The sequence below is a fragment of the Phascolarctos cinereus genome, unplaced genomic scaffold (assembly GCF_003287225.1).
Source record: "Phascolarctos cinereus isolate Bilbo 61053 unplaced genomic scaffold, phaCin_HiC Scaffold_726;HRSCAF=1367, whole genome shotgun sequence".
NCBI lineage: Eukaryota > Metazoa > Chordata > Mammalia > Diprotodontia > Phascolarctidae > Phascolarctos > Phascolarctos cinereus.
The window spans coordinates 156,194,236-156,325,296 of NW_027556098.1; the positions used below are offsets into that span (position 1 = coordinate 156,194,236).

The 131,061-nt window shown below is 40.1% G+C and overlaps 2 protein-coding genes and 1 pseudogene across 2 annotated transcripts; 1 reads left to right on the forward strand and 2 right to left on the reverse strand.

Moving 5' to 3' along the window:
- Window positions 1-7,463: 7,463 nt before the first annotated feature.
- LCT (lactase) lies at window positions 7,464-45,828 on the reverse strand. The gene is made up of 15 exons (XM_021009489.2): window positions 45,667-45,828; window positions 41,723-41,825; window positions 39,835-39,913; window positions 33,376-34,099; window positions 30,609-31,251; window positions 27,027-28,577; window positions 26,074-26,342; window positions 24,427-24,717; window positions 21,214-21,412; window positions 18,491-18,693; window positions 16,294-16,403; window positions 12,531-12,665; window positions 10,799-11,022; window positions 9,028-9,255; window positions 7,464-7,997 (listed from the first exon to the last, which is right to left on the reverse strand). The coding sequence occupies exons 1-15, from the start codon at window positions 45,772-45,774 to the stop codon at window positions 7,789-7,791; spliced, it is 5,076 nt and encodes a 1,691-aa protein (XP_020865148.2). The 5' UTR covers window positions 45,775-45,828; the 3' UTR covers window positions 7,464-7,788.
- A 5,730-nt stretch (window positions 45,829-51,558) lies between these two features.
- LOC110223787 (signal peptidase complex catalytic subunit SEC11C pseudogene) lies at window positions 51,559-52,064 on the forward strand (annotated as a pseudogene).
- A 16,252-nt stretch (window positions 52,065-68,316) lies between these two features.
- MCM6 (minichromosome maintenance complex component 6) lies at window positions 68,317-106,852 on the reverse strand. The gene is made up of 17 exons (XM_021009486.2): window positions 106,636-106,852; window positions 104,161-104,307; window positions 100,831-100,941; window positions 98,296-98,545; window positions 95,143-95,308; window positions 94,516-94,661; window positions 90,416-90,566; window positions 87,575-87,716; window positions 86,388-86,529; window positions 83,681-83,788; window positions 82,841-82,996; window positions 82,027-82,155; window positions 79,459-79,620; window positions 77,216-77,351; window positions 76,770-76,925; window positions 74,538-74,677; window positions 68,317-68,920 (listed from the first exon to the last, which is right to left on the reverse strand). Exons 1-17 carry the CDS (start codon window positions 106,740-106,742, stop codon window positions 68,804-68,806), a joined length of 2,466 nt encoding a protein of 821 aa, XP_020865145.1. The 5' UTR covers window positions 106,743-106,852; the 3' UTR covers window positions 68,317-68,803.
- Between the last annotated feature and the right edge of the window lie 24,209 nt (window positions 106,853-131,061).

Genomic DNA, 131,061 nt, shown 5'->3' on the forward strand with positions numbered 1-131,061 from the left:
CAGATATGGCCCATGGAGTAATAATTGGGCCTAGATGCCCTGTGAACCTTATAGCTGTATAAGGATAGGTGGCAGCATTTAGAGAATTGTCTAGCTCAGGGATGGGGAGCCTGTGGCCTTGAGGCCGCATGTGGCCTTCTGGGTCCTTGGGTGTGGACTTTGAGTCCAAGTTTTATAGCAGAAATCCTTTTATTAAGGGAATTTGTTCTGTGAAGTTCAGATTTAGTCAAAGGGCTGTACTTGAAGACCTGGGTTCCTTGCCCCTGGTCTATTATTGTTTTTTTTTCCTTTTTTAGATCAAATTACAATTTTTTTTTCACTTATCTGTCGCTTTAAATTACTGGGACACCTTATCTGTCTTTAACTTTCTTAGAAAACACTATTGTCTTGAAGCTGTATCTTTTTTGATGATAAATGAAAAGGGAATTTTCTCATGCTTCCCACTAAATAAATTATTTGTCACAGAAATACATCATTCCTTTCCTTTCCCTCACTAGAATAAGGAAATGGTTTCTATTGTAATTCTATTGCTAGCAGATATCTGGGAAAGTAGAAGGCATGTGGAAATATGTACAATTGCAATTGAGAAATCAAATTTCTCTTTAGAGAAGTTAAATTTCTGCTTGAGCTCTGGAAGGGCTCCCAGTAGCTCAAACCAACACTTAAGCATATGTCTCTTAAATATATCCTTTAGTCAAATTTAGCAAATAGATACTGATAACTTGTACAAAACAATATGGAAGGTAGAGCCAGTTACATGGTTGTGAATATTAATGATACTTTTGACTTCTGAGGCCCTTCCAGTTCTGAATGTGTGATCCTAACATTTCTAGCAGTTTTTATGTCCATGACTTCATATAATTTATTTCCTTGGGTTCTGGCCATAAGGAGTAAAATAATTTAGAAACAAGTTATTGAATATCTTGTCTTTCCTATTGGGTATTAAGGAAATTGTTTACACTGGGTAGTCAATTTCTTGGTGCTCCTACTTTCTGCTTTCCTTAATCTTGTATGGTCAGTCAATGAAGTGTAACGTAACTGTTGGCCAAATCTTAGCAGAGAGCTTCATTTGTTAAACTTGGCAACTACTGTATGTGAAAGGAAGATTGTTTCATTTGTTGTAACATGAGCAATCTGAGATTCTAAAAAGTATCCTATCACTTTAAATTCTTTTTGATGCAAAAGGAACATACATTAAAAAGATGACATTCAAATTTAAATAATCTTGCCTTTAGGAATCATTTCAAATTTCTGAATGCATTTCAGAAATCTTAATTATAGAGGCTATATTGACATCGTAGATATAGATCCTGTATCAGCATTAGGAAGCTCTGGGTTTAAATCTTACCTCTGACACTATGTTTGTGATCCTGGAAAAATCACTTGACTCAGTACTTTTTCTCTCCCCCCACCCCAGCCCCACAAAAAACAACCCAAAAATCCAAGATTATAAGTTGCAAAACAACTTTGCCGATTTGCGTTGTGAAAGAAGTTTGTTTGCCAGGAGTTCCTCAGACCAATGAAATTGCAGGTCTATACATTGCCACCCTTCCCTACCTAAAAAATTACTCTAGCACAAATGGGGATTTAAAAGCAAGTGGATTTAGTCTGAGATTACATACAAGCAGTATAGAAGAAATGTTAAAGCTTCTTGTGAAGGTATATGGAGCTTTTTGATGAGGATTAGCTATCAAAGACAATAGAGTTCCTGTCGGATATTTAAAACATTCAGAAAGATAAAATCATCAATTTTTTAAAAAAAATCATTGAAATAGGCCCTATGTCCTATCAACCTCTATCTGATAAAAAAGAATACACATGAAAATAGAGGACACTTTTACTTTAATTAAATAATTTTGCCTTTTAAAAAAAGTGATTCAGAAACAATGAATTAAGACTAAATGGAGATTCAGAAGCAAATTATTCTGTACAGGCTGTCATTTGGTCTGTAGATGTAACGATTGAAAAAAGTTCAAGTAGGGGGCAGAGCCAAAACGGCAGAGTGAAAGCAGTGACTTGCTTGAGTTCTCCCCCAAACCTCTCCAAATACCTATTAAAAATGGCTCTAAACAAATGCTAAAGCAGCAAAACCTACAAAAAGACAGAGTAAAACAAATTTCTAGCCCAAGCAACCTGGATGGTTGATCAGAAAGGTATATCGTGCCGGGCTGGTAGAGGAGTGCAATGTGGCGTGGGTGCAGGCCACGGTGAACCTGGAGCAGGCCTCAGAGGACTGAATCACTGGCAGCTGTGGCGGTTTCCAGACCTCTCAACCCATGAACGCCAAACACAACTTAGAAGGTCAGTGGGAAAAGTCTGTTTCTGCGGTGAGAGAGAAGCTAGGTCTCAGCCCCAGTTCCCAAGCATGGCCCAGGGGAGGCTGCTGCCTCCTGAGCTTCAGACCCACAGATTGATGGGGAATAGGGTGGCTGATCAGAGGGAGATTGCAGGGATCTCTTGCTTTGCCCTTGCTTAGGATCTGGGTCACAGTTTTGAAGGGTGGTCCTGGGGCTCGGAGGAGTACTAGCGTGGTGGAGTTTGTAGTGGTGGTGCAGAATAAGTCCTCCTCACAGTTCCAAGACAGAAAAGAGGGCTTTTGGTCACTCATATACCAGAGCACAGGGCAGGAAAGGAGTAAACACCTCACCCCTTAATCATACCACTTTGGAAGAACTGAAAATTTACAGGTCCCTAGAAGTATCTCTGGAAATAGCTGTATAACTCAAGTAATTGTCTGGGAACATGAGCAGACCTCACAAGAAGTGTCAGACTGGGGCAGCTAGGTGGATAGAGCACTGGCCCTGGAGTTAGGAGGACCTGAGTTCAAATCCAGCCTCAGACACATAATACTTCCTAGCTGTGTGACTCTGGGCAAGTCACTTAACCCCAATTGCCTCACTAAAAAAAAAAAGTGTCAGACTATAGAATCTTTTTTTGGTAACAAAGATCAAAACATAAAACCAGAAGAAGACAACAAAGTCAAAGCTCCTACATCCAAAGCCTCCAAGAAAAATATGAAACAGTCACAGGCCTTGGAAGAGCTCAAAAAGGATTTTGAGAAGCAAGTAAGATATAAGTAGAGGAAAAACTGGGAAGAGAAATGAGAGTGGTGCAAGAAAATCATTAAAAACAAGTCAACAGCTTGCTAAATGAGACCCAAAAAAATAACACCTTAAAAAACAGCCTAACCCAAATGGCAAAAGAGGTCCAAAAAGCCAATGAGAAGAATGCCCTAAAAAGCAAAATTGGCCAAATGGAAAAGGAAGTCCAAAAGCTTACTGAAGAAAATACTTCCTTAAAAATTAGAATGGAGCAATTGGAAGATAGTGACTTTATGAGAAATCACGACACAGTAGAACAAATCCAAAGGAATGAAAAATTAGAAAACAATGTGAAACATCTCATTGGAAAAACAACTGACCTGGAAAATAGATCCAGGAGAGAGAATTTAAAAATTATTGGACTATCTGAAAGCCATGATCAAAAAAAGAGCCTAGACATCATTTTTCAAGAAATTATCAAGGAAAACTGCCCTGATATTTTAGAACCAGAGGGCAAAATAGAAATGGAAAGAATCCACCAATCTCCTCCTGAAAGAGATCCCCAAAGGAAAACTCCTAGGAATATTGTAGCCAAATTCCAGAGTTCCCAGGTCAGGGAGAAAATATTGCGAACAGCCAGAAAGAAACAATTCAAGTATGGTGGAAACACAATCAGGATAACACAAGATTTAGCAGCTTCTACATTAAGGGACTGGAGGGCATGGAATATAATATTCCAGAGGGCAAAGGAGGATAGGATTACAAGCAAGAATCACCTACCCAGCAAAACTGAGTATAATCCTTCAGGGGAAAAAATAGTAGTTATTCAGTGAAATAGAGGACTTTCAAGCATTCTTGATGAAAAGACCAGAGCTGAATAGAAAATTTGGCTTTCAAATACAAGACTCAAGTGGAACATGAAGAGGTAAACAGGAAAGAGAAATCATAAGAGACTTATTAAGATTGAACTGTTTACATTCCTGCATGGAAAGATATTTATAACTCTTGAGACCTTCGTCAGTATTAGGGTAGTTGGAGGGAAAAAATTATGTGTAAGTGTATATATAGAGATAGAGGGCGCAGGGTGAGTTGAAGATGAAGGGGGTCATATCTGGAGAATAAAATTAAGGGGTGAGAGGATTATACTGGGAGAAGGAGAAAGGGAGAGGTAGAATGGGGTACATTATCTCACAAAATCAGAAAAGAAAAGGCTTTTACAGTGGAGGGGAAACAGGGGAAGGTGAGAGGGAATGAGTGAATCTTATTCTCACAGGATTTGGTTTAAGGAGGGAATAATAAACACATTCAATTGGGTATGGAAATCTGTCTTACCCTACAGGAAAATAAGGGAAGAAGGCGACAAGAGAGCAGGGGAATGATAGAGAGGAGGGCAGATTGGGAAAGGGGGTAAAGAGAAGCAAACACTTCTGAGGAGGGACAGCGTCAAAAGAAAGAATAGAATAAATGGGCAGAATAGGATTAAGGGAAATAGAGTTAGTTTTTCACAACATGACTACTATGGAAGTGTTTTGCATAACTGCACATGTACAACCTATATTGAGTTGCTTGCCTTTTCAATGAGGGTGAGTGGGGAGGGAGGAAGGGAGAAAATTTGGAACCCAAAGTTTTAAAAACATATGTTTAAAAAAAAAAGTTTTCACATGCAACTGGGAAATAAGAAATACAGGAAATGGGGTATAGAAATCTATCCTTCCCTACAGGAAAGTAGAAGAGGAAGGGGATAAGAGAAGGGGGAGAGAGATAGAAGGGAGGGCAGACTAGGAGAAGGGATATTCAAAATGCATGCCATCTTGGGGTGGGGGGAGGGGGGTGAGATGGGGTGAAAATTTAGAACTCAAAATCTTGTTGTTGAAAACTAAAAATAAATAAAAACAAAAACAAAAACAAAAAAGTCCAGGTAATTGCAAACATTTAGAAAATGCTTTTCTAAATTTCAGGAAAGGATCAATTTAAAGTCACTTGTTCTTTCTTGGGTTTCAGACTGAGATAACAACTGCCTCATCAATCCATTCAAGGTGGCATTGCTAGAGCAGTTTATTTTGCTTTATGTTCACATGTTGCTCTAGTTTTAAGTTTTGTTCATAAGTGGGCCAATTATTAACTCCAAGGATGTTATTATTATTAACTCCAATTATTGACACCAAGGATGGGGCCTCTGTATACCTACTTTTCCTAACTGGATACAGCATAGGATTTTGCTAAATACAGTAAAGAATATCTACTTGCTATATCATGTTTCTTTCAGTTTCAATAAGAAAGAAAGCCCTCGGCCTAATGGCACATCTTAGCTGAATCAGATGCAAGCACCTAAACCTTTGCAGAACCTATGATTTGTAGATAGAAACATTTTTGTTATTTCAAAAAAGCAATAGATGTAAACTCCTAGTGGGCGAGGACTATCTCACTTTTGTATTTGTGTACAGTGCATAGCATATAGGTATGTTAATCTGTTGACTGACAAGAGGAACACAATGTCTCATTCACAAGTAACTTTTTTATTTTTTACCAGAAAATAGGGATGGGGAGAATTTTTTAAAAATTAATTTATTTTTAGTTTTCAACAATCACTTCCATAAGATTTTGAGTTTTAAATCGTCTCTCCCTCCCCCCTCCCTAAGATGGCATGTAATCTGATATAGGCTGTACATATACATTCATATTAACATTTTCACAATAGTCAAGAAGAATTAGAACCAATGGGAGGAACCATGAGAAAGAAGAAACAAAACAAAACAACAAAAGAAAAGGAGAGCAAATAGTATGCTTCCATCTGCATTCAGACTCCCTAGTTCTTTCTCTGGATGTGGATAGCATTTTCCATCATGAGTCTTTTGGAGTTGTCTTAGATCCTTGCATTGCTGAAAAGAGCTAAGTCTATCAAGGTTAGTCATTACACAGTGTTGCTGTTACTGTATACAGTGTTCTCCTGGTTCTGCTCACTTCAGTCAGCATTAGTTCATGTAAGTTTTTCTGAAATCTGCCTGCTCATCATTTCTTATAGCACAATAGTATTCCATTACATTCATATACTACAACTTGTTCAGCCATTTCCCAACTGATGGGCATCCCCTCAATTTCCAATTCTTTGCCACCACAGAAAGAGCTGCTATAAATATTTTTGTACATGTGGGTCCTTTTTCCATTTTTATGATCTCTTTGGGATACAATCCTAGAAGTGGTATTGCTGGGTCAAAGGGTATGCACAGTTTTATAGCCCTTTGGGAATAGTTCCAAATTGCTCTTCAGAATGGCCGGATCAGTTCACAACTCCACCAACAATGCATTAGTGTTCCAATTTTCCCACATCTCCAACATTTATCATTTTCCTGTTTTGTCGTGTTAAATGATCTGACAGGTGTGAGGTGGTACCGCACAGTTGTTTTGATTGCATTTCTCTAATCAGTAGTGATTCAGAGCATTTTTATATGACCATAGATAGCTTTAATTTCTTCATCTGAGAACTGCCTATTCATATCCTTTCACCATTTAGGAATTGGGGAGTGACTTGTATTCTTATAAATTCAGCTCAATTCTCTATATATTTTAGAAATGAGGCCTTTATCAGAAACACTGGCTATAAAAATTCTTTCCCAGCTTTCTGCTTGCCTTCTAATCTTTGTTACATTGGCTTTGTGCAAAAACTTTTCAATTTAATGTAATCAAAATCATCTATTTTGCATTTCATAATGTTCTCTATCTCTTGTTTGGTCATAGATTCTTCTCTTCTCCATAAATCTAACAGGTAGTCTATTCCTTGTTCTCCTACTTTGTTTATAGAATCAGCCTTTTTATCTAAATTGTGTACCCATTTTGACTTTATATTGTTACAGGGTGTAAGATGATGGTTTGGGCCTAGTTTCCACTATACTGTTTTCCAGTTTTCCCAGCAGTTTTTGTTAACTAGTGAGTTCTTATCCCAGAAGCTGGAATCTTTGGGTTTATCAAACAGTGGATACTACAGTCATTGACTTCTGTGTCTTGTGTACCTAACCTATTCCACTGATCCACCACTGTTTCTTAGCCAGTATCAAGTAGTTTTGATGATTGCTGCTTTATAATATAATTTAAGATCTGGTCCAGCTAAGCCACCTTCTCTTGCATTTCTTTTCATTTTTTTGATGGGGAGAATTTTTAAAATGTTAGGGGGGAAAGACTCAGTCAGACAACTCCAAAGCTAAAGCAAGCCACTCAGGTTTGCATTTCGTTTGCTCTTTAAGTTTGATTATGTACAATAGGATTATGGTGGCTTTTGCCCATGTCTGCACTTTTAAAAATAACTAGTAAAGAGGAGCACCTTTTCTTAGGTGGAACACAGGCCAAATTAAGGGGAAAATTTTTTGTGGCCCTCCTTCCCCTCTCTCCTGCCCCAAATGTCTGAAAAAAAAAAAAAGGAAACCCCTCAAAAGTAATTGGTGCATAAAGTCTTAGGGTATGACACTCCCATGACTGTCTGCATTTTAATAGATTAGAAGACTGAAAGGTCTTAACAAAAATAAAAATATTTTAACGGTAGATTATCAGGCAGTTGGAGAAAATTAGGGAAAGTATTTCAGATGTCCCAGGTAAACTGGCTGCTCATAAGCCCACTCTGATCTTTTATTGTGTTCTGTTTTCTCAAAATTGTACAGGCAGCTCAATATACAAGCAGGGAGCTGAATGAAGCAGTATTATGCAAAAACTCAGCAGTCACAAGTTAGCTTCTCTAACTCGTAGGGCATACAGCACATTAAAAGCTACTCAATTCCGGGTGGCCAGTACTTGCTGGACGTTTTTTAGACACTCTGAAACATTTATATAGTGTCAGTGCCAGTCCACAGACACCAATAATCAAGAGAGAGAAGAGTATGTATAAGGCTGTTTCTGCACTGGTGGCATCCAGCGTCAGCCCCAAGAACCGAACTTGCTTCTCTGTCACAGATTCAGCGGTGGGGACATCTAGGAGAGAAGTACATACCAGATGGTTTATTCCCCAAGTTTCAGCTATTCTTCTTATTTCCCAAAGTACCTTCAGTCTAAAAATTCAAATGTAGTTGGAGTCACCGAAGATGGCCTTATCTTTACAATGAAAACATTTGTTTTTCATTATCAGTACTAAAACTACATGTTGCACTTTCCTGGATTATATTAATTTAAATGCCTATCAATGAGCCATTAGTATTATTTAAAGTGTATTCTAGGAATTAGTTTGAACAAATACATCAAGGCTTATGAGCTGAAATGAGATTACGGGTATAAAGCACTTAGCAAATTTTTCAAAGTATGTAGATTTGAACTATTGTTATTATTGACTCTTTAAAGTCTTTCAGAGAGGTGGTCTACAGTAATAGTATAAATTGAATAAGTAATAATCCCTAATGATGGTGATTTATATTTTTAAAGTGTTTTCACACTTGTTATCTGATGATCACAATAACAATATAGGTAATATAATAATAACAGTAGGTAATATAATATCCCAATTTGATAAGTGAGGAAACTGAGGCCAAGAAAGGTTGAATAACAACCCCAAATTATCTAAAAAGGCAGTGGTATGCCAGGGACTAGAAACCTGGTAATATCAATAATAGCTAACATTTATATAGCACTGTAAAGTTTACAAAGCCCTTTAGGTATGTCATTTGGTGCTCGTAATCACCCTGTGAGGTAAGTACTATTATTTTCCCCATTTTACAGATGAGGAAACAGAAAAGTTGTGACTTGACCAGGGTCACACAGCTAGGAAGTGTTTTGAACCAGGTTTGCCTGGCTCCAAGTCCAGGCTTCTTTCCATTAGGCTCCACTGGCTTTCTCTGAGCACCTTCAATTTAGAAAACTCAGAATGCCATTAGTTCCATGACAAGAATCTCCTGGAACATGTGTCACATTGGGCTTTAGGGACCTAGTGAAAGACAGAGACAGAGCACACCTTCCCTTTTCACCCAGCCTCTTCTCTTTCTAGTTTGAGGCAGCTCCTGCCGTGTCTCACCTTCTGACTGGAGGCAGGGGTGTGGCCCATTGGCTGGGTCTGGGAAGCCATTGCATCTGATTATAGAAGCATACAACTTGGAAGATTCCTTGGGGATCCTTGGGATGGAGGGGTCACTGTAGTTTGTGAAATACACACCGAATCTCTCAGCAAAGCCAGTGGCCCATTCAAAATTGTCCATCAAACTCCAAAGAGTATAGCCACGTATATCCACGTTATCCTGGATAGCTATATGAACAGAGAAGCCCAGATATGAGGTTTCCTGAGGGCTATGCACAATGTTATCCTTAGCAGCACTTTAACACGCCTCTCCCCCTTCCTCACATAGAAAGCTTCATATTCTAGAAATTCTTCCCAAAATCCTTTCTGCTCTTAATTATCCTCATATCCCCACCCTATTTTGTTTGTCTTGTGCTCATTTTACAAACTGAGATTGCAGAACAGGGAGACAACCTATCCGTTCTACCATGGGAATATGGGGTTATAGACTGAGAGCTCGAAGAGAGGTGATAGGAGGATTCTGCCACTTTGCTGTCTAGGAGTGACTTGGCCTTCTGCTTTACTTGGATTAGAAATCTCTTCCTATCTCTCAGGGCTGCCTATGTCAGTCAGTGTGTGGTCTCTTACCATCTAATTTTCTTTATACAACAGGCACTACACACAAATAGGAAATAAATGGAAACTCATTTCACTAATCATTAAGCAAGCATTTGATTTGTGTATAAAGGTTTTCCTAGGGTTTTCAACAATCTAAGGTCTTGGACACTTTCTTTGACAACTAAGTATGTAAATAAAATTCTCTTGTTCTCAAAGCACAATAGTTTTGGTGAGCGAAGGCTCTAGGACCCTTTTCCTCTGCAGAACCAAGACCTAAGCTCCTTGGAGTCTGGGTTTGGTCTTAACTCTAGGCTGTCCTGCCACTTGGACAATCTGTAAACTGCTTGCTGTAGTACACAACTGTCCACTGGAGCTGGTCTTATGAAGCCACAGGTCTGGAAAGGCCTTGACCATTTGCAACCTTTCAGGGCCTGACTCCTGGGAACAAAATAGAGGACCAAAATAAGTGAGACATGTTGTTTTGAATTCAACAAATGATTTTCTGGCCTTTTTCTCCTCACTTCAAATGAGCTAATTATTAAAGGGGAACAAAATCCAACTTTCATGTAATATCATGGTTGTTATTAAGATCAACAAGACCACTTAAACACTCTTGTTGCATCGCTGAATAGTGATCACTCTTTTCTTCCTACATTTGAAGGTTCCTTTGAAAAGGCCAAATGGCCCTACTAGCTCTAGGTCTGACCTTTTGTCTACTGACCCTTGTCCTACTGGCCCCAGCTTAATAAATGAGAACAGGATCATTTTTGATCACCACAGTCTGTCTTTTTTGAGTTGATTTCACCCATGGAAAAATACTGGGGAGGTAGGCGGGTTGGGGACGTCATGCTTTGCTCTGGGCCTGCCTCGGTCCTCCTTCTCAGCAAGGAATAATTTATGGTAGAAACCAAAGTTTCTAGCCATTGTCATGGTTCAAAGGTTAATAACGCAAAGAGACACAGCTGAAAAACTGAAGTAACTCACTTCAGGCAACTGGCTATTGCCCAAGAGGGTTAAGCCTAGAGAGACAGAATTCAGAGCTAAGAGGGGGCATTTGTCCTCGATGAAACGAGTGATTTACCAGTGAACTACATGTCTTACAAAGCTGCCCTAAGTTTTAATGGTCACTGACTTTTATCTGTGAAGGTCACAAACTGATGATATGCTCAAGTACCTTTGAGAACTTCATCGATGTAAGTCTGGAGGTAATAGATTCTTATGGTGTCATTGAGACTTGAGGATTGTCTCTCAGAAACCCCATTCTCTGTAATATAAATTGTAGGGTTGTTGTACTCTTCCTTTAACCAGTTCAAGATCCTTCTAAAACCAAAAGGAGTAATCTTCAGCCAGAAAGAGCCGGAATCTGGCCAAGTGCGATCTGCTATGGAAGCCGTTCCCCTTGGGACAAGAATTAGACTTAGTGAGAGACAAAAACTTAGATCTCATTTTGCCAAATCCCCATCTATATCCTCCACCTATCTCCAGACTGTGTACATTTAAAAAAAATATATATATATATCTAGATATAGATATATAGATATATATAGATATATATATTTAATTTATGGAATAAAACAAGAATTTCCATAACATAGTATAATAAAAAAAGGTGATTGCACATGAAACTGCAAATCTATTACATACAACTTGCTATTCCTTTTAAATATATAATAAAGTTATCATGTAAATTTCTTTTTTTCTCCCCCCCACCCTAGAGATGGCTACCATTAGATACAAATAGGTATATGTGTGTGTGTGTAATTATCCTATACACACTTCTATTTATCATTTCTTTCTCTGGATGCAGGTAGCATCTTTCTTCATATGTCTGGCTACCCCTCATGCCTGGAAAGCTCTCCCCTCTCATCTCTGCCTCCTGGCTTTCTCCAGACACAGCTCAGGCCCCACATCCCCCCTCCAGTGCATTCCCTCTGGGATTATCTTGCACTGTACATCTTGTATGTACACAGGTGTTGGCATGTTATTCTCCTCCCCCCCCATTAGAAGGTGAGCCGCTTGAGGGCAGGAACCATGTTTTTGCCTTTCTTTGTATCCCCAGCACATAGCACAGTGCCTGACATGGAATGAGCACTTTATATATACTTACTGACAGTTCATTGACTGACCATCCTGGCCTTTCACATAAAATGTTAATTATTCATCATGGGAAAAATGCCTGGATTTGTCTAGACATTTGACTGAACTCATAAAGGGTCCAGTGGGCTACTAGTTCTCTTCCCTGTCAATTTTGGCTCCACCATCAGCTAGCTGTGTGATCTTGACTATGTTAGCAAACTTGTGAGTCTCCAACTTGTACAGTGCCTATACATGGGGTCATTGCCGGTCATCTTGACCTTTGTCCTGCAACTGGACTTGGATGACTCCAGAGGAGAGAGTGAGGCTGATAACTTTTCACAGCTCCGCCCTACTCATGTCCAATTCATGAACAAATCAAGGCATCACCCTGGTAATGGCATTGGTCCTCTTCAAGAGCACGACAGCCTATATGTGCCAAGAACCATAACAAGCACTTTACAAATACTATCTCATTTGATCCTCACAATAATACTGGGAGGTGGGTGCTATTATTGCCCCCATTTTACAAATGAGGAAACAGAAGCAAACAGAAGTTAAATGGCTTGCCCAGGGTCACACCTCTAGGAAATATCGGAGGCTGAATTTGAATTCAGATCTTCTTGACCTCAGGCCCAGAGCTCTATCCACTGTACCACTTACTTGCCCTAAACCAACTCCCTCATTTTATAGATGACAGATCTGAGTCTCAGTGAGGTTAGGTACTTTGTCCAAGGTGACGTAGGCAGCAAGAGCAGAACTGGTATTTCAACCTAAGAAGTCAACTTCTCGATTCCATTTTTCTTTGTGTTCAGAGAGGACAGCAGGCTTACCTGTCTGCATCAAAGTGGGAGAGGAAGTTTGGATACTCCAGGTTATAAGCCAAAACAGTGGTATAATGATTGAAGCCAAAAAAATCAAACGTGCCATTAATTCTCCTCTTTTCATCTTCAGTAAACTCAGGGAGCCTAAAGTTAAAAGGCAAAGATGGTGAGAAGAGGCCTTCTCAAGGAGCCCATGGACATGTCTCATTTCTCTTCTTGACTAGGCCTTCAATGGCACAGCCATGCTATGGGATAGCCAAATAGAAGCAACAGTGCTAGTGAACAGAAAAGAACGGTTGGGGGAAAAAAAAACCCAAAAAACCCAAAAGACTAGGGCAGTGCAATTCTTATCATCACCAAAGCAAAGCCCACTCCACTGGAGACCACAGGTTAATCTTTTAATCCTCTAATCCCCACTTCAAAGTAGGCTCCTTGTTTGCCCTACAGATTGCATCCAAATTTAGAGCATGGCCCCTTCTAATTTTATACCCCACAACTAATTGAATTTCAAAAAAATCCTGTCACAAACACCTGATACGCATTTTTAGCTCCAAGATCACATTTATACCTGTTTTAAGTCTCTTGTATCTTTTGATTTTCCCATATTTTAGCATCTGTGTATCTAATTTCCCCTTCCTTTTGTTTGGGTACTTTTTTTGGTCTAATTCTCGTCTGTTCAGAAGGGACAGTTTAAAAGGAATAGGCTTTTTGAGAACTAGATTTTTTTTTCACACACATCTCTGAGGTTTTTCTCTTTCTTTTTGTTATATCACACACACACACAACACTGTGTTTTTAGGTAATGATCATATGTAATTATTCTCAATCCTGTGTGCTTTTTCATGAGTATTTTTTTTGATCACCACCATCTCTTTTGAGTTGATTTCACCCAGGGAAAAATACTGGGGAGGTAGGTGGGTTGGGGACTCACGCTTTGCTCTGGGCCTGCCTCAGTCCTCCTTCCCGGTCCTTTTCTGTGACCCTTAGTTTGGTGAATCAAGACCTTCTACTATAAAGGCCCCCACTCTTTCTGATCCCCCTCCCCACTGTCGTAACATGAGGGAGAAACCCACTGGCATTTCTGAAAAGTTGGTAGAAGGTGTCTAAAACCCATGCTCATCACAGCCCTCTCTGTCTCAAGAACTGACATTAGCTTCCTCTTGCCCATCACACCACTCCTCTGTGTGACTTTCAGGGCCCTCCCAACCTGGCACCTGTCATCTTTCTACTCTTCTTTCTAGTACCCAGTATGCAACCTCTGCTTCTTTCAGGCGGGTTTCCTCACTGACTCTGGGCAAATCTCTAAATTCTCTAGGTCTCATTTTCTTTACCTACAAAATAAGGGGTTGGACTACATAATTTTTAATATCCCTTTCAGTTCTAATACTTTATGCCTGTGATCTCTGAAAATACCATGCCCACTCCTGCGTCTGCTCCTGCTCATGCTGGTCTCCCTTCCTAGAATGCCTGCTTTTCTCCCTCATCTCACTCATTCATCAAGTCCCTGTCTCTTCCCTGAAGCCTGTTCTGACTGTCCCAGCCCACAATGGCCTCTCACTCTTCTGAATAACGGTTGCACTTAAGAGTGTACCTAAGAGTTTAACACACTCTAGTGCTTCCTCTTCCATCCTCAACTAAATTAGACTCTAAACTCCCTGAGGGCAGAGGCAGTTTTATAATTTTCTTGTATTCCTCACTGCACCCATCAAATGGTTAAGCACAAAGGTGGAGCTCATTCAAGACCAGGGAGTGTTTGATTGATGGAAACTCTTATTTTCCCTGTCGAAAAGCCACAAATGCTGGGGCAGCTAAGTGGTGCAGCGCATAAAGCTCTGGTCTTGGAGGCAGGAGGACCTGAGTTCAAACCTGGCTTCAGACACTTGACACTTACTAGCTACGTGACCCTGGGCAAGTCACTTAACCCCTGATTGCCTAGCAAAGAAAAGCTCAAATGCAGATAGAGCTATTACAGATGGCTTTGGCCACCGTGGATTTTTTCCCAGTAGAAGGCAAATAAAGATGAGCATTTCTTGATATGGACTTAATATTGACACTGAAATCTCAAAGATAGAGAGAAGTTCTTGGGGAGGTGAGAAGATTGAAAAACAGAATCAACGAATATTTATTAGGCAAGGTGTAGTGCTATGAATTATTCTTTTAAACTTTTTTCTTCTGTTTTGTTTCCTTTTTCTGGTGGTTTCTCCTATTGGTTCTAATTCTTCCTTACAACATGACTAATGTGAAAATATGTTCAGTAGGAATGTATATGTAATAACCTATATCAGACTGCTTGCAGTCTTAGGGAGGGATAGGGGAAGGAGGGGGAAAAAAATTAAAACTCAAAAGCTTATGGAAATGATTGTTGATAAAGCAAAATAAATTAAAAAAAATAAAATTTAAATTCTTCCTTTAAATTCTTCTTTTACATTTATTTTCTTTTAAAAACATATTTTATCAATCTTCTTTTGTCTTTATAGCACAACTATTTCCAGAAGAAAAACAAGCTCCTCTTCCCCACTAGGATGAGTTGTCTCTCATAACAAAGAATAACAATTAAATCAAAGCAACAGTAACACAATCACATCTGACAGTGTCTAAAATATTCTGCCTCAGGTCAATTCTATCTTAACCCTTTATCATCATCAACTTGTGGGCTTTGCTAGTCAATCCTTCTCCCACCCCACCGTCCACTCCCAAGTTCCTTCTCTCTGTTTCCTTGCTGCAGGGTAACCCTTGACTCTAGTAGGTTCTCTAGAAAATTAATCTTAAACACCCCCCCCATGCCCTGGTGGTGCCAGATCAAGAAGTGTTCTGTCCATAGAGGAAGGATGGCACTTCATATAAACTCACTTATTCAAACTCATCACCTGAATGAAACAGGCTGAGTCTGGACACTTGTCCTCCTTGAGCAGAAGACAAGTACTCAGGGGGAGTACAGAGGCCGAACTAAGGCTGGGTGCCTGGGACTTTGTCCCTTATACTTACAGCACATATTCTTTCAACAAGGAAGAAATAATTGAGCTTAGCACTTAGCAGGAATAATTAGTGAAAACAGGAAGTTGTCAGATGGCCTGGCTTCCTCCTCGCACAGGTAAGGTAAGCCTACTCTGTTCCCTCCCTAAGTTTTGATGTCTCCAGCAATACTGTCCTACGGTCTTTGCTTCCCCACAATAGGGGGACCCCTCCTTCCATGGGGCTACGTGCTCTGATGCCCAGGTCTCTCCTTGAAGTCTTTTCTCAACTGAATTTGTCTTTAAAATTTGGGGGTGCACATCTCCAGAGGCCTTGGGATGGAAAATGCTGTCCACATCCAAAGAAAGAACTATGGAAGTTGAATCACTATCACTTATTTTTACCTTCTGTTGAGTTTTGTTTCATCTTTCTGATGGTTCCTCCTGTTGGTTTTAATTTTTACTTACAACTTCACTAATGTGAAAATATGTTTAGTGGGTATGTAAGTGTAAAGCCTATATCAGATTGTGCGCCGTCTTGGGGAGGGTGGAGGGGAGGAAGGGGGAGAAAAATTTTCAATTCAAAAGCATATGGAAGTGATTGTTGATAAATCAAAATAAATTTTAAAAAAAATTGGGGGATGCCTTTTATTCTGCTTATCATGGGCATGTTTTGTGGTGCTTTTCCTGGGAGTCAGGATTTCTAGTTATGGCTCTGGGGCAGTAGACTATTGCTTATACTCCACTCAAAAGACACAGGATTTCTGTGTGATACCTGCCCCTGACATCCATTAGGCCAACTACAAGTGAAAAGCTCTTACCTAGATGTGTTCAGTCCCGCTGCTGCGCTCCTGTCACTAACCCGAGTCTTCAAGATTTCACTGTAGTCTCCATTCTTGAAAACAGGATGTGCAAACCAGCCTACCATAAACTAATTAGAGGAGTGAAGGACAAAGTTGAAACTTAAGATGAGAGGCTGCCCAAGAGGCACAACCCACCTCCCCGCCTTCAAAACAGAGCTCCAAACTCCACATTCTGCTGAAGATGTAAGTGGCTCCAGGAACAGCAACATTGCACAATGACCAACTTTGATAGAATTAGTTCTTCTCAGCAATGTAAGCATCTAAGACAATTCCAAAAGGCTCATGATGGAAAATGGTATCCACATCCAGAGAAAGAACTATGGAGTCTGAATGTCCATCAAAGCATAGTATTTTCTCTCTCTCTTTTTTTCTTTCTCATGGTTTTCCCCTTTTGTTCTGATTCTTCTTTCATAACATGACTAATGTAGAAATATGTTTAATATGATTGTACATGTACAGCCTATATCAATTGCATGCCATCTTGGGGAGGAGGGAGAAAAAATTTGGAACTCAAAATCTTGTAAAAGTGAATGTTGAAAACTATCTTTGCATGTAATTGGAAAAAATAAAATACTATTAAATGTGAGGAGGGGCTTAAAAAAAAGATGTAAGTGGCTCTTTTGCTGTCTGTTTCTGCTATTGACTCAGAAGAAAGGGCACTCTTGGGAGAGAAAGCTTTCGGGAGTAGATCTGAAAAAGACTTAGGAAAGGAGGCTGAGAGACATCAGGAATATGATTCATCACCAAAACAGTGAGATCTGGGGGAACCCCAAAAGTAGGGGAAGAGAGACCACAAGTCCTGTCCTCCTAATACTGCAATAGGGATCAGTATTCCTCTTAGTCCACATCTCCCATCAGAGGTTGCAGCAGAAATCTTAGAGACCAAAATAGTCGATCCTTTATAGACCAACCCCAAAGGGCTGTCCATCTTCATAGAGCTTCTAGCCATTCAAGTCAGACTGAAAAGGGGGCTAAATTGGTTAATTGAGTTTTTGTTTTTATTTTTTCAATTTGTTGAGTTTTCTAGAAAAGTTTCTTAGTCACCTGGGCAAATAAGGTTGTACATAGGATAAAAGGTAGGGGATAAGTCTATACTTCTCCTTTGTTTCAAACTGATAGAATATCAAGACCCCAAAAACTTAAGGCCTCAAACCCAAGTAATGAGTATTGTATTACAGTGTATAATACAACATGGTGGCATCTACTGGCCAAGTGTGATACTGTAGCCCAGCTCTATTAAACAAGATAAAATATTTAGACTAGAGAGTCTCAGGAGCCAAGAATCAGAACTCCAATTGTAAGAGTCAGGGTTGTCCTAGGGAGAAAATTCCTATGTTCTGTTGATAGTGGCAGGAAATTTTGGAGTCAAGAAAGTTTTGAAAAAGCATCCCCAAGATTACAAACATAATATGCTACGGACCTAGTAAAAGTCTTGAACCTTCACAAAAAGCTTTCAAATCAGTCTATTGGTGACGTTTCCTATGTGACCTTATCTCCAGTTTCATCACAGAAATCAATGGGAAACAGCACTTGCTTTACAACAAATTTACTATGTGCCAAATTCTTGGAATGCATACATCCATAAAGTAAGGACCACTTGTTTAATAATAACTTTATCCTCTTATAATACTAAGGACAACAGCAACGACAACAAAAACCCCAAAGAACTTCTGTGTTAATGAATCGCCCATAGGTAGGCCAGAGGTTCATTTTATCAATTAGAAAACCAAGACACAGGCACTAAATGTCTTGTTCAAGATGACTCAGCTAATAAACAGCAGAGCCATAACTAAGAACTTGGCTCTTCTAATTCACAATCCAGTTATCTCTCCATTAGGCCTTGATAAGAAAGGATTTGAACTCTGGCCTTCCTAACGCCAAGGCCGATACTTTCTGCACTATGTCATCGATGAAAAAAGGGCTAATAAAAAGACTTGAGGCGCAGCTAGGCGGTGCAGTGGATAGAGCACTGGCCCTGGAGTCAGGAGGACCAGAGTTCAAATCCAGGCTCAGAAACTCAACACTTACTAGCTGTGTGACCTTGGGCAAGTCACTTAATCCTGACTGCCTTGCCAAAAAAAAAAAAAAGACAAGAGGAAGGACAGACAGATAAAGAGAGAATAATAATAACAACAACAAAAGGATTTAAACAGACCTCAACATGTCTTCTAGCAGCTTCCACATCTTCTTGTTTGGAAGGGTTTCTGGGCTCTGCCCAGTCACCGCTGAGGGTGAGAGAAATCAGCCCCCCTTGCTTGGCTCGGTAGACATCATTATATAGGTGCCAGGCTTCAGCGTGAGCTTTTATTAAGTTATGGCCAACAATGTAGGGAGCGGTGCCTGGTCTAAAGGAAATGCCTACAAAACACAAGGCAAATGAACTGAGGATTCAAAAAAGCAGAGAGCACATCTGGATCCACCACTTATCTGATCTGGGGACAATGAAAGCCAAACCAAAAAAAATTAGTGCCAACCAACTCAAGACATAAGTCGTATTTACGTAGTGTTTTAGAGCAGTTCTTTAATCTTTACAACAACGCTGTAATGTAGGTGCTATTATTGTCCCCATTTTAAAGATAAGGAAACTGAGCTTGAGCAAAGTTATTTAGTGCCTTGCCCCGGGACACACAGTAAGTGTGTGTCAGGATTGGAACTCAGGTCTTACTGACTCCAAGTCCATCACCCTATCCACTCTATTACCAATGAAAGGATTAACAAAAGGACCATGACAAGGGTGAAGATTACTAAATTCTGGAATGGGCAACCCAGGGAAGAAGGAACTTTCTGTCCTTTACCATGTCAACCAATGCTGTTCCTTACCGCTGCCCACCTCTCCTTCCAGTTACCTTGCAGGCCACCACCCTCCTTTGGCTGACAGTTGTGTTGGGCTTGCCTGATGCCTCACTGGCTGCCAAGGCCTAATCAAACCCACCACCATTTGCTCCAGCTTATCTTTTCAAGCCTTGTCTTCTACTGCTCCCCAAGAGAAAGTCTCCACTCCAGACAGATGACACTTCACTTTTTTCCCCATACAACTACCATCACTCTTGCCACTCACCTGAAATGTCTACCTCACCTATTTGCGACTCTCCAACTCCTATTCCCATCCTCGAAGACCCAGCTCAGATCTCCCTTTCCCCACAGAGGTCTCCCTGAACCACCCCAGCCCATGCGATCCTTCTTTCTTCTTAAGCCCCATAGTCATCATCTGCACCACTCATTGGCATGCGTCAGGGACTGCTTCGCACCATCATTTAGATTTTCATGTGTTTATGTCTGATCTCTCCAACCATATCCTTATTTTTTCATATCCTCCTCATTACCTGGCCAGGTGCTCCTCATAGAACTGATATTCAGTAGATACATGTTAATAACAATGACAGTGATAATAACTCACATATAATACTTTAAGGTTTGTAAAGCACTTTATAAACATTATCTCATTTTTTCCTCAAAACAACCCTGGGAGATTTGCAACCCTGTAAAACCCCATTTTACAGATTATGATACTGAGACAGATAAAGGTTAAGTGATTTTCTCAGGATCACACAGTAAATTTAAGTGTCTGAGGCTTGCTTTGAACTCAGGACTTTCTGACTCCAGGTCTAACACTTTAACCACTGGTGCCCCCCATCTACCTATATGTTGAAGGAATGGATGAATGGTGAACTGGAATGTCAGCCAAGAAAAAAAGTACAATGGAAGAAATACTTGACTGGCAAATAAAAACTGGTCCCCTACATGAAGCATCCCCTTCCCTATAATTATATACGGTACCTGGGAATGCAAATCAATTATCAGAAGATTGCTTTAGGTAACACAGAATTTGAGATGAGGAAATTGTTCTCCACAGTGAGTCACAAGAGAGAAATCTTGATAAATTTCCCTTTCCCACTCTAGGGAGCTGATTTAGCCTCCGTATAACTCTATGGCAGGGATCCCATGGACCATGGGAGCAGCCTTATTGTTATCACCTAAAACTCTTTTAGTGTTTATTAGCATATGACACTGAATGGAAAGCAAAACAGTGCTCATCTTATAAGAGTTTACAATTTAGAATGGACTGAGTAAGACATGCAAATTTATGAAGGGTTTAGATGTCATGGGGCATTATTAATTTTTTGTTTTGTTTTTACAATCAACCAACAATTATTTATTAAGCACCTACTATGTGCCAGGCACAGGAGATAAAAATACCATGAATTAAACAATCCATACTCACAAGGAACTTATTTTTTTTCTTAAAAAATATATTTTTTTCAATTATCAAGCATTCATTTTTTCCCCATCCACTTCCTTCCACTGGGGAAGGAAAGGGAAAGGAAGAGAAGGGAAGCAAAACATACTCATGTTGATCATTTCCAAAAATGAATTTATTTTGTAGGTTAGTCTATTTTATTATAACTATAATTAATATTAACATATTGACACCTAGCATTTGGAAAATGACAAGAGAAAGGTGACTTCTATAGACTTCATGTTTAGAGGTGGCAGCATAGCGGAAATACCTGAATTCAAAGCCTGGTGCTATCATTAGTCATGTTACCTTGGACAAGTCACTTGACCTGTCTGAACCTCAGTTTCCTCATATGCAAAACAAGAAGATTGGAGATGATTCCTCAGGTCCCTTTCAGTTTCAACACACTATGCTTCAGGAAGGGAAAAAAATCAACATCTTTTTTCAGGCACACTTTGGAGAGAAGGAGTTGAGATATCAGAATCTGGGCCATGTTTTCTTTCAGTGACACAGAAATGTCTTAGACTTCATTCAGACCTCATTTGCCCCCACCTACCCACTGAGCTGAACTCGGTGATTTTCATTATTCTAAGAACATATCCCCAACCAATAAGGTAACAAGGCAGACCTGGGGCCATTACCTGGAGCAGATACTCCATAGACATGCCCGCCATAGGCAATGGAAAAGGGCTCATTGATAGTGATCCAGAATTTCACCTTGTCTCCCAGCCTACTGAAGAGCACATCTGCATACTCCTTAAACCTCTGGATTATGGTATCATTCTCCCAGCCTCCAACATTCTGGAGTTCCTGGGGCAGATCCCAGTGGTAAATAGTCACCTATAAAAAAAATTACATCAGGAAAATTGCCACTAATCCCGACTTCTGCCTACTTCCAATCTCAGACTTTTCCACAGGACACTTAAGAAAGCCATCTCTCATCATATACTCCAGTCTCAAAGTCTTTGTCACTTAATTCAAGAAGAAACTAAATTCATCTTATACTTGTAAGATGAATAATTCAAAGTGGGTGCTCAAATCAAAATCATTTACAATGTATTATGTTTCATGATGATGTATTTTACATTCCAGGTACTTAGGATACTTCAAAATAAATAGTGAAGAAACACTTAAATAAAAAAGAAGCTGGGGTGTCCTCTCTCAGACGATATCTACTGGAAACATGTGAAATTGATCTTGGTCTAAAAAGGGAAGAGACATTTTCCCTGTGAACTCTATGCAATGCCAGGTGACTTCATTCAATAATATCTGGAAGTGTTTTCCATGGGATTAAGTTTCTTCTCCATAAGGATGACCCCTATGGTGGCCACATGTCCACAAGTGGCCTTCGATTCATTCAGTGTCTCTTGGTTCTAACACTCTAGCACAGGTGTGGCCTTCTAGGTCCTCGGGTGTGGCCTTTTGACTGAATCCTTTTATTAATGGGGATTTGTTCTGTGAAATTTGGAAAAGGCCACATGTGGCCTTGAGGCCAGAGGTTTCCCCACCCCTGCTCTAGCACACACCCTCTATTGCCATTAGCCAGCATGTTACTACATTCTAACTTGTATTAGAGTTATTTGTGTACTTGTCTTATAACCTTACTGGACTATAAGCTCCCTGAGGGAAAGGACTATGTAATTTCTCAGCTTCATATCTCCAGAACCCAGCATGGTGCACTGCATATGGCAGAAATTTAACATATAGAGCTGAATTGCACTGAATTCTCTCCTCCAGCTTCTCTCTTTTCCCCGACACATGCTGCAGCCATTCCAGTCAAGCCAATATCTTTACTATGATCCAGCTCTATCTCCAAACTCCCCATGTTCATTCACCGTCCCCCCATGCCTGGAATGGTCTCACTCCTCTTCTCTGCCTCTTGGCTTTAATCTACAAGAAACCCTTCCTAATCCCCCTTAATGTGAGTGCTTTCTTTCTGAGATCATTTCCAATTTATCCTTTTTTATCTTGTATATACATAGTCATTTGCATGTTGTCTCTCCCATTTCTTTTTCTTCCTTTTTTTTTGTTTTTGGCTAGGCAATGGGGTTAAGTGACTTGCCCAGGGTCACATAGCTAGTAAGGGTCAAGTGTCTGAGGTTGGATTCGAACTCAGGTCCTCTTGACTCCAGGGCCAGTATTCTATCCAGTGCACCACCCTCTCCCCCTTTTCTTCTTGAAACATTCATTTAAAAAAAATCTGAGACGCAAATTCTCTCCTTCCCTTCAGCTCCTCCCCCTCCCATTGAGAAGGCAAACAATATGATGCCCATGATACATATGAAGTCATGCACAACATAAGTGGGTTCCTTGAGAGCAGGAACTATCTTGTTCCTTTTTTTGGAGGAGTATTCCCAGAACTTAACACAGTGCCTGGCATATAGTAGGCACTTAATAAATGTTTAGCAGCTGAATGACAATCTTTTCCGCACCTACACTGACGGCGTAGCCTAGTAGATAGGGTTGAACTGGGAATCAGGACTAATCTTGGGGTTAAATCCTTGCTCATTTACACTATGAACATGGATAGGTAACTTAACTTCTGCAAATAAGATAAGATATATAAAACATTATGCAGACTGTAAAGCACTATCTAAACATCAGAGATATAAAAATAAAATAATATTTTATTCTTATAATTTTATTTTATTTAATAAAATAATATAAAAATAAAAATAATATTTTTATTTTCTCCTCTTTGTCTTTGCTCATGCTAATCCCTTTCACTGGAATCCACTCCTTTCTCTATTCCAGGAATCCCAACCTGCCAGTTTAAAGTCCTGTGGCTTCCAGGGAAAGATAATACAGTCTAGTGGGAAGTACCAGATTTGCACTCAGGAGACTGCATTTGCATTCTGGCTCTGGAATTATTTACTAGCTGTGTGCCCATGAGAAATTCAGTCTCATGATCATAGCACTTCTATTACTTACTCCCCAGGTGAGGAAAGAACATACTTTATATGCGCTACAAAGCATGATAGAAATGTGAGCTATGTAAGATACTCTTCCTTGACTACTCTGACCTTTTTCATCAATGACTTTGGATACAGCCATATACTTTTACTCTTGATACCACGCAGTTTTACACTGCTCTCTGTTTCACTTGATGTAAATCCTGCCACCCTGCCTGGACTGAGGGATTCACTGCTTATGTTTTCTCTGTCTACTGTGCCACCTTCCAGTGGACGCTGAAGAGACCTTTGCCAGATTGATTGTGAGCACCAGCCACTTTTTCAGGGAACATCAAATACTTTTTCTTGGGAAAAGATATTCCTAAGGGGCTGCTAGGTGGCACAGTGGATAGAACACCAGCCCTGGAGTCAGGAGGATCTGAGTTCAAATCCATATATATATATATATATAAAGATATTCCTACCTATCTGCAAATCAAGTGCTCACACCCCAATTAAGAGTATGTAATCTCATTTTGCTTTAGCTTATAAAAGGAAAAAAAATAGATTCTGAGTGATCCAACCCAAACTTCCCCAAGGAAAAGGAAGGTAGGCAGGCTCATTTAGGCTCCTAAGTCAAATACAAATCTCTGGTGATGGTAACCTTATCTCTTCTGTGATATATGTATGAGCCTCTTTCACATGAGTGTGCGCGCACGTGTGTGTGTGTGTATGTGTGTGTGTGTGTGTGTGTGTATGTAGGTATGCATATAGAAGTGTATAAATAAAATGTACATAGGTGTGTATATTACATTTATGTGTGTACATATATATACATAGAGATACTTGTTGCTTAAACATATGTGCCTTTTGATAAAACAGAGTATTTGGACTTTTACCGTCCCATTTGACTTAACCACCTTCCTCTTGGCCAAAGCCCTTCCTCCCCAGCCCTCCTTTTACCTGAGGCTTTATATTGACTGCCAGTAGAGCATCAATGAGTCTTTCATAGTAGTTTAGCCCCTTTTCATTGATTTGCCTAATGGTGCCATCAGGGAGAACACGGGACCAGGAGACAGAGAAGCGATAGTGGGACACACCCAGATTCTGAAGGGCTGCTACATCTTCTTGGATTTTGTTATAGCTGTCACAGGCAATGTCCCCACTGTCACTATTTTCAATTCTCAGTGGAGTGTGGGAAAATGTGTCCCAGATACTAAGGCCCTTGCCATCAGCTCTCCAGGCACCTTCAATCTGAAAGTGATAAAATGGCAAACTTGATTATTTAAAAAAAAAACACAAAAATCCCTACTCACCTCTAAAGCACTTCATTAACTCAAGCCCTTAAGTCTGAAATCTGGACATAACTGGGAAGAATAATTTGTATCTTCAGAGCTTTGTATACTGCCTGTCACATAGTAAATGCTTAATAAACACTAGTTGATGAAGAGGAGGAGAAGGAAGTAGAGTTTGACTTCCTTCTTAGAGCAGGGCAGACAAATTCCCAAGATGTTGTATGGCTAGGCAGAATTAAAAAAAAAAAAGCAGCATTGCATTTTAAAAAATTACCTCTTTTCCCCCAAATTAAAAGCTAAAAGTTAAAAAAAGATTGGTGGTACAATTCTCTCAAGGCTACTGAGCAGGTTCCTAATTGCCTTCTTGGACTGTTCAATCCTGTACAAAGAATATGATTAGTATAGAAAATCCCAATTCTTTATGGATTAAGACATAAACTTAAACTTAACATTTACCTTAACAGGGCAGGATTATTTCCTGTTGCAAAGCAGAAGCCAATATAGACCTCACTAGTCTGAAATTCCTTAAAGAAGCTCAGGTATAAGCAACTACTCACTTTTTATTCTTCTTTCCTTTGAGAGCAGCACATCAGTGCTGCTCAGAGAGTGAACTGGGTATAAAGCTATGAATTTGTCAGGATGTTGGGAGTTCATACCCTGGTCTATGGACCATTTGCATAGTTGTCCTTTGCCATTCGACTACAAGTTCATTGTAACAACTTTTGTCTCTCCAGCACCTAGCATGCTGCTAGATGTTTGATCGATGCTGGCTGAATTTGATTTTGCATGATTTGCCTGAGTGGAAGGAACAGGTCAAGAAACCAGGATCACTGACTTTTAACATTTATAACTTGAGTGATTTTTATTAAGTGTTTTTGTTTTCAATCTATCTGACCTGACTTTCTCCGGAAATACTGGACCAGTATTGGAAAGTCTGCCATAGGAAAGAGACTTGTTCTTCTTGGGCCTGGAGGGCAGAGCCAAAACCAAAGAAGGATGGTTGCAAAGAAACAAAGTTAGGCTCTGGATCAGGAAAGCTTCCTTTAGAGCTGTCCAAAAGTGGAATGGGCTGTCATCAAGCACAAGCTGGATGACCATTCACTGGGTCAGTTTTGGAGAGAATTTTTAAGTATAAGTTGGATTAGATGGCCTTGGACGTTCTTTCTAACTCAGCTGTGAGTCTAAAACATTTGCCTCAGCTTGGCTCAGCCTACGTCCCTTAGTGGGACCATATATTTTAGTCAAGTCCAAGAAACAAAAGAAAACAAGCACGCCAAATGTGAGACACAGACTTCCTGCCCTGCTGCCTGCTTACCTGATAGGCAGATGAGGCTGCACCCCAGACAAAGTCCTTAGGAAACTCTCCATACAGAAACTCATTCTCCTTTTCCAGCGGCATGCCGTTGTTGCTAATAACTTCTGTGTAGTACCCAGCTGAAGTTCTTGCAGTCCGGGGTCTGCTGACATCATCAAAATCTACCTGGTAGAGTCCAAACTTGACACTGTAGCCATTCAACCATTCAAAATTATCCATCAGGGACCAAGCCACATACCCTCGGAGGTTAACGCCATCCAGACTGTAGGCTGATAAAATTTCAGAGGGAGACATTCAAAGAATAGTTTCATGCTGTGAATTTAGGCTGCTAGGTAGTGCAGTGGATAGAGCATTGGGCCTACAGTCAGAAAGACCTGAGTTCAAATCCAGTCTTAGCTGCTTACTAGCTGTGTGACCCTGGGCAAGTCTGTCTGTCTCAGTTTCCTCAACTGTAAAATGGGGATAATAATAGCACCTATCTCCCAGGGTTATTGTGAGAATCAAAAGAGATAATATTTGTAAATAGAGCTTAGCACAGTACCTAGCACATAGTAGGCGTTCAATAAATGCTTGTTTCCTTCCTTTCTTCCTAGTATCTTGAAGAGAACTAGACATTCTACTGGATCTTTAGTATTATACTAAAAAAAAAAATAGTTCATTAAGCCCAACAAGCCAGCTCTGATTAATTGAGCAGATAATGTACCATTTGGGTAGATTAACCTTGTGAGAGGAGAAGGGGCAGGTAAAAGGTCTACAGTACTGGGCATACAGAGCTCAGAACACCCTCAGAAACACTGGATTTTAGTTATGAGAAAACAAAAATAACAACAGAATGAAGCTGGCAGGGGGGAGGAAGCTGTTAAGAGAAGTCAAATCACTCTACCAAACAATCCCAGGCGTGTGACCCATGGGACATTTGACATTTCTATCAACTGTCTGAGAAGCCCACATACCTTTCAAAGCTTCATTGATGTACGTTTTGTAAAAAAATACCCTATTTGTGTCTTCGATCTCAGATGTCTCGAATCCCACTCCATTTTCAGTGACATAAATGGGGATGTCACCATATTCTTCTTTGATCCAATTCAAAAGCCTTCTCAGCCCCCAGGCCACTACTCTGTTGAGCGCAGAGGTGGGCATAGAAGTATCCTCTTCTTCTGTTCTCTCCTGATCACTTTCATAAGAAGGAGGGTTGAGCTGGGAGGTTACGTATGCCACAATTCTGGAAGAGTAGGTGCTGAGGCAGAAGACATCTGCTGTGTTTCTAATGTACAACTTTTCTTCCTCTGTGAAGCTGGGGAGGCGAGAAGTGGCTAGATTTTGTAGCTCACTCCTGTTTCCTACTTTCCACTTCATAGCATCTGGGTAGTCTCCATTTTTGAAGATGGGATGGGCAAACCAGCCCAAGTTAAACTGCAGAACCCTATCAGCTGCCTCAATATCTCTTGACAAGTTAGATGACTTGGGTTCCACCCAGCGTGTGTTGAGGCTCAAGGAAATCACTCCTTTCTGACTCTGCCTATACTTCTCATCATACGTATGGTAAACTTGGGCATGAGCTTTGATGATGGTATGGGCTATTCTGTAAGGTGCATAGCCAGGATCCTTCACATTTGGGGGAAATACCCCTTCTCCATACCCAAGCCATGCCATGTATAAAGGTTCATTAAATGTCATCCAGAATTGGACCCGGTCACCAAAAGTACTGAAACAAAAGTCTGCGTAGCTATCAAACAAGTCAATCAAGGAAGGGTTTTCCCAACCACCAATATCCTGCAAGGCTTGGGGTAGGTCCCAGTGGTACAGTGTCACCATGGGAATGATATTGCTTTTCACCAAGTCATCAATAAGCTGGTTGTAGTACTCAACTCCAATTGGGTTGACAGAATCAATTGTCCCGTCTGGGAAAATTCGAGGCCAGGAGAGAGAGAAGCGGTAGGCCTTGACTTTCAAAGCTCTCAGCATATTAAGATCCTCCTCCCATTTATTGTAACTATCACAAGCTACATCTCCATTGTCATTGTTGTTCACATTATTCCCTGGTGTATGGGTGAAGTTATCCCAAATGCTGGGGCCCTTCCCATCTGCATCCCAGCCTCCTTCGATCTGATAGGCAGAAGTGGACACACCCCATACAAAATCATCAGGAAATGTTCCATGGTAGAAGAAATCTCTTTCAAACTTGGATTCGTTGGAGAATTTTTCCCAAACTATCTTAGCCTTTGAAGGAACCTCTGAGGGTCCCAGAGTAACCGAAATTTTGGGGGGAGGGCTATAAAGGAATGGCCGAGAAGATCTGTCCGTCTCTTTAGTCAGGAAGCCATTCTTTTCAATGAGTCTAGAGAAAAAATAGGCAGACTTCCTGGGAGTTCTAGGTCTGCTGCCATCTTTGAAATTCACGTAGTGTAGCCCAAATCTCTGGTTGTAACCTGATGGGCCTTCAAAGCCATCAATGAGGGAACGAACAATGTAGGACCGAACATCCACAGAATCCAACTTGATAGCTAAGAAGAGAAAACAGAGAATTGATGAACATTAAAATCCTTTTTGTCTTTTCTTTTTGTTGTTTTTTTAAAGTTTTCTTTTTCATGTGAAAGATTTGGAAGTGTTCATACTTCAAAAAAAAAGGTAGTTAACTAATATTTTCATCATTCCAGATTAAAGAAAGACACATATATTTACCTCTTGTACACAGTCAATAGAAATTTATTATGAACGGTATCTATAGCTTTAGAAAAGCACTCCACTGGTACATATAATCCACTGATTTCTATACTACAAATAACTCATTGAAATTGTTTTACTACTTTCCTTATTGACCTCAGCTATCACCAGCACAAAATTACTAAACTTTTTTTATGATAAAAGGATAAATAAACCAAATATTCTAAGGGTTATTCTCTCCCATGGAAAAACCAGATAGCTAATTCCCTGGCTTGAATCATCAAACAGGTATGAATCAAGTATTAGTCAAATAGCACCTTAACATTTAGAACTATCCGTTGTGTTTGAGGGTATCAAGTCCCGATTTAATCAGGTTACACTATAGCTCAACAACTCAGCTAACTATGTAAAAATTAGCCCATGATTGTGTGACTAAAACTTCATAGGAAGCTTTAGACTTAGAAGAAGAAGACCAAGGTTTGATTTCCAGTTCTATCATCTTTTAGTTGGGTGAGACCAGTTAAGACACAACCTCTCTGAGGTTCAGTTTCCTCCCTTGAAAAATGGGTGGAGTGATAAGAAGAGTACTTTGGAATCAGAAGGCCTGTATTAAAATTCTACCTCTGACACTTAGCTCCTGTGTGATCTTAGGCAACTCACCTTCCTAGGGCCTTGGTTTTCTCATCTATAAAATGAGGGGGTTAGATTGGAGACCTCTAACATCTCTTCTTACTCTTAAACCCATGATTTCAAAAGAAATAAATTGTACAAAATACTTTATAACTTTTGGGACAGCTAGGTGGTGAAGTAGATAGAGTGCTGGGTCTGAAATTAGGAAGAACTGAATTCAAATCTAGCCTCAGACACTTACTAGCTGTGTGACCCTGGGCAAGTCACTAAGCTATGTTAGCTTCAGTTTTGTCATCTGTAAGATGAGATAGAGAAGGAAATGGCAAACTACTCCAGTATCTTTGCCGAGAAAACCCCAAAGGAGGTCACAAAGAGTAGGACATGACTGAAAATTACTCAGCAACAAGGACAACAAAAACCTCGTAACTTTAAAGTGCTACGTAAATATAAACTTTTTTTTTTTAATTTGTGAGAAGCACAGCAGAAGGACTACTGGACTTGGAGATATGAGGCCTGGATTTATCTTTTATGTCTCCCACCCACTAGCTGCTTACTAATGGGACTGGTCAGAGCAGTAACTAAGACTTTGGCTTCCAGGACCAATAGCACAAAATATGCCCTCAAATTTACCTGTTAAAACAATTGAGGTGATAAGACACACACACACACACACACACACACACACACGTATGTATACATAGATATATGTCCATGTATATACATATACATATATACATATGTATACATGTATACATACATGCATAGATGAAATAGTTAATCATTCACTGTCTTTCATCGTTATTTAAGTACCCAAATATGTGATAGAGACAGTAAGTCAAATAGAGATGGGGGTGGGGAGGTGTGTGAGAGATGAAAGCAGGCTGGAATGACTGGAAGGGCTTCATTTGAGCATTGGGATTGGGTTGGATCTGGAAAGGAAGAGGGTTAAGAGGAGAGATTCCAGGTTGAAGAAACATCCAGAACCAGGGTGATGGATTGGAGAAGGACAAAGAGACAAACCCTGTCCTCAGAGGCTGCAGAGTGTAGCAGAGAAAATGCTGGACTTGGAGTCAAGAGGCCTAAGTTCAAATCCTGGCTCTGATTCTTTAGCCACTAGAAGCCTCCATTTTCTCATCTGTAAAAGGGGAGTGGCGATGCTGGTTCTGCCTTCATCCCTGGGTTGTTATGAAGGAAAGTGCTTTGTAAACCTTAAAGAACTAAAGAGATGAGTGAACGCTTACCTTTGAGCACCTCATTGACATAGAGATTGAAATAGTCACTTCTTGCAGAATCATCAAGGACCTTGCCTTCTTCCACTGGCAGGCCATTGGCAGCCAGGTAGATTGGAATATTCCCTTGGGTATATTCCAGGGACACAAACTGTAAGAGTCTCCTGAGACCCCAGGGCACCACCCGAAGCCAAGGGGATGAGGTCTGGGGCCAGGTGGGGTCCATGTGCTGGGAGAAGCCCCGGAGGTTGTCATAGTCCAAGACACAGGAGCCATTCTGGGCATCCCTAATCAGGCGGGTGGTATAATGTGACAGGCCGAGAAAGTCAGAGGAACCTTTCAAGAGAAGCTTCTCTTCCTCCGTAAAACTAGGAATCTGGGCGACAAAGCTGCCACAATGCCTGTTTTTCTGCTGGATTTGCTCCTTCAGGGTGTCGGGGTAGTCACCATCCACAAAGAGCGGGTGGGCAAACCAGCCCAGCATGGAGTGCAAGTAGCGCTCGGCGGCCCTCATGTCCTCCGCCTCCTCTGGAGAGTAGGGCTCAGCCCAGTCCGAGTTCAGCACAATCCCCAGCTGCCCCTGTTGCTGGCTGCGATGGTGGCGGTCATAATGATGCCAAGCCTTGGCATGAGCCTTGAGGATGGAGTGAGCCACCTTGGGGAAAGGAGAGAAGGAGGGAGACAGAATAGAACCCAGGCTTGAGGGGTGGTTATTTAGTTTATTCCCCATACCTGTGATCTCACTGGCACAGAGAACTCCAGAGGGTACAACTTCAGTCATACCAGTTCCACAACTTCTGGACCTAGTGGACTGCCTCAGGGCATCTAGGTGGCCAAACAGATAGAACACTGGGCCTAGAGTCAGATGATCTGAGTTCAAATCTTATATGAGACACCTACAATTTCCCATCACTGCACATGTTACTTAACCTCTCTGTGACTCACTTTCTTTGGCTGTAAAAATTAGGGAGTTGGGCTCTAGGGCCTCTAAGGTCCCTCTTGGAGGACTGCTTGGGGTGTTTAGGTTGCATTGCTGGGTGTGGAATTAGGTAGATTTGAACTCAGGTCTTCCTGACTCAGTTCTCTATTACTTCACACTGCATCTCTGAATCTGAGACCTCAACCCTTGAAATCTCATCCCTCTGCTGATGGACTCAGTTTTTGATAGACAACACCTCAACCCCCTTAGCCTCCTCTTCCCTCTGATTGGAGGGCAGTAGACTCCTTCCAAAGCCTTCCTTTACAGAGGGCTCAGATATTTCAGAACATTTATAGCAGCTCTTTTTGTTGCGGGAAAGAATTGGAACATGAGAGGATACCCATCCACTGCAGATGGGCTGGATAAGTTTTGGTAAATGATTGTGATGAAATACTACTTGGCTATAAGAAATGATGAAGGGAATAGTTTCAAAAAACCTAGGGAGACTTGTAGAACTGATGCAAAGTGAAGTGAGCAGAACCAGGACAATTTACACAATAACAACAAGGCTGTATCAACTCTGAAAGCCTTAGGAGCTCTGAACAGCACAATGACCAAAAACCACAATTCTAAAGGACTCATGCTGAAACATGCTACCCACCTCCAGGTACAGAGATGACAGGGTCAGAATACAAATTAAAGCATATTCTTTCCTTCCGTTCTTCCTTTTCCTTCTTTTCTTCTTCTCTTTCTTTTTTGACTTGGCTTGTGTGGGAATTTGTTTTGCATGAGCATATACATATATGAACATGTTTGTGTGCACATACATACATATCATACATACACATACACACATATGTATACTGGTTTGCTTAGTTCTCCAAAAGACAGAGACACAAAAGTGCTGGGCTGTGAGTCAAGAACACCTTGGTTCCATACCTCTTTAGAGTTTCATCTTCCAATAAGATGCAAGCATCTCAAGGACTATATATTTCCCTGTAATATCTTTGTGTGATGCTTAAAAAATCCTTTTTGTATGTAATTGTATTACTACTCTACTCCACTCATTTAAAAATTTTGGTTGAGTTATTGTGAAGTTGGCTTGTTTTTTAGCGATTTCTCTGTTCTTTGGTATTTCTATTTGTTAATTTTTTTTTTTTGGCTAGGCAATGGGTTAAGTGACTTGCCACAGTTAGGGAGTGTTATGTGTCTGAGGCCAGATTTGAACTCAGGTCCTCCTGACTCCAGGGCCAGTGCTAGCTGCCTCTATTTGTTAATTTTTGAGGAATGTGTGAGAAGCCTGACTCCACTAGATTGTCTCATTCTGCCATCTTGCCTGGAAAATTCTGAACGGAATTTAAATGAAAGCAATGAATAGCAGGAAAAACCAAAGTGTAATATTAATAGCTACTCTAGGACACATTGCTATGGAAAGAAGATTTTATAGAAGAAAAGAAAACTCTTGTTACAGTGGAAAGCATGTTGGTTCTAGAGTTGGAATATCTGAGTTCAAATCCCACTTCTGATGCTTACTCCCCATGGCTGACCACTTCATCATCATAAGCCTCAGTTTCCTCATATGTAAGGGAGTGGCACTAGAAGGTCTTTGAGATCTCTTCCAGCTATAGACCTCTATGATCATCAGAAATGGTGTCTGTACTAGCTGAGGGAAAGGGGATTAACTCAATGTCCTTTCCTAACATCCCATTAGAATGTGGCCTCCTTGAGCGCAGACTACGGTTTTGCTTTTCTTTGCATCTTCAGCCCTTAGCATGGCATCTAGCATATAGTAAAGCCTTAATAAATCCTGCTGATTGACAGACTGATCAGAACAGTATAAATCACAGAGGTAGGAAGTACCTTAAACGAGGCTACTCCTGGGTCAGAGATGCCTGGGGCATGCTGTCCGGTGCCGTAGCCTGCGTAGCTTATCACCCAAGGTTCATGAAAGGTCACCCATAGCTTCACCCGGTCCCCAAAGGTGGCAAAGCAAAAAGCGGCATAGTCCACAAAAGCATCGACCACACTCTCATTCTGCCAGCCTCCATGATCCTGCAGGGCCTGCGGGAGGTCCCAGTGGAACAAAGTCACCATTGGCTCAATGTGGGAGTCCAGCAAGCTGTCAATCAACTTGTTATAGTAGGCTATACCCCGTGGGTTGAAGGTGCTCTTGTAGCCTGTGGGGAAGATCCTAGACCACGAGATGGAAAACTTGTAGACCTGAGCCTGGAGGCCACGGAGGAGAGCAACGTCATACCCGACCTTGTGGTAACTGTCACTGGCCACATCAGGCACTGCTTTATTCTCAGCACGGCCCTGATGTCCAAACCTGTCCCAGATGCTTTCTCCTCTTCCACCTTCTGCCCACGCTCCCTCCACGTTAAAGGCTCCTGTGGCGGCACCCCAGAGAAAACCTCTAGGGAAGACATCATTCAGGAACAAGTCTCTCTCTGCCACAGACTGGTGAGCAAACATCTGCCAAACTCGCCAGTAGGCTGAGGCAGGTGTCGCAGAGACGGGGGCCGCTGGGTTCCCTTCCTGCTCTTCAGTTTGGCCAGCCAGACTGTCAGGTAGGGAACAATACCTGCCAAAGTATAAGAAAAGGAAGGGATCATTTGCTTTGTTTAATTTGCACTGGTGTGGTTTTTTTTATACCACTTTCATTTTCAAATGTATCCCTAACCACCCCCTTCCCACTACTTGAACAATTCCCTGTAACAAAGAATAAAAAAGGGGGGGGAGAAGCGCAAACCAATCAACACATATACAATACAATGCAATATAATAAACATTTATTAAGCACCTACTATGTGCCAGGCACTACATTAAGCACTGGGGATACAAAAAGAGGCAAAAGACAGTCCTGCCCTCAAGGAGCTTATAATCTAAGGAGGGGAAGGGAAGGCAGGTAACAACATGTTAAAAAAAATGTGTGTGTATATATGTGTGTATGTGTATATATATATGATATATATATATATAAAATATATATATATATATACATATGTACATATATACATATATACATATATATGTATATGTGTATATATATGATATATATATATATATATATATATATATACATATGTACATATATACATATATACATATATATGTAATGCAAGCTATATACAGGGTGAATAAGAATAATTAACAGAGGGAAGGCACTGGAATTAGGAGGGGCTGAGGAAGACTTCCTGTAGGAGGTAGGATTTTAGTTGGGGAGGTCAGTCATATCTACTACGTCCATGATCTGTTCCTCAAAAGGCCAAATTTGGCTGTCAGAACCATAAAACATTCACTTTATTTTTTTATTGCTGTTCAGAACGTGATATGATAACAGAGAGGCAGCCTGGGAGAATGGACCAAATCCTCTCCTTTGCTGTATGTAATTTAACCTCCCAGTGTACAAAGCAACAATCTAAAACTCTAATATTTAGGACAGTTACTGATGAGCATTGGGAGAGATCCATCCATCCTTCCTTCCTTCCTTTCTGTCTTTCTTTCTCTCAGAATTGGGTTGCCCAGGGTCACACAGCTAGTAAGTGTCTGAGGCCAGATCTGAATTCAGGTCCTCCTGACTCCAGGACTGGTGCTTTATCCACTTTGCCACCTAGCTGCCCCTTACAACTCTAGCCAAAAAGAAAACAACACCAACACCCAGATGGTAGCACGGCATCCAGAATGAGGGAAGGAACTGATTATCCCAGGTATTCTGTCCTAGTCAGATCCTATCTGTGCTGTGTTCTGGGCACCACATTAAAAAAAAATTTTTTTTTAAATTTTTAGGCAACTGGGGTTAAATGACTTGCCCAGGGTCACACAGCTAGTCAGTATCAAGTATTTGGTCTGAGGCCAGATTTGAACTTAGGTCCTCCTGACTTCAGGGCCGGTGCTCTATCCACTGCGCCACCTAGCTCTGGGCACCACATTTTAAGGGGGACATTGTCCAGCTAAAGGGTGACTATTTCTTCAATTAACCTAACAACTTTGCTGTAAGTTTTTGTTTTTTTTTTTTGTTCAGTCATCTTTCAGTTGTGTCCTACTCTTTATGACCCCATTTGGGGTTTTCTTGTCAAAGATACTAGAGTGATTTGCCATTGCCTTCTCCAGCTTATTTTATGATAAGGGAACTGAGGCAGAGTTAAGTGACTTGCCCAGGGTCATACAGCTAGTAAGTGTTTGAGGCCAGATTTGAACTCAGGTCCTCTTGACTCCAGGGCCCCGATGCAAGATATTTTTTGGGTGGACATATTAACTGTATTTTAAAGCCAGAGAAACTGAAACACAAAGATTAAGTGATTCACTGTGGTCATACCACAAGCTTGTAACTGGGCCAGGATGAAAGTGCAGTTCTCCTGATGCCTGATTCAGATCTCTCTCACCAAGCTGTCAATCAAATGTTTAGATATAGACATTTTAAACACCCCCACTCCCCATCCCCAGAAGCCAGTTTCTGGTTAATTAATATAAAGAGTAGAATTTCAGTTCACTTGACTACCTTTGATTTAAACCAGGGGTTCTTAACCCAGGCTCACAGACCCCTTTGGCAGTCCGGCAAAACTATGGACACCTCTTCAAAATGTTTTGCTACCTACATTCATAATGGAAGGAAATGCTGCATTTCGGTCAGAGGTTAGTGAAAAACAAAGATGTGATTTTTTTTTTTATCCTATCCAAGTTCACAGACACCCTGATATCTGTACAGGGTCCATGGACTCCAAGGTTAAAAACCTCAGGCTAAGATAAAATTTCCCTTCGATTGTAAAATTTTGTAATTATTTGATTCAGGATGAAAATGTTCCACGAACTTGGGGGTGTATAGCCTAAAGAGGAGATTTGGAGGTTGGAGGCTGAGAAGGAGACATGGTTGTATTCTATAAATAACTGAAGAAGGGGGAAAAGGTATAAGTATTCACATAGTGCCTACCACTTGCCACATACTATGCTAAGTACTTTTTACAAATATTATCTCATTTGATCCTCACTACAAGGCAGGTGTTGTTATTATCCCCATTCTACTATTGTGTAAACTTTGGCAAACGGAGGTTAAGCAACTTGACAGGTTAATACAGTTAGTAAGTGTCTGAGGCTGGATTTGAACTCGAGTCTTCTTAACTCCTGGCCCAGCTCTATTCACCGTACCCCCAGCTTCCTCAAGGATTATCTCCTAGAAGGAAGGTTAGATTTATTTTGTGTAGCTTCCAAAAACAGCCTGAGGATCAATGAGTAGATGTCACAAAAAGTCAAGCTTTAGCTCAGTCTAAGGAAGACCTTCGTAATAGTGAAGGTGGTCTAAAAGTAGAAGGGGCTACCTCAGGAGGCACCAGCTGGTCTTCCAGAGGAGGCTGGATGAGGCAAGAACGACAAAGGATTCCTGCATTCAGTGGCAGGCTGACTAGATGGGGTTTGAGGCCTTTTCTAAATCTTTTGATTTTTTTTTTTGGCAATTGGGGTTAAGTGACTTGCCCAGGGTCACACAGCTAGTAATTGTCAAGCGTTTGGTCCAAGGCCGGATTTGAACGCAGGTCCTCCTGACTTTAGGGCCGGTGCTCTACCCACTGTGCCACCTAGCTGCCCCTATAAATCTTATGATTTAGAAAAGCCTTTCTAAAACCTTATGATTCTATAATTAGAGTCAATTCTCAATTATCCATTTGAATGGAGGAGAACAGAGGAAAGGATGTTCTGGAAATACCTTCTAAGCCAAAGATCACCTGCATTTGGTTCTGGAGGGTAATCAGAGAAATACTCATTCAGCAACAGGTTTTCACTCACTGAAGCCCTTCTTTCTGTCCCCATTCCTGGCCTTTTGCAGCATGGTGTAGTAGGACACTAGACTTGGAGTCTTGGGGTCACAGATCTATTGCTGGAAGGGCCCTTCAGAGACAACAAGATTCCAACCCCCTCATTTTACAGAGCATGGAGAGTCGAAGGGACCTGCCCACGATGACATTGCTGAAGTAGGATGGGTACCCACATCCTCCAGACTCCAAGTCTAGTGAGCCATGCTCCAAGGAGTCAGAAGACTAGAGTCTCAGCTCTGCCATTAGTTACTGGGATGATTTGGAGTCAAGTCATTTCTCAGAAACTCAGTTTACCTGTCTGTAGGATGGTGGCAATCATATTGCCATGATCTCCTCCTGGGATTGTGATGAAAGTATCAGCAGTTTGGGAAAGCTGTGAACACTTCTCATTGAACCTCCCTGGTGTGCAGGCAGAGATCAGAGATCATCTGTCCAGCAGATAAATCCCTCTATTGTGAATTGTGAATTGCCTCTCTCCTTTGGATCACGTGGCATTGAGCCTTTCTTTTCTCTAAAAGTCAAAGCTCAAGGTATTTCAGAAGTTACTGATGCAGCCTACAACACTCCTGAGGGCTCCAGAACCAGATTAAAATGCAGTTGGAAAATAGGTAATAAAATAGATAAAAATACACTAGAACACATTACATAGATACGTGATTTTCCATGTTAATATGGAGCTGGATTTAGTGGCCCCCATTCCTTTTTGGGTCTGACACCACTGCTTTATGCAACTGTCAGGTGTGAAGAAAGTGATGTGACAGAGAGAGCGTTCTTATCCAGGATGCCTTACACCAACAAAATCCCTGGTCTAGTCCTTATTTCTCTAATGTCTTTACTTTAAAGACAGAAAAATTCACTGGCCCTGAAGTCAGGAGCACACATTTGACACTTACTAGCTGTGTGACCCTGGGCAAGTCACTTAACCCCAATTGCCTAAAAAACAAAACAAAACAAAAAAAAGGCATAGGACTGAAGTGCACATGATCAATGTAAGCCGTTTGTGCCACCTTTTGGCCACCTGGCTGCCAGAAATCATAGGATCACAGATTTAGAGATAGGAGAGACCGGAGCATCCAACTTCCGAATTTTACAGATGAGGAAACAGAGGCACAGAAAGGTCAAGTGACTTGCCCAGGATCACACAGCTAGTAAATGTCTCAATTCAGGTATTTCTGAGTCTGCACCTAGCTGTAAGTCCCAGCTACCTAGTCAATACCTAGCTCTCTAGAAGAGAAAGGAGACGAAGCCAGGGAGAGAAAGACAGAAGCCATAAGTATTTAGTCTCATACATCAGGTACCAGGTAGCCTGCCAAAAAACCTATAAGGAAGGACAATGGAACTCATGGAAAAAAGGTCATCATTCAGGCTAATCTGGCTTAGGAGAAGAAAGGGACCCTTCCCTGCATGGTCTTGAGTGGGCATAGGTGGCAGGAGAGATTTGAATAGAACCGACAGGGGCAGCTAGGTGGTGCAATGGATAGAGCAACAGCCTTGGATTCAGGAGGACCTGAGCTCAAATCTGACCTCAGATACATAACACTTACTAGCTGTGTGACCCTGGGCAAGTCACTTAACCCCACTGCCTCCCCCCCCCCCAAAAATGAATAGAGCATGATCCTGTGGTACAGAACCCATGTGGGACTGTGCAAAGAGTCTTGGGTTAGGGGTGAGGCGAGCTGGGTTCCAACCTAATACCACTGACTATCTGTAAAGCCTTAGGTAAGTCATTTCACTTTTCTTGGTCTCAGTTTCCTTATCTGAAAAATGAGATTGGTAATGCTTGGTCCTATCTACCTCAGAAGGTTGTTGCACCTATCGAATGAGATGATGTTTCTGAAAGTAGCTTTGTGACTAATTAATAACAATAACTAGCATTGATATGATTCTTTAAGGTTTGCAAAGCACTTTACAAATATTATTTCATTTTATCCTCACAGTAACCCTGGGAGATAGTGCTATTATTATCTCCATTTTACAGGTAAGGAAACTGAGAGAGACAGAAGATAAGTGATTTGCTGGGTCACATGGCTAGTGTCTGAGACTGGATTTGAACTCAGGTCTTCCTAACTCCAAGTCTGGTGTTGTAGTCATTGTACCTCCTAGCTGCCTTAATAGAATTGTAAAGTTCTATTCAGATGTAAAGGATTATTGAAGCAGACAAAAAAATTCTGGAAGGGAGTGAAAGGAGCATATTTGAAGGCCTGGGAAGCCAGTCTCTGTCTTCCAGCTTGCTCTAGGAGGTGCCATTTGCAAAGTCTTATAATAATATCCCCATCTCCAAGTGACATTTCATAGGCCATTGAAAATGCTTTCATACTGTTTTCTGAACAGCCTTTCCCCTATTTTACAATTGAGGGGAAAAAACTGAGAGATTAAAATGAGATTTCATCTCATTTTTATCTCATTTATCAGAGAGATAAAACTACTTGTCCAAGATCACACAGATATTTAGTGGAAGATACACTCCCATACTGAGATCATCTAGCCTTGAACAGAAGAAAATTGGTCTCACCTTTTCTTGGCATTGGAAAAACACTGTAGGAATTCATTGACATCAAACCCAACGGTCAGTACTTGGTCTTTATTTATGGCTGTAAGATAAGAAGTTTGTTCAATCACACATGCCGACTGCCCATCAGGAATTTTCTTAGTGCCTAAAAAGAGCTGTATAAAATCAAAATTCTAAGCAACAGACTAAATGCCCTTTCAGTACCTACCTCTGGAAATTTTCATTTTCCTCATAAGGATTGGGACTGAACCTGTGATTTCACTGGCATGGAGACTTCCTACAAGGGGAAACTTCCTCTGCCCATGCAGGTTGGCACCTTCTCTGGAATAGTGACTTTTCTAGAGGCATACACTAAGAATGTGGTAAAGACAGGACATGAACTCAGATTTCCTAGTTCCAAGGTCAGCTCTCACTCCGCTGCAACACACTGCCTCTCATTCCTTCATAGGCTGAGAAATTAATGAGGATGGAAAAAAACTGTAATATATATTTTTGCTAGGGTGATTTATTCAATTAAAACTGATCTTTGTGTGAATGATTTACTCAATTAAAACTGCTCTAAGTAGAATGTGCTGACAAATGAGTAAGTATCCAGACATGGACCTCATCTCATTTGTAACCTATTTGGCCCGGAAGGGCAAACAGGTGGCAAATTGGATCAGCCCTTTTGCAGATGGAAAAAACGAATCTCACAGAGACTCAGTGTAAGTCCAGCACACCCCTACTTTTTGTTGTTCATTTGTTTCAGTTGTGTCCCACTCTTTGTGACTCCATCTGGGGTTTTCTTGGCAAAGACACTGGAATGGTTTGCCATTTTCTCCTCCAGCTCATTTTACAGATGAGGAAACTGAGGCAAACAAAATTAAGTGATTTGCCCAGGGTCACCCAGCTATTAAGTATCTGACGCCAGATTTGAATTCCGGAAGAGTCTTCATGACTCCAGGTCTGGCACTCTATCCACCGCACCCCCAGCTGCCCCATCCCCCTACTCAGGAGTCCTTTTTTCAGCGAGACATTTGGCCACATCATCGCCAGGAAGAACTAGAATACGTATCTAAACAATCTGACTCTTCCTTTGGGTACATGCCTGGTACACACATTTAATAACTGAGCATCTGCCTTGGACATGTATGCCTTTCAAAGTTCCTCCAGTGCTGCTGAATGGACCTTATTCATATTATCCCAATAAGAGTCAGGGTAATGAAGGGCAAAACAAGACTGGTCTTGGAGTTGGGTGGGCAAAGTACTAGTCCTAGTTCTGATACTTACTCTGATACTTGTGAACCTTGGTATGCCCCTTAAATCCCTCTCTGCCTCAGTTTCTTCATTTGTAATTTGGATAATGATACCTTGCTGCCTATCCCCCAGGAATGGTATGAGGTTACCACTTTGTAAAACTTAAGGTGCTATATAAAAGTGAGCTATCTTCATCATAGCAACTCTGTAAAGAAGACAGGGTAGTTGTTATTCTGATTGGACAAATGAGGAAACTGAGGTTCAGTGACCTTGCCCAATGCCCTACAACTGGAGCCTAGGTCTCCTGATTCTCAGCCTGTGCTCTTTTCTCTGGACCACATAGATTCTCTAAATAAGTGCTACTCCAGATGCCACACAGAGAATTATCTCCATCACACCAACACCAACTACATGTGGTAGCTGAGGTCAGAGGCAAGTGAGTAAGGAAGAAAGGAGCAGGCAGTACAATCTGGTACCAAATTCCTAGCAGAGCTGCCATCCTCATTTTCTTTCAAGTCCGACCCTATTTACCATCTTTCCATGTTTGAACCTCACTCCTTCACAGATCATAGGATTTAGAGCAGGAAAGGAGCTTAGCGATGAGCGGTCTGCTCACTAAAGCCAATTTCAGCCTCTCTGGGCATTTCCTACCAACCTTCGATCATGTTAAACAGGAGTTGAGCTGATTTCTCCTTCAAGGGAACACAGTTGTGAAGTTTTAGGCTAAAGACGAAAACTTTCACTTTGGGATTGATGGTCTGCAAAGAAACAAAAACCAGTCAGAAACTGAGGCTGCTCAGTCTAAAGCTTCCAAAAGCAGTAGGCATATTGGGGAGTGTACAAGTGTGGTTTATACTCATTCATTGCTGGTGGACTCATTCAAAGCTTGAAAGCTTTGCAAGGGTGAGAGGAGAAAGTAAACTGGCAAAGTGCAGCAAAAGTTTCAGAAATAATCATATCTTATCTCACTAATTACATCACTGGTAAGAATGTACTGGCAAGGATGTTCTCAAAAACAAAAAGAAAAGAGCTATCTGTTCAAAGATTTCTATTGCATTATGTGTAATTTTAAAAACCAGAAGGAATTTAAAATGTACAATAGTGAAATGTTGTGACACCTTCATCTAATGTAATAATAATATAATGCACTAACATTGACAAGCATGAAAAATGGAAAATAATATGGAAAGGCCTTGAAATAATAATGCAAAGTGAAAAAAAAAAAACCAAGCCAAACAGAGTGCACACTAATGGGGGCCATATCAAAAGAAAAGTGAATAGGAATGAATGGAAAAAGAATCCTAGTGGAGACTTAGAAGCAGTAAGTATACAATTGTGACATTTTGTGAGTTGAATGTCATTGAATCCTGACTCAGACATTGTGTGACAAACCAATTGCTTAACCTTTCTTTGCCTCTGTTTCTTCATCCATAAAATGGACAAAAATAGTATTTACCTCCTGGGTTTGCGAGAATAAAATGACATAATATTTGTTAAGTGCTCTGCAATACCTTAAAGTGCTACATAAATGCTAGCTATTATTAGTATTACCTATTATTAATTACAATGTAAATAGTTGCAAAGCAAGTTTAACTAGTTGGACTGATATTTGACATGGCATTTCTAATAAATCATTTTTTAAAAAAATCAACTTGACTGAGTCTGGAAATGGCATCTCAATGTCATTTGGACTGTAAGCTCCTTGGGCAAATACTTAACATCCCTAGCCCAGTGCATCGCATACGGCAGGCATTTAAAACATGTTGTCAAAGTGAATTAAATGCCTCTCGTTAGTAAGTGGAACTAATGCTGGTCTTTATGGGAGAAGAATTGGAGTTTAATACCACACTCTAGTCTAACCCAGTGGTCTCCAAACTTTTCTATTGCACACTTCCATCAATAAAAAACTGAGCACCCCCTCCACATATGGGGTGTACATTATTGCCACACCAAATTCTAAGCACCATAAAACTTTTAAAAATAGATATTTTAAAAGGACAAGTTAAAAATGAAATAATGTTGTATCTTAGAGTCAATAGAGAATCTTGGGAGTTAACTGAATAGGGGAGTGGCCAGGTCAGCTGTACGGAAGATAGAAAGGAGTAGGCAAGAGACTTGAGGCAGGGATAGCAATTGGGAGACTATATATAGTACAAGTTCGAGGTGATGAGGGCCTGAGAGAGGGTAACAGCTGTGTGAATACAGAGGGGACAAAAGAAATGTTGTGGAAGTCAAATTGACAGGATTTGGCAAATGATTAGATACATGGGAAGAGGGAAAGTAAAATAACTGGTTTGCTAATCTGGAGTGACTAAAAGAATAGACGTGGCAGAAACAGAAAACTTCAGAAGGGGAGATGGATTTTGGAGAAAAGAATGTAAGAAGACCTCTGAGGGAGACTGTGACCTATCCATCCACGCTTATCCTGAGTAGCTCACTCTGTCCCACCAAAAAGGAGATTGGAGAGAGTGTCATATCAGCCACTGCTTAGGAGGAAAAGGGGACCAGCAGGGTGGGCCTACATTGGGGGTGGGGAGGAACAGCTGCTGGCGCAGGTGCCTGGGCTGTGGTTAGGTTTTATCTGCCCTAGGGACCTCTACTAAGAGCAGAAGGGAAGATGTTTAGAGGGGAGGGGAAGAAGGGTTCTTCAGCAAGAGTGACTAAAGGGGGTGGGGTGGTGGTCTGATCGACTGTCACGGGAAAGGTGAGATGGAACCCATCCTTCTAACTTCTGGCCGTTTACTGCCTTGGGGTCCTTACTTTGGGAACCGCTGGGCTATCGAACGGGTAAAACCAAGTTTGTGGATGTAGGTCACACACAAACCAGTTTCAAATTCAGTTCGCACACAAACTTTCACAGATTCCAGTGCTGGTCCATTATGGCTCAGATCTGGTCAGTCATATCTCATACATGAAGTCTATTGATTACAGGGAGACAAGATGAGAGGGTGAAAATGATTCACTATAGCTCACCCCCACCACTGGAATAATGTCTCAAAGTATGCCTTCCTACTGACGGTGAGTCAGAAGCATCATCTTGTCATACAAAGGAGAGGATGTTTTATGTCACGGATACATCCATTATCTGCCTGTGCTTGCAGTGATGCTGACACTTGTTGATGATAGAGAGGTAAGGACAAATACATGTGACCCAGGGCTGGTTTGTCATTTATCAGTTTATTATTTTTATTTATTTATTATTTATTATAGGTAGGCTGAGACTCTGACCTTGTGTGTCAGGAGGCATCTGATAAACCAGGACTTTGATTTGATAACTTTTTTGACAAGACAACACCTTGATGATTAGAGGTGGTGAAATATGGGACAAAAGGCATAAGTACTTGCCATTGCTTGACTAATGCCCCACAGGGACACAGGTAGTCAACAAGGGAAAGGGTGGGGCTTAAACCAAGAAGGAGAAGCTAAGGATTAAGGATGATGAGAGTACAGGAGATGAGGATCAGGCAAGAGGCAAGAAAAAGGCCCAGGAACAGGCAGCTACTATCTATGGTCCCAAAAGGTCAAAGAATCAGGGATGCAGGTCAGGAGAAAGTCCAAAGTATAGACAGTATACATGGACAGGAATGGGCGAGGGTCCAGGAATCTAGGAAGACAAATAAGCTAGTCACAACACCAAAGTTCAGAATATAGGATATTCTTAATATATTTACTATCATGAAAGGGAATGGGGCTAGAGTAGGGTCAATAAAGAATGGGAGAACTAACACAAACATTGAGCCCACTCTCCTCCTTTTACAGATGGGGAAACTGAGCCCCAGAGAGCTAAGTGGTATGCCCAAGGTTACATAAGCTATTAAATGCCTGAGTCAGGATTCAAACCCAGGTATTTCCAACTCTAAATCAAGCAAAATTCAATATATGCTATTGCTATTGTTTGTTGTTCATTCATTTTCAGTTATGTCTGACTCTTTGTGATCCCATTTGAGGTTTTCTTGGCAAAGATACTAGAGTGGTCTACCATTTCCTTCTCCAGATCATTTTACAGATGAGGAAACTGAGGCAAAGAGAGTTAAGTGACTTGCCTAGGGTCACACAATTAGTAAGTGTCTGAGGAGGGATTTGAACTCAGGAAGCTGAGTCTTCGTGACTTCAGGCCCAGCACCACCTAGCTGCTCTAGTGCCATAGCGTCTCCAAACATAAATATTATAATTGTTACTCTAATGTCTCTACTGCCTAAATGAGAGCATTACTAATGATTCAGTCACTATCACTTCAAGAAGATCTCTTATTTAGAAATGAGAAACCACCTTTGTCAGTGAAAATTCAGCCTATGCAGCTAAGTGGTACAGTGGAAAGAATCCTGAGCCTGGGTTCAGGAAGACCCGAGTTCAAATTCAGCCTCAGACACTTACTAGCTATGTGACCCTAGGCAAATCACTTAATCTCTCTTTTCCTCAGTTTCTTCAACTGTTAAATGAGGATAATAATAGCATCTGTCTGGTATACAGTAGTTGCTATATAAATGCTAGTTATTATTATTACTATCAATACTATACATTAATTTGAACCTTAAATATCTAACATACTCCCAGAAACCCACTCCATTCACCATCAGTATGGGAAAGGACTCAAATTACCTGCAGTTTACTCAGCTCTTGTGGTGGACTCGCCTCGCTTTGGCAATCACATAGCAGATCAAGAGAGAGGAAATCAATGGAGTCCTTGAAACAAACAAATAGAAACATTAACGATGCAAGCACTTGAAAGACAAAAGTTTGCTTGGAATTGTTCTGCTTTTCTGGCTTCTGTGTAGAGCCCTAAATGCTGGCAGAGGGGAAGGGGAAAAGGGAGGAAAGCGGGGGCAGGAGGCACAAATGAGAGGCGGGAGGATTTTGACCACTTCCAATGGACAATAATGGATCCCAGACCATTGATCTAGGCTTCATCAGCTAGGGAATGGCCAAACAATATAGAAACATAATAGGATATTATTGTGTCATAAGAAATGATGAAAGGCACAGTTACCCTTTAAAATTTAATTAAAAAAAACCTTTTCATAAAAAAAAATTAGCTAGCTGTATCCCAGACCTCAAAGAGTCATGAGTTCTAGGGCCAATGGTTTCAGGAGCCAGCGCTGGTGATACTCGCCCCTTCCAGTGGTCATCTTTTTTAAAGTGTCCCATTAACATTTTAGAATATAAATTAAGACCACATCCTTTAGGAAGCCTTTCCTAATTAATCCCACCCCCCTCTACTCCACCTCCCCTACAGTCCATGAGTACAGCACTTGGTCTCTTGCCTTTCCATGAACTTATCAAATACTATCTTTATAGATTTATTTTGATCAGATACTTTTCTGGATTGCTTTCATTATTAGATTTATCTAGTCCTTGAGGACAAAGACTAACTTTGCTTAACTAATGAGTAACCTTCATTATATACCCCAAGTATCAATTAAGTTCATGTCCTATGAACCCTAATAATATGTTGACTGACTCCATATTACTTTCTAAATTAAATTTTATCATCAATATTTATGGAACATCTGCCATTTGCTATCTTGTAGCTATCTATTATGATGGCCGAGTCCAGATCTAGCCTTGTCCCCTTTATGTGTTTCTCTTACTCCTCCATTTGTATTTTTTTTTAACTCTGTACCATAGACTTGGGGTCAAAATCTCTTTGTTATATTTCCTAACAAAATACAGTTAGGTGGATCTGGAAATAATTGACTGACCAGACCCAAAACATATTGACTAATTGATTAATGTCAATGTGGAGGTAGGTCACTGAGTCAGTTATAGGACTTTGTTATTGGCCTAATTCTGTTTAATATCCAATGATGTGGATAAGGGTATATATTGCAGGCTTACCAAATTTACAGATGGTACAAAAGAGGGAGAGAGAGCTAATACATCGAATGACAGTGTAGGAAGGGAAGGGAAGGGAATAAGTATTTGTTATGTGCCTACAAGACACCAGGCATTGTGCTGAGGGTTTTATAAATATTATTTCATTAGTGTAGGAATTCAAAAGGAATTGGATTGGTGAGGCAGAAACAAATAAGATTTAAGAGGGATAAATGTAAAACATTGCAGTTAGATTTAAGAAATCAATTACATAAGGAGAAGATGAAAGAAACATGGATAAAAGTAACTCATACTAAAAAACAAACAAACAAAAACTCACCTTGGGGTTTTAAGGGATTGCAAGCCCAATATAGCAATGTTATGTGGAAACTAAAAACCAATGTGTTCTCAGGCTACATCAATAGAAGAATGTCCAGAGCAAGGGAAGCAACAGTCCTGTTTATTCTATCCCCATCAGACCACACCGGGAGTACTTTGTCTAGTTATGATCACCACATTTTAGAATAAACAAGTCACTTTGTATAGTGCTGAAAGGTTCATGAGACACTTTCCTCCTAGCCACCTTGCCCCATCTGTAAAATGGGAATAAATGGCATGCGTACAACCTACCTCACACTGATTCTTTAAATAGTACTTATAGCTATGAGCCCTAAGCCATCCACAAACCACCTAGAGGACCTGACAGCTTCATTTTGGGGTTCTGGCTTTTTTTGTTTTTCTAAACCACAAGATTTGAGGAAGTAAGAACTAAGTTGTTTAAAGGACACACATTTAAATAACCATTAGCGGAAAAGCAGCACTACTCTAAAGTTCATCTTCTCATCTTCTCAAGTTCAGTTCAAAAAGCATTTATTAAGTACCTTCTATGTGCCAGGCACTGTGTTAGGTGCTGGAGGCACGAACAGAAAGACAAAGAACTTATATTCTATTGAGAAGAATCACATGCATAGAAAATTAAAGTACAGAGTGGGGTAGGGGGAGGCAGGGAGGGAATCAGACCCCACTTAAACTGGGCTTTGAAGAAAGCAATTCAATCAGCACTCCTTTAGTTGAATGCTTGGCTAAGGCAGACACAGGCTCTTCAAGTAGGTTAGTTAAAATTTCAGATAAAATCAGGGCAACTAAGGTGGCACAGGGGATAGACCAGTGGGCCTAGAATCAGGAAGATTACTGAATTAAAATCTGGCCTCAGACACTTACTAGCTGTGTGACCCTGGGCAAGTCACTTAATCTTGTTTACCTCAGTTTCCTCATTTATAAAATGAAACTGAAGAAGGAAACAGTAAACCATTCTAGTATCTTTGCCAATAAAAACCCAAATGGGTCAGACGAAGAGTCTGCCATGACTTAACAACAACGACGAACAAAAATCCATAATTATTCTGGAGTAAAGAAATGTTTTTGAGATGTCCAAGGAGAGGTATGCCTCAGACCATTGTCAACTAGTAAGGACTTCATAAAATCATAATTATCAATCTTCTTGGACAACATCAATATGATTTTTAATTAAAAAAAACCCAAGCATTTATTAAGTACCTACTGTGTACCAGACACGGTACCAAGTGTTTACAACTTTTCATTTTATCCTCATGACAACTCTGAGAAGCAAGTGCTATCATTACCCTCATTCTACAAATGAGGAAATGGAAGCAGACTGAGGTGAAGTGACTTGCCCAGGGTCTCTGGGCCCAGATTACAACTCAAGGTCTACCTGATTCTAGGCCCAAGATTCAATCTCCACTATGTCACCTAGCAGCCCCTATCACCTTCTGACATGGGAAATGAAGCTCACTGGTCTTACCTGGCTGAGATGATGCCATGAGGAGTCCAATGAGTACTCAGAGATGTCGTCAACTCCTAGCACTACAGACAGTTTCCCACCTGAAAACCAAACCAAAAGAAGGGAAGATAAACACAGGACAGGCATTTAATCCAACCCTCTCCTTCCTCCCACTGTCTCAATTGTGGACCTCGCTTCTTACTTTACTGAAAAAAATTGAGACCATTCAACATGACTTCCCTCTTTTCTTTGTTCTTCACTTCAAAACCTTTTGAAATTATCTGCCACACTCTCCTCCTTTCCTTCGGTGTGTGACAATGAAGTTCCTCTTCCCCTTGCCACAGCCAATTCCTTTATACATGCCCTTGATTCCATTCCTTCTCATCTTCTCCAGTAGACTGATACCTCAATCATCCCCTTTTGAATTCTTAATTTCTCTCCCTTCATTGGTTCCTTTTCTACAGACTTTAAGGATTGTTTATCCTTAAAAACAAACAAAACAACAACCAGAAAAACCCCCCTCCCCTCTTTCAACTTTACCATTTTTATTAAGGTTATCTTCAGGGTATTATCCTTCTAATCTCTCAGATTTGCAGTTTTGCTCCCTTGTCCATATCTTACCAGTTGCCAAATCTTGCCACTCCACCTCAACAGCATCTTTGGAATCCAACAACTCTACTTACACAATCACCACTTTAGTTCAGGCTCTTATCCCCACTTGCCTAGTAGTTGCAGTGACCTCCCAGACTCAACACTGTCCCTGCCCCACTCTACAATGCTACCAATGATTTTCCTTAAGCATAGAAGTGATCATATTACTTTCCTAATCAATAAACTCCAGTAGCTCCCTATCGTCTCTAGGACAAAACACAAATTTCTGTTTAGCTTTTAAAACTGTATACTATCTGGCCCCAATATATTTTTTTTTAGAAAAAATACTTTTTAATATTACGAATAAACTGTGATCATTTAAAGGGGTAAAACCATCCACACCAATCTATTTTTTTGTTTGTTTTTAGGTAATTGGGGTTAAGTGACTTGCCCAGGGTCACACAGCTAGCAAGTATTATGTGTCTGAGGCTGGATTTGAACTCAGGTCCTCCTGACTCCAGGGCCGGTGTTCTATCCACTGCACCACCTAGCTGCCCCTTGGCCCCAACATATTGCTAGCCTCATTGCATTGTGTATTGCTTCCTTTCCTCCACTCTGTGATCTACCCAAACTGGCCTTCCCTCACACAGGGCAACCTCCATCTTTTATCACCACCTTTGCAGTAGTCACCTTCCTGAAATGTACACCCTCCTCATGTTTACCTCATAGAATCTCTCCCTTTAAGACTGAGTGCTTCCTTAATGGCCCCCCCTTTCTGTGTACCCTCATACATGTTGTCCTTTGTTCTCAAAGAGGACCAAAATGATGCTGTGTCGGGGTCAAGGTACAGTGTGTCTGCCTGTGTCTGATCAGACCAATGTGAGCTTGGAAGGCATAAATAGTCTATATAATACTTTGCTGGTAATTTGAAAGATAATTTTTTAAAAAATTCTGAGGTCTTTCAAACACTTTTCCTGTATAGTTTACACTATTTAAAAGAAACCCACATGGATGAATCCAGGTAGTATGTAATGGATAGTCAAAATGTTCATCAGTGTACTTGTAATATAATTAATTATTTAAAATATACTTAAGTATAAAATAAAATTCACCATTATCATGTTTAAAATACTAAATTTTTTAAAAATATAAAGCCTTTCTTAATCCTCCCAACAGCTAATGCCCTCCCTCTCAAACTACGTTGTACTTAAGTACTTAGTGTTTATTTGTAAGTATTCTCTTTATATCCTGCATACATTTATACATGTGCTTATCTCCTTCATTGATTAGAAAGTATACTCGGTGTAGCTAGGTGACAATGGATAGAGCACCAGCCCTGGAGTTAGGAAGACCTGAGTTCAAATCTGGCCTCAAACACGTAACTTTTACTAGCTGTGTGACTCTGGGCAAGTCACTTAACCCCACTGCCTAGTAAAAAAAAAAATAAATAATAATAAAAAGTAAACTCTTTGAGAGTAAGGATTCTTATTCTTTGCGTTTGTTTCTCTAGAACTAGCACAGTGTATGTGCTTAATAAATGACTGTGGATGGATTGATTCATGCTTTTAAAAAATTCCTCACAGTGCATATCACAGTACTGAATAGATAGTGAGCTTTCTATAAACAGCGGTTGAATGAACAGGAAGTATTTAATCACTGAAACAGAAACAGAAAGATTGAAAGAAAATGACTTTTAAAAATCTTTAAAAGGTTTCATTGAAGTAAGAGTGTGGGGGGCAAATGAAAGATAAAAATGAGGTAAGAGCCATAAAACAAATTGCTAGTGAAATACCAGATAAGGTCCAAGGAAGGAGGATGGATACTTTGCTGTGGTCAAGTCAGAAGGCCCAGGTTTGAGTGCTGACTGCCATTAACACCTGCATAACTTGTCACTTCACATCTCTTGATTTTAATGTCCTCATGAATAAAATGAATACATCTGACTAGATAATCTCTAAGGTCCTTTGAAATACAATTTCTACTGTCCTAAGCCACACAGTAATATCTGGGCTACCAGGGCACAATCACTAAAGAATTTGTGGATAAGTCAGTCAAGTGTATGGGAAATTATGTGGGGCTTTGTTAAACGGATTTGGGTGAAGGAGGGAGAAGATTAAGAAAAGATTATTAGAGTCCAGACAAGCGGGCCAGGAAGCAGGAAGGGAGGGAGTGGGGGGCCAACATTGCTCCAGTAACAGCTCCTTGCTCGGAGTCCACTTGCCTGCTCTGCCCTTGTCTTCCTTCCTGTGGTACGTGGTGTCCTTGGGGATCGGCTTCAGGAAGCCACCATGGACATCTTTGGGGACTTAAGGAAGTGTATTAGCAGATTTTAAACTTTGCCATGATTGTATCTTCCACTCTTATGATATGGAAAGGCTTGATAGTTGTCACTGGGAGCAAAAGCCCTATTGTGGTGGTTCTGAGAGGCAGTATGGAATCAGCATTTCATAGAAGAGACCTGTTTTTAACAAATTTCTGGGAAGATCCTATTAGAGCTGGTGAAAAAGTTCACAGAGTCATCAAAGTTCAGGAAAAAGACAATGGAAATGTCAAATTTCTGATTAAAGGAGATAATGAAGTTGATGATAGAGGTTTGTACAAAGAAGGTCAAAACTGGCTAGAAAAGGAGGATGCTGTAGGAAGAACAAGAGGGTTTTTGCCATATGTTGGGATGGCTACCATAATCATGAATGATTATCCAAAATTCAAGTATACTCTTTGGGCTGCAATGGGCGCATATATGTTACTGAAACGTGAATCTTCAAATGAGAAGCAATTCCTGGGTCTGGACTGAAATAGATTCAACTGAAAGAACAAAAACTAATGTATTTGAAATGTTTTACTTTCTATATAAAGGAAAACAGTGTGCAGATTTTTTTGTCTCATCCAAATAAATGGCTCATCAGTAAATAATTTAAAAAAAAAGAACAGATAATTATAGGGACCTAAAACTGAGCAGATGTTCTGTGGGCATAGGTGCTGGAAGAGGTGGGACACGAACCCAGGTCCTCTGACTACAAATCCAATGCTCTTTCCTCTGTACCTTACTGCCTCTAAATTAACTTAAACCAATAAGAAACATCTTTCAAACCTATTCATGATTTAAGAAATTTAAGCCTTCTTTGTTTGCATGATGACCTCCAATGGCTCTTCCAACCCTGCTCATTTCATCTCTGTATATTATATATACATATGTTTGTACCACATATTATTGTAATCAATGTTCACATAATCATCAATATGCATATAATTAGAAGATCAAAGATTTAGAAATGTAAAGGACCCTTCAAAGTCTTCTAAGCCAACCCTTCTGATTTTACCATTTGGAAAACCAAGGTCCAGAAAGGTTGTGACTTGCCCCAGGTCATCAGTTCAGTCGTTTCAGTTGTGTCTGACTCTTTGTGATCCCATTTAGGGTTTTCTTGGCAAAGATAATAAAGTGATTTGCCATTTCCTTCTCCAGCTCACTTTACAGTTGAGGAAACTGAGGAAAACAGGGTTAAGTGACTTGTCCAGGATCACACAGCTACTAAGCGTCTGAGGCCAGATTAGTCTTCCTCATACCTGATTTGAACCCAGACCCTCTGGTTTCCAGCATGACCTGCTTTCCACTATACCATGCTGCCTCTTAATCCTTCCTCCCTCTCTCCCCTTTGCATTCAACCTCACTCATTTTACAACAAAAGAAGCTAAGAGCTAGAAATGAAGTGATTTGCCTAATGTCAAACAAAATCACCTGGGTGGGTTTACTGAATGCCAGATCAGCTTTCTCATTGTAGCACAAGAATCTAAACACATTTTCATTCACCTTGAGAAGCGAAATTTTCATGGTAGACATTGTAGGCTTTTCTGTGCGCATTGGCAATGGCCTGAAAACGAGAAGACCTTGACTCCTGGTGGGGAAGATCCTCCATCACTGATGCTAAGTCACTAAAAGTGAACCAGATCTCAACCAGGTCCCCAAACGTGTGGAAGGCAAAGAAAGCATAGTCTGCAAAGAGGCCAACAAAGAGGTCACTTTTCCAGGCCCCAGATGGGGAGGCCAGGGCTTGTTTGGGTAATGTCTGATGGTGCAGGACCACCAATGGCTGAAGCTGAGAGGCCCTGAGCACCTCAAGAAGTCTTCTGTAGCACTGTACTGTGCTCTTGTCTGGCTCCCGGGAGCTTCCTGTTGGGAGAAGTTGTGCCCAAGGAAGAAAGACTTTATAGTGGGTCACCCCACTGGCATAAAGGCTGGCAAAGTATTCGGGCAAGGTGGCAATCAATGACTGACTGCAGATGTGAGCATCCAGGCTAGGTGCTGCAAGGTTAGACCCTTGCTCACTTAATGGATGATTCTTGTCCTGAATCACATCACTGGGAAGAGGGCCAGCAGCTGCAATGAAATTCCGGGTAGATTCCCAGTCCACTGCCCAGCAGGGAAAACTGGACAGAAGAACAAACAGTATATTCCAAGCCAGCTCCATTTCTAATGACAAATTCTAAAGATGCAGGGATCTTTGGTATTTAAATACAAAATCTGGAATTGTAAAATGCTAAAGGATTGTAAAAGGTAATGATTAACACAGATTATCTGTAAAAATAAACTATAAACTATGTACTCAGCACAAAGAAAGAGAACATACTGTAGCCTATGGTGGTAGCTAGGTGGCGCAGTGACCAGAGCACTGGCCCTGGAGTCAAGAATACCTGAGTTCAAATCCAGATTCACATACTTACTAGCTATGTGACTTGGGCAAGCTTTTTAACCTCTGTTTACCTTAATCCACTGCAGAAGGAAATGGCAAACCACCCCAGCATCCTTGTCAAGAAAACCCCATGGACAGTAGTGGCATGCCATGCTCCATAGGGTCATGAAAAACTGGATACAGCTGAGTGACTTAAGAACTATAAGCAGACTATGGACCATGGAGGGTATGGTTCATGAGAACTCCAAAATTTGAAATAGTTTTAGAAAGAAACTTACTAAGTTATTTGATGGAGGAGAACAAACCAGAAAGAAGGTGTGGCACCCTCTCATCCAGTGTCTGGAAGGTTTATGTTATATAGGATTTAGATAAGGGTACTCATACACAAACTGCCAGAAAAGGCAGCTTGAAAATTAGAAAGATTGACATAGATAAGCATTCAATAAAATTCAAGTGAAGGCCAATGCTGTTTTGGGTGAACCTAAAACAAGACCTGGGTGAGTGATGGGTCCAGGACCTGGGGGAACGCAAAATTCCTGCTCTGGCATGCCTGGAGAGTTACTGAGGTCAGGGTAACATTCTGGGTTCAAACAATGTCTAGTCAAATAAAGTTAGATTTAAACAGTATAATAATTAAAGGATTTTCTCAACAATACAATAAACATTTTCCATGAGGGCATCTGCCACCTTCAGCATCTGTGGACATATTATGTCTGGATTCAATATTACTCATTACATTTATTTTGCATTCAGTTACCTTTTTGTGTTATTGTTATTTATACTATTATGCTCAATTTGTATAACATTCTCCTGGTCCTGCTTACTTTGCTCTGTTTCAGTTCAAACAAGTTGTCCTGAGTTTCTCTAAATTACTTATGCTGATATTTTATGGTTCGATAATAAACCAGCAATCATTTAATAATAGCTAACATCTGCATAGTGCTTTAAGGTTAACCTCTGTTTGCCTCACTTTCCTCACCTGTAAAATGGAGATAATAATAGCATCTACCTCTCAAGGTAATTGTGAAGATCAGATGAGGTAATATTTGTAAACTCCTTTGCAAATCTCAAAGTGCTATGTAATTGCTAACATTACTATCATGAATATGCATTTTTTAAATCAGAAATTCATCACATAAACTTAAAATAAGCACAAAAGAAGAAATATTAAGAATTAGAGGAAAATAGATAAACTAAAAACAAAAAAAACATGGAAATAAATAAAACTAAAAGCTGGTTCTTTAAGAAGACTATTAAAATTTATAAATTGGTCAACTTGATTAAAAAAAGAGGGCAGAAAGTCAAATCAACAAAACAATAAACTAACAAAATGAAAACTATCAAAGCCAGAAGAAATAATAGCTATTATAAGAACCTATTATGTATGCTAACAAAACAGAACAAAACAATTAGAGAAATACCTTCGAAAACATAAAATACCCCAATAACTGAAAACCAGACAGAGCCAGTAACTGAATAACCCAATATCAGAAAAGGAAATAAAACTACGTGTAAAGGAATTACCGGGGCGGAGGGGGGGGGGAGAAGAGACTGGTAGTGACAGATTTACTGGAGAATTCTATCAAACTTTTAAAGAAAAATTATACCAATAATACACAGATTATTCTCGAAAGTTGAGAAAGAAAGCATTCTACAAAACTCCTTTTATGAGACAAAATTAGTTCAAATACCTAAACCAGAGAAGGATAAAGCACTGAAGGAGAACTATAGACCAATATCATTAGTGAATACTGATTCAAAATTTTTAAATAAAATCCTACCAAACAGACTACAGAGATTCATCCAAGAAATCATTCATCATGACCAAGTTGGATTTATAACAGGGAGGCAAGGATGGTTAAACATTATATAAATGATAAACATAATTAATTATATTAAAAAAAATTCAAAACCACATGATTATCTCAATCAATACAAAAAAAATCTTTGACAAATACAACATTCATTTATATTATAAAATATAGGCATCGGGGAATTTTTTAAAATGTCATATGAAGTATCTCTCTAAAACCACAGGGAAGCATCATATGTAATGGAGAGATAGGAGAAGTATTGGAAAATATGAGATATATTCCCAGTAACTACAGGAGTAAAGCAAGGATGCCCAATCTCCCCACTATTATCTAACATGGTTCTGTATATACTAGCAATAGCTATAAGACAAGAAGAAGAAATTAAAGGCATGAAGGTAGGTAAAGAGGAGATAAAACTATCCCTAATTGCTGACGACATGATGGTTTACTAAGAAAATCCCAGAGATTCAGCAAAAGTTGCAGGCTACAAAATAAACCCTCAAAAATCAACATATGATGATCTCCAAAATGCAATTCTAGAAAAGGAAATTCCAGTCAAAATACCTACAAAATACATAAAATAGGGATCGCTCTACCAAAACACAGAAAACACTTATGTAGATTCAATTACAAAGTGTTCCTTTAAAGAAATAAGGTACACCTTAAGTAGCTGAAAGAATGTTTAATGCTGATCATCGGGCCACGCCAATATAATAAAATGACAACATCAGAAATATACATTTGTAGTTTTAATGCAAATTATCAAGAGGATACTTAGAGAACTTGATAAAGTAATAATAAAATTCATTTAGAAAAAGAAAAGGTCTAGAACAGAGGTGGGGAACCTGAAGCTTTAAGGTCACAGGCGGCCTTCCGGCCTCAGGCTCCCCACCCCTGGTCTAGAATATCAAGGAAAGTAATGAAAAGTGACACAGAAGTAGGGGAAGTATCAGAGACTTCAAACTATATTAAAAAGCAACACTAATCAAAGACATTTGGTATTGGCTAAAAGGCACAGAGGTAGATCTATGGAACAGCCTAGAAAAGGGAGATTCAGAAACAATGAAAATAACCCAGCAGTTGATAAACAGGAAAACATAAATTACCTAGGGAAGATCTCCTGATTGGATAAAAACTGCTGGGGAAACTGCAAAGCAGTCTGGCAGCAATTAGGCTTAGACCAATACCTTAAAGCCACCATATTCCACAATACATTCTAAATGGACACATGACCATAATATTAAAGATCATATCATAAAAAATTAGAAGAGAAGTAGAACAGAAAACAACTGCCGTGGCACAGAGGCTCTGTAGCTCTATTTAGGTTTTCAAAGCTTAGAATGAATGTAAACAGGAATTGTTTTCTGTTCTGGCCAAAAACTTTGAGGAGTCTTCCCCTCCCAGACTGATATTTTTATGACAGTAACTTAGGTCATCTTTTGTCTCAATTCTTAAACAGCCCTTAGTCATGAATGGGCATGGCCTCAGACAAACTGAAACCTGGGAAAGACCTTAATTTAGAAAAGTCAAGGTGGTCCACTGCATCCTGGGCCACTGGCTATCATCTTGACTTTTGTCTTGCCACTGAATTTTGATGATTCTGGAGGATAGAGTGAGGCTTTAGGAAGCTCTGACTCACTTAAATCCAATTCACTTACAAGTCATTGCATTCACAAGGGTGACATTATTGGTCTGCCTTGAGAACAAAGGACGAACAAGAAGAGATGTAGATCATATGCCTTTCATATACCATATGGTTAGGAGATGTGTTATTAACCAAACAAGGTTTAGAGGCAATTCCAAAAGATAAAATAGATAACTTTAATTCCACAAAAATGAAAAGCTTTGTAAATATATATACATAAAAATGAAAAGCTGTGCAAATATACATACATATATATATACACACACATGCCTTTACAAAATGGCAAAGATGACAAAAGACATGAACAATCAATGGTGAAAAAATTGTGGGAAGAGAGACACAGCTGTTGGAGCTGTGAATCAGTATAACCATTTCGGAAAGTAATTTGGAATTATACAAATAAAATGACTAAAATGTCCACATCAGACCAGTGAAATAGATTAGGTACACAATACACAGCAGTAAATGACCACAGTAGTCTAGTTTTTGATAAATGCAAAGATCCAAGCTTTTGGGACAAGAACTATTTGACAAATATTGCTGGGAAAACTGGAAAGCAACTTGGCATAAACCAGGAACAGACCAACATCTCACACCAGATTCCAAAGTAAGATCAAAATGGGCACGTGATTTAGACATAAAGGGTGATATAATACATACATAAATAGATAAATCATCAGCATTTCTATAACTTAGCAACAAAGCCCAGCAGCAAGAGATAGAAAGAGAAATTCCATTTAAAATAATTGTAGACAATATAAAATACTTAGGAATCTACCTGCCAAGACAAACCTAGGAACTATATGAACACAATTACAAAACACTTTTCACACAAATAAAGTCAGATCTAAACAACTGGAAAAATATCAATTGTTCCTGGGTAGGCTGAGCCAATATAATAAAAACGACAATTTTAATTACTTATTCAGTGCCATACCAATCAAACTACCAAAATTTTATTTTATAGAGCTAGAAAAAATAATAACAAAATTTATCTGAAAGAACAAAAGGTCAGGGCAGCTAGGTGGCACAGTGGGTAGAGCACTGGCCCTGAAGTCTGAAGGACCTGAGTTCAAATCCGGCCTCAGACCAAACACTTGACACTTACTAGCTGTGTGACCCTGGGCAAGTCACTTAACCCCAATTGACTAAAAAAGAAGAAGAAGAAGAAGAAAAGGTCAAGAATATCAAGGGAATTAATGAAAAAATGCAAAGGAAAGTGGTAGATCTCAAACTATATTATAGAGTGGCAGTCATCAAAACTATCTGGTTCTGGCTAAGAAACAGCATGGTGTGTGGTAGCAAAGAATTGGAAATGGAAGGGATGCCCATCAGCTGGGGGATGGCTGAACAAGTTGTGGTATATGAATGTAATAGAATACTATTGTTCCATAAGAAATGATGAGCAGACGGATTTCAGAAAAGCCTGGAAAGACTTACATGAACTGATGCTTAGTGAAGTGAACAGAACCAGAACATTGTACACAGTAACGGCAACAATGTATGATGACCAACTTTGATAGACTTAGCTCTTCTCAGCAATACAATGATCTAAGACAATTCCAAAAGACTCATGATGGAAAATGGTATTGATTCGGAGTCTGAATGCAGATTGAAGCATACTATTTTCTCTATCTCTCTTTTTTTTCTTTCTTGTAGTTTTTCCCTTTTGTTCTGATTCTTCTTTCATAACATAACTAAAGTGGAAATATGTTTAATATGATTGTACATGTATACCCTGTATCAGATTGCATGCCATCTTGAGGAGGGGAGAGGGGGAATATTTGAAACTCAAACTCTAATAAAAGTTAATGCTGAAAACTAAAAATAAATCTTAAAAAATATTTTAAAAAAAGAAATAGAGTGGTGGATCACTGGAATAGATTAGGAATACAAGACCACTGACTGAAGAATGGATAAGCAAATTATAGTACATAAATGTATGGATTGTTACTATACTGTTAGAAATTACAAAAGGCCCCTCCTGCCCTGGGGGAAGGGGAGCAGTACAGAACGGGAGGCATCCCAGCAAGCTAGCTGAAAGTCCCACCTCAGCATACCAGGAAGAGATCCTGAAACCCAGGTGGTGGAGCAGGCAAACACCAAAACCTGGACCTCCCAGTGCCTTACTGACGGTAGGGGGAACCAGTGGAAACCAGCTCAGAAAACCACCAGGAGCCTTAGCATTCTCTAGCATCTCTCAGTGCTTCAGCAAAACTCTGTGAAGAGCTCCAAGGGGCCCCAGGTGGATAAACATCCTGCAACATCCATCTGAAAGGAGCTGAAGAAAGCAAAAGGAAAAGGAAAAGCAGGCAGCATCCAGGGGCCTGACTACCCAATGCTACCCCTAGATTTCCAGTGTTGCTGATTCCAGCCCAATACCAGGTAAGCTGATAGAACCCTACAGCCTCTGACTGCCCCAGCCCACAAAGCCAGTGACCAAGCCCTAGGCTCCCAACACAAGAAGCTTGGGTCAGTGCCCTCTGCTCCCCAGCAGAAGAGCTCAATCTCTTTAAAGGCCAGGAAATAAGCAAACACCACGAGTAAAAAGAAACATACTTTAGATTCATATTATGAGAAAAGTGAAGATCAAGGCAGAAATTCTGAAGAGGACAACATTGTCAACAAACCCACATCTGAAACCCTCAAAAGGAAATATGAACTGGTTTGAAGCCCAAAAAGCCTTCTAAGAAGAGCTCAAGAAGGATTTTAAAGTCAAATGAGAGAAGTAGAAAAGTCCTTAAAAAATACAATTGGCCAATTGGAAAAAAAGTACACTGAAGAAAACAAGTCCCTAAAAAAACAATTGGCCAATTGGGGAAGTACAAAAACTAACAGAAGAAAACAATCTGTTAAAAATAGAATTGGACAAATGGAAACTAATGTCTCTATGAGAGAGCAAGAATCAGTCAAACAGAAACAAAAAAATGAAAAAATGATAAAATGAAAATAAAATATTAAAACAACTGACCTGGAAAATCGATCAGGAGAGACAATTTAAAAATTATTGGACTACCTGAAAATCATGATGAAAAAAAGAGCCTGGACAGTATCTTTCAGGAAATCATAAAGGAAAACTGCCCTGAAGTCCTAGAACCAGAAGGGAAAATAACCATAGAAAGAATCCACTGATCACCCTGAAAGAGATCCCAAATTGAAAACCAAGGAATATAATAGCAAAATTCCAAAATTACCAGATGAAAGAGAAGGTGCTGCAAGCAGCCAGAAAGAAACAATTTAAATATCATGGAACCACAGTCAGGATTACACAGGACCTTGCAGCTTCTACATTAAAAGACCATGGGCATGATATTCCATAAGGCAAAGGAGCTTGGATGCAGCCAAGGATCAACTACCCAGCAAAAATGAGCATCATTTAATTCAATAAATAGGGGACTTCCAAACTTCCTGATAAAAAGACCAGAGCTCAACAAAAAATTTGATCTTCAAGTACAGACTCAAGAAGACATAAAAAGGTAAATGGGACAGAAAGATACAATATGTTGTTAATAAGGGCACTGTTTAATCCCTACAAGGGAATATGACACTTGCAACTCTTGAGAACTGTATTGTTATTACACCATGTTAAAGGAGTATACATAAAGGGGTGGATATTAGTTGACTTTGATGTAATGATAAAAAAAAATCTAATCAAGTGGGTTAAATGGATCCAAATAAGTGGATTAATCTGATCTTAGAAAATGTACTGAGAAAGGAGGAGGCAGACAAGGGTAAACAGGAAAAGACAAAAAACCTATTACAGCAGAGGGAAAGAAGAGGGGTGAGCATTGTTTGAACCTTACTCTCATCAGATTTGGCTCAAGAAGGGATAACATAATCAGTTAGGTATAGAAATCTAACTTGCCCTATAGGCAGTAGGAGGGAAAAGGGGAAAGAAAAGGAGGGGAAGAAAGGGAGGGAAGAAGCAGTAAGGTAAAGGGGAAGAAAAGGGAAAGGATAATAGAAGGGAGGGGGACTGAAGGAGGTGGTGGTCAAAAGCAAAACACTAGTGAGGGGGAAAGGAAAAGGAGAAAGAAAAGCATAAATGGGGGAAAAAGGATGGAGAAAGACACAGATAGTAATCATAACTGTGAATGTGAATGGGATGAACTCTCCCATAAAACGGAACAGATTGCAGAATGGATTAAAAACCATAATCCTACAATATGTTGTTTACAGGAAACACATTTGAAAAAAGAACAACACAGGGTAAAGGTAAAAGGCTGGAGCAGAATATATTATGCTTCAGCTGAAGTAAAAAAAGCAGGGGTAGCAATCCTGATCTCAGACAAAGCAAAAGCAAAAATAGATCTGATCAAAAGAGATCAGGAAGGAAACTACATCCTGCTAAAAGGCACCATAGACAATGAAGTAATATCATTACTAAACATATATGCACCAAATGGTATAGCATCCAAATTCTTAGAGGAGAAGTTCAGGGAGTTACAGGAAGAAATAGACAGCAAAACTATACTAGTGGGGGACCTGAACCTCCCCCTTCTGACTAGATAAATCTAACCACAAAATAAACAAGAAAGAAGTTAAGGAGGTGAATAGAACATTAGAAAAGTTAGGTATGATAGACCTCTGGAGAAAACTGAATGGGGATAGAAAGGAATATACTTTTTTCTCAGCAGTACATGGCACATACACAAAAATTGACCATGTACTAGGGCATAAAAACCTCACAATCCAATGCAGAAAGGCAGAAATATTAAATGCATCCTTTTCAGATCATGATGCAATAAAAATTATATGTAATAAAGGGCCATGGAAAGATAGACTAAAAATAATTGGAAACTAAATAATCTAATCCTAAAAAATGATTGGGTCAAACAACAAATCATAGAAACAATCAATAATTTCATTCAAGAGAATGACAATAATGAGACAACATACCAAAACTTATGGGATGCAGCAAAGCAGTTCTTAGGGGAAGTTTTATATCTCTAAATGCTTACATAAATAAAATAGAAAAAGAGGAGATTAATGAATTGGGCATACAACTAAAAAAACTAGAAAAAGAACAAATTAAAAATCCTCAACTAAGCACAAGTTAGAAATATTGAAAACCAAAGGAAAAATTAATAAAATTGAAATTAAGAAAACTATTGAACTAATAAATAAAACTAAGAGCTGGTTTTATGAAAAAAAAAAATAATAGATAAACCTTTGGTTAATTTAATTAAAAAAAAAAGAAGAAAACCAAATTACTAGTATCAAGAATGAAAAGGGTGAATACCACCAAGGAAGAGGAAATTAAAACAATAATTAGGAATTATTTTGCCCAACTATATGCCAACAAATTTGTCAATCTTAGTGAAATGGATACATATTTACAAAAATATAAATTGCCCAGATTAACAGAAGAGGAAGTAAAATACTTAAATAACCCCATCTCAGAAAAAGAAATTGAACAAGCCATTGATGAACTCCCTAGGAAAAAATCTCCAGGGCCAGATGGATTTACATGCAATTCTATCAAACATTTAAAGAACAATTAATTCCAATACTATATAGACTATTTGGGAAAATAGGTGAAGAAGGAGTCTTACCAAATTCTTTTTATGATACAAATATGGTGATACCTAAACCAGGAAGAGTCAAAAGAGAAAGAAAATTATAGACCAATTTCTCTAATGAATATAGATGCAAAAATTTTAAACAAAATATAGCAAATAGATTACAACAACTTATCACAAGAATAATACACTATGACCAGGTAGGATTTATACCAGGAATGCAAGGGCTGGTTCAATATTAGGAAAACTATCAGCATAATTGAGCATAACACCAAAACCAACAGAAACCACATGATCATCTCAATAGATGCAGAAAAAGCTTTTGACAAAATACAACACCCATTCCTATTAAAAACACTAGAAAGCATAGGTATAAATGGAGTCTTCCTTAAAATAATAAATAGCATCTATCTAAAACCTTCAGCAAGCATTATATGTAATGGGGACAGCTAGAAGCATTTCCAATAAGATCGGGGTGAAACAAGGATGTCCATTATCACCACTGTTGCTCAGTATTGTACTGGAAACTTTAGCAATAAGAGAAGAAAAAGAAATTGAAGGCATTAGAATAGGCAAAGAAGAAACAAAGCTATCACTCTTTGCAGATGACATGATATACTTAGAGAATCCTAGAGAATCAAGTAAAAAACTACTTGAAATAATAAACAACTTTGGCAAAGTTGCAGGCTATAAAATAAACCCACATAAATCATGCATTTCTATATATTACCAACAAAGCCCAACAGCAAGAGATAGAAAGAGAAATCCATTTAAACTTACTGTAGACATTATAAAATATTTAGGAGTCTACCTATCAAAACAAACCCAGGAACTCTATGAACACAATTACAAAACACTTTTCACACAAATAAAATCAGATCTAAATAATTGGAAAAACATCAGTTGCTCATGGGTAGGCCGAGCTAATATAATAAAAATGACAATCCTACCTAAGCTAATTTACTTATTCAGTGCCATACCAATCAAACTACCAAAAAATTATTTTATAGAGTTAGAAAAAATAATAAGATTCATTTGGAATAACAAAAGGTCCAGAATATCAAGGGAACTAATGAAAAGAAATGCAGGGGAAGGTGGCCTAGCAATTCCAGATCTTAAATTGTATTATAAAGCAGCAATCATCAAAACTGCTTGGTACTGGCTAAGAAATAGGGAGGTGGATCAGTGGAATAGGTTAAATATGCAAGACACAGTAGTCAATGACTATAGTAATCTATTATTTGATAAACCCAAAGACCCCAGCTTCTGGGATAAGAACCCACTCTTTGAAAAAAACTGCTGGGAAAACTGGAAAAGAGTATGGCAGAAACTAGGCATAGACCCAAATCTCACACCATATACCAAAATAAAGTCAAAATGGGTTCATGATTTAGATATAAAGGCTCATACTGTAAGCAAACTGGGAGAGCAAGGAATAGTTTACCTATCAGATTTATCCTTTGTTTTGTTTTTTTGGTTAGGCAATGGGGTTAAGTGACTTGCCCAGGGTCACACAGCTAGTAAGTGTTATGTATCTGAGGCTGGATTTGAACTCAGGTCCTCCTGAATCCAGGGCTGATGCTCTATCTACTGTGCCACCTAGCTGCCCCTACCTATCAGATTTATGGAGAACAGAAGAATTCATGACCAAACAGGAGATACAGAATATTATGAAAAGCAAATGGATAACTTTGATTACATTAAATCGGAAAGTTTTTGCACAAACAAAGCCAATGCAACCAAGATGAGAAGGAAAGTAGAAAATTGGGAAAGAATTTTTACAACCAATCTCTCATTTCTAAAATATATAGAGAATTAAGTCAAATTTATAAGAATACAAGTCATTCCCCAAGTGATAAATGGTCAAAGGATATGACCAGCCAGTTTTCAGATGAAGAAATTAAAGCCATCTATAGTCATATGAAAAAATGTTCTTAATCATTATTGATTAGAGAAATGCAAATCAAAACAACTCTGAGGTACCACACCACACCTATCAGATTGGCCAACATGACAAAACAGGAAAATGATAAACGCTGGAGAAGATGTGGGAAAATTGGAACACTAATGCATTGTTGGTGGAGTTGTGAAATGATACAACCATTTTGGAGAACCATTTGGAACTATGCCCAAAGGGCTACAAAAATGTGCAGACCCTTTGACCCAGCAATAGCACTTCTAGGGCTATATCCCAGAGAGATCATACAAATGGGAAAAGGACCCACAGGTACAAAAAATATTTATACCAGCTCTTTTTGTGGTGGCAAAGAACTAGAAATTGGGAGGATGCCCATCAGTTGGGGAATGGCTGTACAAGTTGTGGTATATGAATGTAATGGAATACTACTGTGCTATAAGAAATGATGTACAGGCTCCCAGAAAAATCTGGAAATACTTGTATGGTCTGATGCTGAGTGAAGAGAGCAGAACCAAGAGAATGTTTTACACAGTAACAGCCACACTGTGCGATGACTTACATCGACAGACTTAACCCTTCTCAGCAATACAACATCTAAGACATCTCCAAAGGCCTCATGATGGAAAATGTTATCCACATCCAAAGAAAGAACTACGGAGTTTGAATGCAGATCGAAACATACTACTTCCTATTTTTTTTTCTTCTGTTATGTTTTGTTTCCTCTTTCTGGTAGTTCCTCCTATTGGTTCTAATTCTTCCTTACAACATTACTAATGTGAAAATATGTTTAATAGGAATGTATATGTATAGCCTATATCAGATTTCATGCCATCTTGGGGAAGCAGGCGGGGAGGGAAGAGGAGAAAAATTTTAAACTCAAAAGCTTATGGAAGTGATGGTTGATAATTCAAAATTAATTAATTAAAAAAAGGCAATAGAAATTACAGATACAATTAACATAGAGAAGCATGGAAAGAGGTACATGAACTGATACAGAGCAAAGTAAACAGAGTCAAAAAAGCAATACAACAATGATTTTAACAATATAAACAGGACAACCTCAAAACAATCAAAAGGGAATGTTCTCCAGGCATATAGGTGGCACAGTGGATAGAGCTGGGCCTGGAGTCAGGAAGACTCTTCTTCCTGAGTTTACACCTGGCTTCAGACACTTACTAGGCATGTGAAGAAGGGCTGTGCAGTGACCAGCCTCATTTTCTTCTCCACAGCCATCTGAGTCCAATGGCAAGATATAGGTCAGGCCAAATGAACATGGTTCCTTCATACATACTCTAATCTATGTACAGATTACAGATACCATATCTATGATTTATTCACTTATCTGCTATACAGTACTCTGAATACAGTACATTTGCAAATTATTGACAAACTCTGTAATAAGGGGGAGTTAACTACTTCCCCTCCACCTTCATCCAAGGTCAAACATGCTGCAAACACTGAAATGTATAGTGAAGGGGTGGGGAACCTGCAGCCTCGAGGACACATGTGGCCTTCTAGGTCTTCAAGAGCAGCCCTTTGACTAAATCCATACTTCACAGAACAAATCTCCTTAACAAAATGATATGTTCTGTAACTTGGACTCAGTCAAAATGCCACACCTAAGGACCTAGAAAACCACATGTGGCCTCGAGGCCTCAGGTTCCTCAACCCTGGTAGTGGTTTAGTTTAATCCAATGTAACTGAACAAGAATTTAAGTGCCTACTATGTAGCCAGATACCATCTAATCATACAGAATAAAAAAAAAGTCCCTATCTTCAAGTAGTTTTCATTCTATTCTATTGGACATACATACAAGTTAAATATAAAATATGTAAGAATAATTTCTGGAGACAGGCACTCATACAAGTACTTCCTACAGAAATATATAAAAAATTTCTACACTCCACCAAATCTGTGCTTTTCCTTCACCCATTACCACACCACCTTATTTTTCTTCATGTATGAATCATATGTCACAAACAAGCATCAAGTTCACATGAATCTGTTGACCTCACTATAGCCATGTGCTTACTAGGATTAATGTGCTTCAGAGATAGATCATGTGATCAAATTTCTAACACCCTAATCTTTCCAAAAGACTTGGTAACACCTAGATCATCTCTCTGATAGACATGCTTATACTATTTGGCAAGGAAGTATTCTGACTCTTTAGAAATCTGTTCCACTCTTTAGGCATTTTGTGGATTAGAAAAGTATGGCATTTCCCTTTTCTTAAAACAGAATAGTTGAAGCCTAATTAGGAACAATTACTCTCAAGCCATAGGAATTCAATGAAAACAATTTTCAAATACTAAGTGGCTTAATTTAATAAGCTGTCATGGCTGAACAAGTTATAGTATATGAATATAATGGAATACTTTGTGCTATAAAAAAATGATGAGCAGGCAGACTTCAAAAAAAACTGGAAAAACTTATATGAAATGATGCTGAATGAAATGAACAGAACCAGGAGAACACTGTACACAGTAACAGCCACATCATGCGATAACTGACTTTGGTAGACTTACCTCTTCTCAGCAATGCAAGGATCTAAGACAACTCCAAAAGACTCATGATGGAAAATGCTATCCACATCCAGAGAAAGAACTAGGGAGTCTGAATGCAGATGGAAGCATACTATTTGCTCTCCTTTTCTTTTGTTGTTTTGTTTCTTCTTTCTCATTGATCCTCCCATTAGTTTTAATTCTTCTTGACATCACGACTTATGTGAACATATGTTTAATGTGAATGTATAAGTAGAGCCTATATCAGATTGCATGCCATCTTGGGGAGGGGGAAGGAAAGGGAAGAGGACAAAATTAAAACTCAAAATCTTATGGAACTGAATGTTGAAAACTAAAAATAAATTATATATAAAAATTAATAAGCTATCAAAAGTACAGAATTCTTGAGCTAGAAGTGACTTCGAAATGCATTTTGCTCTGTTCTCCTGTTTTCAAGCAAAAGGACAAATAATGCAAGAGTTAAAATCAATTCTTCCCATTGAATGTGTCTCCAGATTAAATAATATTGTGTTGATTTCTCCATTAGTACATCAAGGATTTGTGATGTAGATCAGCCTGAATGTACTTTAATGTGCTTGCTGTGTGTAAAACCCGGGGCTGAGGACTCTTCTATACTTTAGTAGGCTTTAATCAATTGCTATGGCAAAAAAATCCAAAACCAAAAAATTTGTGGCCAACTCCCTAGTGATGAGGTTTTTTTGAACCTGTTTCTCTGATGAACAATGCATCCTTACTTGAAGCCCTTCCAGCAGAGTTCAGGCTTCAAGGACAGCTTTCTAAAACGCAGGGTCACTGCCATACCATGATGAAACAATGAACATGACCTAGACCATTTATAGCCCTCCCATCATTACTACCCCCTCCACCACCAATATGAGAAAAGTGATTGACAATCACTGTCAAAAGTAGGTGGGAATAAATCCTACACAAATGAACTTTAGAACAAATTATTTTATTTTTCCTTTGAAATTTAAAAGTAGTGTCAAACAGAAAAGGTTGTCTTTTTTAAACAAAGGAACAGAATCCATGAAACAGATAACAATGTTCTACCTCATGAACAAAAGCAGGTACAGTTTTAAAGCCCTTCCTGTGATTACAGAAACCACATGGTTGCTAGGTCCCAGCCTGAACTGGACAGGACCTTATGTCAGCATAAGTGTATTCAAGAAATATGAGACAGAAACACACAGAAATATATGTACTTCTTTTCCTGCCTTTAAAATTTTTAGCCTCTTTGCCTAAATTCAGCCTTTTAGCCTCTCTTTCCACTTAGCCTCTTATTGCATTCGTGAATTTACACTTTCTACCAGTTTTCTGTCATTAGTCACTTAAAATCCCCTTTAATCTTTTTTTTTAATTTTTAGGCAGTTGGGGTTAAGTGACTTGCCCAAGGTCACACAGCTAGTGTCTGTAATCCCCATTAATCTTCAAGCAAGTAGTTGGGGTTAACAACCAGGTAGGGGTCTGCCTCGAAACTCTCACTTCCTTCCGAAGAACCTCTCAATCCAGCTTGAGTTAGTTCAATTAGAACGTGATCCTGAAAAACATACAAACAAGTTTCAGAAAATGGAAGTGTCCTGTAAGACATTTTAAGCATACAGTGATCCCCCTTTCAAGAGCCTGGCACCTGCCATCGTATCAGTAGCTGCCATTTTCTCTCATTCACCTCAAAAGAAACCAATGCATTTCAACACTACCCATTCTCTCACTCAATTCCTTTTCAGAAAGACATTGACCCCTTCATGCCATGACACCCGCTCAGACCTTTTGACACCAGGCATGGCCTGTTTGTCTGTAGCTATCCTCCCCACTGTGTTTTTCAAATTTCAAATTTCTTAGTGATGCTCCTTTATCTCAGTTGTCCCATTGAGCTCCCCCTGTCTGAAAACAAAAAAATAAGCCAAAAAATCCAAACAAAGGACTCTGTAACAATTTATACACTAGTGGTTGCATCTAGATAGTGAGTAGAAAGAGCAGTAGGCTGGAAGTCAGTAAGACCTGAGTTTATATCTAGCTTCAGACCTTTTCTATCTGCGTGACCCTGGACAAGTCACTTAACCTATTTCTCTGTTTCCACATAAAATAGGGATAATAATAGCACCCAACTTCTAGAATTGTTGTGAGGATCAAATGAGATATTTATAAAATGCTTAGTACAGTGCCTGGCACCTATAGAAATGTTAGTTATATTATTATGCTAGGCAAAGAATGCTCTCCCTCAGTCTCCTGGCTTCCTTCAAGTCCCAGATAAAAAAACCCTAGTTGGATAGAATTGGACACCCTCCATCTTGCTACCATCCACAAGTGTTTCACATGAAATTCTTTATCTCATCACAATTTGTCCTCGTTTCATTGCTCCTTCTGCGTGGCAACTCCAAATCCTTTTCTTTGTCCTGCTGGGACCCCCACATCCTGCTTCACCCAGCTCTCCCCAAGCTGTCCCCTCTGCACTGGCTACACTCTTCCCCTCTTTCCCCTCTTGAACCAGCTACCCTCTTCTCTTGAGCCTCCTGCCCCTTTTCCTATCACTGATCTTGTCCTAAGGAGCCTCAGCCTTGAATTACCCTGACCATCCACTGCTTCCACTCCTACAAAACAGCTGCTGAATACAAGTAGAGAAAATAATGAAACTGTGCAGACATCAGTTACATTACCTCAAACAGGCCCTCACCGAGGCAAGGCAAGGCAAGTCTTTTATACAATCCCCCTTCCCCCTCACTGATTCTCTACTCTCCACAGCAGCTCTTCCCAACCTTTTCATTCCTCCTCAAACCTCCATAGCTTCTCCCCCCATACCCTTTCACTTTGCCTCATTTTTCACGGAAAAAACTGAGGCCTCTCTCAGAGAGATGCCTCATCTGCCCTTTCCTCATTCCACATCACTCAGATGCCTTCTGCTCTATCTCTAGCCCACATGAAGGAAAACCCCTCAGTATATTATCTCATTCCTTCCCATCTTCTCCAGCATACTGCCACCCCCCTAGCCTCCCACTATCTCACTAATTTTCCATCATTCTCTATTAGTCGCTTTCCTACTGCCAACCTACATGCCCCTTTCTCCCTCATCTTCAAAGCTCCCCCCTAACTTTATGCGTCCATCCCTGCTAGCTGTCCCCCCCCCCATCCTTTCTGTGGTTAAATTAACCTCCTTGAAAAGTCTGGCTACAGTAACACTCCCTTTCCTTTCCTCTTACTCTTTTTTATATCTTTGCAGGCTGGCTTCCCACCTCCTCATTCAACCAAAACTGCTCTCTCCAAAGTTACCAATGCTCTTTTGATCAGTAAATCTAACGGCCCTTTCTCAATCTTCATCCTTCTGGATCCCTCTAGAGTCTCTGACACCACTGATCATCCCGTCTCCTGGCTACACCCATCTCTCTAGGCGTTTGTAACATTGCTGTCTCCAGGTTCTCCTCCCATCACTCCACATATTCTTTGCTAGATCTTCATCTATGCCATACTCGCTAAATGGAGAGGTCCACACGGATCTGTCCTGGGCCCTCCTTTCTCTACATACTTCTCTTGGTGACTCCTTCAGTTCTCATGGTTTCAATTATCTCTATGCAGATGACTTTCAGATCTGCTCGTCAAGCCCTGAGCTTTCTCCCAATCTCCAACTGCTGATGAAATACCTCCAGCCAGATGGCCTACAGACATCTTCAACTCAAGATGTCCCAAACTGAATTCATTATCTCTCCCCTCAAACACTTCCCTCTTCCTAACTTCCCTATTACTGTTGAGGATACCACGACCACTCCCCGCCCCAGTTATTTAGGTACCCAAATGTCATCCTGGACTCTTTCTCTCTCTCACCCCCCCCCCCGTATCCAATGTTTCCAAGGCCCACCATTTCTACCTTCATTATATCTCCTGTATATGTCCCCTTCTCCGACACTGACAGCACTGGTGCCACCTCACAACAGGACTCTTACAGTCTGCTGGTTGTTTACCCTTCCTTACTTCTCTCCTCCACTTAACACCCAAGTTGGTCTTCCCAAAGCACACATCTGACCATGTGTCTTCCCCGCCTCCCAATCCAAGAGACTACAGTGGCTCCCTACCGCCTCCAGCATCAAATATAAAATCTTATGTTGCGCTTTTTAAAACTTTCATAACCAGGCCCCCTCTTACCTTTCCAATTTTCTTACACAAACTCCTTGATCCTGTGACACCGTCCCTGCTGTTCCTCCAGCTCCTTGTCCTGCCTGGCCGCTCCCCAGGCCTGCAATGCTCTCCCTCCTCATCTCCACCTCCTAGCTTTCCTACCTTTGTCCAGGTCTCAGCTAAAGTCTCACACACTACAAGATGTCTTTCCCAGTCCTCCTTAATCTTAGTGCCTTCCCTCCAAGACTACCTTCAATTTATCCTGTACAAAACTGTTGTATATCCTCTGTTTGTACACAGTGGCTTGTCCCCATTAGACTTGGAGCTTTTAGAGAGCAGGGGATGGTTTTTTTTTTTTGCCTTACTATCTATCTCCAGCACTTAGTGCAATGCCTGGCACATAGTAGGACCACAAATGCTAATTGACTGTTTAGTCTCTCAAAAAGTAGAGACAGGGTCTACAGAACTTGCTTGTATCACACAGGCACAAGCTTAATAAACGGGCACTTAATGAATAGCACCGCCATAGCGGTAAGCCATAAATACACCACAGCCATATGGTGATAACTTTTAAACACATGATTTATTTCAAAGCAGATGGACCATAACATCCTAATTTTTAGATTTCACAAAATGACAAGACTCCTGACATTCAAAATTCTATCAGATTTATTTCAATATTACCCTTGATGACTTTTTAATAAGTGACTAGGTAAATTCTTCCACATCACACATGTCTAATCTAGTTTTTAGTATCATTTTTATCATATTTCACTAGGAATCATTTTTATCCTCTGCTAATAAAATTTAAAAAAAAAAGGTAAGAACTTGCCATCTGGATTATTTAATGGCAAATGGCTTCATGCCCATGTTTTCTTTTGATAGCAGTGCCTGCAGCACACTTTCCAAAGTCAGTTTAAAATTTCCACTCACCTTAGCCAAGTCTGAAGAGAAGTGGGTATTAGGAAACATTGCAATAGCATCCAGAGAATTAAAAAACAATCCTACAAATCAACATTAAAATCACCAGGACATCTGACGGCAAAAAAATCTATCCCACTACACTGTTTATCATAGAGTCATTTAATAAGCAGGCCCATATACTGCTAGCACTGGGGTCTCCTATGGCCAGTCAGCACACATGCTTAAAATAGAGAGTTAACATTTAAATAGCATATGAAGGTTTGCAAAGTGCTTTATATGTATGATCTCATTTGATTATCACAACAACTCTGGGAGGTAGGTGTTATCTCTATTTCACAGTTGAAGAAACTGATGCAGATAGAAATTAAATGACTTGACTGGGGTCACATGACTATTAAGTGTCTGAGTCAGCATTTGAACTCAGATCTTCCTGACTACAGGTCCAATATTCTATCCACTGTGCCACTTAGCTGGCCTGTGGCAGTGCCAAATAAGATCAAGAGGCTGCATTACCAAAATTAATCAGGATCTCACAATGATCAAAAAGGACTACAGGCCAACAGCATATGAATGGCTCCTCATCCTCACCAGTCTCACTTTGGGACTTCTCCATCATGTTTCAGGAAGCACATGACCAAGATAACCTCAGCATCATGTAAGATCTCATCAGCCCGGTCCTCTGCCTCATCACTACCCTCTGCCTGGAGGATGTGGCAGTGAACTCCAAATCTCCATTTAAGCAGAAAAGTTCATTTCTCACCTGGCTTTACTACTTTGGGACTTCTGACTGACTTCACCGTGCCCCTGCACTGGGTACTTAACCCTCTCAGGCTCTCTCCATGTCTCTCTTCAGCTTCCTTTTGTGTTTTTACCTTCCCCCACAAGTTTGTAAGCTCCTTGAAGGCAAGGATTGCCTCTCTCTTTTTGTATTTGTACCATATGTCACTGCGTAATTGTCACACCTTGGTTTCCCCCGCCCCCTTTTTCAGTCCAAAAATTTGGTTTATAACCTTTCATTGCATAAATTGATGCATGGTATAATTCTGTTCATCATGCCACTTAAAAGGTAAACAGAGCAGCAATGTATTCACTAGTGGCATATGGATACACATGTATCTCTCATGCATTGTGAGCTATGAGCCTAGAATTCTCAGCGCATTGTCAGTATATTTCTGAAAGCTGACTAGCGTGGTTTGTTTAGAGTGCTGCAGTACTAACGGCATTGTCACTCAACCCAGTGAAGTGCCCCAGGCGCAAGGGGAGCAGGTGGAAGGTGAAACTGCCATGAGCAAGTCATGTGATATGGTAAGACTTGCATCTTCCCAATTTTAAAGTATATTCATGAGTATTCTGTGTATCCTCATATTGCACCAAGACAGTTTAATAATAAGTGATTTTTAAGTAATACAGGCATGTTTAAAAAAAAAAGCTTCACATGATGAGCATACCCACTTTTTTTGCGTGCCCCCCCCAAATGACATAAAATCTGCCACAATTACGCAGTGAAATATGGTATTTGTACATGGCACACAGTAGGCACTTAAATGTTTACTGACTACAGAAGGTAAACTCATTCTTCACTAGTGAAAAGACAACTCTACACATATCCTACTTTAAGACAAACTAATACACCACAATTTATTATTCAATTCTGATTTTCAGTTTGTTGTGTCTCTGATACAACCCTGTCCTCTTTTCTAGTAGCAACCATACCCAATAGATACAAGAAATGAAAAACAAAACAAAAAACTACAAAGTGGCCTGATGCTGATACCAGATCTATCCTTATTATCTGAATATAACTAAATAAGCTAATAAACTCAACCAATAAGCACCATGACAAGTTTGACCAAAGATCCCAGAGTATCATTATGTACCTTCCATGAACTAATCTTTAAGTAAACCTGTGTACCTTCCATCAGAGGAAGTAAAGGTCTTTGATTTACCTAACAGGCTGTCTAAGCCCAAACTTGCTTTGGAATCCATCAGAACCTGACACTTGGTTGAAACTCACCAATGTTAAATATGAAATTGATAAACATTTACCAATAAAGTTCCAAGCATACAAAAAATAAGCTAAAAATCTTCCCCCATTAAGATACGGACACATGAATTTCTTTACATACATAATGTATGAGCCGATGAATGACTTTTTCTATGATTCTCTTTTTATTTATAAGTTCCTCTTCAGAGTCTATTTCCGATTCTATTTCTTTCAAGTACCAATTAACAAGTTCGCTCTTCTTTAGTGCTGACTCATCCTCTTCTGCAACGAAAAATAAATTTTTTAAAGGGTAAAATTATTCTTCTACCAAAATGCAATGCCAACTCCTTGGGTTTATGTACACAAGAAGATACACTGTGCAGTTTAGATTACTGCCAACCTGTCAGAAGGCACAGCTGCTTTCATAAAGTTTATACTGCTCCGGCAGGAGTCTGGAATAACTGGTCATATTACTTGTATTAGAGAACTTACTTTAGGCTAAAAGGAGAAAAATCTAATAAAACAAGGTTTACATTTAATGATCTGCTTAAAGGTATTAGATTTTAATATACACAAGCTTTTCTGTCACATTCCTAAGCCCTGCAGTCTTGAGAAGGGAGTGCCTACCAAACTTAGCTGAAGGCATGAGCAGGATGTTAAGGATTAGAGTGGCAGGCAGAACCACTCAGAAGAACAAATGTTTCCAAAAAAGAAATCCATTAAAGCAAGATTTTAAGAAGCAGAGAGCCCATGATCCAGTGACCAAGAACACATTAATGCCAGGGTAGCCAGGCTGAACAGCCAGGACTCAAGATGCTACTGCACAGATTCAAACAGAAAGTATTGTAAGATGTGCTCACTGAACTCCATGAAGCTTAAGCACCAAGCACCCTAAAAGTCCATGGACTGCTTTTGAAAACCAGTTACAGATATGCCTCTTGAAAAAAAATAGATGAGTCAAATCAACCATCAGTCTTTATACTCTAGGATAAAGAGGACCACAAACTTTAAACTGACATTTCAGGGAGCTGAGATCACTTGTCTTAAATATTAACTAGCTACATTCCACAACAGGCAGGAACCACCCACTACATAGTTAGAAATCTGATATCTTCCTTGACTAGCTGACCTGCCCCCTCACCAGTATCTTTTTCATAACGGAGGTGGAGGGGAAGGAAGACTATCCAGTGGAATTTATTTGGGGAATATAGTCATTGTGACTTGGTGGTTAGATCTCATCTTGGCTCTCATTTCCTGTTTTTAAAACCTCTTCATGCCTCAGTTTCCTCATTTGTCAAAGGAGGAGGCGAGTCACAGAAGCTGATCATGTCACATGAACAGGAGGCATAAATCATTGTGCAAATGTTATAAAACAAGTTATATTAAGAACCGATGAGCTTCCTTCTTGGGAATTCATTTCCTTCCTAAATGAGAAGAAAGGGATAGGGACAGACATTGATACTTGCTCTAATGGTAGCTGGTCTGTCCCCTTCCTCCCCCCTTCCCAACTCTAAAGTCAGCAGCTCGGGGTGAGAGTATCTCATAATCCTTGACAACAAAGCAGACCCCATGTTGGCAGAGCACGAGCGCTTGTGATGCATGCCAAAAACCAGTCTCAAAGGTTATCCCAAGAACCAAAAAACCACACTGACTTTTAATGAGTAATTAAAAAAAAAACTCTGATCTTGCACCCCAACTTCCTTCCTTTTAACCTCTCAGAGAAATGAAGAGCAAGACAACTTGTCCAGGTACAGTTTAGACTAGACAGTCTGTGGAGCTTCTTCCAAATCAGGGAAACCATTAAAACAGCAGCATATGTAGGGACTGTGACCCAGTACTGAATTAAACACTCTAGTGCCCAGGTGCCTTAAGATGATTAAGATGAGGAATTCATTTTATTTCTAGCTCAAAATGGCCTTGGGATAGTTCACATCTATTTCCCTGGTCTTAATTTCTTGGCCTGAAAATGTGAATTCTTATATACTGGATGGAACAACTGTTAGAAGCAATGATTCCATATACTTTTTATATAAAGAGTTTTGAGTGCTTAGAAAGAAAACAAATAATTGTGGTTTTGTTTTTTTTCCAGCTCCCAAATGCCATTTCAAAGTCTCATTAAAAATACCAACTCAGTAATAATAATAAAAAAGCAAGTTTGCAGTTTGACAATGGAGCCGTGAGGATCCTATCTGGATTGATTATGCTCTCCTGCCTCCACCTAAAAAAGTTTCTTGGGCAAGCTGGATATTCTCACAAGTTCATTCTTTACAAGGTCTGAAGTTTTAAGATGACAGACTAGGTAATCAGAAGCAACTTATTTCAACACAATTTGTACAGATATCTGAAAGTGTACATACTAAGCCTATATTCTCACCTTCCTCCACCTTCCTGAGGTGTAGCACAATGAGATTAGAGATGCGGCAGTATTCAGAGAAGCCAAGCCTCAAGGAGGCTTTGGGAGCTGTGTCCTGGTTCACATCTTCACTGTGGCTATTGATTCCGTTGACAGTAACTGGGACATCAGCATGACCTAATTTAAAGTCAAATCTCATAAATATTTCCATGTAGTTACTCAACTTACAGAATCTATTAGTACGGGGAGAGGATGCTATAAGAAGGACTGAAATTTAAGTCACTGCCATGGTTGACCCACAAAAACTTTAAAAGGACTAGACAAGTTTCATATGTTATTATTAACCTGTACATTATTCCTCCCATACCCTCTTAAATGACCTTTCGCCCAACATGTTTTTCTAGAAAACTTTCAGGAACCTTTCATGGTCTCTTAACCCAAAAAAGCTCAGATGTGCCAAGACTCACCATTGATGCCATCTGGGCCATCTTCTACTTCCATCAGGGGCTCTTCCTCTTGATCCAGATTGATATCAGGTGTCTCTACTCTAATGATAGATTTATTCAATAACCTGAATGCTTCCTTCACATGTTTAGGTTGTACCTAAAGATGGACAGAGTAGAGCAGATGTTCATTTAAGTTGATTTATCAAACAGAGTCTATCTAAGCATAATTAACACGTGCCAACATACCAGTTACATTTAACAAGGATTAAATGAATATCTAAGTCCTTCCCTTCCCCGAAATAAGCATACTAAAAAAGAAAAAAAAAAGCCCCATACAAATGGAAGGTAGTTCATTTTCTAATCTTCCTCCTCTGATTATCAACTAGTTGATAATGACAGCAATATTGATGACATCTATATGGCACCTGAAAGGTTTACAGCACTTTGTTTAGATTATCTTGCTCTAAAAAGTTAACCAGGCAAATTTTCACATCATTCTCTTAGAGAACAGAATAGCTTTTCTCCATCAATCCTAACTTTAAGGAACTTGGCATTGAGAAACCATTACTAATTAAAAACACAGCACTATCCCTTCGCTGTCCTGATACAGTTAAATCTAGTACCATGTTTCTATACATGTTACACATAACATACATGGATAACTGCCTAGAACATGCTGAGGATGGAGTGCAAGGTTGCTAGGATACCAGAGGGTGTCCAAACAGATGAGGAAGATCATAAGAGTAAGCCAAAGTCTGGTACTCATTACCTTGCCTTATGAATGGGCCCTCTTTTTTCCTCCCTCTATATTATTTTCACTTGGAGATCTCATCAGCTCCCATGGATTCAATTATTGCTTCTACACTGATGATTCTCAAATCTACTTATCTAGCTCTAACCTCTCTGATGACCTCCAGCCTTTCATCTCCAACTGCTTCTTGGACACCTCAACCTGGATATCCCATAGGTATCTTAAACCCAGCATGTTGCCAGTTGGTGTCCCTTCCATTCTTCCCCGTTACTGCCAAGGCTGCTACCACCTTCCTAGGCACCTAACCTAGATGTTGATCTTGTCCCTCACTATTTCTTACCCCTGCCTCACCCCCAATCTAATCTCCTGCCAGAGCCTGTTGATTTTTACCTTATAACATCTCGTATATGAACCTTCTCTCCTCTGACAACACTGCCACCCTAAATGACCAGATTGCCTCACACTGGAACTATTATAATATTGAGACTATTATAACAGCCTACTGGTTGGATTCCCAGCCTCAATTCTCTTCCCACTCCAGCTCATCCTCTACCCCAGAGTCAGAATGATCTTTCTAAAAAGATCAGGTCTGACCATGTCACCACCCTCTACATAATAAAGTTCAGTGGCTCCCTATTGCCTCCAGGATCAAATATGAATTCCTCTGTTTGGTCTTCAAAGCCCTTCACAACCTGCTCCTCCTACAACTTTTCCATCTTCTCATACCTCACACCATCCCCCCCTCCGCCCCATCCCGCATGTACCCTGAGATCCAGTGACACCAGCCTCCTGGCTGTTTCCCAAACAAGACACTCTTCCCTGGCATTCCTGTATGCCTGGAATTCTCTCCCTCTTTACTTCCTTCAAATTCCAACTAAAATCCCATCTTCTACAAGAAGTCTATCCCACTACCTTTCTCTGATTATCTCTGATTTCTCTTGTGTATAGCCTGTTTGTATAGGGTTTTGCATGCTGTTCTCCCCCTTCCCCATCAGACAGGGCTCCCTGAGAGCAGGGAGTCTCTTTTGCCTTTTTGTGTGTCCCCAGCTCTTGGCAGTGGCTGGCGAACTGCAGGTACTTCATAAATGTTTACTGACTGACTGGGAGGTAGGGACCAGAACCGTGATTTCACTGGCATAGACAACTCCCGGGTGTGGAAACCCAATGCTGGCCAGCACCTTTCCTGCAACTTACAGAGCACTATATGCATCATTATATCTTACTTATGCCCTGTCCACTTTATCTCCCCCACCATAAAGTGCTCTGATATGGTATATCCTTGTAAATGCTCAGTAACAAATTCCCTGTAGGGAAACACTAAAGAAATGTGAAACAGTTAAGTTAGGAAATAGCTGTCACCTCAATATTTCTGCTCACATTGGTACTTCCCACACAAAGATAAAGGACCACTATCTTTCTACCAATAAAGCTATCTCTTGTCCTTCCTCCCTCCCTCCCAAGCTCCTCCCTTGTCCCACCTCACCCAAGAACACCACGTGAAATGGACACTGACCTCGTCACAGCAGTGCATGCGGGCCATGGCTTCAGAGAGCCGGATCATGCTCTCCAGCTGCCGCACCGTAATCCTCCAGGAAGACTTGGTAACCCCAGAGCCATCTCTCTGGCGGAGACGCTTGTACTGCTCCACAATGAAGTCTTCTGACTCTTTAGAAATCTATTCCAAGACACCAACGAGGTTAGAGAAGCATGCTCACTTACACAGGCATCTTTGTTCCTCTCTTTAGAGGGAGGACTGTGGTCTGACTTAAGAACTGTTTCTTTTTTAAAGAAAGTTTTAAGGTATTCCATCATCTTGCTCGTTTAATAAAGTGCCATAAACTGGAGATGGCACAATAACTTGGCCAATAAACACTTCAATGACAATATCACTGAATTGCTATCTTAAAATTCCTTACAAAGCAACTGTGCCTAAGAAAGTCTGTGATTTCAAAGCACTCATTTGAAAATGAAGGTTTAACATGTAGAGGATGGGTTCACATTTAAGCAAAGGATTGTCTCTACAAGATGCCTGACATGCTGAGGCACTGGTATGGAATACCTTTCATATCTGCATGTCAAAGCTCATTAAATGCATTAATACTCAAGAAATCCTTGAGAAGTAATTCATTAACTTGTGTTATTTTTGGAAGCATTAAGTGGTAACTGCAAATATAAATGCCAATGATTTTAGAAAACTTTACTTCCTGAATTATGCAAAGAAAAAAAAAAAGGAAGGTGGTTAAAATTTATCTCAATTTTTCAGATCAGCTAACTCAGCAATATTAAGTGAGGTGTGTCAAGGCCACAAGAGTATACATTCTAGATGGACTATCAACTTTCTGTGAAAACTTTTACAAATAACATTTATTTCCATGTGACCCACCTTGGTTTCATTCTGCCTAGGCATTTAAAATCAACTTGGATGCCATAAATAATCACACAAGCATAGATAATCTGAATCTAATCTAATCTCAAAATATTGTTTTAGTCAATACAGTAAATCCTCAATTAACCAGAATCTAACAGCATTGGGACTGTTTTGAGGGGGAGGAGGTTCCTCACTTAAAAAAAAATGACAAGAAAATAAACTCATTTTCTGAATTTACTAATGAAACAACTCATCTCCCTCCCCCCCCCAAATACAAACAAACAAACTGTAAATTTCCAAGGCCTGCCCTGAGAGCAGTATAGATCCAGGCCAACCTCCTACATCAACCACACTGACAATACACTATGAAACTGTAATTGAAGTTCAGAAAGACAGACTGTACAATCATTGTCATGCATCAGAATGATTTAATTATGCTAATCATACTAATTTAAAGCAAACGGACCAATACATTTTAAAGAATTTTCATCAACAAGAGTTAAAAACCAAAGGAGTTTTCTAATTCACTGTGATTGATCGGAGAAGTTATATTCATGAAAACACTACATTCTGAGTATTTCTGATTACTTAGTTTCAAACTCTACTTCTCCATTCCCATTTTTCTTTTTAAAAGCCAGAGCCTAGGCAACAGCCAAACACAGGCAGAATTTTTCCCCTGACAAATCTGGCTTGTATAAAACCTGAGTGTATTCTATAAACAGTGCTGTTTTCTAGTATATAGCTACTTATGATTTTTCCTTTCAAAAGATGAGGGATGGGGCAGCTAGGTGGCACAGTGGACAGAGCACCGGCCCTGCATTCAGGAGGAACTGAGTTCAAATCTGGCCTCAGACATTTGACATGTACTAGCTGTGTGACCCTGAGCAAGTCACCTAAACCCAACTGCCTCACCAAAAAAAAAAAAAAATTAGGGATGTGACCTATATTAGAGTGTTTACAGTACTGGGAAAAAAACTGAGATCAAATTCAGAAAACATCAGTACCAGCCTTAGCTCTACTATTCACTGCCTATGTCAAGTTAAGCAAGTAGGAGACTCAGTTTCTATATCTGTAATAAGGGAATAAAATCCACTCCCTGTATCACAGGGTTGATATGAGGCTCAAATGAGATTATATAAAGCACTCTGTAAATACTGTGGCGTGATGTGGAAATGTCAACTATGTTGCTGGGTGGGGATCTGGATCTGTGCCCCCATACCAAGTTTTATTAGGATAGGGAACTTCCATTTTGACCAGTGTAGACTGGCACCCTTCAGAGAGTTGTCTGGGGCACTGAAAAATTAAGACGAATTACCCATGCCTATGTACACAGGTTCAAGAGATGAGCTTAAAACCAGGTCTTCCAGATCTAGGCTCTATTTACTACACTGATGCCTCTAAGCTATTATTATCACTTAGAAGACATAAGTGTGAATTAGGTTTAACTTTTTTATTTCCTAACTAACTTATTCTTATGATAGCAGTAGGTAGCTGGAGGTCCTAGATAACCATTTGATTAGCAAGTGGAACCTGGACATTTGTACCTACTAGTTATGTCTGACCCTGCTCTTTTTCCAAATTCAGTTACGTCTTCAGATTACAAATGCAAACTTTTAAAGCTAGCAGAATTCATTCTTGTGACATTTTGTGTAATGAGCCAGCCTGAAGCACCCCATTGTATGTACAATAGAATGGCAAAAGAAGTCAAGTTACCTTAGGCTTAAACTGCCTTGCAAAGAGCAGATACCTTCTAATATCATCAAGGGAGTAGACTCGATCAATGGATTCCTCTATTCTTGAATGTAGATCTACAATCCGCCTGGCAATGGCATAATCTGTGACCTAAGACAAACCAAATAGGCTTTTTTGATTAGCCACCCACTGTCTGCCCGTAATTCCCACCCTAAGCTACCAAAGATAGTAAGAGACATGAAAGACCTTCACTTGGTTCTCTTCTAAAAAATAAAAAACAACAACAATAAAAACAACCCTCTACCCCTTCAAGGCAATGTTTTGTTTAACAACAATAGAATGTGGACTTCCAGAAACAGGATGGAAAAGGGTAAATACTGATTCTAAATGTAAGTAAAAGGCTTTTAAAACAAAAGGTACAAACAGAAGAAAAATGTATCCAATTTTTATTAAATTTCTACACACATTTTGGAGGCTCACCCTGCCCTCTCCCAAACCTGGCACATCAAACTTAGCAAAAAAAAAAATAAAATAATAATAATAATAAAAGACGGGGGCAGGATGCAAAATGCTTTCCTGGCTTTGGATATTAGCTCTGAGTCCAGTGTAATCCTTACACGTCCCTCACACGCCCCCAATTCCACTTAAATAAAGTTAAACTCAAGTAATTTTTACTTCAGCTGCCTCACATTTCCCATCCTCCCCCTGATAGGAAAGGTCACTGCACATACACATGTGCCAGCTGTTTGGCAGTTTTAACTTCCAGTCTTGTTTCACTCAGTTGCTCAAATGGAAAACAAAAAGGACAGGGGAGCAGGACCACTCGCACGGTTACCTCATTACACTCATCCACAAGAATAAAGAAGAGATCAAATCGGGACATGATGGGAGCCGAGAGATTTATGTTTTGCTTCAGTGATTTTGACCTGTCATAGCGTCCACTCACTGGGTTTGCTGCCGCCAGAATGGATGTTCTGGCATTCAAAGTAGCCTGGCCACAAAACAAAGGAAAGAATTAGAACAGAGAAATCCAACTCATTATTCACCTTCCCCTTCTTTGATACAAAACAGCAACAAAGATGTAACACTGCCTTTTAACCATGTTCGCCTGTGCTCATTTTAAAAACATAGTATACTTGGAATGCAGGTCCAGGCTCAAAGCGAGAGTAGGATGACAAAGAAACACTGAGAGTGTCTCTGAAAACACACTCGGAGCCACAGGCAAGAGAGATGAGAGGAGAAGGGGAGAAGAGAGGGAGGGAGGGGGAGAGACAGAGACAGAGAGAGAGAATGAATTTGCAGCCACCCAGAAGTCTACAGAATCTCAAGTATGAAAAACACAAAGCACGTGAAAAGTCTCTAGTCATTCAAGAGCAAAGGGTCTCAATGACCGTCATCGGAGTAATTCATGGAGAGACGGTGCATGCTTTCTTGCAAGACAGAGCACCTCTGCAGGGAGATTATTTTCAATCTACAAATACCCTCAGTATTTTGCCCACCTTTCCTGTACTGGTGAGTGTCAAAACCACATACCTCCACAATGTCCCAAGAAGACCTATAATCTCTAGTGATGAAGAGCTGTGTCCAATTCTGATGAAGATAATTCCTTTATTTCGGGGGCCCACATTACCTCTTTCTGGCCCCAGTCTAAATAGTGAGGCTAGCTATGACATACCTTAACTCCTGCTTTGGTAATGGAGATTGTCTGTTGTTCCATGGCTTCATGAATGGCAACTTGGTCCCTCATATCCATTTTATCAAACTCATCAATACAACATACACCCTGCAAGCAAATGAAGACTCAAGAGTGAGCAGCCTAGCTACAAACTTCAAAGAAACAGGACCAACCTACCAAAATCACAAGGTTTTACCAACACTACAAAGTGCTCATTTTATTAATCAACATGCATTTATTTTATGTGCCAACTATCCAGGGTGGGGAACCTTCGGCCTTGAGGCCACATGTGGCCCTCTATGGTCTCAAGTTGATTGAACATAAACTTCACAGAACAAATTCCCTTCAGTCAAAGGGCCAAACTTGAGGACCTAGAAGACCACATGTTCCCCACCCCTGGTTAGGCAATGGGTGATACAAAACAAAAATTAAATACTCTGCCCTCTAGAAGCATCTGTAAAATAAGTTTCCTCATCTGTAAAATAAGGATAATAATAGTGCCTATCTCCCACAATTATTGTGGGGATCAAATGAAATAAAACCTTTAGGCAACATATAAATGCTAGTTATTATTTATTAAAGGTAATACTATTTTCCAAATAAATGGCTAATTTCATATAAACGTGAGTGTATATAAGACAGACACACCTAGTCACTTTGTAGAAAGAGGCAGATTTTTTACCTTAAATCTTTAATTTGTTCCTCACATTTGGTTCAGCCCCTAAGTCATAAATGACTTAAGTACCCTTCTCTAATTCATGACTGAAATGCTTGAGTACACATCTTAGAGTGCTACAATGGGTTTTTTACTCTTCTTTGCCAAATTCTGAGGCCACTGGGGAGCAAAATGTAAACAAACACCATAGAGAACAATGTAGATATATAAATACTCTACATGTCTACCTACGTATGGTCACAATACATCCATCCTTTCCTAACCATTATCCAATTTATGACATCCCTATGTAAAAAAGTTTCCACTCCTTTTTTGGGCCAGACCTTGTGATTTAAGAGCGGGGAAACTCCTACCAATGCACACTGGCAAATCTTTGGTAATTTATAGCTTTAATAGTCCTGGGACACTAATGGATTAAGTAACTTGCTTATGAACACAGCTACTCTGTGTCCAAAGCAGGACTTGAACTCGCTATGTGGCCTCTCATACATTGGTAGCTATTTAAAAACGTCTGATTTTACAGGAGTGGTTGAGAGATGACTGGACGAGGTGAGACATACTCTTTCAATGTGCTGGCTCACATAAAGGGGCAACAAATTTAAAATGATAGTAGAAAACAGTGGCTTTTCACAAACCTATCAGGATACAACAAAAAGCAATACACCCTAGAGAGCTCAGTAAATGCCTACGGACAGTACTCTGGGCCATCTCCAGTCACCCTGAGCGATATCTGGCCACTGGATCCAGATGGCTCTGGAGGAGAAAACGAGGCTGGTAACTTTGCACAGCCCTCCCTCACTCAAACCGAATTCAACTGTAACTCATGTCATCATCTGTACTGTTCCCAGGGCAGCCCTTGGGAGTTTATGGCTTGTTTGTTTGGGTTTTTGGGGGAGGAAGATGAGTTGAATGTAGAGGGTTGGCCCGAATCTGATGTCACAGTACTCCTTGAGAACGAAGGCTAAACCACAACCTGTAAGTAGTGCAAACTGCCCTAATGGGGACCCAGCTGGCCAGTTCCAGTTGGGCAACTCAGCTTGTCTTCTCCTCTCCTTCCTTCCCTGAGGATGTTCTGCACAAAGGAAGGTAAATTTTGAGGGCCAAAACCTACCTAGTGAACTTGGGGTAGACTGGCTAGATTTGTTTCTCAAAGACCAAGCCTTAAACCCAAACCAATCTGGATCTCATTCACTGGACAGCAACAGCTCCCTGCCCTGCCAAAGGACCACTTCAGGCTATTTTTTGGGCCCTCCTGGCTCAGAGTGAATGTAAATAGTAACTATTTCTCTTTTGGAGTCTTCCCTTCCCAGTTTGATCCTTTTTTTGTTTTGTTTTGTTAAAGAGGCCACCCCTAGACTCATGGGTTAAAGAAGCCTATTAACTGACTGGGAGTTACCTCACTCAAAGTCAGAACCTGAAAAGACCTTAGCTTAAAAGGTCCAGGGTCTCCCACTGCATCCTGGGCCACCTCCAGTCGTTTTTTTTTCCTTTTTTTTGGGGGGGGGGGATGCCCAGGGTCACACAGCTAGTGAGTGTTATGTGTCTGAGGCTGGATTTGAACTCAGGTCCTCCTGACTCCAGGGCCATCGCTCTATCCACTCTGCCACCTAGCTGCCCCCTACCTCCAGTCATCTTGACAAATATCTGGCCACTGGACCCAGATGACTCTGGAGGGGAAAGTGAGGCTGGTGACCCTGCACAGCCCTCCCTCACTCACTCAAATCAAAGTCAATTGCAAGTCATGTTATCATCTCCCTGATGTCATGGTCCTCTTGGAGAACAATGAACAAACCACATGGACAGCACATAATTTTGTCAGACTATTAAATTAGAACAATTTAAAAATCATCTTTGGTCCTTTTCTGAAGAAAATTATAATAATAAAAAACATTTTGTTTATTCCAACTTTTCAACCTTAACCTATTCTAAGAAAACAATCACAAACCAAAAGCCGGCACTGTTTCCTCTTATTCCTATCATGACAGGTTGATTCTTAAATTTTTAAATTCAAGGATTTAAACCATTGCTTACATTATCAGCCAACATCAGAGCTCCAGCCTCAATGACAAACTCATGGGATTCTTCATCTCTCACCACTGCTGCAGTTAAGCCAGCAGCACTGGAGGCTTTACCACTGGTATACACAGCTCGGGGACTGAACTCCTCCACGTGCCTATTCAAGGACATTAGATGGAAAGGCATCAGATCAGTCTGCAATTCTCAGAGCACCTTTTCCAGGAACAAGAGTGGTTAGAGGTTTTGATAACTAAGCCTTAAATGATATTCTAGAATATGTGAGAACAAGATACTGAGTATAGTCTATTCACAAAAGATACAGCCCACATAGGGGAAAACTTACATCATATGTAGCCTGATATAATACTATGAAAGCCTTGTTTTCCTTGGCCTTTTAAATAGTTTTTAACTTATTCAAATAATGAGTGAAACTAATGCAAAGACAATGTAATGATTTCAAGAGTAGGAAAAACGATTCTGAGGACATATCTAATCAAGAGAACCAGATGACTACATTCGCATATGTCAAAGGCAACACAGTTCTTAGAAAACATTAAAAAAAATTCCATTTAGCTTACAGCCTCTACTTTCCCATCTAAAAATTAATCCAGATGACAGGTACTGTGGTAGAATGGAAAGAGTACTGGGTTCAAATGTTATACGTCTAGCTATTATTACCTGTAAAACACCTCTACAGGCCTCCAAGGTCCCTTCCAAGTCTCTATCTGTGACTACAATGTTATAATCTGTGGCACTCTCAGGTAAACACCTATCCATGAAACTGTAGAGCAAGGAAAAGTTATGTAAGCTTGGGGATACCTCCATATTTTAAAGTTTTAAGAATGGCTAAGTAATTCTCACACAAAAAAATTTATGTGTCATAAATATTATTTTCCTTTTTCTAAAAGTGGTTAAAACAAGATTCAGAGAGGTGATGAGGTTTTTCCATAATCATATAATTAGTGTCTTCAGGGACTGAATCCAAGATTTCTAAGCCTAGGGTCCTCTCACTACATGGATTGTCTCTACCCTAAGAGCATATAATGTTCCTGAGTATTATACACAACTCTAACATATACTTCTCCCCCATACTCCCTTTTCTTTATCATAAGATATATGGAATGCATTCCACACAACCTAAGAATCCTCTAAACAAAAAAGTAATTTTCTATCCCTGCCTCACTGTATCTATGGATGCTTACTTAAGAAACTGGCTCTTAGCTGTGCTGGGGTCACCAACAATGCAAACGTTTATATCTCCTCTCAGGGAGGTGCCTTCTCCTGTTGTTTTGGGAACACCTCCAAAGAGCATCAGAAGGACACCCCGCTTTACCTCATTGTTACCTGAAAGGGAAGGAGAGAAGTTATGGGTGAAATAAGGGACTCTCTTTTATCAAAAGTACATCAAGGGGCAGGTAGGTGGCATTGTGGATAGAGCACAAGCCCTGGAGTCAGGAGGACTTGAGTTCAAATCCGGCCTCAGACACTTGACACTTACTAGCCGTGTGACCCTAGGCAAGTCACTCAACCCCACCGCCTAACAAAAAAAAAAAAAGCACCAAACCAAAAACATCAAGAATGTATGACTTCATCAGTTTGGGAACTCCTTGGACTTGTCTATAACTTAAAATAGGTGAGTCTCAGAAAATAGCTAAAAGTAGTTAAGTGACTTGTTCAGACACATAACTAGAGACATGCCGAAGGTGGGATCTGAACCCAAGTCTTCTGGACTTCAAGTCCAGTGCTTATCCACTATGCCATGATGCATCCTTGGCCCTTAAACCTCTTTTTAAGTCCTTTTCTCACCATGTTAACCCCTCCCTCCCACTTGATAAATTCCAGTGGCTCCCTATGTCTGCCAGGATCAAGTATTTAAAAAACCTTTCATCTGGCATTCAAAGCCCTTAATAACCTACCCATCCCCTTCCTTTCCAGTCTTCTTAAACCTTATACCCCCCTTCCTATATACTCTTCAACCCAGTGATACTGACCTCCTCATTGCTGTTCCTCCATGTTCCAGCTCCACACCTTTTCCAAGCACAGAACACTCTCCCTTCTCATTCCTGCCTCCTGGCTTCCTTCAGGCCCCAGCTACAATACCATCTTCTACAGGAAGCTTTTCCCAATCTCTCTTAATTCCAATGCCTTCACTTTTGATTATTTCCTAACCAGTATGTAGCTTATTTATACAGTTATTTGCACATTGTCTCCCTCATTGGATTTTGAGGTTCTTGAGGGAAGAGACTGTCTTTTACCTTTCTTTGTATTCCTGGCACCAATCACAGTGCCTGGCCATATAGGAGGCACTTGATAAATGTTTAATGATTTACATAAAAAATATAAAAAAAACACCTTAACAATTATATAGTGCTTGAAGGTTTACAAAGTGCTTTGTATACATTATCTCATAAACAAGCCTGGAAACAGCATTTGGTAAATGCTTTATACATGCTCAAAACTCCTGTCTCACCACCAAAACCAACCATAACTGCAGAGGATCCTATGATGAAGCATGACACTGACACCCACAGGCCTGATCAAGAGGAGACAGGCTCAGGGGGCAGATGTGGAGACGTCTATTTCTGGCCATGGCCAATGTGGGAATCTGTTTTGCATATCTGTTACAAAGGTATTTTTTTCCTCAGCAATGAGAAAGAGGGAACTGAGGAGAAAAAAAAAATTAAAGCTTATTAACTGAAAGAGAAACAAAATTTAACTAAACAAAAGAATCCAGGGTTGCCTATATTCTATGATAAGGAAATGGAGGATGACTTCAGTAAAAGCACTCATTAGGCACAAATACTCCAAATATATTTATATGTGCTTTCTTCTAAGTGCTCAAAAATAACAGAAAGGAAACAAGCAACAAAAATTGAATCCTTTGAAACTGTGCTAAAAAAAATTCCTCTGGATTAACTTAGCTGTCATGAGAGTAACTAAATGCCTTTGGTTAAGAAAAAAAGATAATTCAAGACAAAAAGTTCTTCAATTAACAATGCAGACACAGCCAGCCAAACCTAAAACCATCAGAGAAATTTCAATTTTCAAATTTCAAAGTAATTTTATTTCAAACAAAACTATGCTACTCAATGTCATATTGATATTTTCAAATATTCAGATAAATTGTCATAATGGAACTTTTTCCCTTCTCCAGTTAAACTCAGCAATAAGCTACATGTTAAAAAAAACAGTCCACTAAGATGCCTTACTGGCTTTGGATAGGAGGACTTGGGTCCAAATTTCAGCTCTGTCACTTTTAACCTTGTTAACCTTGGGGTAATCACTTAATTTCTCCTTGCTTCAGCTCCTAATCTATGAGAGGGGTGGACTAGATCCTCTATGGTCCTTTCTTTCCAGTTCCAAATCTATGATCGATCCATGTTCAATTTCGCTCATTAGATATTTGGAAAGAAGAGACTATTTTAAATGATTAAAAGCACACCCATAAGGAATATCCAACAGTCTTACAAGCTCTTGGCTCAATCCAAGGGTACTGCAGAAGAGAAAGAGGAGAGGGGGGCAGGATAGGAGAGAACATGAGGAAAGCTAGAAGATTTAATTATATCCTTAAAAATGAAAGGGTATTTTTTGAATAGCAATCTGTTGATCTCCCCCAAACTGAGTCTAAGAAAAAACAAGAAAATACAGCAGTAGGAATTTTAATTTATAACTGTTAAAGGTATGAGGAAGATAATGAGTTTTACCAGAAAAGAAAAATATTAAGTGAATTATGAATTTATATAGTGCTTTACAAACATTAAGTCATTTGATTCTCACAATAACCCTGTGAGGCAAGTGCTATTATTATCATCCCATTTTACAGATGAAACTAAGGCAGATAAGTGACTTGCGCAGGGTCACATAGCTAGTAAGTGTCTGAGAGGGGATTTGAACTCAAGTCTTTCTGACTTAAGGCCCCAGTACTCTGAACACTGTGTCACATAGGTGCCTCCATGATCTATGATTCCTTTCCATTGTAAAAATAAGCACAATAGTACTGCAATAAACACTTCAGTTTTAAGTCTACATCATTTAACTCTTACCGTGGATAGTAGGGAAAAGGCTAGTACAGAGATTATGGTAAAGGTTTTTATCTTGACTCATTTCAAACACTTTCTCCCACTCCTTTACAGACATTTGGTTCTTAATGCTCTCAGCTGTTTGTTCCTCATCTCGGAGCTCTTTTCCACCAAACTTTAAGAAAAAAAATTTTTTAAATCAAGTGTTAGTGTAATGACAACCCAATATGATACGTGACAGGAGCATAAGGAAGACAGGGAGAAGGAACATCACTTGCTTAGCCAAAAAACAAAAAACCCTCAGTTGGAAAGTGAAAGCAGGAATCTGGAAACTGTGAAGTTCCATTTAAAAAAATCAAACCAACAGTTAAAAAACAGCCAATTAACATACATTTAATAAGTGTCTATTATGTTCTAGGCTCTAGGGAATACAACATGTACACACATACATGCACACTTAGAAAGTGCACAGAGAATACAAAGTATATTGGAAAAATAATGTGGACTTCCAGGTCACATTTAACTCTTAACTCCAATAAAATGGAAGACTAGATATATTCTCCAATTCTCACCAATCTCTCAAATCTCTCCAAAACAGGAATTACGTTCAAGAGACAAAGCAATTTCAGCTTTCTCCAGGCTAAGACACCAAGAACCCAAACAAGGTAAAAACACAATGAACTAACAACAGAGAAGGCTAATCTCTAACTCCTAACAATGAGCTCAGAACTTCCTCCCCTACTACCTGCCTGGGGCTGCAAGAGCAGACTCATGGGCTTGAAACAGAATTCACCTTTATACCCCAACTCTCTGCCTCAACATGCCAAACTCCAAATGGCAGAAATTTGCTAAAGACACAATAGTAGCCTGTTGACTGCTACAGCTCTCTGTCCCACAATAGAGCCAGAGAACAGGTTAATAATTGGGAACACAAATACACAAAATGAAAGACTATCTGGAAGAAGAGAAGCAAAAAAAGCAATATGGCTAAAAGAAAATGATCTTCATACAAACAAATCATACTTACGTCCAAGATAAGACGCAGAAAGACAACTTAAGGATGACAGATGTCCCAGAAGAACACAAGTCAAAAAACCTGACTCTCATGATACAAGAAACTGTATCAAGAAAACACTGGAGGGGCAGCTAGGTGGCACAGTGGATAGAGCACCAGCCCTGAAGTCAGGAGGACCTGAGTTCAAATGTAACCTCAGACCAAAACATTTGACACTTACTAGCTGTGTGACCGGGCAAGTCACTTAACCCCAATTGCCTAAAACAAGAACAAAAACAAAAACAAAACAACAACAACAAAAATCAAAACAACAACAAAAAAAACCCACCACCGGGAAACTTCCAATCACAGACAACAAAGTGCCAATCAAAAGAATTCACAGGTCACCTGTTGAACAAAAGTCCTACAGTGCAAACTCCAAGGCACAGCACTTAAAAGACAAACAAGAATTTCTGCAAGTGACCAACCGAAAAACTTTCAAATATAAATATAAGAAAGGAAGTCTGAATAACAAAAGGAACAGAATATATCCTGAAGAGCAAGGGTGAACAAGACAGAACCCAAAATTAGTCCTGCAAACTTAAGCCTAAACATTAATGAAAAATGATGGATATTCAATAAAAAAGAAGTGTTCCTTTCTCAAATACCCCAGACAACAGAAAAACAAGAAAAGTGAACAAATACAGCAATAAAACAATTTCTTTCTGAAAATACACCAAGGAGACAAAGGCAAAAGCAGAAATCAAAGAGAAGAGATGGGGAAGAAACAGGCCTGAAACATCATAGACTAAACTTTCCAAAAAACCTGCCTACTGGGCAATGTTTTTATGCAGCTAAGTTACAGAATGGGAGGGTACAAAAAAATATAAGGAAGGAAGAAGATTAAAGGGAAATACGTGATTTATGCTAATCAAAGATTAACAATTAAAGGAAATCAGAAAAATGCCACATCAAAACAACTCAGAGGTACCACATCACACCCATTAGACTGGTGAAGTTTATAAAAGCAGAAAATGACAAAAGCTGGAGAGGGCTGGAGGGAAAACAGGGAGGGAAAACTGCTGGTGGAATTGTGAACTTAAGGGAGAGAAAGAAGACCAGTCTGGCTGGATCACAGATTTTTGGAAGGGGCAGTAATATACAATGAGCCTGAAAAGGCTGGTTGGGACCAGGTTACTTAGAGCTAAATATATGAATTTAAATTTTATTCTAAAGTCAATAGGAAGCCATTGTAAATTCTGAATAGGGAAGTACCATGGTCAGATCTTCATTTAAACATTTAATCCCTCTAGGCCTTGAACTGGAAAGACACTCAAGAGGCCATCTAATACAACTGTCCTCTTAAAGCTGAGAAATGAGGCCTAGAGAGATTAAACAACTTTTCAAGGAAAAATAACCTTGGCAGGAATATGCAGAATGGGCTAGAGTGGTGAGAAAATTATAGGCATAGAGACCAATTAGGAGGCAACTGTAATAATCTGGGCCAGAAATGATGAAGGTCTGAATTATGGTAATGGCTGTGTTAGTGGAAAGAGGTGGGGTGTTAGTGACGCTGTGAAGGTAGAAATGGACATTGGACATACGGCGGGAGGGAAAGGGAAAAGTCAAGGATAACACTGAGAACACAAACCTAAGACACTAAAAGAATATCTACTTTGGACAAAAATAGAAAAGTTTGAGGTTAGTTTTAGATGTATTGAGTTTTAGATGTTTTCAGGGCATCAAGTTTAATAAATCAAATAGGCTTCTGGTGATCTAAGCCTGCACGGAAGAGATGGGGGATGGATTTGTAGATCTGGGTGTCACACGCATAGAGATGACAGTTAAACCCATGACATCTCCATTTCCTGTCACCATACTTTTGCTCTCGTATACTCTCCCTCCTCACCTCTGCCTCCTGGCTTTCTCAAGGAGTCAAGGTCAAGCCCTACCTGCTGCAGGAGGCCTTTCTTTCTTTTTCTTTTTTTATTAAGGCAATTGGGGTTAAGTGACTTGCCCAGGGTCACACAGCTAGTAAGTGTTGAGTGTTTTGGTCAGAGGCCAGATTTGAACTCAGGTCCTCCAGACTTCAGGGCCGGTGCTCTATCTACTACGCCACCTGGCTGCCCCATACAGGACGCTTTTCTGAAATCACCCCCATCTTCTCTCTATCCTATATGTAATTACTGGCTTACAGGTTGATTCCCCTATGAGAATATAAGTCCTTGGAGGGCAGGGACTGTTTTTGCCTTTCTTTATATTCCCCATTAATAGCAAATACTTAATAAATGCTTGTTAATTGAAGGCATTACGATGTTTGAAGCAATGTGATCTCAAGCACTAAAACAATAAATGAAACCTGAAATGAAATGAAAACCTGAAACTCAGAGTTCAACCTAGGTTTAACCCTGGACATTTGAGAGATAATCATTATACCACCAACTCCTTCCCTTTCCACAAATGAGAAATAATTAGTATAGCTAGATAATTAACCTCACCTCTTTCACAAAGTCTTTACTAACTGAAGAAAGCAAAATTTCATTAGCCCTACCCTAAACATGCGATTTCTATGACATTCTTGCACAAAATATAATTTCACTTTGTGTCCTTTTTAAGGCTGTCTCCATCAGTGTCATTTCAGTTTATAAGCTTCTCCTGAAAAAGGTCTGCTTAAATAATTTTGCCGAGTATCACAAAGAGATACATTTGAATTTGGTACCTGGAAAGGAGAACTAAGGAACCAAACAACATTAACTTTATACTTCAGAAGTAGAGAAAATTTTTATAAATAAGAAACCAAAATTCTCCTGAGGTTATAGAATGGGAAACAGGAAGATAGTTTCAGTATTATACAATCAAGAAATACTCTATCAACTGAGAAAGAACTCCTAGATAAAACCCACTTTGAGTCATGATAAGTAAGCAAGCATTTATTAAGTGTCCACTATATGCCAGGGACTATGCTAAGCACTGGGGATTCAAAGAAACACAAAAACAAAAAAACCTTCAATATGAGCTAGGCAAATAGTACCTCCTTACACAGAAATGGTCAAGGGTCTTGGACCCTTGTCTAAGGAACAATTCAGTGTTGCACTTCTTTAAGAAGAAGAAAAACAACACCACCACTCACCCTTGGATTAGTTGGCGCAACATAGCAGGCAAGGAAGACGAGCTTATAAGAGAGATCTCTTACACCAAGAGCCCGGAGCCCTCTGACACCTTCTGTCTCATATCCATCAACTCCACTGACTCGGGAATCTGTCTCTGCACGTACTCCTGGAAGAAAAAGGTAAGTGACCTTCAAGACAGTTCTTACCACAACCAGCCCTCTACAATCTGCAGCTTAACTCAACTAATCAAGGAAGGAGAGCTACACAAATAAGTGATACCTATCGGTCTCCAAAATTTCTTTTTGGCTGATAGTTTCAACCTCTGACCCCTAAAACACTGACTGCTTAAGCATCATCCCCTTTTCCTACCAACTCTTTAATGAACAGGCAAGAGATAAGCAGAAAAGAGGTAACTGCATAATCTACTGAAAAACTGGAAAATTTAGAGCCAGATGCAAGCAATCGGACTGGATTACGAGCGCCTCAAGGGCAGAGACTGTCATTTGTCTCTCTCTACATTCCCATCACTTAGAACAGTGGCTAGAGCAGAGTAGGCACTTAATAAATGGTTACTGATGACTGACTTACTGACACAAGAGTGAGAAACATCCAGAGAAACCAACATCCCATTAATGGGAATCACATACCTGGTGTGCTAAGCTTAGCAACATCTGGGACCACAATCAGAGTGCCCGTGAAGTCACATTTGTCACCAGCCTGCGCTGATTCCACAGCTTCAGCTCTCAAGATGACCTCCAAGCTACGGGGGATACTTCCCCTTGGGAGCTCAGCCTGTGTCTCCTGAATACGAACCTACACAAGGACAAAAAATTGTTTTGTGTTAACATGAAATGAAGTGACTTTTAAATCCCACTTTGTAGAAAACCTTCTTCCTAAGCTCTGGCATTTGGCCAGGCATGGTGCCACACACCAATTCCTGCTACTGGCAGAGGCTGAGGGATCGCATGAGTTCAGAGGTCCCGGTCAGCAACTGATCATGTGTCCTAACTAAGCCTATATGGGGAGTCTGTGGGAGGAAGGTGGGAAGGAGAGGAGGACCACCAGGCTGCCTAAGGATGGGTGAACTGGCTCAGGCTGGAAATGGGGCAGGTCAAAGGTTCCAGGTCAGTCAGCAGTGGGGTCAAGCCCTCAAGTGGCCAAAGTACTTCTGGCCTAGGTGAGACAAGGAGACCCAAAAGTCTCCAAAAATAAATCAAAATAATGAAATGTCACCTCACTCTTTCACTGAGAAAGGATTTTTCTAATGCCATTGGGTAAGAAACCTTTTATTTAAAAAAAAAATCATTTGTATAATGTCAAATGTGATGAATCAGCCCCAAGAAATGATCAGAATAAGCTGAGAAAAATTATGTAAGCATGGAAAACTTGCCTTCATAAGGATAAAAACTCAGGCATTTAGAAACTGTAAAGGTATTTTACCTGGTTATTAATTCATTAACAAATCAAAAGGAAATTGGGGCCCCTTTTTACTGATAAAAGTTTAGGCATTGAGGAATCCAAGCTGATTGCCACAAAACCGATAAAGATAAGGAACTAGTGCAATTACGGGGGAAAAAGAATGAATTATGTCCTGATCACACAACTGAATGGAATCAAGGTGTGATTGATAAAGAATTTGGGGGGGAAAAAAGGCGAGAAATCAAATTTACTTGTTCTACTCCAAAGAGCAGCAGAAAGAGGAATATGCCAAGAAACCAAAACTTAGAAGTCCAACCCTACAAGTTTCGATCCTTCCCACCAATTATTAACAGTAAACTACATGACTGCTGAGAAGAGAAATGTACCTCAAAGGAACATTTGATTTTAATCCTCTGAAGTATAGCCAACTCTTGATTATTCCTGTATATATTTTTTACTTTGTGGATTATCAATTTGCAGTTAATTGTTTCATTCTAAGTTGATGTCCTCTTTGCTAATAATTTGCACACTTCTGCCCCACCTTCCACAACGACCAGACACTGTGTGCTCCTCAAGAAATACCAACTAGTTTTAATGCGGAACCAAAGAAAATCTATCAATTTATAATGTATTCTAAATTAAAACAAATAAATATTTGTTTCTGCTAGTTTAGGACTGATTTAACCATTATTCCCCTCTATCAGTGGGAATTTTTCTTTAAGCACCTATGTTCCAATACCATTAAGCTGACACTGAGGTTCATCTGCGAAATACATTGGTGTAGCTTGATGAAGGGTCCTGGATTAGGAATCAGAAAATCCGTTTTCAAGTCCTGGTCCAACAAGTGCCAGGCCGCTGACCATGCGCAAGTTACTGAACTTATTCTTAAAACTAATCTCTCAGTGGTAAAATGGAATAATAGTATTTGTATTACCTACTTCATAAGGATATGGAAAAAAAAGCATTCTGTACTAGGTAAATTCATTATTAAATTCATTGTAATAAAACAGAAACTTAAAAATGCTTCTTGGTTGACTGACTGGCAGATTGTAAGCAAAGGGAATTTAACTAAGAATTAAATATTTACTGCTGAATGATATAAAATTTGGGGTATTGGCCTGGATTAACTAGAACAGCAGACCTAACTCCTTTGCAGAAAAGGTTAATAACTGTCACAATACTTTTTTAAGCTTCTTTGTCTGACCATTCATAAGAAATTAGATTTCACGTTCTCATGAATTAATAATTATACCAAGCCCTAAATCTTATGAATTCCCTGATCTATAAGCTTAGAAAATGATCATAATAGCTATTATTCTTTTCAACAAAGAAGAAGTATTATGGTCTGCCATTCTAAATTAATCCTAGTCAATACTTTAATATATTAGAATAGTTTAAAAAAAAACCAACTCTGAGGTTTAATAAAGAACCCCATAACAATCCAAATAATTCTGGTTTAAATTACTAGATAGAAAAATGGTCTGGGGTTGCTGTTTGTCCTTCCTCTTTGGGACATCACAGGTGATGTCTTGACTTGTGCATGAACTGGATTGAAGTGAGGCAGAGTTGCACAAAGTCATCAGCCTCACTCTCTTTCCAGTCATTGAAGTCCAGTGGCAGGACAAAAATCAGGATGACTGGCAACAGCCTGGAATGCAGTGGATGACACTGTTATCTCTGGTGTCTTATCGAGCTCTAAGCCCTCCGCAGCACTTGTTTAAATCGCCTTAACGGCCACTGGAACAAACTTATCTCATCAGCCCATTCTGCCAGAAGTCGTCACGCACTTGGGGTAGGCATTCCTCTAGCTCACCAATGGGTTTAAAGCCTCTCTGTCGGCTACCCTCCACCTGGCTTAGCCTATCTGCTGAGACAGTTTCATCGGGGTGCAGCCACTACACATGCTACAGCTACTTAGAACCAAAAGTGAGAGTTGGGTGACAGGTGGACACTCAAGGTAAGTGAGTGGGCCGGAGGTGCTAGCCCTCCTCGAACACCCTAACAGTCCCCAACAGTCTGGGGTTGTGAATTGAGGATTAGCCTTGGAGTTGGAAGACCTAGAGTCAAATTCTCCCTGGGACACACACTAGCTATGTGACCTTACTCAGTGCCTGAGGACAATTCTCTTAGCCTATAAATCACAGAGGAGTAGCGGATCCATATTAGTGAAGATAATTACCATACTGAAATTCTCCCACACCAATGAAATCACAGGTCCACACCTAAATAAATATAAAAAACCCTACTAACCTAGGGTTTATCAAACCTGCAAATGGTAACTTAATGGGCAAAATGAACTTAACAAACACCCCTCCCCCCAAAATTTTTTTTAAGGTGTCTAGGAGTTACTGACACATGATGGACCTAACCAAAAATAATACCTTTTGAAAGTCAACAAATCTTGATTTGTTCGTATCCAGCAGGAACCTTCTTCTGTTGGCACACACTGGATTGCGGCAGATGTTGGGCTGTGTGTATTTGAACTGCTGTTCCACATCCTTGATGACTGTCTGACAGTCTAGGCATAAGAAGGTACCGCTTACAAGCTCTGGGTGCACTGGGTGGGTTCGGACTACCTGCCCACTGATCCGTGTGAGCGAACCAATTCTGGATGAAGTCAGCTCCCGAATTCTGTAAAAGGAGAAATGTTTTATCAGCAGACACTCAGTGCTCAAACAGAATTTCCCAACTAAGCTCACAAAAAAAGTTTTTCTATGTTAATGCAACTTTCTCTAGCTCATTCCTCCTCTACCTTCATCCCCTAAGTCACAAACTACTATTAATCATCCTTTACTTCAATGCAAAAGGGAAGCAAATTAGAATATTTTGTATTTGTGACAGAGAATAAATTAATTTTGAAACTTTTCAAGTTTGGAAATAACAATATCCAGTTGAGAGAAGGGATTGCGTCATTCTTCACATTTGTTCATTCCTCTGGCACTCCAGCACCTAGCAGTGTTCCTGATACATAGTAGGCTCTTAATAAATGCCTGATGTTTGATCAGTTTTATAGGTACGTCTCAATTTCTACCCACTCAACATAACACTCAAATTCCTCTGCAAAATGAAACTATTTCAAAGTCTTGCCCATTATCAGCTCTGCTAACTCAGATAAGTCGTCACTGATTTTTGTGGTTGTCATCATTCTTTTCACCTCCTCTCACTTGACTTATTAGTATCAAAGTCTTTTTCAAATTCCAGGATGATAGTACCTGTTACCTCCCGTGCAAAAAATGAAAATTTGCTTTCTCTTGAATTTACATTCTGCCTTTTAAAAAAAAGGCTTTTCTCCACAGCTCTAAGAAGAGCAATTTTAAAACTCAACTTACATAAAAGACAAAATGCATGCACACATACCACACTGCAGACGTTATCTGCTAGTGTTCAGCATTAATCCCATTATGTGCATTTACATATTCTACCATTATAACAAGGACAGTGACTATTCAAAATGCTCTAGGATGGACTGTCTTAAAAGAACAATACGTACACCATTTAGTAACTAAAAAGTTGGGTTTGATAGATTTCTTTTATTCCAAAGAAAATACAAAGGAATCATAAATCATCTTAGAACAGCTTTCTCTTTGGTTTTACAATGAGATACGTGTATATCCAGATGAAAAGTGTTCCAGAATTCTCAAGTATATAAGTAAAGGCTAGGTAATCCCCATGTCAGGGCTGACAGGATGGAATTACCTTTCTAGAAAGATAAATAATGCAGCAACTTGCAAAAACCATGCACAAATACTAAGTATATTTTTGTATCTGTTTGATTTTTTTAAAAAAGACTAAATATTTAAGAGTTTTGGCCTTCTACATAACCTCTCTGTCTTCACAAAAGCATTTTACACTTTGAAGTTAAGCAGAAGAAGTGACGTTAGCTTATTTATTTGTTTATGGCCCAGTTTCTTTAATAAAACAACAGATCACTGGACACCTCTCTAAGATGATGTGATTCTATTAAGAGGGAGAGAGGGAGGGAAAGGAGGAAGGAAATTAGCCATTGTCTACTTTGAGTAAGTGTATCTAGCAAAAACTACACAACGAAGGAAGAATTTTACAAATGTTATAAATCCTGCCTGAACTATACCTATGATATCTTTTTTGAAGGGTGAGAATTCAGAAACAGCATTCAGAAAAGAGCCTTGAGGTATTTAAATACATGTAGCACTTTATGTAAAACACAGAAGCTTAGATTTCCTTTATAAACTTTAGGAAAGGTCCACAAATATCATTAAGCAAAAATAATTATTGTAGGATTTTTATGTACTGTACATAAGGCCATACATACTCTTCTATAGCATCATTACAAAAGAATTATATGTATTAATACATGAAAAAAAATACTTAATGCATTGTTACTGCTTAAATATTTAGTAAATGTTATCTAATTTTTAAAAAGATCTGTGTAGACACTAAAAGTATCACACAAAATATGAACTGAAGAGGTCCTTTTTATCAGCAATTTAAGTAACTTTTTATATATGTAATATAATACATACTTTGCAAATTGCTCTAGCTTTCATTTTCTGAGCTTTTCTATTTGCAAGAATATTTGTCTTTTTTCAATAATTACATGCATATATTCTTCATTCTGTAATTATTATTTGGACTATTATGTATGCTAGTTTTGTGGCAGCCACAATTGTCCTCATTCTGATGGGTATGTAGGAAGAGATGCTTGCTCCCCTTAGAGTTAAGAATTTATTGCATCTGAAATTACTGTTAAAACTAAAATGTTAACTGAATTTTTTATAATAATTTTATAAAATTTTATATGTAATATACACTTTATATAATTTTATAATAATTGACTTTGCTTCTGTGAGAATTTAAAAAATAATAATAATATTAATACTGAGATTTGGGAGTAAAAACAAAGAAAAAACAAAGGAAAAAATGTCCTGGCTTCTTACTTGTGTCTGGTAGGGAGGTCTTGGAACGCAACATAAAAATCTTTGGCAAGAGGAATTTCTTTACGATCCTTAACGAAGTTTTTCAATGCCCGGCACAAGTAGGGATAAACTCTGAAACACAGCAAAATAGTGCATAATCTACGTATGTGTAACAAGTTCTCTCCATGCTTATCAGAAGAACCAACCAAGACTTTTCAGTCTGGGAACAATCTCAGGAAGCTTAGCAACTGAGCAGAACATTTCTCCAGATCAGGGATCCTTTTCATGTTAGGAACCCCTGGGGCAACTTGGTCAAGCCTAAGGACCCCTTTTGAGAACAAAGATTTTAAATGAATATAATAAATAGGATTCCAAAGGAAACCAATTCTATTAAAATATAGCAATCAAAACATTAAAGGAAACAAGTTCATGGACATCAGGTTGAGAACTACTAATCTAGACAAACATCAATGACCAAGCCTTACAGCCACAGCTTGGCTTTCATGATACTTCCGCTATTACCATCATTCTTACTACAAAGCCATCAGCAATTACATTTATATGGCACTTGAAAGTATGAAAAGCACTTCATAGGCATTATCACAAAGATCTAAGTTGGCTTCACTAAGAACAGGCTATATTAGCCTAACATCCTATGTTTTTGAAAAGGATTATTCAGAGGAATTCTCAAGATACAATGTACCGAGGTTTCAGCAGAACACTGATCGAGTATTTTACACTATTCATTTTCCCCTTCTTTTTTTGCTGGGGTTTGAGTTTTAATTTTCATTTCTCTTACCATTAGCAATTTGGAGCACTCTTTTAAATGGCTGTTAAGTTTACAACTCTTCTGTGAAGACTTATTTGTTTACGTTCTTTGACCACCATTTGGGCTTATATATGTTAGCTGCCTACATATTTTGGATATCAGACCCTTATCAGATATCTCATGTTTTTCTGGTGGGAAAGCTGGAGAGAGGCAGGTTAGACATTTGCTAGTACATTCAGATGGACTCACATCCAAAGGAGGCATGAATGGATCAAATGTCAACTTGGAAGGTCTTCAGTGGAATGCCCCGAGGATCTTGGCTTTGGCCGGTGCTGAGTTGGGTTTTTTTTTCCCCTTCTCAGTAACTTTGGATAAAGCACTATTATCAAATTTGCATGACACAAAGTAGGGAAGGATAGATAACACTGGGTGACCGTCACTGTCAAAATGATTATTAATAAAACTAAAATGTTGGGATAAAACTTGTAGGTAAAGTTTAATTAGGATTTATCTAAAGTCTTATGCTTGACTCTTTTAAAAAATCAATTTCACAAATACAAGATGGGGAAAACCAGACAGCACTTTGTCTGAAAAGGGGGATGTTAGTGGAATGCAAGTTCAATGAATCAATTATATGAGATGGCAGCCCAGAACAAAACAAAACTACTCTGCTCTTGGGCAGTGTTAAGAGAGAAATAGTTTCCAGGAACAAAAAGGTGACAGTGACCATACTTTCAGAGTTTGGGTCTGGGCACCACAGTTTAGGAAGAATGTTGATAAACTAGGGAGCAACCAGAATGGCAAAGGGCCTCAAGTCAATGCTCTGTGGAGAACAGCTAAAGGGCCTGGACATGTTCAGCCTAGAAACATCCTTCTCTTCAGAGAAGACTAGGAAGAGGAATATGAAAGGGGACCTTGAGTATATGAAGGGCCATCATGTGAAAGAAAGGATCAGGCTTCTTGTCCTTGGAGGCAAGAACTAAAAGCAACGGGGAGAAGCGGCAAAAAGGCAAATCTGGGCTGGATGTCAGGAAAAACCTGCTGACAACTAGAGCCCTCTACAGATGGAACAGACTGCCTCGTGAGGCAGCTGGTTCTCCCCCACAGTAACTTTTAAGTAGAAGCTGGATGACCACTTATCAGGTATATTGTATCTTTCTTCAGGCATGGTTAGACTAGATGATGAAATTCTTTCCAAATGTAAACTCCTCCATCTCATCTGAGCCTCAGCCCTGTAAGATGCATACTGCAGATGGGATTCCCATTCTACAGATAAGGTTACATGACTTGCACATGGTCACTGCTGTTAAGTGTCAGAAGTGGGTTTTGAACTCAGGTCCTCCTGACTCCAAGTTCAATTTTCTATCAGCTATAGCTTTAACCCTTTAATATTGTTTGTACATTTTGCACTGATGTTCCTGTAAGTGCAACTGGCAGCCCCGACTAAAACAACTCAGGTGGGTGTGGGGTAAGGGTAGAAGAGCCTGGGAAAGTAACTCAGTCAGGTGATGCTAAAAGATGTTATAGGCAGGGCTTCTAACCATTGTTTGTCATGGACCTGGACCCCTTTGGCACTCCAGTGAAGTCTATGGACCGCTTCTCAGAATGCTTTTAAATGCATAAAATACAATACACAGAATTACAAATGAAACCAATTATAATGAAATATAATTATCAAAATATTAAGAAAAAAGTTCATGGTCACCAGGTTAGAACCATTTAGCTAGCATTTTTGTAGTACTTTCAAGTTTTGCAAATGATATGAGAATACCTGGTACATAGTAGGTACTATGTATATGTTAGTATATGTTAGCTATTAATAACCTGTACTTTTGGCAGAATGAATGCTTTCCTTCCTCATCTCAGCCTCTGGCTTCCTCATTGGTAGGTGCCATTTCCCCATTTTACAGATAAAGAGAGGCTGAGAGGTTAAATGAATTGTCCAGGGCTACACACATAGCTAGCAAGGCTCTGAGGCAGGATTTGAACTAAGGTCTTCCTAACTCCACTGTGCCTCCTAGCTCTGTAGGTGTTCAGGCTGCTTTCCCATTACCAACAGCAGGGGAGTTCACCCCCACTCCCTTCCCTTCTGTGACTTTCTTCTTCTTCAAGGTTGCCCTGGATGTTCATTTTAAACTGATTTATTCTGCGGACAGAAGAGATATTCTGAGGACTACCTAAAACACACATATACTGCCCCATATACAGTTCTCTGGGGACCTTCATAAGGGGACAAAGTAAATATCACATTAGTGTTCAATACCCGAAATGGAACTCTCTTATATAAAAGCTGAACAACTCTAAACAAAGACGTGATTCACAAACATGAGAAAACCCATGTACATATGAGTGTGAGATGTCTTTTCAGTACAGTTCTCTTAGGGGCTCCCTACTTTTTAGTGGCTCATTAGAGGTATATGTTTGCAGTCACAAGCACCCTGCTAACAGAACACCTTCTGACCAAGATCTCTGTAAAATGAAGAGTTTGGACTGACTTAAAAGGTCTCATCTGGCTCTGATGTTCTACAGGTCTGAGTCTAAGAGACTATTAGCCTCTGTGGGTTTTTAATAAGACATCATACCTGTAGAACTCCTCTTGAACAGTGGTGGAAAGCTGCTGATTAAATTCCTCCAGGTCCAAAAAACTCACAACCAATGTGTTTCTCTCAGGACGAATCAACTCTTCTGCCAGCTGCAAGTATTTTACTTCTCCATCACTGCTCTGGAATCTGTAAGAAACATTAAGACCAGATCAAATTAAACAGGTGGGCATGAAGTATTATTAATAACAGATACACACAGACACACACAAAATGTGTGTGCGTGTGTGTGTGTGTGTGTGTGCAGTGTCCTAGAGCCTAAAAATGCCTTTTTCATAAGTTCTGGAAATTAAGTAGTGTGAGTATTATTATTCTTATTTATGGATGAAGACATTGAAGCTCAGAAGCCAAATGACAAAAGACTAGGAGAAAGAAAAAACTTTGGGTAACAGACATTACAATACAAAAATGTATTCTTCTTAAGGTCAGGAAAAAAAAAAACCCAAGCTCCAGAAGCCCAAATTTTGCAAAGGGGCTTACTTACGCTGATTTACAGAAAAATAAAGGATATTTTAAATGCTGGTCCAAGAACAAAGGTAAAAATAAACATGCTCACTAACAAAAGCATCTTTGACAACTTCTGGTAGGGAAAGGAAATGGGAGATTCATAATATATGCCTACACAAAGATAAATAAAGAATTTGCCAGTTTTTTAACACAAAGCAGAAAGGTTACATTAAGGTTTTTTTTTTTAAATTTATGCATTTTTCTTCTCTGTTCTACAAAACAAAATATACTCGATAGAATAACTGAGGGGGCAATCATTTGTACCTAACATACAGGTTCTGTTGACCCAATAACAACCCACATTTGTGGGTGCTTCGTAGTGCACAAATGGCTTTCATAGGCTTAAATGTATCATTCCCATTTTATGCAGAACTCCAGAGAGGTTAAGGGACACACCTGCCATAAAGAAAGTAAATGGTAGAACTGGGACTCAAGCCTAAGTTCCAACTTCAAGACCAGGGCTGTTTCCTGCACAGACAGCTGTCTCTTTAGAAGAGATTGCTCTTAGGGAAGAAATAGACATACAATCTCCAAGATTAAGGTGAAAGCGCATCAGGAACATCCATCCCTTAATATAACTTTCAGAAAAAAATCATCACATAAAGGCACAACGGCAAAATGTTCACGTACAAAAAGCTCAACTCTATAGTCTATCCAGAGCAGAAGCTACTAAGCCCATCAGGAGCCATACAGCATGGAACAGTCAGCCAAATCCTTGAATACTGAGTTAGGTGGATCACAGGGTAGAGTTTGATGGAAACGGCCTGGTGGAAAGAGGGCCTGCTTCGCATTTAAAAGTCCTGGGTTTAAATCCCAGCCCTGCAGCTTACAATCAATGTGACCAGGTACTGTCAAGGGTGGGATACAAAGAAAGGCAAAAAACTGGGATCCCGCCCTCAAGGATCATCATCCTCATCCTCATACTAACAATAGCCTTTATGTAGCACTTTAATGTTTGCAAAATGCTTTATAAATATTATCTCAATTAATCCTTACAATAACCAGGAGAGATAGGAACTATAATTATTCCCACTTGACAGATGAGGATTCTTGGGCAGTGACTTGCCCAGGGTCACAGCGCTAGGAAGTTCTCAGACCAGACCGGGACTCTACTCCAGGGACCACGGCACCACCTAGCTGCCACCTTCTAGTATGGAAGACAACATACGAAAAAACAAACACCAAAAAACCCGGAAACCTATCCTTGACTGTTATTGCCCGGCCGACACCCGGCTCTTGACTAAGGTCTGCAAGAGGCAAAGCCGCCGCTCCAGGCCCGGGCAGTGCCCGGACCCGACACTAGAGAAGGCAGAAAACCGAGCCGGGGGCGGGCAGCCCGAGAGATCCAGCAGCCTTGGGTGCACGGGGGCGGGCAGAAAATGGAACAATAATTCCCAGGGGCGGAGCGCTTTATAAAGCTCGACTGTGCAAAGCGATTTCTTCCCAACCACTCCCTGAGGAGCAAGTGTAACGGAGCCAAGTGGGGAGGAGGAGAATGGGGATGGGATTGAGTGGGCCAACACGCTGTCCCCGGGGAATTGGGGGGGGGGACCGAGCACCCCGACCCCGGGCACTGGGAGGTTAGAGCACCCTGACACCCGGAGCAGTGGGGAGGGGACACCCTGACCCCCAGGACAGTGGGGGGTGGAGCACCCTGACCCCCGGGGCAGGCGGGAGGAAGCACCCGGACCCCCGGGGCAGTGGGGGGGGTGGAGCACCCTGACCCCCGGGGCAGTGGGGGGTTGGAGCACCCTGACTCCCGAGGCAGTGGGGAGGCGACGCCCTGACCCCCGGGGCAGTGGGGAGGAAGCAACCTGATCCCCGGGGAAGGGGAGGATCAGGACCCCCAGTCCAGGAGCCGCGGGGTGGAGGAGGGCCGGAGGGGCGGGGAAGAAAGGCCGCAGCGGAGCAGTGGAAGCCCCCTCCCCCTCCGCCAGGCCTCCCACTCACTCTTCCAGGAAATCCAGGAACAGCTTCTGGCACTTCTCCGCCACCTCATCGCGGACCTCCACGTGCGGGGTCCCCGCCCCCGTCTCCGCCGCCGCCACTAGGTCCATGGCCCCGGGAAGTCTGGGCCGCCGGTGCTGAGCCTACCCAAAGCAGCCACGCGCAGCTTCCGCGGCCCGGGAGAGAAAAGGCGTCTTCCCCGCCGTCTCTCCGACGAAGTTGCGTGAGCCAATCGCGGGCCCGGAGTCCGCGGTTTTCGCGCCAAACCAAGCCAATGAGAAGTTGCTTCCTCCGGAGCCCCGCCCATCGAGTGAGGCTTTTCGCGCCAAATGCTTGCGTGCAGGGACTCTCTTCCCCTAGGCCTCCAGGGCTCAAAACTTTTTCTAAGTTAAGAAGGTGCAGTAGCCCATTTTGTTTGCAGAGGAGGGGGACTTTGAGTGTGGGATATTTGCTTATGTTTACAGATTGACCATAGATCTAAACCTGGAGGGGACCACAAAGGCTATCTAGGTCAACCGCCTCATTTTACAGATATGGAAACTGAGGCCCAGGGAGGTGATTACAGTCTTAGGTAGGATTCGAACACAGGCTCTCGGATTCTTAGGCCTTTGCTCTTTACGCTGTAGGGAGCTAGTCCCCTAAAATGTTTTTAACGGACTAAAAGTATTCTTTTACTGAAGAATATTCAACATAGGTTTGTAAAACACATTACTAGGCACTGGGTGTACAAAAATGAATTTTTAAAATTTCCTTACTCTTAAAGACCCTGTAATCAAATGGGGACAGGGGGTGTTTAAACATATTACAGATAAAGGCATAAGATGAAGTCTGTCATAGTAAGCATATATGAAACTGGGAATTTTGGTTATAGAGTTCTTTTTAAAGTGTATATTAAATTTAACAAGCAAATAACCAACTTGCCCCATGTTCCCTTCTGAATTACTCTCTTATGTTGTGATCTTGCAGAAAGATCCCTGGATATGGAGCCAGGGGCTTTGGATTCAAACCCTATTTCCTTTCACTTGCTACCTACTTCTTTGAGCAACTCATACCACCTTTTTTGACCTCACCTGTAAAATGGGAAGGTTGAACTAGATGACCTGTTACATCCCTTCTAGCTCTGAATCTAAGATCCTAAATCTCTTCTCATATTCCTTGCCTTTTCTGGGACTTGCTAAGAACCCTGTCTGTCTCTTAAAGATGCTGTGTCTCTTGGCATCTTCTCCAAACCCAGTACCTTTTTTTCTCTTGCAACTACTAAAACGTAAGGCTTTATGGATGAGCTGGTGTCCTTTCTACTCTCTCCCACCCTTTTTATACCCTTCTTCTGACGCCATCACTCAGCAACTCTCTCCTCCTTTAAAGTTGATACCATCTTGTCCTGTTCCTATTTGCTGGTATCCCTCCCAAACTACCTTTTACTTAACTATTTTCTACTTTTTTGTATTTATTTTGTGCATATTAATTTTTGTACTTGTCTCCCCTTATTAGAATTTAAGCTTTTTCCAAGTAGGTATTGTTTCATACATTGTATGCCCATGGAATAAACAGTGCCTGGCAATAGTAAACAATAAATGCTGTTACGGGTAAATATTGTGCTGTTAGTAGAGTTGAGTTGGTCTGCCCATTCTGGAAAAAAATTGGAACTATGCCCCACAGTTGCTAAGCTGTGGAAATCTTTTAACCTAGGAATATCACTACTGGGCCTATGTCCCAAAGAGAACAAAGAAAGAAGAAAAGGATACATATGTACAAAAAATATTTACAGTACTTCTTTTTGTACTGGCAAAGAACTGGACACTAAAGGGGTGTATACAAATTGGGTAATGGCTGAACAAATTATGACATAAATGTAATGGAATACTATTTGTACTTTAAATGATAAAAGAGATGGTTTCAGAGAAACCCAGGAAGATTTGTGTGAATCATATAGAGTTAAGTGAGTAGAATCAAGGGAACAATTTATAGTCAGACTGTCAATATGCATTTATTAAGTGCCAGGCACACAAATATGAGCAAAAAGAAAGACAGACCCTGCCCTCAAAGAGATTACTTTCTAACAGGGGAAGAGAACACATTAAAGGAAGCTGAAAAGGGGAAAGGGGAGGGAAGGTACCAGGTCTGGGAGTATCATGGAGGAGCCCGGATTGCAGCTTGGTGAGAAATGAAGAGATGGTTGGCCTGGGTGCCTTCTTAAATGGAGGTTCTAGGAGGAGATATAAAACTAATTTTTGAAAGACTAAAAGCTGTGATCAATGAAATGAACAACCACAGTTCCAGAATACCAATGATAAAGCATGCTGTTCACCTCAGTACAGAGAGTGATAGTGCCAAGGTGCAGAATGAAATATATGTTTTTGGAACTGGCCAAAATGGTGTTTTGTTTTGATTAACTATATTTGTTACAGATTTTTTTTTAACTTGGGGTATGAGTAGTCTTCTATGGTTTTGATGGCTTATCTCAGATCCAAAGAGCTAACTGGCAGTGGTCAGCCTCTGCTCCTTCCTGCTCTTTTCTAGTGTCCAGGCCTCATACTTGTATAACTGGGGCCTCTCATAGCATAGGTAGCCCGTGCCTAGCATCTCCATGTCTGTGACTTCAAAGATAGGAAACCAAAAAGACATGTTTGAACAAGAATCCATCTCTTCCTTATAAAATCCGTGGCTCTTGCTTACCTTGGTATATAAGAATCTATGTATGTACTAGGGGAAAAAGCAGAAAGCTTGGCAAAACCGGGTTGTGCCAAGTCCAAGGCTGTCCTCTCCAACATTATTGGACATCATTGTACTGAACATTGGACTGAACATCATTGATCCTCATATTTCTTCCTGCCCGTGGCCTGAAGTTCACTGTGTCTGAATTACCTTCCTAGTTGTATCCTTCCCTTTTTGTCTCTTTGTCTCATGCTTTTTAAAAAAGTGTATATTAAATTTAATATCATAGTAACAAAACTGCCCTGTGTCCCTTCTGAATATCTTTCTTCTCTCTTCTGGGTATGGCATCCCCTCTGAGATCACTTTCATAACTTGTACTTGCATTGGCAGGTTGAGGCCCCAGAGTGATGAATTCTAGGAGTAACACGGCAGTTCATTATACCCAAGCAGTGTTCTTGCCATTAACAATAAGCGAGTATCTCAATAAGATCTTAGAAATAGCACATTTAGGGGCAGCTAGGTGGCACAGTGGATAGAGCACTGGCCCTGAAGTCAGGTAGGACCTGAGTTCAAATGCGGCCTCAGACCAAAACACTTGACACTTACTAGCTGTGTGACCCTGGTCAAGTCACTTAACCTGGAAAAAAAGAAAAGAAATGTCACATTTAAATGCTATTCACATCCCATGAAAGAACTTTGGAGTTGGAATGCAGATGGAAGCATACTATTTGCTTCCTTTTCTTTTGTTGTTTTGTTTCTTTTTTCTCGTGGCTCCTCTCATTAGTTCTAATTCTTCCTTACAACATGACTAATGTGAAAATATGTTTAATATGAATGTATAAGTAGATCCTATATCAGATTGCATGTTGTCCTGGGGTGGGGGAGGTGAGGGTAGGGGAGAAGATTCAAAGCTCAAAATCTTACGGAAGTGAATGTTGAAAACTAAAAATAATTGATTATGAAAAAAAATTTTAAATTAAGAAAAAGACATATTTTCCCCTTCCTCTGGGACATACTCTTCCACAAGTATACACAGAATCCAGGAGTGGGAGTGGGAGGAAAGAGTGGGAACACACTTGGTATATAATGGTAAGGAGACATATGTAAAGGCAGCACATGAAGTCAAGGTAACTCATGACTCTGGAACATTGGTGGAGGTTATGGACAGGTCACTCTACTGCTAGGTGGGGCTACTTCCTCACAGAACATGCTATCTCAGCTTGGTCCTTTAAGAATATAGTGTCTCCCCTGGATGGATTAATGTGCTGCTGGGTGGAGCCAGGCAGGTTACTTAGGTTTGCTAGACAGAGGAATCTTCTCCGCTCCCTGTGTTTCCTCTTGGGTGGCCAGCCACAATCCACCACTTTCAGCCTCAAGTTTGGCTGGGTATTACTGTGCTCTTTTTAACTAGAGTGTTAACAGAGCTCTCTCAGAAAGGTCTGGACTTGGCCCAGCATTATAACTGAAGTCCAGCACTGTGGAGCAGCATGGTTACATACCACAACACTAAAGGGTTCCAAAGGCAAGTCTCTCTGCTTCCTCTGGGCCTCTGCTCTGAGGTTTGTCACTCACACCTCCTCATTGGGGTCCCTGGACCCCACCCTCCCTCCCTCCTCCCTCCCTCCCTCCCATTGAAGAAGATGGAGGGGGCAGTGCTGAGCTCCTCCCAGATCCTCCACCATTAACTAGGACATACTGGACATTCATTTCTTCAGTTTTTACACTCCATGGGACTTTGCATTCCCCTTCCCCCAAAATCTTCCCTCGACCCTCATCCCCACCCTACAGCTTATTTTAATGTGCTGTCTGTCCCCATTAGATAGTTTTCTCCTTGAGGGCAGGGGCCATCCTGTCTTTTTTTTTTTTTTAGGCAATGGGGTTAAGCGCCTTGCCCGGGGTCACACAGCTAGTGAGTATCATGTTTCTGAGGCAAGATTTGAACTCAGATCCTCCTGACTCAGGGCCAGTGCTCTATCCACTTCACCACCTAGCTGCCCCTGTTTCTTCTTTACATCACCAGCACTTAACACAAAGTCTGGCTTGTAGTAAGTGCTTAATAAATGTTTCTTGACTCTGACTCTTTGTCGCTGCTCAGGTAGAAATTGGTTGAGGTGCAACTTCCTCTATTAGGACAATTGTAACTGATTCAGATGCAATATAATTTATAGAGCATCCAGTTACATTTCCCAGATTGCTGTTAGGTCTTATGCAGAGTGAATGTCTGGGGTCAAAAGTACTGAGGCAGTTTTCGCCCAGGGGCTGGTTCTAGGGGCCTTTTTGTTTTGGTTGTTGTTTGTCCTTTCTGGAAGAGGACCTTGATGTCAGGAAGATGATGCCCTGACATGCAAGCGAATTGGATTTAAGTGAGGGAGGGCTGTGCTAGGTCACCAGCCTCCTTTTCTCCTCCCAGAGTCTTCTGGGTCCAATGGCAAGATATAGATCAAGAGGACTGGAGATGGTACCCATGCTGTTTAGCTACTGAAAGAGGAGACCTGTGGAATTCTTTCGTTTGCATCTGATAGGACCTGATCCTTAAGTTTCTTTGTTTCTATATTTGCCCCTTAAGACCATCTACTTTAAGTTTAACTATGTATCCTATTCATATTTGTCAGTGTTTTATTGATCCCTTTTTGTACCCCCCCCCCTCAAATCACTGTCACTACCCAACAACTGGGCAACTCTCTTCAAAGAGAAACCCTCCCTTGTAACATCAGAACAATGGCCAGATCTGGAAGTTTATGTCTTACTCCACACCTATCACTTCTTTGCCAAGAAGTCTTTTAAAGTCATGACCCGTCATTACGTTAAGTCTGCAAACACATTTGTTATCAGAAAACTTCTGTCAGATGTCTGCCTACAGCCTTTTTCTTCCTCTTGCAGCTCAATACACTTACCAATCCCCATGTCCAATCTATTGTCAAATTTTGTAACTACTACATTCACATCACTCATGTACGTTGCCTTCTCTGCACTTACCCAACCATTATCCTAATTCAGGCCCTTAATCAATCAACCAATAATCAATTCTAATTTACTAAACACCTACTATGTGTGAGGCACTAGGGCTGGAAGGACAAAGCCTATTCTAAATGAGATTATATTAATAACATTAAACATAATTTATGTAGCCCTTTAAAGTTTGGAAAGCACTTTATAAATATTATCTCATTTTATCCTCACAGATGCTATTATTATCCCCATTTGACAGATGAGGTGAGGAAACTGAGGCAGACAGGTTAAATGACTTGCCCAGGGTCAAGTGGATTTGGACTCAGGTCTTCTTGAGTCAAAGCCCAGTACTCTATCCACTGCACACCCTAGCTGCCTCTATATATATATATGAGAGACAATTACCTAAAATATGTACAGCATAAACATAAAATTAACAAATACAAATGTAAATAACCTCCAAGAAATTGAGTCACCCAGTTATTAAGTAGAATGCCTGAGGTCTACTGGCTCTTCTCATTACATCATGCTGTTGTATGAAAACTGTCAACATCTACAGATCAGGGATCAGGTCTATTTAATTCTCTCCATAGAGTCCAACGAATACTCTGGGTAGCTGGGGGCTGGAATAAGTGCTCTTTGATGACCAAGGCAATAACATAGTTCTCTATTTGCATATTTCATTGTCAGAACTTTATTCTTCATAAGTAGCCAGGAAGACGACTAATACTAGAGAAGCAATATTGGAGGAAAGCTTGTAATCCTAACAGGATCCCCAGATTCCTGAAAGATGCTGTTTGGGTGTATACTTTGTTGTGGTTTGGCCCGAAAATGCCCAGATTCTGCTTTATAAGTAGGGCATTGATCCAATTCTATGCTTCAGGAGTCACTGTGATACTGAACACTGAGCTCTCTCAGAGCAAAGAACAATGGATACATCAATTGAATAACATTTTTTTCTCAAATAACTTAAAAAAAATTACTCTGAAGAAAAGTCAAGTGGGGAACTCACCTCTTTCATATCTAATTGCAAATTATACTTGGTCACAAAAGTTCCTTCTTAGGGCCAGCTAGGTGGTGCAGTGAATAGAGCTCTGGCCTTGGAGTCAACTAGCTGTGTGACCCTGGGCAAGTCACTTATCCCTGATTGCCTCCCCAAAAAGCAAAAACACAACAACAGTAAAAATCAGAACAATAATCCTACAGATGTTAATTTTTAAAATTTTGGATTTGGCATGTTTACATCATTCTTCATTCATTATATTTTTGTATAGTCTACGTTCTATTTTTTTATGGCTTTTTAATTTCCACTTTTATTTTTACTTTATGTTTCCACCTCCTACATGTATTTTAAGATTTTAAGATTTTATAGTCTTTAAAAATTTTTTAAATAGTTCAGCTTAAATTGTCTTATATGGGATCTTGTTCCTTATCTTGTTTGAATCTGTTGAGATTAAATTTTGTAATGAACTTTTTTGGGTGTCAAGAAGTGCGTTCCCCATAATTTTGGTTTCCCTTTCCTTTTCTCCTCCCAATTTTGAATCGATAGCTGCTGATTCTTGAAGGCTTCTGTTTTTCAGGGACCTTTCATTGGAGATGATGTCCTTTCAGTCCATTCTATTTTCCTGTCTTCTCAGGGTCTATGATAATTATTGATATGTGAGACTTCCTGACCTCGGTCCATCAAACTCACCATCCAGGTGGGAGAGAATTCTTGTAAATCTCCTATTCTCAGTGTCCAGATATGTCCCCCTGTATGTTGTGGTACCTGAAAGAAAAACTCTTAGACATAGTTGCTAGTCAACAGAGGTTTTTTACTTGCAAAGCAATGGAGACACATTCAAACATATCAGAATATACCTCAATTAGATTTTGCTGTAAGACTTTAAAAAATTATGAGAAGCAATAAGGTCATAGAAAATGCTTACTCTATTCTGATTGGCTACACTAACAAAAGTGCAGTAATACATGTGAGTCTAGAAAAAATAAATTCGTAGTTAAGACCTGCTTTAAAAAAGATAGAAATGACACGTGATAGACTATTAACTTCAGCTAATGAGATACATGCACAAGCAGGCTGTAGGTGATATCTTGTATAGAGAATTAACTGCAGAAAAGAAGTATCTGTTGGAAAAGGATAAACAGTGTTTTTCATAATCATAAAAATATGTTGTTTACAAGAAACACATTTGAAGCAGAGAGATACACACAGAGTAAAGGTAAAAGAATGGAGCCGAATATATTATGCTTCAGCTGAAGTAAAAAAAGCAGAGGTAGCAATCCTGATCTAAGACAAAGCAAAAACAAAAATAGATCTTATCAAAAGAGATAAGAAAGGAAACTACATCCTGATAAAAGGCATCATAGATAATGAAGTAATATAATTACTAAACATACATGCATCAAGTGGTATAGCAGCCAGATTCTTAAAGGAGAAGTTAAGGGAGATACAGGAAGAAATAGACAGCAAAACTATACCAGTGGGGAACCTCAACTTCCCCCTCTCTGAACTAGATAAATCTAACCACAAAATAAACAAGAAAGAAGTTAAGGAGCTCAATAGAATCTTAGAAAAGTTAAATATGGTTGACCTCTGGAGAAAACTGAATAGGGACAGAAAGGAATATACCTTTTGCTTGGTGGTACATGGCACCTACACAAAAATTGACCATGCACTAGGGCATAAAAACCTCACAATTCAATGTAGAAAGGCAGAAATATTAAATGCATCCTTTTCAGATCATAATGTAATAAAAATTACATGTAATAAATGACCATGGAAAGATAGACTAAAAAGTAATTAGAAACTAAATAATCTAATCCTAAATAATGAGTAGGTCAAACAATAAATCATAGAAACAATAAACAACTTCATCCAAGAGAATGACAGTAATGAGACAACGTACCAAAAACTATGAGATGCAGCAAAAGTGGTCCTCAGGGGAAGTTTTATATCTCTAAATGCTTACATGAATAAAATAGAGAAAGAAGAGATCAATGAATTGGGCATGCAACTAAAAAAGCCAGAAAAAAAAAACAAATTAAAAATCCCCAATTAAATACTAAATTAGAAATTCTGAAACCAAAGGAGAGATTAATAAAATTGAAATTAAGAAAATGAACTAATAAATAAAACTAAGAACTGGTTTTATGAAAAAACCAATAAAATAGATAAACCTTTGGTTAATTTGATTTTAAATATAAATTTATTTATTTTTAGTTTTCAACATTCCCTTCCACAAGTTTTTGAGTTCCAAATTTTCACCCCATCTCCCTCCTCCCCCCACCCCAAGATGTCATGCATTCTGAATATCCCTTCCCCTACTCTGTCCTCTCTTCTATCTCTCTCCCCTTCTCTTATCCCCTTCCCCTTCTATTTTCCTGTAGGGCAGGATAGACTTCTGTACCTCATTTCCTATATTTATTTCCCAGTAGCATGTGAAAACATTTTTTTTAAACATATGTTTTAAAAACTTTAGGTTTCAAATTTTCTCTCTTCCTCCCTCCCCACCCACCCTCATTGAAAAGGCAAGCAACTCAATATAAGTTGTACATGTGCAGTTATGCAAAACATGTCCATAGTAGACATGTTGTGAAAAACTAACTCTATTTCCCTTAATCCTATCCTGCCCTCCCATTTATTCTATTCTTTCTTTTGATCCTGTCTCTCCTCAGAAGTATTTACTTCTGATTAACCCCTTTCCCAATCTGCCCTCCTCTCTATCATCCCCCTGCTCTCTTGTCCCCTTTCCCCCCTATTTTCCTGTAGGGTAAGACAGATTTCCATACCCAATTGAATGTGTATGTTATTCCCTCCTTAAGCCAAATCCTATGAGAATAAGATTCACTCATTCCCTCTCACCTTCCCCTGTTTCCCCTTCCACTGTAAGAGACTTTTCTGTTGTTTTTTTTTGTGAGATAATTTACCCCATTCTACCTCTCCCTTTCTTCTTCTCCAATATAATCCTCTCTCATCCCTTAATTTTATTCTCCAGATATGACCCCTTAATCTTCAACTCACCCTGTGCCCTCTATCTATCTATCTATATATACATACATATAATTTTTTTCCTCCAACTACCCTGATACTGACAAAGGTCTCATGAGTTATAAATATCATCTTTCCATGCAGGAATGTAAACAGTTCAATCTTAATAAGTCTCTTATGATTTCTCTTTCCTGTTTACCTCTTCATGTTCCACTTGAGTCCTGTATTTGAAAGTCAAATTTTCTATTCAGCTCTGGTCTTTTCATCAAGAATGCTTGAAAGTCCTCTATTTCACTGAATGACCATTTTTTCCCCTGAAGGATTATACTCAGTTTTGCTGGGTAGGTGATTCTTGGTTGTAATCCTATCTCCTTTGCCCTCTGGAATATTATATTCCATGCCCTGGTGTCCTTTAATGTAGAAGCTGCTAAATCTTGTGTTATCCTGATTGTGTTCCACAGTACTTGAACTGTTTCCTTCTGGCAGCTTGTAATATTTTCTCCTTGACCTGGGAACTCTGGAATTTGGCTACAATATTCCTAGGAGTTTTCCTTTGGGGATCTCTTTCAGGAGGAGATCTGTGGATTCTTTCAATTTCTATTTTGCCCTCTGGTTCTACTATATCAGGGCAGTTTTCCTTGATAATTTCTTGAAAGATGATGTCTAGGCTCTTTTTTTGATCATGGCTTTCAGATAGTCCAATAATTTTTAAATTCTCTCTCCTGGATCTATTTTCCAGGTCAGTTGTTTTTCCAATGAGATATTTCACATTGTTTTCTAATTTTTCATTCTTTTGGATTTGTTCTACTGTGTCGTGATTTCTCATAAAGTCACTATCTTCCAATTGCTCTATTCTAATTTTTAAGGAAGTATTTTCTTCAGTAAGCTTTTGGACTTCCTTTTCCATTGGCCAATTTTGCTTTTTAGGGCATTTTTCTCCTCATTGGCTTTTTGGACCTCTTTTGCCATTTGGGTTAGGCTATTTTTTAAGGTGTTATTTTCTTCAGTATTTTTTTGGGTCTCCTTTAGCATCACTCTCAGTTTTTCCTCTACTTCTCTAACTTGCTTCTCAAAATCTTTTTTGAGCTCTTCCATGGCCTGGGACCAATTCATATTTTTCTTGGAGGCTTTGGATGTAGGGGCTTTGACTTTGTTGTCTTCTTCTGGTTGTATATTTTGGTCTTCTTTTTCACCAAAGTAAGATAATATAGTCTGACTCTTTTGTGCTGCTTGCTCATGATCCCGGCCAATTACTTGAGTTTTAAACTCTTTGTTAAGGTACGAATCTGCTTCCAATGTGGAGAATGTACTGTCCCAAGCTTCGGGGGTTTGTACAGCTGTTTTCAGAGATACTTGTAGGGACCTGTAAATTTTCAGTTCTTCCAAGGTGGTATGATAAGGGGCAAGGTGTTTACTCCTTTCCTGGCCTGCGACTACAAGTACTCCTTTCTGTCCTGTAACTGTGAGGAGGGGCTTCTCTCCGCAATCACTACAAGCTCCACCAAGCCAGCGCTCCTCCTCACCTCAGCACCGCTGCCCAGAACTGTGGCCCAGATCCAAACACGGGCAAAGGAAGAGATTCCTGTCTCAGCACTGGCAAAGAGATCCCTGCAATCCCTCTCTGATCAGCCACTGGATTCCCCCTCAGTCTGTGGGCCAGAAGCTCAGGAAGCAGCTGCCCCCCACAGGGCCACGCTCTTGGGGAATGGAGCTGAAACCCCGCCTTCCTTTCTCAGGCACCGACAGAAACAGACTTTTCCCACTGACCTTCTAATTTGTCTTTGGCATTGGTGGATTGAGGAATCTGGAAACCTCCACAGCTGCCCGAGATTCAGTCCTCTGAGGCCCGCTCCAGGTTTGCTGCAGCCTGCGCGCCCACGCTGCGGCCTGTGCACCCACACCGTGCGCTCCCAGCCCAGCACGATACACCTTTCTGATCAATCATCCATGTTGTCTTGGGCTGGAAATTTGTTTCACTCTGTCTTTTTGTGGGTTCTGCTGCTTCAGAATTTGTTTAGAGCCATTTTTTATGAGTATTTGGAGGGGTTTGGAGGAGAGCTCAAGCAAGTCACTGCTTTCACTCCACCATCTTGGCTCCGCCCCTGGTTCATTTGATTTTAAAAAAGAAAGAAGAAAACCAAATTACCAGCATCAAAAATTAAAAGGGTGAATTCACCACCAATAAAGAGGAAATCAAAATAATGTTGAAAACTAAAAATAAATTAATTAATTATAAAAATTCTGATCCCACCTCAGCTGCTGGGATCAGGGGTGGGGAACCTTTGGTCTCATGGCTGTATGTGGCCCTCTAGGTCCTCAAGTTTGGCCCCTTGACTGAATCCAAACTTCATAGAACAAATCTCCTTAATAAAATGATTTGTTCTGTAAAACTTGGACTCAGTCAAAAGGCTGCACCCAAGGACCTAGAAGGCCTTGAGGCTGAAGGTTCCCCACCCCTGCAGGCTAGATCATCTCATAGCTGCATCAGGTGTCCTTGTAGAGTAGGCATTGGATTGGGGTGGGGGTGGGGGGTGGTAAGGAAAGGGAGCAGGAACAATGAATTAAGAGCCCTTCCCCTTTTTCATCTTGTGGGGAATATAGTTCGCTGTACAGAATGAGCAGACATGGATGGATTATGGCTGCATCAAGTCAAGTGAACAACCATTTATTCAGCACCTACTCTGTGCCCGGCGGCGGTGTGCTAGGTGCTGGAACATCACCCTGCAGATTTCATTACATTACCTTTTCTACCGAACACACTGTCAGGGACACCATCATTCTTCTAGGCATTCATGTTCTCATCAACTCCATGTCAGATTCTTCACTCTCCCTAATCCCACATGAACAACTAGTTACTAAAACCTCCACAAGCCCCCTTCTCTCTGTTCATATGGTTTAGGGCTCATCACCTCTCTCACCTGGACCACAATTGCCTCCTTCATTGGTCTCCCAGCTTCGATTCTTCTCCCTCCTCTAATTCATCCTCCACACAGTTGCCAAAGTGATTTTCCTGAAGACCAGGTCTGACCACATCACTCCTTTGCTCAAAATCGTTTGGATCCCTTTTATCTATGGGTTAATATTCCCTTCTAATAGTGGTCTTTAAGGTACTCCACCTCCAACCTCCTATTTCAAGGTCTAGCTCAGGGATGGAGAACCTGTAGCCTCGAGGTCACATGTTTCCTTCTAGGTCCTTGGGTGGGGCCCTTTGACTGAGTCCAAGTTTTACAGAACAAATCCTTTAATTAAGGGATTTGTTTTGTGAAGTTTGGATTCAGTCAAAGGACCACACTTGAGGAGCTAGAGGGCCACATGTAGCCTTGAAACTGCAGGATCCCAACTCCTGATCTAACTCAAATCCTACCTTCTCCCCTGACTACCCCAGAGAGGTGTGGTCTCTATCCTTTCTACTCCAGCACTTACCATCTATACCATGCCTACAGCACTTCAAATTTATCATGTATTATAGTTAATTATGTTATTGCTACTGTGTTAACTGTGTCATAACTAACATAGTTATTGCCCCTACTTGATTTTAAGCTTCTGAAGGGAACAGACTATATCAGTGTATATTTGGGGGGGGGGGGCTAGGCAATGGAATTAAGTGACTTGCCCAAGGTCACACAGCTGGTAATTGTCAAATGTCTGAGGCCAAATTTGAACTCAGGTCCTCCTGACTCTAGGGCCATTGCTCTATCCACTGTGCTACCAGGTACTACATTTTTATATTTCTCCATATCTCCTTTCCCCTCTTCAACATATAGCACAGAGGAAGCAGTCAAATATATGTTGAATGAACAAATGACTGCTTTCTATAGATTAAAAATTTTTCATAAAAGCAGTTTTAATTATTTTAGCAAACATCAAACTATGTTATAAAGTCTTTTTTTCAAAATTTCACTTATTTTGTGGGTGAGAGATATCTGTAAAAATGGGTGCCAGATAGGAAAAATTATATATCTAGAGAGTGGATATAGAGTGGCTAAGTTATATAACTAGAGAGATTTAAATGAGGGGGTTGGAGACCATGTCTGCTCTTTTCATTTAAATACTATTTCTTCCAAGTAAAACCACATTTCTAGAATGCTTTCTTCTTCAGCCTGGCATGCTGTCTCTTTGTGAATAGCTGGCTCACTTACATAAAAGATCTTTTTTAATTTTTGTGTAATGCCCCATGGATTCCATTGACGTTATCAAAGGTGGCAGGGGCAATTCAATTCAGCAAACGTATATAAAGCTGCTACTCTATGTAAGTCATTCTGTTATTTGCTGGTGATAGAAAGATAAAAAATGAATTCTTGGTTTTAGTGAAGGAAAAAAGTTCTTACCTCAGGGTGGTCATAGTTTATTGAGGGGCATGACACATGTTCACAGATAAATAAACACAAAAGAAATTCCAAGGAAGAATGAGAATTAACAATTGAGGGGATACAGACAGCTGGCGGTAAAGCTCCTGATGACAGTTGGGGTGAAGTTAGAGAGTAGGTATCATCTGTATACAGTTGGGCTTCAAATGAAAATGCCGTTTCTTGCGAGGCTCCTGCGTGTGACAACTTGAATCCACCATATCTAGTTCAACTTCCTGCCTATTGGTCATTACTGAGTCCTTGAAGCCTGAAAGCTGGATCTTATCTCCTGAAATTTGTTGTGGATTTTTGCTCTGTGGATTCATCCCTAGGATCCAGGGCCCTCCTCAGCTCAGCTCAACAAGAAAGGGTTGACAGCCACTACTTCACTCTAGGACTTGATGTCCCCACTTACCCATGGCTCGAGACTTACCCTGAGTGTATTGATTCCCCAGTAGAATATAAATTGTTTGGGGGAAGGGACTGTTTCACTTTTTTTCACTGTATCCCAAGTATATAACAGCACACATAGTAAGTGCTTTATAAATGTCAGCTCTCAGTGGCTACCTCACATTCCTTTCCTAGTAATCCATTTCCAAGAATAGACTCTGAGGGGCCATAATGCCCATCTATTATATTTTATTCACTAATTTTCCACTTCCATTCCACAAGCACTTAACTACTGGTCTGTTTTCTCTGTGGCAATACAGTGATGACTCTATAACTAATAAACAGCTCCCCCAGCCTCTGCTAAATGATAGTCACCTGGGAGAAGAAAATGCTTCTTGACAATCTTTTTTAGCCTAGGGTGTGGATTGTTTTTTGCTTTTTGTTTTTGATGGAGGTAATGAATGATTGCAAACAGATGTACAAACACTATATAAATGTGTTACAACCTCTTCCCTGCATCAGTACTGCTCTTTCTCCAAAACTTGGACCTCTAGGGGCAGCTAGGTGGTGCACTGGATAGAGCACCGGCCCTGGATTCAGGAGGACCTGAGTTCAAATCCAGCCTCAGACACATAACACTTACTAGCTGTGTGACTCTGGGTAAGTCACTTAAACCCCATTGCCTAGCCAAAAAAACCAAACAAACAAACAAAAAAAACTTGGAACTCTAGGAAGGAAGACTTAATTAGCCCCAGGAGCCTGGCTCAGCCTGGCCTTTTGCCAGTCCACAGCCTAGGGCCCCCCTAAAAGGATGATTAGAGTACTAGGGAGCACAGTCTTCTCTTAGGCCTTTTTTCATTTAGAAGAAGTCGATAGATAAACTTCAGAAGTGGTAGCTACAATGTCTAATCTCCATGGCTGATAACAGCCCTGTTGGAGACACTAGCCATGGCTGTAATTACAACCATCTAATGGCTCAGGTCAAGGTGGCTATGATGGGATCCATAAAGTTCTTGCCTAACTTGGGAGCTTAATTAGATACCTAGTGAGGGGAGTAAATTCTGCCAGATTAGGAATTTCCCCAAATTTATCACTCAACTGGAGCTTTGGAAGCTCTACTCTGAGTATGTCTCTTAAGATTTTTTGATATGGGGACAGGTAGGTGGCATAGTAGATAGACCACTGGCCCTGGAGTCAGGAGGATCTGAGTTCAGATTTGGTCTCAGACCAGATACTTGACACTTAACTAGCTGTGTGACCCTGGGCAAGTCACTTAACCCCAATTGCCTTGCAAAAAAAAAAAAGATTTTTTTGGATATCCACTCAGCCACTCAGAAATTTCTGAGAGTTTCTTGATGGAGTTATGGGAGATTTTCAATAGCCACCAACTTCCTGCTGCAGCTGCTACTTAATAGCTATACCAGCTCCAAGAGGGGAGGGAGCAGCACCTTTTGGATGCTGCTCTAGGACATTCGGTGAAATTGGCTCAGTTCTAGTAGACCAGTTTGTGGAGGAACTGGAAGATCTGGTTTGGGATGAACTGCAGAGCTAGCAGATAAGCCTGATATTGAGGAATATTCTTCAGTCAAGGCCCACCTTAGTGCCAAGCTGGGCAGACAATAGATTCCTCAGAGACACAATGAATGCCCACTCCCAACTCCCTCTAATATTTTCCACCCCAAGACTTTGTAACTTGGAAATGGCTTAAATGGACACCAACAGAACAGTGCAGATGTATCACAGAGGGATTTTTTTTTTTTGATCAGGGTGTGCCCAGCCAAAGACCTAAGGCTACCAGGGGAACCAAATACTCCCTTTATCTATGCCTGAAAGTCTGTTCCTGTCTTTTCCCTTAGGACTACTAGGAAGATGGCTAGTTTGGCTATCCACTCTAACTTGTCTGGGTTCCTTTTCAAACTACAAGCCCTGTATCAACCTGAAATAAAGAAGACTGTCAAAACAGCAAAAACTGGGGCCTTTAAATCTAGGCAAGGGAATTATGATTCAGGGTGCTGCACAATAAGTACTGGAGTGCCCAAGAGGGGCAGAGGGGGCAGGGTTTAAATAACAAGAGGGAAGGGAGTCTGGGAGAAAGTCACAGCCTCAGAAATCTATTACACAAGTTGTTTTGATTACAACCATAGAGAAGGCTGGGGCTTGGGGGTGGTGGTGGGGAGGGGTGACTTCTGTTCAGAACAGCTGGCTAGGGCTCCAGGTGCAGCAACAGAGAAACAGGCTTGGACTTCCCCCACTCACAGAGTCACTTGGGATCAGTCAGGTAGCCCCTTCTGAGATCTGTATTCAACACTAGTAGGAACCATCCCTAGTTCCCGTATTTAGGAGAGGTAGCATGCTAAGGTTTGGCCACGACTATTGAAACTTCAGTGCCATTATAGTGCAGGACGAGTAAGGACCCTTTGCCCTGACCTGCTGGATCAGCTATATTGGGTCCTGTTGATTTAACTAGATCTTTGGGATAGGCCTACAGATTCTTCCAGGTTTGGGAAAGGGACAAATGAGATATTCAGGATTCCCTCCCATCCCCCACCAGATCACTCAAGGATAGTTTGAGTACAGAGTCATGTTATTTGTAATGTACAATGCTCATGGAGTTCTCTTTAAAGCATTTTACAAACTTGGTCTTTCTCCTGAGTTGGGAGAAGAAAAGGCTTGTAGAGTAAGCCATGAAATTATTTATGCCTAAGAATCCAGTCGGTGCATCATCCCCTTGACAAGAGCAACACCACCAGCTTCCAGTAACTGGGTCCTAAAGGCCTAATTGCAAAACTGGAGAATTTGCTCATCTATAAAATAAGAGATTAGACTAGATCAGGGCTTCCTAATCCTATACGGTCTCTATTTCCCTTGACTTTCTGTAAAGCTGTGTATTTCTTTGGACTCTGGATCCCATGGACCATAGCACACCAGGCCCCTCAATCCTCCACCATCTCCCCAAATCTGTCCAAGCTCCTGTTCATTCCTTCCATGACACTATCTATCCATCTCATCCTCTGCTGTCCTCTTCTCCTTTTGCCTTCAATCTTTCCCAACATCAGAGTCTTTCCCAATGAGTCCCTTCTCATTATCTGGCCAAAGTATTTACGCTTTAACTTCAGTATTTGATCTTCCAGTGAAAGTATATTTCTTATTCAATATGAAAAAAAATTCTAGAGTTTATTAGGCATGAGAAATAGATTAGAGAATTTGGTACATGACAGCATAAATTTGTTAAACATTATCAGAATAGTCAACTACTCCCTGTAAACTTCCCCTCCCAGTAATACTACACATAGGGAACCCCTAGACTAGGGTGATCTCTAAAGACCCAAATCTATATGATTCTGTAAGAAGTGAGCAAAAACTCTAGAACACAGGTAGACCAGGCTAGCTGAGTTGAGCATATGACAGGGAATTTATAGACTGGAATAGCATCAAAAAAGCTGGAAAATCAAGCAACAGGACTTTCTTCATGCAGTTGTGGTCTGGCAACTGTAGGTCCCTTTTAAAATTTTTTCTTTTTTTCAATTAAGGATTTATTCCGCCCTTTTAATTCACCACTGAAACAAAACATTCGCAACATGCACAGTTAATAAAAAGACTTTTGGTCACGTGCAAAAAATTCTCTTATTTTGCATATTAAGTCAGGGGATAGGCAGCATTCTTTATCATCAGTCCCCTGCAATAGTATCCAGTCGTTGCCTTGATCACAGTTCTTAAATCTTTCAAAGTTTGAGCTTTTATAATTGTATAAGTTGTTCTCTTTATTCTGCCTATTTCACCCTGCATTAGTTCATACACAAATCTTTCCAGGATTTTTAAAAAACTGTTTTCTTTCTTTCAGTGCAATAGTATTACACTGCATTTATATGCTATCGTTTGTTTACCCATTCCCCAGCTAATAGGTGCTGAATTTTCAGTTCTTTGCCTCCACAAAAAAAAATCTCCTATAAATATTTTTGTACATATGGGATCTTTTTATCTTTCTATAATCTCTTTGGGGTATAGGCCTAATGAAAATATTTTTGGGTCTAAGGATGAGTACAGTTTAATAGCTTTTTGGTCATAATTCCAAATTGCTTTCCAGAATAGCTAGACCAATTCATAAATCCACCAACAGCCTGATTTCTGCAGGTACATTACCTCTTCAATATTCTTTTATCATTTTTGCCAGTCTGATTAGTGTGAGGGCTGAACCTCAGAATGCTAGCTCAGAAGCTATAGCCTAGGAATGAAGAAAGAGGTCTGGCTCTAGCCTCATACCAGGAGCAATAGGAACTGGGTTTTTACATGCTTTTATAACCTGACTCCCTCCTACTTTTCTAGTCTTCCTACATTTTACTCCCTTCCATGTAATCTATGATTCAGTGACATTGGCCTATTTATTCTCATCAGTTAAAACAATTATTACTTGTAATAAATTACTTGGCCTAGTATGTGCCAAGCACTGGGCTCATTGCTGGGGATACAAAGAAAGGCAAAAGACTGACCCTGTTCTATGGGAGCTCCCAGTCTAATATGGGGAGTTGACACAAAAACTATGTACCGATAAGATATATACAATATAAAGGGGAAGTGATTAACATAGGCAAGACATTAGCATTAAGGGGATTAGGAAAGCTTTTTTTTTTTTTTTGTAGAATATAGGAATCTCAGCTAGGACTTGAAGGAAGCCAAGAGGTAGAGATGAGGAAGGAGAAAATGCCATGCGTGAAAATGCCCAGAGTTGGGAGACAGTATCTTGTGAGATCAATAGTAAAGAGGTCAAAGTCACTGGATCTTGACATATAGGGGTGAAGAAGGTGTAGGTGGAAGAGTGCCAGGTTACAAAAGGCTTTGAATTCCTAACAAAGGATTTTATATTTGATCTTAGAGGTGATAGGGAGCTATTGGAGTTTATTGATTAGGAGTATACAGAAGCAGACCTATGTTTTAGGAAGATCAATTTCTCAGCTTATTGGAAGATGGACTGGTGTGGGGGAGAGACCAATCAGCAGCCTATTATGGTGGCCTTCGCATGAGGTGATGAAGACCAGGGTAGTGGCAGCGTCAGAGGAAGAAAGGGGGCATAATTGAGATGTTCTTCATGAGATGTTCTATCTTTAATCTGATCTGTAATTCTGGCCCCTACATTTCACTGCGTGTCCCACATCCTGGAATTTGTTCTCATTTTTGCTGCCTCCTGGATTCCTCCAATACTTGATCAAATCCTATCTGCTTCAGGAGGCCTTTCCCAGTCCACCTAGCTGCTATTGCCTTCTTTTCTGAGATTACCTACCATCTAGTCTGTATATATCTTGTATGTACCTAGTTATTGACATGGTTTTTTCCCTATTAGAATGCGAGTTTCTTTCCTGGAAGAAATTGTAATTCTGACCCCTGGGGTAAACTTAGAGTTAAGGGTGATGAGAGACCTTTTTGGTACCTAATGCTATGGGGGCTGGGGGAGACCCCAGGATACTCTGAAGTGCTATCGGGGGAGGAAACAGGGCTTGAATAGAAAGGAGTTTGACTACATTGCTGAAAGTCCCTGGGATCCTACTTCGGCTGATACATGGAGATGGTTTTTATCTTCATTGAACCCAGGAAGCCAAATTCAGTACTACCTTATCAGGTAGAGTCTTTCAGGGATGGAGGGAACCATTTCTTCCAAAGAACCTACTAGGGGTGGGGAGCTTCTGGCCTCGAGGCCACAATCCTTAATGAAAGGATTTGTTCTGTGAATTTTGGATACAGTCAAAGGGCCACACTTAAGCACCTAGAAGGCTACATGAAGCCTTGAGGCCGCAGGTTCCCCACCCCTGAGTCCTGACCTGTGCCCTCAGATCCCTTAACCTCTGGAAGAACAGGCTGGTGGTATGGTAGACAGTGGGCGTAACAGTAGGGGAAGGCACTTCATCTATTCTCTCTGTCAACACAGGATGTGAGAACAAGCTTATGATGTGAAAAGCTGCCTGCCAGGCTCTGGGAAAGGCATAGAGAACTGACAAAACTATCTATGGGTGACTGTCAGGGATAGTCTCTGCATCCACAGTATGATTATTCAGTGCAGTATTAGCAAAAGACCCTAAGAGGTGGGGGAGAAAATGCCCAATGTGTCAGGTACCCAGAAGTAAGGCACTGATTGCTTTGCCCTAGTTATAACTCTGATTAGAATCTACAACCCCTTCCCCACTCCACCCCCTCCTACCCTCATTATTTATTAAAGGCGGATGTATAACATGGGTCAAATAAAGCTGAATCTTCCTGAGCCAAGCATCATTAAACTAGCATACCTCTTAGACTTACTCAGTAGTCCCTGGCTCCATGTAAAACAGTATAATTTTGAAACTTAATTATTCTCCTATACCCTCTAAGGGGAATTTATTTGATTCTAGCCAAATATCGCCCTATTCATCCTTATAGTCAACTTTGTGTAGCTCTGCTGAGCCCCCAAGTTATGCAATATATCCTGGAAAGCATGATATAAAAATAAGATAACTCATTTCTACAGATCTTCCAAAATTATTACTGAATGAAATACTTCACCCATTCAGGATCAACCTGGGACAAAGATGCAAAGTACAGTAAGTTTATCTCTGTTTTCTCACTCTTTTCAGTGTTGCCCCTCCTTTCTCGGTGCCAACCAACTTGCACTCTCAATTCTCCCTCTTCTAAGTAATAATAGCTAACACTTATGTGGCACTTCAAGGTGTACAGAGTGCTTTATGTATATCATCTCTTTTGATTCTCACAACAATCTTGTGTGATAAGGCTATTATCTCAGTTTTACAGATAAGGAAACTGAGGCTAAAGGGTAAAGTGACTTATCCAGGGTCAGACAGTAAGTCTCTAAGGCAGGATTGGAACTGGGATCTTTATGACTCCAAGCTTGGGACTCTATCTACTTTATCATCTGTGTGCCTTTTTGAATTCTTGGAAGGGTCTTTTCTCAAGTAGCTATTAGGATTAGACAGTGATTTGATTAACAAAATCATTAAGGTGTTACTTTCTCAGGGAAATTAAAAGCTTCTGTTTCCTGTTATTTACTTCCTGGAGCCGTCAGCTCCAGCCACAGTGTTCTGACTCTGCCTCCCCACGCTGGATAATGACTGGCATTCATATAGCACTTGACATCTTAAGCCTTACAACAACCCCTGGAGGAGGTTTTATGGATATTGTTCTCATTTCACAGATTTTAAGAAGCCAAAGTGCAGAGATCTGCCTATGATTCCACAACTAAAAAGTGAAGGTTGGATTTGAACACAAATCTTTCTAACTCTGGGTCCAGGACTGTAATCACTGCATCATGCTGCCTCATATTGTCCATCAATCAAGCATTTATTAAGTGCCTACTATGCATCAGCCATGGTACTAGGTGCTGGAGAAAAACAAAATTGAACATGAGAGAAATGATTATTAAATAACCAATTATTGGGGAGATCAAGGGCTTTTCCCTTCCTATCTCCTCATTTTCTCTACTGGATCAAGTTGGCATCTGAAGGACATTGCTGGTAATGAGATTGGATTAGCTTTTTTCCCTCAATTTTTGTTCAGATCTCATCAAAGTGGGAAAGCCCATTGTGTTATACTCAGGCTTGGGGTGGTTGGAGGAGGGTGTGTGTGGCACATGGTGGTGAATTATAGATACAGTGTCTCTGTTAGGAGTGGTCTGGGAGTGAGAGTGATTAGTCAGTCCCTCAGCTCCTCCTTAGAATAGGTCTACCTGTCATTATAATATTCGTTCTTCTCGTTAATTGTTAACTAATCAGAGTTGATTGTCATCCTTAGGCACACCCACACTTGCAAGGGTGTATAAGTATTGAATGGGTTCCATGAAGGCTCTTTGGCATTTGAGAGTGCTACTGACCCCTTTTATTATCTGCTAGCATAATTAATAACATGATTACCCAGAAATTATGTCTCTCAAACTTTTTATACATCACAAAAATATTTCTTGTTCTCAAGGAGCTTTATAATCTCTTTGGAAATAAACTCATATATATAAAAGTCTAACACAGTGGCTAGCTAGGTACTTGAGACCACAGGGCTGCTGACCTGTGCCAATCCCTGCCCTTTACCTGTCATTATAGCTTGCCCAGAGTTGGGTCTAGGGGAGCCCAACCTCTAGTCAGAGAAAGTAGAGTCCCCAGTTCTCACATTCATTGGTTTATCACCTTGACTTAGGTTTCCTGAACAAAGATGCTAATTACTTCAATAAAGTTACTGTTGAGTCTAGTCTTAGGGTTTTCCTAAAGAAGTGGATAAAGTAAAAAGATAATGTACAAATATGAATCAAGTTTATTTCCTTATGAAAGGGATTGCTAAGCATAGAAGAATCAAAGAACTTTAAAAAATAATTAAATCATCACTCCCAGTACAATCCATTGGGAGGCTCATTGCGACATAAATAATTTTTTTACAAGGTTGCCAATTAGCCAGTTTTCATTTCACTTTCAAGCAGAATCTTCTCTCTGGTGTTGATTTTTTCTTTGTGGCCAGTCTACTATTATTGTTGTCATTGCAACTTCATTTATGGCTGCTGTCCTTGTTCCAGCCCACTCCTATCTCTGCCATTGAGGGAGAAGCAAAGGGAGTGCAAAAAGGGAGAGATGCAACCAATTCCCTCAACCCTAAATAGCCATGAGCTAGGGACAGAAAGAGGACCCTGCCTCACTCTATTTCTCATTAATGTTACATCTTGTCATCTGGGAATTTGCAGCCAGCCAGAAACCTCTCAGTTTAGCATAGGAAGTATCCTTCCTGCCTTCTGATACACAGGGACCTCTCAGGGTCTTTCACGTAATTCCTAAGCACCAAAAAGTCCTTTCAGTGCTGGGCTGTTATATGACCAGGAGCAACCAGGAAGTTCATCATCCCCAAAGGTCCAAGGAAATTTCTAGGAGAGCTCTGGGCACATACTCCTTGGGTAGCCTCTATAGACTTGTGTACCATCAGTATACATGTATGTACAAAATATATACAAGGTAGATATTAGACGATTTTGGAGGGAAGGCACTCGTAGCTGGGCAGGTCAAGAAAGCTTACATGAAGAAAGTGGTGCTTGACCTGAATCATGCAGGAAACTAGAGATTCTAATCAATGGAGGTAAAGAAGCCCCAGAAATAGGTGAGTGTCACATATGAGGAACAGAAAGAAGGCTCTTTGGACTGGAGATTTAATTGGAATGGAGAGACACTTGAGGCAAGGAGAACAATTAGGAGTCTATTGCAAAACCCCAAGTTGAAAGTGATGAGAGTATAGAAAATGTGGATGGGAATGTTGCTTCTGTATATCACTTATCAGGGTGTGGCTAAGTCCCCCAAGCCCCTTGATGAGTAGCTGCTGGGGTATTGACAGTTGTAGGCAGTTGACGAAGAAATGTGGGGAGCGGGAGATGTAATGAGGGGTAGAGACTCATGTGGGGAAATTAGGCTGGCATTACTCAGCCAATGAGGAAACAGGGGAGGGAACTGTGATTTGGGCCTAGGAATAAGAAGCTTTGCCCTCCCTTCTGTAAGGTGTGTTCACACAAGGGATACCCAGCCTTGTTAGACCCTTAATACAAAATTTTTCTGGTTCACCAATAGCTTCCTGGAACATTTGTTGCTTACAAGGGCTTAACTAGGATGGTGGCTGCGTGAATAGAGAGAAAGGGATGGATTCAAGAATTGGCCAATGATTAAGTATGTGAGGAGGAGAGAACGGGAATCTGAGTGACTGGAAGAATAGAGGAACCTTGACAGAAATGATAACTTCCAAAGAGTAATTTGAGGGTAATGATAATATGTTCTGTTTTGAGATACTTTGGGACATCTGTCAAGTAGGCACTTGGTGATACACAATTGGAGTTCATGAGAGAAATTAAGGCTGATTATATAGATCTAGGAATAGATTTGTGTGTGTATAATATATATATATATATATGTGTATGTATAATATACATATATATGTATGTATAATATACACATACCCATATATATGCATATATAGATTTGTATAGAGATAATTACATCAGTAAATAATAATAATCAGTGGGAGCTGCTGAGGTCACTAAGTGAAAGAATGCAAAGAGGAAAGATTTGAGGGCCTGCAATAGAGGCTGGAGGATACCCACAATTAGGG

Excerpts from the sequence above, each read along its gene's own strand:
- LCT (XM_021009489.2), bottom strand. The coding sequence starts at position 45,774 with ATGTTTCTATTTGTTTGTTTCAAGGACTCCATTGATTTCCTCTCTCTT. Across the intron at positions 39,914-41,722 it reads CCTGTTTAACATGATCGAAG|CCATAAATAAAGACCAAGTA; the intron begins GTTGGTAGGAAA and ends CTTATCTTACAG. Across the intron at positions 7,998-9,027 it reads CCCCTGCCTCCAGTCAGAAG|ATGTCCCCACCGCTGAATCT; the intron begins GTGAGACACGGC and ends CTTCTCTCCTAG.
- MCM6 (XM_021009486.2), bottom strand. The coding sequence starts at position 106,742 with ATGGACCTAGTGGCGGCGGCGGAGACGGGGGCGGGGACCCCGCACGTG. Across the intron at positions 95,309-98,295 it reads GATTTGTTGACTTTCAAAAG|GTTCGTATTCAGGAGACACA; the intron begins GTATTATTTTTG and ends GTCCTTGTGTAG. Across the intron at positions 82,997-83,680 it reads TTACCAAAGCAGGAGTTAAG|GCTACTTTGAATGCCAGAAC; the intron begins GTATGTCATAGC and ends TTTTGTGGCCAG.